General features: G+C 40.9%; 1 protein-coding gene across 1 annotated transcript; it reads left to right on the forward strand.

Annotated features, from left to right (window-relative positions):
* Positions 1-2,265: 2,265 nt before the first annotated feature.
* On the forward strand, positions 2,266-104,642 carry LOC124608695 (28S ribosomal protein S5, mitochondrial). Its single transcript, XM_047140007.1, has 10 exons — positions 2,266-2,459; positions 2,544-2,663; positions 2,776-2,901; positions 3,520-3,747; positions 34,193-34,227; positions 38,492-38,687; positions 64,560-64,759; positions 68,914-69,063; positions 79,983-80,099; positions 104,461-104,642. Exons 1-10 carry the CDS (start codon positions 2,417-2,419, stop codon positions 104,578-104,580), a joined length of 1,335 nt encoding a protein of 444 aa, XP_046995963.1. The 5' UTR covers positions 2,266-2,416; the 3' UTR covers positions 104,581-104,642.
* The last annotated feature ends 33,744 nt before the right edge of the window (positions 104,643-138,386 follow it).

Raw genomic sequence — 138,386 nt, forward strand, 5'->3', positions numbered from 1 at the left:
GAAATTGAAGTGGTTCTGAAGATAATTCCGAATGTTGCTAGAAATATTAAACCATCTAGTTCAGGCTGTTCCAACCGAGCTCCAGGGAGCCGGAGTGCTCCGGAGCGCTCACTGCGGCAGCTTGGAGCCCGCATGGAGGGGAAAAGCGAACTCACTGCCCCCTGGCCGCATGCAGCCGCAACTGACGCAATAATCCGTGTTCAATGACAGCTATTACTAGCCGCGGGAGCCCTGTACTTCTATTGGAGGATGCCTTTCTATTGATTGAGAGGAATGGTCGTCCGCAGTGTGTTTTATGTCATAAAGTATTTAAATCTGCGAAGAGGTACAATATGCAACGACATTATACATGTCTTCAAGTAAATGAAGAATTCTTGGATGTGGTACTGCTTGATTACACCGCAACAGGACGTGACATTTTTGAAGCTGTTTGTGAATCAGTGGACAATATGAATTTGCAGTGGGATAAGCTCCATTCTGTAGCGACAGTCGCTGCACCACAAGTGATCGGGTGTCACCAAAGTTTTGCTTCTCGTTTGAAGTATAAACTCAGGGACGAATTCGGGAAAGACATTTTCACTCTTCAATGTTTCATTCATCAAGAGGCACTGTGTGCTGAAACAGTAGAGCTAGGTGGCGTAATGAAAGATGTCGTGAAGTGTGAATTTTGTGCAGCCTCACGGTATGAATCATCGCCAATTCAAAGGATTCCTGAAAGGCATGGAAGCAGAGAATGGGGATATACCTTACCACAGTGCAGTTCTTTGACTGAGTTGGGGAAAATTTCTTGATGTTTTCTTTGCCATTCGTGAGTAAGTATCCCTTTTTCTCGAAATGAAAGAGTAAGAAATGCCTTGTCTAAAAGATATAAAATGGATATCAGACCTGGCGTTCCTAGCTGACATAACTATGCATCTGAATAATTTAAATCTGTCATTGTAGGGTAAAGGACAGCTAATCGTTGACATGCACGACCAGATCAAAGCGCTCATGGGAAAGTTACGTTATTTTGAGAGGCAGATGAGTAATGGACATTTAACGTTCTTCAGTAGTCTTGCTTCTTTAAAACTACGTGAAGGAATTACTTTTGGCGATTACCAAGCAAAGTTAAAGCAGCTCATCATGTCGTTTGAAACACGATTCCGAGACCTCACTAGTGTGGAAATGGAACTTAAGGTGTTCAGCATTCCTTTTTCAGTTTCCTCCGATGACTTGTCATCGTCAGTTCAATTGGAGATTATTGATTTGAAAAATTCAACTTTGTTGAAATTGAGGTACTACAACACGTTACATTTGTCACGAGGGTATCGTTCATTACAGCAAAAAACTTTTCCCAAGCTACACAACAATGCGGCTCAGATCATGTGCATGTTTGTATCTACGTATTGTTGTGAGCAGCTTTTCTCAGCAATGAAAAGAGTAAAAAGTAAGGAACGATCGTTTCTTCAGGATGCAACAATGAAGGCCATCCTCCGCATCAACGCTGCGAACACTTTGACGACTGATATTTCCGATCTTGTAATGAAAAGAAAATTTCAAACTACAGAGGCCCAATAAATTTAGTATGCAATTTCTTGTAAAACAGCTGTTTCTTATTTATTTCCTGAACATCGTATTTACTTACATAGCATGTAACCACGTCTTAGCAGCTAAGAGTATGAGGTTCTCGATCCTGTAAGACGCAGCTGGCACATCAAAACGCTTGCCTTGCCGCCTCCCTCATCCAGCCGTGCCACGTGCTAGCGTGCTGGCCCACTAGAATGGTAACAGCAAGCGACACGGCTCCCTGGCACTGAGAGTGCTCCGCGGCTCACAACGGAGCCGACGAGCTGGAACACCCTGATCTAGTTCCATTTAATTTTGTTTTTGTGTTGAAAATCAACTAAGAAAGATAGTAAAATCTTTCAGACTATCTTCATGGATCTGCTCGAAAGTTCTCTCATCTCCGTTAGAGCCCATGTTCAGAACGACGTACACGCTAGCAACACCGGACAATTAAAGCACATAAACAAATAACAATGCAGATTCAAGATGCACACAACAGTCGGTAGGACAACTCGTGAAACTCATGATAGCGCGTGCCTTAGTCTCTATGGGGTAGGGCTCTCCTCACCTAGCGTGAGATGAATGCTACCTTCTTTCAAACGGCAACTTCGACCATAAATATCTATGGTCGAATAACGGCAACAACTTTTACAGCAGTGAGTGTCGCGACCTTCGACCAAAGATATCTATGGTCGAAGGTCGCGACTATGGCTTGACTAGCAACTTTGGGCAAAGATTGAGTTTGAATATGAGTAGTGTGTTATGTTATTGTTTTTAATGTTGGGGATAAATATGAAAAGTACTGAAGTATTGTTATGACAGCTAGAGTTACGACTAGTTAACTGTCATACTGTATCTGTTGTATAGTAAAATGTTAAACTGTCGCAGTATTTTAAAACTCGCGCAACAGACTGGTAATTCATTTGAAAATTTGAAATGTTTTGTGTGAGATTTGTGAACTTTGTAACTTTTCTGTGAAACACCACATCTCATTTCAGGGGCACTAGTCCAGCAGAAATTGATATCGTCTGTAACACAGTCGGCATGTGATTTGCCAAATATAAGGCCCTGCAACGTTTTACAGCAGCAAATTAGGCCGGCGACGTTCTTCAATAAATGTAATTATTGGCATGCCCTATTATCTTTTCAGTCACTTTCGTATTAGAACGTAGACAATTAATGACCCTGAATGAATATACTACATTTTGAAATCTTGTTTATGTCTTTTAGTGCCTGCTGAAGAACTGTGGAAAGGTGTAACCAGCGTTAGCAATGCGGGCAAGAAAAGAGGTCGGGGTAAGGGAGTGGGAAAGAAGATAGCGAAGAACTTAAATAAAGGTCAAATTATAGGTGTTGGTGAGTCAGAGGCCAATTTCTATCTTTGTTAGATTATCAATATCTTGCATTAATGTATCTAATGCATCGGTTGTACGGCTGTTAATAATGCATACGTAGTTAACAAATGACAGCAGTTTTATAACATTACATTTAACACATGTGTTTTCCTTTTCATCGCGCGTTCATTGTGACCGTTATGATATACCTGTTGGAGAATGAGAGTGCATGCTTTGTACTGTAACAATGCCATTGGATGAACGTAGCAATGTAAAAATAGTAGTCGTTATTGCTTCTTACAGGTTCTGGAATTTGTGTTCGTAACTTCACTTGTGAAACTAAATGAAGGCATATGAATTTTTCAGTATTATTTGGTAATAATGTGTGAATTTAAATTTGTATCGGCAGTTTATCACAGAGCTGACATACTGACAAAACTTCTCACATAACCTAATGCAGATTCTGTTGGCCTATAAACCTCTTTATGTTAGCAGAAACGTACAAATATTTGTCTTTGTCTTTATTTTAGTTTTTCATGTTGCTGAAAATAGTGGTAATCTTTCACCTGTTTATATGGTCTTTTTTTTAGTCAGAAAGTTCAATATTGTGTTGTTGACATTAAATATTTTTATTATACAGGAAAGGCAAACATAGTATGGCCAGGCTTGACTGGTCCAGTTGTTCGAGGGCGAGAGTTAGTGCAACAGCAGCAGCTTCCTGAAGACACAGAACGTGAAGCGCGCCTCATTAAAATGCGCAATGAGATGGGTGTCTTTCGAAGACTGCGCCTAGCTCCTACTGAGCGGGGCTGGTCTGGTGCAAAGATGCCTGGACGCAGCATTGGTCCTCCAGATGACATAGGTGAAGGTATGTGCTCACGAAAAAGCATGCCAGGGCACTCAAAGTGAAGTGATCCAATAAAAACTAAGTTGTTTGCTTGACCATTTTTAAGTATTTCAGTTCTTTTATATGTGATTACCTTGTAGTTGAGAAGTTAAAACAGTTCTTAAAAGATTACCTCGCTCACGTTCAATGAATGAATGGCATCCATTTTTATTTGTAAGTGCATGATGGTTTTCCATTTGAAGACATTAGTGTCAATTTGGGTGATTGGTTTTAGAAAAGTCTCCTCTAGAACATTGTTTATTTCCCAAAATACCCTTAATTCAACAATAACCAGTCAAAGTGATCTCCAAAGTTTGATATTGAAAACTTAGAAAATCCACCTTTTAGACCCAAAAATAACAACGGAGTGATTTATCAGAGTGTATTTTTATCTCTAGTTAGATATCGTAATGTACTAACCATATATAGAGCAAGAACACTGCCAAATGTTTCTTTAATATTTCATAAATTTTCGAAATTTGCAAGTCTTTACAAAAAATAAATTTTGGGGCTAGTTATCTCTGGTGGAACTGTCTATAAAAAAATTGATTTTTGCACATTTTGTACACTTATATGATAGCAAAGTACTGTAAAAATTTAAACATTGGTATTTGACTCTGAACAAAGATAGGAAATTTTGGAAATGATGAAATAAGTCACATTACGCTGAAATTGATCTGATGACTGTTGCATAATTCATGTGTGATATTGGCTTGATGTAATCAGTTATTGTTGAAGTTGAGGTACTGAATAATATACAAGAACCCAAAAAAATTGCTGAACTCAACATTTATATTGTTGTTGTTGTGGTCTTCAATCCTGAGACTGGTTTGATGCAGCTCTCCATGCTACTCTATCCTGTGCAAGCTGCTTCATCTCCCAGTACTTACTGAAACCTACATCCTTCTGAATCTGCTTATTGTATTCATCTCTTGGTCTCCCTCTATGATTTTTAACCTCCAATACTAAATTGGTGATCCCTTGATGCCTCAGAACATGTCCTACCAACCGATCCCTTCTTCTAGTTAAGTTGTTCCACAAACGCCTCTTCCCCCAATTCTATCCAATACCTCCTCATTAGTTATGCGATCTATCGATCTAATCTTCAGCATTCTTCTGTTGCACCACATTTCGAAAGCTTCACATCTCTTCTTGTCCAAACTATTTATCGTCCATGTTTCACTTCCATACATGGCTACACTCCATACAAATCTACTTCGACCATCGTCAGTTATTTTGCTCCCCAAATAGCAAAACTCCTTTACTGCTTCAAGTGTCTCATTTCCTAATCTAATTCCCTCAGCATCACCCAACTTAATTCGACTACATTTCATTATCCTCGTTTTGCTTTTGTTGATGTTCATCTTATGTCCTCCTTTCAAGACACTGTCCATTCCGTTAAGCTGCTCTTCCAGGTCCTTTGCTGTCTCTGACAGAATTAAACTGTCATTGGCGAACCTCAAAGTTTTTATTTCTTCTCCAGGATTTTAATTCCTACTCCAAATTATTCTTTTGTTTCCTTTACTGCTTGCTCAATATACAGACTGAATAACATAGGGGAGAGGCTACAACCCTGTCTCACTCCCTTTCCAACCACTGCTTCCCTTTCATGTCTCTCGACTCTTATAAATGCCATCTGGTTTCTGTACAAATTGTAAATAGCCTTTCTCTCCCTGTATTTTACACCTGCCACCTTTAGAATTTGAAAGAGAGTATTCCAGTCAACATTGTCAAAAGCTTTCTCCAAGTCTACAAATGCTAGAAACGTAGGTTTGCCTTTTCTTAATCTGGCTTCTAAGATAAGTCGTAGGGTCAGTATTACCTCACATGTTCCAACATTTCTATGGAATCCAAACTGATCTATCCCAGGGTCGGCTTCTATCAGTTTTTCCATTCGTCTGTAAAGAATTCGCGTTAGTATTTTGCAGCTGTGACTTATCAAACTGATAGTTCGGTAATTTTCACATCTGTCTACACCTGCTTTCTTTGGGATTAGAATTATTTTTCATGAAGTCTGAGGGTATTTTGCCTGTCCCATACACCTTGTTCACCAGATGGTAGAGTTTTGTCAGGACTGGCTCTCCCAAGGCTGTCAGTAGTTCTAATGGAATGTTGGCAACTCCCGGGGCCTTGTTTCGACGTAGGACTTTCAGTATCCTGTCAAACTCTTCACGCAGTATCATATCTCACATTTCATCTTCATCTACATCCTCTTCCATTTGCGTAATATTGTCCTCCAGAGCATCGCTCTTGTATAGACCCTCTGTATACTCCTTGCACCTTTCTGCTTTCCCTTCTTTGCTTAGAACTGGGTTTCCATGTGAGCTCTTGTTATTCATACAAGTGGTTGTCTTTTCTCCAAAGGTTTCTTTAATTTTTCTGTAGGCAGTATCTATCTTACACCTAGTGATATGTGCCTCTACATCCTTACATTTGTCCTCTAGCCATCCCTGCTTAGCTATTTTGCACTTCCTGTCGATCTCATTTTTAACCGTTTGTATTCCTCTTTGCCTGCTTCATTTATTGCATTTTTATATTTTCTCATTTCATCAATTAAATTCCGTATCTCTTCTGTTACCCAAGGATTTCTACTAGCCCTTGTCTTTTTACCTACTTGATCTTCTGCTACCTTCACTATTTCATCTCTCAAAGCTACCCATTCTTCTTCTAGACTATTTCTTTCCCCCATTCCTGTCAATTGTTCCCTTATGCTCTCCCTGAAACTCTGTACAACCTCTGGTTCTGTCAGTTTTTCCAGGTCCCATCTCCTTAAATTCCCACCTTTTTGCATGTTCCTTCAGTTTTAATCTACAGTTCATAACCAATAGATTGTGGTCAGAGTCCACATCTGCCACTGGAAATGTCTTACAATTCAAAACCTGGTTCCTAAATCTCTGTCTTACTATTATATAATCTATCTGAGAAATTCCAGTATCGCCAGGCTTCTTCCATGTATTCAACCTTCTTTCGTGATTCTTGAACCAAGTGTTAACTATGACTAAGTTATGCTCTATGCAACATTCTACCAGGCGGTTTCCTCTTTCATTTCTTACCCCCAATCCATATTCACCTATTTCCTTCTCTTCCTTTTCCTACTATCGAGTTCATCACCCATGATTATTAAATTTTCATCTCCCTTCGCTATCTGAATAATTTTTTTTATTTCATCATACATTTCTTCAATTTCTTCGTCATCTGCAGAGCTAGTTGGCATATACACTTGTGCTACTGTAGTAGGCATGGGCTTCGGGTCTATCTGGGCCACAATAAGGCATTCATTATGCTGTTTGTAGTAGCTTACCCGTACTCCTATTTTTTTATTCATTATTAAACCTACTCCTGCATTATCCCTATTTGATTTTGTATTTATAACCCGGTATTCACCTGACCAAAAGTCTTGTTCCTCCTGCCACCGAACTTCGCTGATTCCCACTAAATCTAACTTTAACCTATCCATTTCCCTTTTAAAATTTTCTAACCTACCTGCCCAATTAAGGGATCTGACATCCCATGCTCCGATCCGTACAACGCCAGTTTTCTTTCTCCTGATAATGACGTCCTCTTCAGTAGTCCCCTCCAGTAGATCTGAATGGGGGACTATTTTACTCCAGAATATTTTACCCAAGAAGGCACCATAATCATTTAACCATACAGTAAAGCTGCATGCCCTCTGGAAAAATTACAGCTGTAGTTTCCCTTGGCTTTCAGCCGTTTGCAGTACCAGCACAGCAAGGCCGTTGTGGTTAGTGTTACAAGGCCAGATCAGTCAATCATTCAGACTGTTGCCCCTGCAACTACTGAAAAGGCTGCTTCCCTCTTCAGGAACCACACGTTTGTCTGGCCTTTCAATAGATACCCCTACGTTGTGGTTTCACCTACTGTACGGCTATCTGTATCGCTGAGGCATGCAAGCCTCCCCACCAACGACAAGGTCTATGGTTCATGGGAGGACATTTATATTATCTTGACAAATTTCAAATAAATATTTTCAGTTAACATAATTTCAAGATGCGGTGCATCCTATTCTATCCTAGTAGTGATTGTTAAGAAAACTTATTTCTTCAGACAGATTTAATGATGTAAAATAAGACCCCCTGTTGCTGTGGTAAATTCAAGCACTGAAAGCTTCCTTAAAACATTTTTCATTGGTATCCAAACTATGTCACTAGTAGATTTCTTGAATGATGTTCTTGGGTGAGCAGGATGGTAAATATGCATGAAAACATCATTGTTTTCCAAATAACCTGTGCAAGCCACCAATGTCTTATCATACGTACATGCCACTATGTCATTCAATGTTAAAGACAGAGGTTTACTGACACAATGACCCTCATAAATTTCAGTATCTGGTGTTAGAAAACATCGAATTAAGTTTTCTCCAGTTCAGAATTTGCAGAATTGCTTTGTTTCTTTTATTGCTACACAGTTTTCAAATCCGGTTTGAAGTGTTGTTTCAATATGAAGATCTTTCTTGAGAAGAAAATAGGCGTTGCCTTTAATATTATTCTTGCAGAAGGCATACATGTCCTCTATTGTAAGAATTTCCTCTGTGGTCTTCCTTTGTAGGCTTTTTTTTTAACGGAAACGTCAGATTTCACTCGTCTTCTATGACCAATGACGTCACCAATATGGCGGAAACGGCCACTCACAACTACTCCCATATGGTGACTATGACGTCATTGCGTAAACATGACAGCAAACACAGAAATAGATCGAAAAACCATTAAACACATATTCCTTCAAAAATATAATGAAACTAACAGGATAAGCAGGGGAAATTGGGGGTTTTTGGGTGGGGACAAACTAAAAATAAACACATACCACTAAACCAAATGACAAAAACGTTAAAATAAAATGACCACAACGTTCAAAAAATCAACTGAAAACAATATCTACTGGAATCAAACACTTCCCTTGACCTCTATAGGTTAACAGAAAGTACCGATACCAAATCATGAAACCCTAAACTACAAGCACATCCACAATCATCACTACCTCAGAAAAACACAAAAAAACCAACAAAATTGGAATCTAACACTTCCCTTGACCTATGTAGGTCAACAGCAACTACCAATACCTCACTATAAATCTCAAAACTTTCACCACCACCTCACTTAATACTACCGTAAAAAAAACCACCTAGAAAATTGGAATTGAACACTTCCCTTGACCTATTATCCTTATGACGTCTCCACATATAGCCGTTCCTGGCCTGAGACGCCGGAACTTTAGTAAGCCTCATTTCTTTACAACACTCTGAAGACTTCATAACTTCACCCAAAAATCCGAGTAGTTGAAGAAATTTTACTAGAGACAACGCCCCCATCATCGCCAACAACCGAAAACTGTTGGCCTTGTCATCATATCCATACCTACCAAAGACATAAACAAAGCATTTTATGAAGATTCACACGCGACGGTTGTGACCCAATGTTTGAACGTAACGTTGTTGGGCATTTCCTCTTCAGATTTGTTAAACAATTCAAGAGCGATTTTCTTACCATGGCATTTATCATAAAAACTCATCATGTAACAATGGAAACAATCAATTTTTGACAAAATGATTTAATTGGATTGATAAAAAACTTACTTTCCAAGCAGCAGAAGAACACACACACAAGAGGGTTGTTATTAGGCAAGCGTTCGGAGCCAGTGGTTTCTTCTTCAGGCAGAAGAGTAGGAGGGAAAGAAAGAGGGGTGAAGGAAAAGGACTAGAGAGGTCTAGGAAAAGGGGTAGATTTTGGAAAGTCACCCATAACTGTGGGTTGGGAGAGACTTACCGTACGGGATGAGAAGGAAAGATTGGTTGTTGGACTGTATCAGACGAGATTTGGAAACCTGAGAGCGTAAAGGTGGAAGACAGGGTAATTTGCAAGACCCACAGTTCTGGGTGACTCTCCCGAAATGTACACCTTTTCCTAGACGTCTCCAGTCCTTTTTGTTCACTCCTCTTCCTTTCCCTTCAGCCCTTCTGCCCGAAGAAGGAGCCACTGGCTCCAAAAGCTTGCCTAATTACAATCCTCTTTTGTGTGTGTGATCTGCCGCAACTCGATGAATACGAGGGCAGTTCAATAAGTAATGCAACACTTTTTTTTTCTCGGCCAATTTTGGTTGAAAAAACCGGAAATTTCTTGTGGAATATTTTCAAACATTCCCGCTTCGTCTCGTATAGTTTCATTGACTTCCGACAGGTGGCAGCGCTGTACAGAGCTGTTAAAATGGCGTCTGTAACGGATGTGCGTTGCAAACAACGGGCAGTGATTGAGTTTCTTTTGGCGGAAAACCAGGGCATCTCAGATATTCATAGGCGCTTGCAGAATGTCTACGGTGATCTGGCGGTGGACAAAAGCACGGTGAGTCGTTGGGCAAAGCGTGTGTCATCATCGCCGCAAGGTCAAGCAAGACTGTCTGATCTCCAGCGTGCGGGCCGGCCGTGCACAGCTGTGACTCCTGCAATGGCGGAGCGTGCGAACACACTCGTTCGAGATGATCGACGGATCACCATCAAACAACTCAGTGCTCAACTTGACATCTCTGTTGGTAGTGCTGTCACAATTGTTCACCAGTTCTGTTCCCGCTGGGTCCCTCGTTGTCTAACCGAACACCATAAAGAGCAAAGGAGAACCATCTGTGCGGAATTGCTTGCTCGTCATGTGGCTGAGGGTGACAATTTCTTGTCAAAGATTGTTACAGGCGATGAAACATGGGTTCATCACTTCGAACCTGAAACAAAACGGCAATCAATGGAGTGGCGCCACACCCACTCCCCTACCAAGAAAAAGTTTAAAGCCATACCCTCAGCCGGTAAAGTCATGGTTACAGTCTTCTGGGACGCTGAAGGGGTTATTCTGTTCGATGTCCTTCCCCATGGTCAAACGATCAACTCTGAAGTGTATTGTGCTACTCTTCAGAAATTGAAGAAACGACTTCAGCGTGTTCGTAGGCACAAAAATCTGAACGAACTTCTCCTTCTTCATGACAATGCAAGAGCTCACAAAACTTCAGTGGACTGTTCTTCCTCATGCACCCTACAGCCCCGATCTCGCACCGTCAGATTTCCATATGTTCGGCCCAATGAAGGACGCAATCCGTGGGAGGCACTACGCGGATGATGAAGAAGCTATTGATGCAGTACGATGTTGGCTCCGACATCGACCAGTGGAATGGTATCGTGCAGGCATACAGGCCCTCATTTCAAGGTGGCGTAAGGCCGTAGCATTGAATGGAGATTACGTTGAAAAATAGTGTTGTGTAGCTAAAAGATTGGGGAATAACCTGGTGTATTTCAATGCTGAATAAAACAACCCCTGTTACAGAAAAAAAATGTGTTGCATTACTTATTGAACTGCCCTCGTAGATTTTTTATCTATCCAATTAAACTCAACATGCAGTCGTATTTGTTAGCGTCACAGATAATTGAATTTAGTAACTCTTTGTAGTTAACACCATTGAGTTTTGCACCCGCAATCATCAGTTTGATATTTTGATGAAGTAAACAAACACATACGGGATGTGTTATTGAGCAGGCGAGCAAAATACACCACTTAGGGTGATGGTCACAAAATTTTGACCCTCCAATTTTGCATTCAGGATGAGCATTTTTAGAAAGCTACATAAAGTTCATTTAAATTTTACAGTGCTGGTCGTTTCTGCTTTTTCAACAATTCTTTTGCTATGTTTGCTACTGGGGCACATTCTACATACTGTCTTCATTGATCTTTTCAGTTGTTTCTTCACTTACACCTATTCCTTTCTTCTTTTCTAGAACTGCTAGAATGCCTTGTTCTTTCACTAATTTTTAGGTTAGTCTCACCAAACGATCAGAAATGTTGAAATCGTCAACTATTTTTTTCTCTTGACGATGAGTCATGGAGCAAACTTAAAATTTAACTTTTCCTCTTTAAATGTTACTGAATGCTTACTTTTTAATTTCTTAATTAAGCTCAGGTATTCTGTGTTGGATGACTCTGGGGGTAAGTTTTCTTCTTTTTTAGAAATACTATTGGCATTTGCATTATTAAAGAATGATTCTAAGTCTTTTCTAATTTTCTCTGAAATTTGTTGTACCTTGCTTTCAGTAATTGCTTTTCTTTTTATGCTACTCAATTTTCTTATTTTCAGAGCAGGAGATGCCTCCAAATTAGAACAAGCAAAATCCAGTTTGCTAATAGCTTCCTCATTAGGAATATCAATGTAATTAACAATATTACTTAATTCTGGTCTTGGGTTAATGATAAATATCTTTTAGTAACAATTTGGGCACAAGGAATTTCCAGGAATCTCATTACTTTCCCCTCGGGAAACTGTTTTACGTGCACTTAGGAGAACAGATGTTCAAGTTTTATTTAAGAACTGGCTTTTCATGAACTTTGAGTGGTTCAGAGCAATTCCCCTCCACAAATGTGATTGTACTTCTGAATGTATTTTTCCTCACGATACTCGCAAACTAATGATAACGAAGAACACGTTCATAACTTAAACAAAGCTTGTCTATCTTCATCAAAGTCATTAACATTTTTTAAGTTTTTTGAAACTGAACCATAAACTGTTCATGACACCCTTCACATACTATATATATCCAATAGAGCACTATTCATCCATTTTATTGCATTCCAGTTAGTCTTTCAAATTTATTTACTATTAAATTTTAAAATTATTTTAAGTAATCAAAAATTACACTCACAACAAAAGCACAAAATATTCTACACTCTCAATGAAGTATGAGCTTCCACTGTAACAGAGGTTCCTGAACAGACTGACACTACAACAATCGCACATCCAGCAAATGTAGTGTGTGTACACAGTTCATTTACCGGCTTGTCACTGACTACTGTTTATTATTACACTTTTATCATTTTGGACCTGTAATAATTTAGAATAAACCTAGATGTAAAAGGACAATTTTTAACATAGAACTAAAGCAAAGGCTGCTATTGTTTAGTATTTTACTGTTAAAACAAATAATACTAGGATGATAGTGTTAACCAAATATAAGTTGCAATGTCAATTATTTCATCATTTCCAAAAATTCGTATCTTTGTTCATATCAGATATCAGTGGTGAAATTTTAACAGTACTTTGCTATCATATAAGTGTGCAAAATGTGCAAAAATCAAATTTTTTGTAGTCAGTCCCACCAAAGATAACTACCCCCAAACTTTATTTTTTGTAAAGTTTTTCAAATTTCAAAAATTTATAAAAAATTAAGGAAACATTTGTCATGGTCTTGCTATATATTAGGCTAGTAGTTTACAATATCTAACTAGAGAGAAAAAATATATATACTCTGATAAATTGCTCCGTGGTTGTTTTTTTTTTGGGTCTAAAAACTGGATTTTCTAAGTTTTCAATACCAAATTTTATAGTCCTGTCTTCCTCAGTTGCGTGTAATATTACGGTATATTAATAATTTTTACTTATAGACCGTCTGACAGCAACTGAATAAAACACAATTTTAGTGCCATACGCGTTTCGCCTCTATTTTCTGCAAGGCATTATCAGTGGCCTGGAATATGTACGTATGTTAGCTATTTTATTTACATTTTTGTCATTGTGCCTATAGGTTATAAACAGTTCTGGTGGTTGGTATTTCCTATTAAGTAGTAATGTTTTGAACTGTACTTACAGGTTGCGTGGACAATTTCCTACATATACAAGACCAAATATGCGACAGGAGCGTAATTTCCTACATATACAACACCAAAAATGCAACAGGAGCGTAATATGTAGGAAATTGTCCACGCAACCTGTAAGTACAGTTCAAAACATTACTACTTAATAGGAAATACCAACCACCAGAACTGTTTATAACCTATAGGCACAATGACAAAAATGTAAATAAAATAGCTAACATATGTACATATTCCAGGCCACTGATGATGCCTTGCAGAAAATAGAGGCGAAACGCGTATGGCACTAAAATTGTGTTTTATTCAGTTGCTGTCAGACGGTCCATAAGTAAAAGTTATTAATATACCGTAAAATTTCAATACCAAACTTTGGAGATCATTTTGACTGATTGTATTTGAATTTAGGGTATTTTGAGTAATAAACAATCATGTCAATTGCAATGTTGTGACTTAATCCAGTGCAGAGATATTCAAATTAACGCTGATGTGTCCAAACTGAAAATCCATCATACGCTCACAATTAAAAATGGCTGCCATTCAAAACCAACGGTACAAGATTAAACTTCTTAAAAACTGTTCTGAACTTCTGAATTATAGGGCAATCACACACAAAAAGTCAAAATATTTAAAAAGGGCCAAGCAACCCTCACTGGATCACTTCATATGGATTGACCTTGCTTCATAAATTATCTTTCTAATAAGATGTCACTTTAAACTGATCTTTGCCCTTAGTATAAATATGTTGTGACATCTTTTAGTTGTGTTCTTCATGTATTCTCATTGAACCTTCCAGATTCTCAAGTTTGCATATGAAATAATGTCCTTTTTGCCCATTTTTAAACTGCATCCCTAACTGTCTTCTTTGAATGTGTCGTGCCCAGATCATGGTTCCAACCGAGCTAGCCAAGCATTACTCACGACCTGTTCATCCCCTATCTTCTAAACTTCATAGAAGTTCTCCTCTGGAACTTGCGGGACCAGCGTCCTTGGGAGAAAAGATATTGGGGGGACATGGCTTAGCCATAGCCTTGGGGGTTTTCCAGAATGAATCTTTCACTCTGCAGTAAAGTGCTGATATGCCCTACAAGTGATGGAGGAGAACTTCTGTGATGTTTGGAAGGTAGAAAATGAGATACTGGCGGAAGTAGATGTAAGGACTGGTTGTGAGTCATGTTTGGGCGGCTCAGTTGACAGATCACTTGCCTGTGAAAGGCTTCGATTCCATGTTCAAGTCTCAGTTCTGCACACAGCTTTAATTTGCCAGGAACTTTAAAAGTTGCACCATCTAACAACCTTACTATCACCTTTCAACTAACCTAGAGTGTGGTCTACTCTATAGATAAGCTGCCAACAACCTCCTTCCTAGTCGCCATGACCTACTATATCCTCACCCATAATTACTTTTCTTTTCAGGGCATTACCTTCAAACACCATCCTATTCCAACCCATTCATGGATCATCTTGAGGAATTCTTCCTAAGATTCCAGAATCCCAAACTTCTCACCTAGTTCAGATTCATTGATAACATCTTTTTTATCTAGATTGATGGTCAGGAGATCCAGTCCACATTCCTCCAGAATCTCAACACCTTCACTCTTATTCACTTCACCTGGTCCTACTTCATCCAACAAGCCACCTTCCTTGATGTTAATCTCCACGTCAAAGATGAATACATCGGCACCTGTGTCCATATCAAACCTACCAACCAGCAGCAATACCTCCACTTAAACAGCTGCCACCCATACTATACTATGAGGTCCCTTCCATAGAGCCTAGCCATCCATGGCCGTCATATCTGTAGTGACTATCCTTCCCACTCCTCCTACAGTGGTCCTCCTGCGGGCCCAAGGTGGGGATTAGGCCTGAGATATTCCTGCCTGTTGTAATAGGTGACTAAAAGGAGTCTCACACCGTTTGGCCTTTATGTGATGGCCACTGTAGGGCTTGACCTCCATTTTTCAAAATTTTCCTGAAGAGCAAGCCAATTGGGGAAGGACGCCTTACATGGTGCATGATGTCCATCGTGCATTGAGATCTTTAGCCCAATTTCTCGTCATGGCATTGCAGCCCCACTCATCTTCCATCTCTTGAGCGAGGACACCTTCCTGGATGCGATTTCCTCCCCCCACTAAGCAGTATTGTTTTCTGTGCCGACAGTGACCATGGAATTCTTTGCACCTTATATCCAGCACGGTAGCCAGTCTGTTGTGCTGGGGCCACCATGTAGCCTGTTGGTTGTAGCTCCCTGACTACACAGAGATTGCTCCGCTGATGCCTGCGCCGTTAACTCCCTACATATGCCAAGGAGTAGATGCCTGTCACCGTGGGGGATGGGGACTTCTGCCCTACATATGCCAAGGAGTAGATGCCTGTCACCCTGGGGGATGGGGACTTCTGGCAATGGCCATCCTGCCAGGTGGCCTTTGCTGCGGCTGGGTGGTGGGTGGTGGGGTGGTGCCTGTGAGGGGGGTCCCTGGTCGGGGTGGGTGACATCAGGGTGGATGACGCACGATGAAGCATACCACATCATCACTTGGCAATCTCTAAGCATTCCCATTCCAAGTCTCAGTCTGGCCACACCGTGGGAGGAATGCCAGCCTAAGGACGGCAGCAAACCTTATTCGCCGCAGTACCTCGTATGTACGAGAGCTGATGGGGACTCCTTTGTTTCAATGAAGCCTCAGTTTTTTGTAGAGCATTTAGAGGACAAGAGAGGTGGAGGGCTTGTCAAGGTCACTCTTGATAAAAATGGCATCCCCTTCCCAGTTATGGGCGTTACTCGCTTGTGACAAGCTGGGAGATGTTTCTGTTACCATCAAGTCTCATAAGAGCTTCAATATGATCCAGGGTATTATATTCCACAGGCACCTTCTTTTGCAGTCAGGATAAGCAGGGACTGTGTGCCAACGTAGAGCAACAAGGTGTGTCCATCGGAGTCTGAGGGATAATCAGATTGCCACTGCTGCCTTCATCTTGGCCTCCGAGGGTGACACGTTACCCGAGAAGGTCAAGCTGATAGTCTACCGCTGTGATGTCAAGCCATATATCCCTCCCCCAATGTGGTGCTTTAAGTGCTGGAAATTTGGGCATATGTCTTCCCACTGTAGTTCCAGCATTGCATGTCGAGATTGTGTCTGTCCATCCCATCCCAATACTCCATGTGCTCCGCCTCCCATCTGTGTCAACTGCGGAGAGCATCATTCCCCTTGCTCACCAGACTGCAGAATTTTACAGTGAGAAAGGAAAATCATGGAATACAAGACCCTGGACCAACTGACCTACACCGAGGCCAAGAGGAAATTTGAACGTCTGCATCCTGTGGATATGACCTCCTCTTATGCCGTCGCTACGAGAACAGTTGTAGCCCCATCAGTTCTGCGATTTCTAGTCGGCTCTGAGCTGGAAGACTACACCTGCCCCCTCGATGGGGGGGGGGGAGGGGGGGGGCACTTCCCTTCCTGTTGCTCCTGCACCACCTGCCTTGCTAGCGCTGTCGCCTAACCATCGGGGACACCAGTCCCAACTTCTCAGCTGGAGAAGGGTACAACGTCTTCTTCGGCTCCTCTCGCTGGGAAGGGGTCCCTTGGGTCTCTCCCTTCCCAGATTTCTGCTAGTGGGAAAGATGACACCGTCAATGGCTGAAGAGCCCAAGAGCAGCTGGTCTAAGGGCTTCATGATCATCCTCAGTCCTGGAGACTGAATCAGTGAAGCCCTCCGAGCCAGAGAAACCCAAGGATCAGCGAGGGAAATCCAGAAAGAAGACTCCCAAGACTAAGGGAATTGCGGTGGCACCACCACTGCCTATAAGCTCTATGTCTGAGGATGAGCTGAAGATTCTGGTGTCTGCTGAGGCCCTAGATTTTGCCAGACCCTCAGATACAATGGATGTAGCCTGTTCAGGAAATAAATCGGTGGCAGCAGGTGACCCTGAGGCGTAGACTGCCTCATTGAGTGTTTCGTGCCTTCCCAGTCTCACACTCACGTCATCCTCCAGTAGAATTGCAGCGTTTTTTTCCACCACCTGGCTGAGCTGTGGCAACTGTTAAGCTTTACACTTGCTTTCTGCATTGCCCTCCAGGAAACGTGGTTCCTGGCATTGCGGATCTCTGCCCTTCGCTGCTACAGGGGCTATTACAAGAACCGTAGCAAATATAATAGTGTCAGGTGGAGTTTGCGTTTGTGTCCTGAACTTGGTATGTAGTGAACCTGTGCCCCTTCAAACTCATCTTGAATCTGTGGCTGTCAGGATACGGATGATGAAGGAAATAACTGTCTGCAATGTATATCTCCATCCAGATGGTGTGGTACCCCTGAAAGTATTGGCTGCACTGATTCATTGGCTCCCTAAACCTTTCCTACTTCTGGGAGATTTTAACACCCATAACCCCTTGTTGTTTACCACCATGCTTACTGGTCGTCGCAGAGATGTCGAAAATTTACTGTCCCAACTTGACCTTTGCCTCTTAAATACTGGGACCACCTCACATTTCAGTGTGGCTCATGGTAGTTACTTGGCCATTGATTTATCGATTTCAGGACTCCTCCCATCTATCCACTGGAGAGCACATGACGACCTATGTGATAGTGACCACTTCCCCATCTACCTGTCACTCCCCTGGCATCATGCCCATGGACGCCTACCCAGATAGGCTTTAAACAATGCACCGTTGAATCTCCCCCACATAGTGCCATTGATGTTGTGATTGAGCAGATCACTACAACGATAATTGCTGCATCAGAAATTGTGATCCCTCTTTCTATAGGGTGCCCCCTGTGAGAGAGAGTCCCTTGGTGGTTGCTGGAAGTCGCTGAGGCAATTAAAGAACGTCGGCGAGATCTACAGTGACATAAGCGACACCCTTCCCTATAGTACCTAATAGCATATAAGCGGCTCCGTGCCCGTGTTCGCCTGCTTATAAAATGACGGAAGCATGAGTGTTGGGAGAGGTACGTGTCGACCATTGGGTGCCATGCGTCATCTTCCCAAGTCTGGATGATCAGACATCTTTTTAGGTACCGGACCCCAACAGGTGTCCCTGGTGCTAACATCAATAGAGTGCTCTCAACCGATGCAAACGCGATTGCTGAGCACTATTCTCAAGCCTCTGTGTTGGAGAACTACCCCCCAGCCTTTGGCACCCTCAAACGGTGGATGGAAAGGAAAGTCCTCTCATTCCATAAAAACATGGGAGAACTGCCGGATATCAGTAATGTCCTGCCACGATATTTCGGCGCAGAGTCTTCTGGCCATCTTCAGGTGAGTGCCACTGTAGTAGATGAAAGTCCTCTCGTTCACTACACGCCACAGTGAACCCTGTAATGCCCCATTTACAGAGTGGGAGCTCCTCAGCGCCTTTACACGTTGCCCTGACACAGCTCTTGGGCCGGATCGGATCCACAGTCAGATGATTAAACATCTCTCGTCTAACTACAAGCGATATCTTCTCGTCATCTTTAACTGGATCTTGCTTGATGGCATATTTCCATCGCAATGGCAGGAGAGCACTATCATTAAGGTACTAAAACCCTGTAAAAATCCACTTAATGTCGATAGCTATCGGCCCATCAGCTTCACCAATGTTCTCTGTAAGCTGCTGGAACAGATGGTGTGTCAGCGGTGGGGTTGGGTCCTGGAGTCACACGGCTTACTGGGTCCATGTCATGATAATCTTGTGGCCATCGAGTCTGCCATCCGAACAGCCTTTTCCAGACGCCAACACCTGGTTGCCATCTCTTTCGACTTGCACAAAACATACAACATGACTTGGCAACATCATATCCTTGCCTCATTGTAAGAGTGGGATCTCCGGGGCCCGCTCCCGATTGATTTTTATCCAAAACATCCTGTCGCCCCGTACTTTCCGTGTCCAATTTGGTATCTCCCATAGTTCGCTCCCATATTCAGGAGGATGGCGTTCCGCAGGGTTCCGTATTTAATGTGTGTCTATTTTTAGTGGCCATTAATGGCCTAGCAGCAACTGTAGGGCCATCGGTCTCCCCATCCCTGTATGTGGATGACTTCTGCCTTTTGTATTGCTCTTGAAGTACTGGAGTTGTTGAGTGGCACCTGCAGGGAGCCATTCACAAGGTGCAGTCAGGCTCTAGCCCACGGCTTCCAGTTTTCAGCTGTGGAGTCGTGTGTCAAGCACTTTTGTCGGCATCGTACCGTTCATCCGGAACCTGAAATTTATCTTAATGACGATCCACTCACTGTAGTGGAGACGTATCGATTCTTAGGACTGGTTTTCGACGCCCGATTAACTTGGCTACCACACCTTTCTCATCTTAAGCAGGAGTGCTGGCAGCACCTCAATACTCTCCTCTGCCTGAGCAAAATCAACTGGGGTGCACATCGCTTTACACTGCTGCAGCTCTACAAAGCCCTTGTTCAATCCCATCTTGACTATGGGAGTCTGGTTTACAATTCGGTGGCGCCTTCAGCGTTGTTTACTCGACCCAGTGCACCACTGTGGCGTTCGCCTAGCAACGGGAGCTTTTAGAACGAGTCTGGTGACCAGTGTCCTGGTGGAGGCAGGAGTCCCTCCATTGCGGATCCAACATGCACAACTGCTCGCCAGTTATGTTGCACACATTCATAGTTCTCCTGAGCATCCAAATTACTGTCTCCTTGCATCAGTGGCCCAGGTCAGGGCTCACGATTGCGGTTCGTGTGTGATCTCTTCTCTCCGAACTGGAGTCCTTGTCTTTACCACCTGTACTTGAGGTGCATTCACGTACACACCTCCATGGTGTACACCTCGGCCGAAGTTTCGTCTGGACCTTTTGAACGGCCCTAAGGACTTCGTTAATCCCGAAGCTCTCCGCTGTCACTTCCTGTCGATTCTTGACGTGTTCCTGCGCTCTGAAGTTGTTTACACCGACGGCTCGATGGCTGATGGTAATAATGTTGGCTTTGCCTATGTCCACAGAGGCCATATTGAACAGCATTCCTTGCCTGCTGGCTGCAGTGTATTCACTGCAGAGCTTGTGGCCAAATCTCTTGCACTTCAATACATCCATTCCTGTTGTACGTGAGTCATTTTTTCTGTGTTCTGGCTCCTTGAGCAGCTTACAGGCTATCGACCAGTGCTACCCTCGCCATCCTTTGGTAGCAAACGTCCAGGAGGCCATCTCTGCCCTGGAATGGTCCAGTCATTCAGTGGTGTTTGTGTGGACCTCCAGGACACATCGGAATCTCAGGCAACGAACTTGCCGACAGGCTGGCCAAACAGGCTATCCGGAAACTGCTCCTGTAGATAGGCATCTCTGAAACTGTCCTGCGTTCTGTCTTATGCCACAAGGTTTTTTGGCTTTGGGAGACGAAGATGGGATAACAGTATGCACAATAAACTGCATGTGGACTGTGAATGTGTGGAAGTCTTCCCTGTGATAAGCTCGCAGGGAATCAGTTGTCCTTTGCCTGCTCTGCATTGGCCATACATGGCTCACACATGGTTACCTTCTCTGTTGCGAGGACTCGCCTCAGTGTCACCGTGGCTCCCAAATAAGTCTTCCACCTTTTGCTGGACTGCCCGCTTTTAACTTTACCACCATCCTACTTTTGGTGCTGGGTGACAATGCCTCAACAGCAGCTTTAGTTTTATGTTTTATTTGTGAGGGTGGGTTTTATCATTTGATCTGAGTTTTAGCGCATGTCCTTTGTCCCTCTGTGACCTCCACCGTAGAGGTGGAGGTTTTAATGTGTTGCAGAGTGGCTGGCTTCTCCTTTTTTATTCTCATGGTCAACCAGCCATGGTAATCTTGCTTTATTGTTTTTAATATCTTCTCCCTGTTTCTTGTGTTTCTCTGAGATTTTCTTGTCCTGTTTTGTCCATTGTAGTGTTTGTGGTCCTTCTGGTTCTTCCTTTCTCCTGTTATTGTGCCATATGTCTTTGTTTTCTACTTTCCCTTGGGTATTTTTCCTAGTAAAACAGTAATCTACAAGCTAAGCTGCAACCCTGTGCTGCATTGTACGTGGGCTTGACAACCAACAAGCTCTCCATCTGCATGAATGGCTGCCAGCAAGGTGTGGCCAAGAAACAGCTGGACAGCCCTGTTGCGGAGCACACCGCCCAACACAATGTTCATCATTTCAGTGACTGCTTCACAGCCTGTGCCATGTCTATTCTTCCCACCAACACCAGCTTTTCTGAATTGCGCATATGAGAACTCTCCCTGCCAAATACATCCTACATTACCATAACCCTCCTGTCCTCAGCCTTCATTAGTCATTGTCCTTAACCATCTAGCCCCTTCCCTGTTCCCTTTCCATCACTTCACAGCCCTCTATTCCACCGACACACCCAGTCTTTTTACTTCTCTCATTTTCCGCTCCCCACGCTCCGTCTGACCTCATGACTGCACCTAGAGCTGCCTCAACCTCTCTCCAGTTTGTCCCAGCACACTCCCAGTAGCAGCACTGTACTGTCCTTCACCCCTACCCTGCCATCCCTCCCCCTCCCCGCCCCCAGCCTTCCCCTTACCGTCACCATGTTGCCTCTCCCTTCATGCCTTGCTGTTGATAGTCTGGCTTTAGACGCCAGAGACTTTGTGTGTGTGTGTGTGTGTGTGTGTGTGTGTGTGTGTGTGTGTGTGTGTGTGTGTGTGTTCGTTCGTGCGTGCGTTTGTTTTTCGTCTTTTTTCGACAAAGGCCGTGTTGACCGAGAGCTCATTTTGTGACAATCTTTTTGTTGTGCCTATCTGCGACTCATCATATCCGCTATCTGTTGAGTAACAACTATCCATTTTCATAATGTTGTTATATTCCATTGTTTGATTTTGTCTGACGGCTTTTCTTCCATAGTTAACCCAGTGCTGTTTTCGTTTGTTACTATTTTTAAGGATTACTATACTCAGTGTCCATCCTTTTTCCTCTTATTTCCTGTGATTCTCATGCTACCTTGCAAACAGTACTGCACACTCTGCTTACAAGCTACACTGTGTCAACTGTCTTGACTGCTCACAATACACTGCTACAACACCAGCATCTTATGTCCCGAATTACTCCTATACACATTAATCCTTTACTTTCAAATTGGTCACTCTCCCTGCGTCACTCTCCCATATTTTTACGTGTCATTTCCCACACCTTTCCTGTGTCACACAATCTTGTATCTCATCCTACCAACCCGTCCCACCCTCCACTCCTTCTCTCTATTCCAGTTTGCAGCTACTAATTTCACCTGATCCATTCACATCTGCCGTTCCCCTTCTTCACAATTCTCCACCCACAGACCTGAAACCCACATTAAAAATGTTTTTATCTATATTTTTTCTTTGATCTCATCGTGCCTTCATGACAATCTCGGTTAGTTTCTGCCTTTCATTTTTGATGTACTGCCTGAAATTTAATCTTTTTCCCCCTTATTTCATCGCTTTTCCCCCCTATTTGTGGGTGTATTTTTGCAAATTTTTTGGTTGTAATTGTAATTTATTTACATTTTTCCACCACCATGGTGTCTTGTTTCTTCCATCTGCATCAACACAGAAAAGTTTCCTTATCTCTAGCCAGAACCCAATCCCACATACTGTATCTGCATTGTAGCTTGGCTCATGGCATCCCCCCCCCCCCCCCCCCGCCCCGTCTAATGGCCATACCATAAAATTAATTTTCTCTGGCTGCCACCCTTCCTTCCACAATGACCTCCATTTGTTCAGATGCTGCCAATCCGTAGCCCTTACCAACATTGTCCTTCAAAACCATATCAATTTGGCCCAAACCTCCTTCCAATACCTTCTCTATATCCGTAAAATCCTCCTGCTATGCAATTCCAAATTCCTGGATTCCATAATACCATTTGAAACTCTTGCCCTTCAGCAACTAGAGGAACATGCTTAGTACCACCTCAAAAAACTCTCCAACCCACTCACTTCGTACTCCCACCTTAGGCTACCACTGTCCACCACTTCTACGACAACCTCCTAACATCCCCCACATGCCCTCATAGCTGACAAACCCTGTCTTGCACACCTAGTACATTTACCCCACCCTCCTAAACTCACTCCCACCATTACGCAGGATGCAGAAACCAAACGGACCTGAAACCAGTCATGAACCTACCCTCCAAAGGCCATAGCCCCACAGAAATATCAATCCTTTCCAAAGGCCTTACCTTTTGCCCCACTCCCAAATTATGTCATGCAGGAATGTTAAAGACCTTCTCTCCTGCTCCAGGTCTCTACAGTGGAAACACTTTTCCACCACCAACTGTACCAATCAGATTCAACCAGAGACCAATGTCGAACGCTGCCTGACTCAGTTCGCCCCTCTATCCAACTCTGATCCACCCCCACTGCTCCCAAATCACCCCATGTTAATTTTCCAAAAGTTCTTAACCTCGAACCTTATCTCACCATCATTCCCCAAGTACCTCAACATGCAACCTCACATTACACCTGCAGAAAGAACTGCAATCCACCACCTAAAAACTGATCCCGACCTTATAACCCTACCTTCAGATAAAGGCTCCACCACTGTTGTTTTGAACCGCAAGGATTACATGGCAGAAGGACTCCACCAGCTGTCTGACTCATCCATCTACAAACCCTGCCACAGTGACCCCGTTCCAGAAATCTAGCAGGATCTCCAGTCTCTCCTCAAATCCTTAGGCCCATTGGAGAACCTCTCCCCAGAGTCCATCTCTCTCCTCAAATCCTTAGGCCCATTGCAGAACCTCTCCCCAGAGTCCATCTCTCTCCTCACCCCTACCACTCCTACCTTCTACATGCTTCCTAAAGTCCATAAACCCAGCCACCCAGGATGCCCCATTGTGGTTTCACTGAGAAAAACTCTGCTCCCTTATACCTGAAACACAGTCATGAACCCTCCCTCCAAAAGCCATAGCCCCACAGAAATATCAGTCCTTTCCAAAGGCCTTACCTTTTGCCCCACTGTTAGCCATAACCTATCTTCGTACATAAAAGATACCAACTATTTCCTCCACAGACTCTCCACAGTTCCTTTTTCTTTACCACATAGTGCCCTGCTCATCACTGTTGATGCCATCCCTTTTACACTAACAACACTGATGCCCATGGTCTTACTACTATTGAACACTGTTTCCCAACCCCTGACAGGTTCCAAACCAACAACTGCCTACATAGTCACTATGACCAACTATGTCCTCGCCCAGAGCTACTTTTCCTTTAAAGGCATTACCTGCATGGCACCATCCTATGCCAACCTGTACATGGTCCATCTCGAGGAATCCTACCTAAACATCCAAAATCCCAAACCCCTTTCCCGGTTCAGATCCGTTGGTGATATCTTTGTGATCTAGATTGAGGGTGAGGACATCCTATCCACAATCCTCCAAAATGTCAACACCTTCACCTCATTTGCTTGACCTGGTGTCCGTCACTTCTGTAGTGACAAGTGGTGCCTCTCAAAATATACTGAGTGTCTCACTGAGGTCTTTACAGACTGTAATTACCCTCCCAATCTTGTACAGAAACAGATCTCCCTTGTCTTATCTTTCCAGTCACCCACCACCTCCCAAAGTCCCACTGTCTGTCCACAGAGGAGCATTCCCCTCGTGACTCTGTGTCATCCAGGACTTGAACAGCTGAATTACATTCTCGGTCAGGGTTTCGACTACCTCTTATCATGCCCTGAAATGGGAAATGTCCTACTCACTATCCTCCCCACCCATCCCAAAGTGGTATTCCGCTTTCTACTGAACCTACACAATATCCCTTTCTGTCCCTGCACAATCCCTGCTCCCAACTGCTTGCCTCATTGCTCATATCCCTGTAATAGACCTAGATGCAAGACCTGTCCCATACATCCTCCCATCACCACCTACTCCAGTCCGATCACAAACCTCATCTATTGCATCAAAGGTAGAGATACCTGTGAAACTGGTCATGTGATCTACAAGCTAAGCTGCAACCACTGTGCTTCATTCTATATGGGCATGACAACTAACAAGCTGTCTGTCTGCATGAAGGGCCACTAACAAACTGTGACCAAGAAACAACAGGACGACTCTGTTGCTGAGCACGCTGCTGAACATGACATTCTTCATTTCAATGACTACTTCATAGCCTGTGCTATCTGGGTCCTTACCACCAACACCAGCTTTGTGAATTGCAAAGCTGGGAACTCTCCCTGCAGAATATCCTACATTCCTGTAACCCTCGTGGCCTCAACCTTTGTTTGTCATTGTCCTTAGCCATATAGCCCCTTTCCTGTTCCCATTCCAACACTACACAGCCCTCTATTCCACCAACATACTCAGTCTTTTTACTTTTTACTTCTCTCCTTTAACGCTACCCTGTCTCCCCCCCCCCCCCCCCCCCCCCCCTCCTCCTCTCCCTTCCATCTGTCAAACCTCCCGACTCCAATTTGCAATGAACATACATATTTTTTTCACATCATCGTAAATCTGATCAACACTCAACCACAGTAATCACCCTTCTACACCATCATTAGAAAATAGTAGTTCAAATTTTAATAATGATTGCAATGTCTGTGGACAATATAAGTCTGCTTCCCTGGGGAGCAATGGTATTCGGCACATTTGCAGATGGTGACAAGGTACATGGCACAGCTCAGTCCTCACAGACATCATATCTTACCAGTTTATTACATGAAAAACAAACAGAACATATTTCTTGTAGTTACAAAAGAAACATATGTATACTTTAAAACGTAATAAATCTTGAAACTTCCTGGCATATTAAAACTGTCTGCCAGACCAAGACTCAAACTTGAGACCTTTGCCTTTCACAGTTTTAATCTGCCAGGAAGTTTCATATCAGTGCACACTCTGCTGCAGTGTGTAAATCTCACTCTGGAAACATCCCCAAGGCTGTGGCGAAGCCATGTCTTCGCGATATCCTTTCATCCAGGGGGTGCTAATTCTGCAAGGTTCACAGAGGAGCTTCTGTGAAATTTGGAAGGTAGGAGACGAGGTACTGGCAGAAAGGTCCCAGAACTGCTCTCATTAATAAATGGACACAATGCTCATATAGTACTAGGGACAGAAAGTTGGCTGAAACCAGACGTAAACAGTAATGAAATCCTAAACTCAGATTGGAATGTATACCGCAGAGACAGTCTGGGCAGTGAAGGGGGAGGCGTGTTTATAGTGATAAGAAGTGCAATAGTATCGAAGGAAATTGACGGAGATCCGAAATGTGAAATAATTTGGGTGAAGGTCACGGTTAAAGCAGGCTCAGACATGGCAATTGGATGTCTCTATAGGCCCCCTGGCTCAGCAGCTGTTGTGGCTGAGCACCTGAAGGATAATTTGGAAAATATTTTGAGTAGATTTCCCCACCATGTTATACTTCTGGGTGGAGATTTTAATTTGCTGGATATAGACTGGGAGACTCAAACGTTCACAACGGGTGGCAGGGACAAAGAATCCAGTGAAATTTTTTTTAAGTGCTTTATCTGAAAACTACCTTGAGCAGTTAAACAGAGAACCGACTCATGGTGATAACATATTAGACCTTCTGGTGACCAGCAGATCCGAACTATTTGAAACAGTTAATGCAGAACAGGGAATCAGCGATCATAAAGCGGTTACTGCATCGATGATTTCAGCCGTAAATAGAAATATTAAAAAAGGTAGGACGATTTTTCTGTTCAGCAAAAGTGACAAAAAGCAGATTACAGAGTACCTGATGGCTCAACACAAGTTTTGTCTCAAGTACAGATAGTGTTGAGGATCAGTGGACAAAGTTAAAACCATCGTACAATATGCGTTAGATGAGTATGTGCCAAGCAAGATCGTAAGAGATGGAAAAGAGTCACCGTGGTACAACAACCGAGTTAGAAAACTGCTGCGGTAGCAAAGGAAACTTCACAGCAAACCTAAACATAGCCAAAGCCTTGCAGACAAACAAAAATTACCCGAAGCGAAATGTAGTGTGTGGAGGGCTATGCGAGAGGCGTTCAATGAATTCGAAAGTAAAGTTCTATGTATTGACTTGGCAGAAAATCCTAAGAAATTTTGGTCTTATGTCAAAGCAGTAGGTGGATCAAAACAAAATGTTCAGACACTCTGTGACCAAAATGGTACTGAAACAGAGGATGACAGACTAAAGGCCGAAATACTAAATGTCTTTTTCGAAAGCTGTTTCACAGAGGAAGACTGCACTGTAGTTCCTTCTCTAGGTTGTCACACAGGTGACAAAATGGTAGATATCGAAATAGACGACAGAGGGATAGAGAAACAATTAAAATCGCTCAAAAGAGGAAAGGGCGCTGGACCTGATGGGATACCAGTTCGATTTCACACAGAGTACGCGAAGGAACTTGCCCCCTTCTTGCAGTGGTGTACCGTAGGTCTCTAGAAGAGCGTAGCGTTCCAAAGGATTGGAAAAGGGCACAGGTCATCCCCATTTTCAAGAAGGGACGTCGAACAGATGTGCAGAACTATAGACCTATATCTCTAATGTCGATCAGTTGTAGAATTTTGGAACACATATCATGTTAGAGTATAATGACTTTTCTGGAGACTGGAAATCTACACTGTAGGAATCAGCATGGGTTTTGAAAAAGACGGTCGTGTGAAACACATCTCGCACTATTCGTCCACGAGACTCAGAAGGCCATAGACACGGGTTCCCAGGCAGATGCCATGTTTCTTGACTTCCGCAAGGCGTTCGATACAGTTCCCCCCAGTCGTTTAATGAACAAAGTAAGAGCATATGGACTATCAGACCAATTGTGTGATTGGATTGAAGAGTTGCTAGATAACAGAACGCAGCATGTCATTGTCAATGGAGAGAAGTCTTAAGAAGTAAGAGTGATTTCAGGTGTGCCGCAGGTGAGTGTTGTAGGACCGTTGCTGTTCACAGTATATATAAATGACCTTGTAGATAACATCGGAAGTTCACTGAGGCTTTTTGTGGATGATGCTGTGGTATATCAAGGGGTTGTAACAATGGAAAATTGTACTGAAATGCAGGAGGATCTGCAGCAAATTGACGCATGGTGCATGGAATGGCAATTGAATCTCAATGTAGACAAGTGTAATGTGCTGCGAATACATAGAAAGATAGATCCCATATCATTTAGCTACAAAATAGCAGGTCAGCAACTGGAAGCAGTTAATTCCATAAATTATCTGGGAGTACGCATTAGGCGTGATTTAAAATGGAATGATCATATAAAGTCGATCGTCGGTAAAGCAGATGCCAGACTGAGATTCATTGGAAGAATCCTAAGGAAATGCAGTCCGAAAACCAAGGGAAGTAGGTTACAGTACGCTTGTTCGCCCATTGCTTGAATACTGCTCAGCAGTGTGGGATCCGTACCAGATAGGGTTGATAGAAGTAATAGAGAAGATCTAACGGAGAGCAGCGCGCTCCATTACAGGATCATTTAGTAATCACGAAAGCGTTACAGAGATGATAGATAAACTGCAGTGGAAGACTCTGCAGGAGAGACGCTCAGTAGCTCGGTACGGGCTTTTGTTGAAGTTTCGAGAACATACCTTCACCGAAGAGTCAAGCAGTATATTGCTCCCTCCTACGTATATCTCACGAAGAGACCATGAGGATAAAATCAGAAAGATTAGAGCCCACACAGAAGCATACCGACAATCCTTCTTTCCACGAACAATACGAGACTGGAATAGAAGGGAGAACCGATAGGGGTACTCAAGGTACCTTCCGCGACACACCGTCAGGTGGATTGTGGAGTATGGATGTAGATGCAGGTAGATGTAGAATTGAAGCTGTGAGGGCGGGTCGTGAGTCGTGCTTGGGAGCTCAGATGGTAGAGCACTTGCCTGTGAAAGGCAAAGGTCCCGAGTTCGAGTCTCGGTTCGGCACACAGTTTTAATCTGCCAGGGAGTTTCATATCAGCGCACACTTCACTGCTGAGTGAAAATCTCATTCTGGATAATAAATGTGTAGTATATACCCTGGTTGTCTGCTATGGAAATAAGTGTTGTAGATGAGTTTGTGACAGTAAAGCTGCAAATTTTGGTTTTTGGATACAATTTGACACCTTTTGATGAAAAATATTTCTGCATTTTGTACATGCAACCAAACAGAAAAAATGAACAATATACAACCAGACTGCATCCGAATGTTTCACAATGTGTACTGCGTAAGATATTTCATATGCTGTTCTGTTCCGTGTATCATAGGCAACACAGTTTTTGTAAGGCTGCAACAGAAATGTTGTAGCAATGAAAAGGCATAAGTTTGCATAATTGCATTTGGAAGTAGCTGACTCGTGTTATTGCATCTTTTTCTTTATTCAATTAATTTCATTGCTAGTGTGAGTAAATGATGAAAATTCTATATTCCTAGATGTTAAGTTTAAATTCTCTCTCTTTCTTTTTTTCTGCATGAGCTATTTCTGTTACTTCCTTTGAAATAACAACAATGTAAGAAAAGATAGATTGCTACTACCCGTAAAGATTAATGCTAAATTGCAGACAGGCACAATTAAAATACTCATAAAGTTTTCAGCCACAGCCTTCATCAGTAAAAGAGAAACACACACCATTCATTCACACAATCAAGCACACCTCATGCACATATGACCGCCACCTCGCACAGCTTAGGCCAGAATATAACTATCACATGAGATGGAAGCAGTAATCTGGAGGGGACAGGGAAGGGATATTGCGGGAACTAGAATCAGCTTTATCTGCAGCCAGACACACTGCTCCAGAACCTGATGAGATCCATTACACCATGCTTCGTCATCTGTGCCCTGAAGTGAAAGGTCAGCTCCTCTCGTGTTTCGATCAGATTTGGTTTGATGGACAGTACCCCATGGCTTGGAAAGTGGCAATCTTAATTCCATTCTGGAAACCAGGTAAGGACTGTAGCGCCCCTAACAGTTGTTGGAGTGTCGCCCTTACTAGTTGTATGGGTAAGTCTCTTGAACACATGGTCAACTGCCGCCTTGTCTGGCTGCTTGAATCCCGAGGTTACCTGAGCCGCTCCCAGTGTGGATTCAGGCACTACCGTTACATTCTTGACAACTTAATTCTACTGGAGATGGCAATACAGGAGTCCTTCTTACACGGAAACCATTTAGTTTGTGTGTTTTTTGACCACGAAAAAGCATACAACACTACTTGGAGGTACAACATCCTTCGCCAACTTCATGAATGGGAACTACGTGGATGCCTGCCACTTTTGATCCAATCCTTTCTTGAGCAGAGACGTTTTCATTATCGCATTGGCAATGCCATGTCTGATTGCTATGTTCAGGAAAATGGTGTGCCCCAGGGCAGTGTCCTCAGTGTCACATTGTTTGCCATCACTATCAATGGAATTTCCTCTGCAGTCAGGTGCCCTGTCAAATGCTCTTTGTGTGTGGATGACTTTGCAATCTTCTACTGCTCCTCTGATCTTAAGACGACAACGAGGCAGCTACAACTGACCTTTAGGAGGCTGGAAGCCTGGGCCCAGACAACTGGTTTTCGGTTCTCATCTGAGAAGACTGTGTCAATTTTAATCATGCTCATTGGAGTTTTAACCAACCAGAGCTTACAATGGGGGACCGTATTTTACTTTTTCAAGACATAGTGCACTTTTTGGGTTTATTATTTGCCTCAAAATTAACATGGCTCCCACACCTGAAAGATCTATGAACAAAGGGCTTCCGGTTGTTGAACATTTGAAATGCCTTGGCGGAAAAACTTGGGGAGCTGACAGGTCCTGCCTCCTACAGTTTTATAGAGCATTTGTTCGATCACGCTTAGACTATGGCAGCATGGTCTATGGATCGGCCCGTCCTTCCTACCTCCGGATGTTAGATGCTGTCCACCATGCGGGCATTTGGATATCGACTGGAGCCTTTCGGACCAGCCCAGTTCAGTGTCTGTGCAGAGGCTGGTGAACCACCACTCTGGATTCAGTGACGTATCCTTCTGGCTCAACAGGCACTGAAAATCTCAGCGTCACCGCAGTCGTTGGCATTTAGTTCAGTGATTCACCCCACCTTCGACCGAGTGTTCAGGAATCGGCACCAAGTGACCTAGCCATTTGGTATGTGTTCTACGGCCTGCCTCAAGGATCTGGATCTCTTGGACACGAAAATACACACTCAGGGATGGAACGCACTGCCGTCTTGGTGTCTTCAGAGACCCAAAGTGATTTTAAGCTTGACGCAGCACTCGAAAAATTGTACTCCAGATATGGTTTTGACAGCTTTGTTTTCGTCTATTTTAAGTATGTACCATAGTTTTATCGTTATTTATACAGATGGATCCCAGCAGGGGAATGCTCTTGGTAGTTCTGTGGTTTTCCCTGATAGGGTTTTTAAAGTGCGTCTTCCAGAACAATTTACAAATTATGATGCGGAGTTATATGGCATTTTAATGCCACTGGAGAGGGTTTACAGACATCACCGTGCGAGTTTTCTGGTCTGTTCCGACTCCCTTAGTGCACTGCAAGCGCTTCACCAAATGTATTCCGTAGACCCGCTGATTCAGCTCATCCATGACTGCTTACAGCGGCTCCAACACCGTGGCAAGGATGTGATATTTTGCTGCATAACTGGCCACATTGGGATACATGGTAACAACATGGCTGATAAAGCTGCCAGGGAAGCGTATTGGAATGGTGCCGTCCATCAATGTCCCATCCCATTGCACGCCATTATATCATTTTCTGACAGATGCATCATATGTCAGTGGGAGACTGAATGGTTGCAGGTGTCGGACAACAAATTGCGGTTGCTCAAACCAACCACAAAAGCTTCGCAGACTTCGTGTCAGCCTTGCCGCTGGAAGGAGGTTTTGCTTAGCCGACTGCACATTGGGCATATCCCTTTCACTCATGGCTTCCTGCTCTGTGGGGAGGATCCACCTTTCTGTGAAGTTTGTGGCGTGCCGCTTTCAGTTCAGCATATTGTGGCTACGTGTGTCCTGTATACTGATAATAGGGCAGCCCTTGGTCTTGCTGGAGATCTGCCCACCGTCCTCGCAGACGCCGATACCGGTGTTAACAGAGTGTTGAAATTTTGTGAACTATCAGGCCTCATCCCTAAACTGGTGGGGAAGGGCTGCAGACTTTAGCACGCTATAAACTGCTCTGCGTGTGGGGACAGCCTTCGTCCCCACCCATGAGATTTTGTGTTGACTCTACGTCAGGGCGCTGATGAGCATGCTGTCGAGTGCCCCCTCAACCCAACTCATCATCATCAGGGAAGGGATAGCAGTGTATGGCAGGGGCAGGGGGGGGGGGGTGTTTGTCTGGGGGAGGAGACTGTCTGGCAAGGTGGGGAAGGACTAGAATGCCAACAGGTACAGTGTCAGGAGGCAGGAGGTTGTAAAGCAGGGAGATAGGCAAAACAGAATGAAAAAGGAGATAAGTGGGGAAAGATGGGCAGATACATTGGCAGAGGGCAGCAACCAGAGGGTGGGAGATAAGAATGGGTAGGATGTCATAGGTCAGGGGGGGAAACTGTTGGGTGGGGAGGGTGTAGGGACAGTATGTTGCGTTCAGCTGTATGTCTTGCCACCAGGTGGTATACTTTGTTCTTGGCCACAGTTTGGCAGTGACCGTTCATCCTTGTGGACAGCTGGTTGGTGGTCATACCAGTCCAGTTCAGGCTTAAGAGACATTGGTTTTCTACAGAGGTGGGTGGCACAATCCGTCACAGATTGGCAGGAGAGTATAATAGAAGTGCTGAAAAGTTTTAACTGGTCCATGATAGACCATGATACAGTCATTTTAGGCAAAGCTGTTACTGATGATGGGAGCTGATGCTTTGCTTGTATCATGAAACAAAATGTCAGATTCCAAATGGAACTGTGCTCACAAAAAAAAAGAAGAAATGTGAAGATGATGGCAGTAGCAATAATTTTCTCGCATTTTTCCAGTAGCATGGCATTCTTCACAAAGAATTTGCACCTCTTGGTTGGAAGTAAATGAGGCAATTTGCTGGCAAATTTTAAAATGCTTTTTAGTCCAAGTCCAACAAGTTTGATCATACCTCTTCACCACTTTTGATTTTTTTCCTGTTGAGAAACAATAATTGACAACAATGCACTAATTGTTCCTGGCTGAGGTGAAAATTTTAATGCAGGAATATCCACAATATTTACTAATTTTTTGCACATCTGGTCATTTTTCACTTTCAAAACATTAAAATACACCTGAAGTATGCTAGACTCAACTCAGTTGATTAGGTCCAGTATATCAACTATATTTAAATGTCTTTTGAGAAGTTACTTGTAGCTGTACCTATCTATTAGGGGCTAAGAATCTTGTAGCTAATAGATCCATTTTCTTTACTGAGGGCCTTGAGGAACAGACACTTGTTCGATGCTTTTTGTTTCTGTTATTACATGAATTTATTAAACCTTCATTGTGCGCTCTCTCTCTCTCTCTCTCTCTCTCTCTGTGTGTGTGTGTGTGTGTGTGTGTGTGTGTGTGTGAGTCAATCCATCTGATTGACTGACACAGTTGTAGGTTGCCCTCCATCTTTCTTCCATTCTTAAATCCAGAACACTGGAAAATTAATTATATCAGTTTCTATGTGGTTTGAGTCATATTCTTTTTTTATTCTGTTTTATGATTTTGTATTAGGAATAAGAGCAGAAAATACTTCAACATTATAATATTTGTGATTTGTTAAAAAAGTTAGTTACATGCTCCATGGATCATATTCATGATAAACAGGCTGTGGAATGCGTAGCAAGAATGAACTTCACATTTTTCCCTTTCTCAGGCCATGTAATGATAGAAATAGAGCAGTATGCTAAATGAATCGTTTACACAGATATATAAACAAACACAGTATTGAGTTTGTAGTGCTCTTTCATAGTTTTATTTATTGGGGACTAATTTTTGTTTGTGTTTCTTTGCAGATACTTTTGAGGGCTTTGACACAAGAGTCTTAGAGGTAAGTTTTAGTAGGATTTCCTACTTGTAAGTTTTCGTTTTGTTCTCTTCATATTTTAATTGTAAAAATTTGAAACATCACTTGTTGTATTAGGGTTGTGTCATAAGATGTAACTCTGTGTGCTTCTGCTATGGATTTGTAAATTTGACTGTAAGATTACCCCTTTTCAGAACATAAAGTTTTCTTTATGGAAAATGCAGTACCTTCAAGGACCTATTCTTTTACTTATTAAATAAGAATATGTTGAGGTGCGAATATCAACATGTTAATGTTTATTTACAACATAGCATACACCACAAAATGTCTTGTAAATTAACAATACTACATTCCAAAAATGGATTGGGACATCAAAACACAATGTGAAACATAAAAAAATATCATAAGTCACAATTGGTGGTGGTGGTGGTGGTAGTAGTGGTAGTAGTGGTGAAAATATCACAAAATTGACTGATGGACATCTAAGTTTTTGATATAATCAGCTGCAGCTGGTGTCATCATCAGAAAATCATATAGTTGTCCCCCCTTATGCAGTCAGATTTTAGTGTTGTGTGATGTTATTCATTATTTGTCTTTAAACAGCTGTGTCATCCCGTGGTGAAGATATTGTTTTCTAGTTGTGATGTGAATCACGAAATTTTTGTGGCTGGCCCTGATCAGATTTAGGGTTGAACACATCTTGCAAGGTAGTTCAGAGCTAGCTGAGGTAGCTGTAATGTACTGTGAACTTCTGGTTGAGGTTCTTTGGTCCATATCTGCGTCTACTCATTTATGGGGTTGAAATCAACAATTTCCAGATTTTCTACTGATCTTAGAGGAAGCATTCTTGAGTATAGCATATTCCTTTACATATATTGATATTTATACATATTAGCAGTTGCAAGCTGAGGTTTTCTTTCAGTGACACCTGGAGAACAGTCATTGATAGAAGATCCCAGCTATAAGTTTATGCCTGCTATTGATGGTAAGTCTTATTCAAACCATCTTGCACACTGATTAAATTTCTATCTTGGTGGATATGGCACTCTAGTCCACAGTAATGAATTGAATACATCCATTTTCTGTAGCTGTTCCCTCAATATGCAGTGGATCTTCATATTGTTGGATGTGGATTATGGCTTGGAGTTCGTAGCCAGTGATGATATTGTTTGGGCAAGATTGATTATTAAGATTATACTTGGACCCTTCTATCGACACTCGAGAACCCGGACTCGCCTCCACATGCTACCAAAAACGTTTGGAAAACCTCAGTTTAATGGTATGGAAGTTCCCCACTCATACTGTCAGCATCAGCGAAGGCTAGTTATTCAACAGTCAGTTCAGATAATTACATTTTTGCAATTAGTAGGCATCACAAGACATCCTGTGAAACAATACTAAATGCTTTCTGTGGGAACTACTTTTGCCAGATAGTTCGAAGCTGAACATCTGTCAGGTGCATTTTTTTGGATCTTACATTAATACTTTGGTGTCTCACCCAGCTTAAATTATCTGATTGGATGGAGAGTTGCTTAACCAAAAATCGTTATTGTGCTGCCCATACGAATGTCAGCTACTCGAATAACAGCTTCTTATGTGCACTTGTGACACTTTTTGGGGAAGTTTACGGTTATGAGTACTGTGATGCAAAACAAGAAAGTCACAGCCTAGCCTCTTGCAGAACCTTTGAAGTCTCTAGTTGAAGCATTTGACTCAACTGATGACAAGTGGGTCTCAGTTGGTTCTGGAGACAATGCTGCGGATGGGAGCTTCATTTAAATTCCTTGAGAAAGCAAGTTTTCTCAACTTTCTTTGCCAGATGCTTGAATGATCTAATCATGACCTTGAAGCCCAGACAACAGCCAATGTTTATTCCAGTGTGTGTCACAATGTGCAGCCGACTGTCTCCTGTTCTGGCAGTGGCTGCCAGAACAGTCTCTTCAACATTTTAATGAGCCACTCAAGTGTACATGCAGAGTGAAGATGATGATCCTTCTTATCTATGGTTGCCTGTCCCCTAAGTGATACCATTTCTCATCATATGTTCGAAATGATGATGATTAACGGACCCTTTTCCACATGTGGCCGTCTGATACTAGGCATGACAGACTTACCTAACAGTTAAGTGTGACACATTGCCTCAGTTTCAATGTCAGTTGGATACACCACCTAAACTGGTGTGTAAGCTGGGTCAGTGTGGTACCTTCAGTTGTCCCTGGTCCCTGACTCCTATTTACGGCATTCAGAATGGAGCTTTTTGTGACTGGTGCAATGTATTTTTGAACAGCAAACAACTAGAACATTTTTGAAATCATCCTTGCTGATCTGTTTTTTTTTTATTTTTTTTTTTTATATATAAAAAAAGTTTCAGAATCTGTTATCCGATAAGGATTGCAAGTTACATTTAGAACTGAATCTAGAATGTCCAAGAAGGTGCTTTGTTTTATAATGAGAGTGGAATATGGGACAAAATTTCCTAATTTCCTGAAGCTAATCTGAAGTTTGTGTCTGAAACTTTTCTTTTGTAAAGGTTACATTCAATAACACTCACATACAAACACATAAAAATAGTGGAATTTATGACAAACACAGACAACAATCTCAGTATTATGCCACAGTAGGGAATTTCTTATGATTTATGTTTACGTCACTATTGTGAGATTTTGAATCCTTCCTATGAACAAACTAGCGAATGAGTTGAAAGAGGTGAACGTATTACACTAACTACTCAAGATCTTACTGCAGTTATGGAAAAAATGATATTCCAAATAAGATATTGTTGCTAAAGTTAATAAAATACCATACACAGTTATAGTTTACAGCCGTTAATTTACTGTGAACAAAAGTATAGCTGTAATCATGTTTGTACACAGTGTAATTAAGAACAACAATTGTCTAAGCGAGGACACTACTGAAAAAGACAATTGAATTCCACAAGTGTTGATGTAGTGTGAATTTTACATGGCACTCAAAATTATTTGGGAACACACATTTTGTCACGAGTTACACCAATTTTGTTACAATCAATGAATGGCAGTGGGAGAACAATAAGAAAATATCAGAATATCAAAGTGAATTTATCTGACAGAAAGGGTTCTACTTGTACAGAAAGGGGAATAAAAAATTGGTTGTCTTGTGTAATAAAATGCGTCAGTTGCACAAATTGTGTGTCTTTGTGACAACGTCTATGGGTCCATGCCAAAGATGAACACTGTAGCATCAATTTATCCCACTAAAAACATCAAAAACTGTGGAACACAACAAAGCACGTCTTCCACTTGCAGCGGCTAACATTGCTGACAGGACTATCAAGGCAGAACACCAAAACATGTCAATTGTAGGATCCCCATTAAGTGCCACATAGTTCATATCCAATACTATTTCTCGTTTCTCATGGAATGTATTTTTTATTTTTTTAAAGACAGGTTTTACTATTCTGTTTGAGATTTCTTCAGTGTGTGTAGTAATTTTTTTAATTTTCTTGTTTGCTACAGAGACTGCAACTGAATTTCCTCCCTGCTCTTTAAACCCATGACCTGATTATAATTCTGTTTAGACTCCTACATTTCTGGTTAACCTTATGTTGCATTGGAGGTTATTTAATTTGTTCTCCAGCTCCTCTAACAATCTTAAGATCATAATATTCTGCACTTTACTGTCCCCAAATAGAAATGGTAGAAGTAGTTGGCTAGACAAGGTGCATGTTATCGATTTAGTGGAACTTGATGTAACAAGCTATGGGCATAATAGTAACAGGGCATCACCCATGGGCTGCACCTATTGCCACAGTCCCCCCAGTCCATTACTGCTGACACTTTTCATTCAGGCTGGAATGCTGATGTCTCAGGAACTTGCACTTGGTTGTAAGGCTGCCCCTACCCATGGTAGGATCCAAAGAGTTTGACAAGACCTGGGAACAATGCCAGACTGCAGCATAACTTCCCTCTGGAAAGGCAATGTGTTTACATGAGCACCCACCTACCAGCAGAGCCTTTAAGTCTCCAGTCATCAGCAGTCACTCTGTCTCTATATGATTTATAACAAATTCAGATCTAATCTGCTGGTTACTGACACTCTCGCGCCATACTGCCTGAGAGAGTGTTGGTGAGCAATCCTCCATATTGGCTTCTCGTAGTAAGCTTACATTTATCAGGAGCCATTTTTTTGCAACTTATGAATTTTTTGCATTTTATGAAATGACAATTCAGAACCATGTTTCAATAATAGCTAATGCAAATGTTGAATCACCATCATCAAGGAAATGCTCTATAAGCTCTTTTTATTTCAGATGAAAACTGTAATAAACATGAAAGGCAATTTTGGACGTTATCGAAGAATGAGTGTGATGGTTGTGACTGGTAATGGCAATGGACTGGCGGGTTTTGCTCTTGCTAAAGCTGTGGAGCCAAGGGCTGCTTTGCGCAAGGCCAAGAATAGAGCTGGTCAGCAGGTCATGCATGTTGATCTGTTTGAAGGAAGAACAGGTTGGTTACCCTTTGAGTAATTCCTTAAAATTATTTTGAGTGTTTTTGCAGATATATTCTGTTTTCAGTATGTTTTTGTTTCTCTGTAAGTTTCCTGTTTCGTTAGCTAGTGATATGTACAGAGTGTAAACACTAGCTGCTGGCAACATATAACAGCCATATAACAGGGATGTAGCTGAAGACGAGGAGGAGGAGGAGATTAGTGTTTAACGTACCGTCAACAGTGAGGTCATTAGAGATGGAGCAGAAGCTTGGATTAGGGAAGGATGGGGAAGGAAATCGGTTGTGCCATTTCAAAGGAAACACCACTGGCTGGCTGAAGTGATGTAGGGAACTCACGGAAAATCTATATAAAGACAAGCTGATGCGTGCTTGAACTGTCGTTTTCCCAAATGTGAATCCCGTGTGCTAACCAGTACACGACTTCATGTGCTAAGTGAAATCAGCACCACCAAATTTTTATAGGTCACTTGTCGTCTATCAAGCAATGAAACAGCCTTAAATTGGCCTACAAAAGGCACATAAGCTACAGCGATTTTGGTTAAATCTTACTCGGGCATTAAAAACCCCTTGTTCCTGCATTTTCAAAATGTAAGATTTAAGTTCTTGCAAATTTTACCACAAAATATAGTGAATTTTAAAATCAAACAGTTAAATAGTTTTATTTGTCTTGTCTTCTTACTGCAAAACTATTGTGGTTGTAAGGGTTAAGTTTAGATTGAATTGTAAACATAATTAGTTTTTCCAGAAGGAGATTTTTACTCTGCAGCGGAGTGTGCGCTGATATGAAACTTCCTGGCAGACTAAAACTGTGTGCCGCACCGAGACTCGAACACGGGACCATTGCATTTTGCGGGCAAGTGCTCTACCAAGTTCTTCAACCCATCTTTTCTTCTCCAGCTAGTACCCGTGTACTCATACTCTCTTAGATCTTGTAAGTCCATCTCAGCTGGTTTTCTTCCCTACGGTCTGTTGCATCTGACATCTTCCTCCACCACTTACCTCGTGATATTGCATTCTTGACACATGATGTGACCACTTCAGTCTCCTATCTTTAATCACAGCTGCAATGTCCAGTGATTTGTACAGCTCTTGCAGTCTGTGGTTTTACCTTTTTCTCTTGTCTCCATGCTGCGCTGGTTCAAAAATCTCTTTCAGAACAGCATTCTCAAATGTCAGCATTTTTCTACCTCCCCCCCCCCTCCTCCTCTCTCTCTCTCTCTCTCTCTCTCTCTCTCTCTCTCTCTCTCTCTCTCTCTCTCTCTCTCCGCCACCAGAGTCCAGGTCACTGCTCTGTATAGAATCACAGGTTGTATTACGGTCCTCTAGATTGAAGAAATCTATAGAAGCCATGACTTGAGCAGCTATCAGAGTGGTAACTTTGACCTGTTTCTTGCTGGAATTCTTGCCATTCCTTTCACTGAGTACTGCCCCAAGATATTTGAATTCTTTTACCCTGTCAAGAAGTTTACCACCTCAATTAAAAAGGTTTGTCAGTATTCTCTCTGCTCACTATGAGGTATTTGGTCATATCCATATTCTTCATCAAGCCTGCTTTCATCACATCTTCCGGTAACACTCTTGTCCTCCGAACTACATCTTGCTGATGCTGTGCTATTAAGACTGCTTCATCTGTACAGTCCAGGGTGTTGATCCTTCTACACAGCTGAATTCCTGTCTCTAGGCTTTTCGTTTATCGGAGTTGTATCTAGAACCAGATTAAACAGAAGAAGGAAGAGGCAGTCTCCCTGTTGCACTCCATTCCCCAACTTGAACTTCTCTGACATCTTTCCATTCACTTTCACCATGCATCTTATCTCTTGTAGACATGCTCGTTAGTGTTTTATTTATTTATTTAAGTTTTATTGCAGTTCTGTCATATTGCTTGCCTGTTCACACTAAGTGCTTTTTGGAAGTCCAGAGAAAGACTGTAACCATCTCTGCGAAATTTACAAGTCTTCGATAACACTTGCCTTATTATATGTAGGTGATCTGTGGTTGATTTTCCCTTTCTGAACTCTGCTTGTTGAAATTCAAGTGTCTCCTCAGCTTATGGTGTTAGCCACTTCAGCAACAACATGCTCATGATCTTACAAGTTGTACATGGTAAGTTAATTCCTCTATAGTTGTCACATCTCATTAGATCTCCTTTAAGTTTTGGCAGATGACAGGCTTTTTCCATTTTGCCAGTATCCTTTCTCTCCTCCAAATTAAACAGATTAGGAGGTACTTCCTCTCTTGTAGGGTATATCATCCCTCTTTCAGCATCTCTGCAGGTATAGCAACTACTTCTTGGGCCTGTTCTTTGAGAATTTGTACCTCTTCCATGCTTGGCAGTTCATTCTCCACTTTGGGTATTTCACACTGTTTTCTTTGTACCATTCAGGAGATTTTCAAAATAATTTTCCATTGCTCCTTAGGTTTTGTTTCATCAGTTATCATATGTCATCTTTGATCGTGTCAATCCATGTGTTATATGCTTTTTTGAAAAACATGACTGTCCTGTAGAGGTCTCTTATATTGTCTACTGTTCATTCATCTTCTGCCAGTATTGCCTTGCTGTTATATACTCTCACTTTTCTGTTCAGAAGACATTTTTAGGTTCTTCAGCTGCTTCCACCTAACCCAACCTTTTTCTTTTATCTTGTTCACTTGTCAACCACAATACTCAAGCCACTTTTCTCTTGTTGATTGCATCTTTTCATCTATCATTAAACCATCCTCAGCTCTTCTCCCTTATCTCCAAAGGTTTCAGCAGCACATTTGCAGTGTGTTTAACTCTGATCTTGAGCTTTGACCATAACTTGTATACATCTTCTCTCTCTCCTTCCAGGGCAAAAAACCTGCTTCGAATTTTAACTGCATATTTGCCATTTATGTGGTCCTCTTTCAGTAGATCTGCATTTATTTTTCAGTCTGCTTCTCTTCTCCTGCAGTTATTGCATCCTGTCCTTTCACGAAATGTTGTCAATAGGAGATAGTGGTCTGATCCTATTACTGCACCTCTTTGAAATTTTAAATTCTCAATAATACTTCTGTGTCTACAATCCACTAGAATATGGTCTGTTTGATTCTGAGTGTTTTGGCCAAGTGATTTACAGATTATCTTAACATGTTTTTCTGAGAAAGGTAGATAGTCATAATCCTTAGATTTTTTGGAATTGTGGAACTGACTAGTCTCACTCAGTTGTTTGAGGAATCATGTAGACTATGGGGGCCAGTGTAGGGTCTCAGAAAAACCTCTCTTCCTATTGTGACAGTTGCATCACCAAGGACCACTTTTACGTCATTCGATAGCGCATCTTCATATACTGGTTCTATATTTTCTCACTAAATGCTGTGTGTGTGGCTAGCTATTGTGACCAAAGTTCAAATATTACTTCTGCAAAACAGTTAGTTGCTGTCAAGGACTCATAGGATGTGGGTCAGTGATTTCATACATACATCTGGTTGTGTACACTCATTAATACGAGCCTCTCTAGGGAGTGAGAGATGGACATCTATTGAAGAGTAGCATTTTAAGGCAGAGGGGAAAAGTGTCATGGCGTGCTGTAAAGGGAAAAAACTCTTTAACAGTCTGAACAGTTTTTAGAGCTTGGGAAAAGCAACAGTTTGTGCATGGGTGCTAGGATATTTTAGTAACTTCATAGTTACCAATGCGTTGCTACAACCATTGTCTCCTTGGACAATTCCAGTGGTTCTGGTCCTGTAACATTACAAAGTCATCACAATTTGATTAGCAATTCAGTGCCTCAGTGTCAGTGGTGAGTAGGTTTTATCTGCGATTTATGTTTTATCAACTTTCCTGCTGCAGCCAAGTGCTAGGCTGCACAAGCGTAGGTGGCATAGCCAGTCAGATTTGCCAATGTACAGGGGCTCGCTGAAATCGTGGTGTATGCATGATTAGTTTTAAGCTTGCCAGTCATGTTTCCACCTATGATTAAAAGACCATAGCTGCCTGATTGAGAGTGAAGAGGTTATTTGAATGTTTGTTTCTTGAATACCTCAGCTAGGGTGTTCAGGTGGAATTCATTGTGCATGTTCGTAGTGTGAGTGTTTTGTGGAAAATTACTTATGCACAACCTTGTTCTCTATGACCTGCAGGCTGCTTAGATGTGTTGGAGCTGTCTGTGTTGATTGTAGTCCAATGAAAATCATATTCTTGGACTGACACCCTCCTATTAGTGCACTTTACATGTTAAGAATCTGGTAGAGTTACTTAATTCTTGTGTATGCTTGGTTACTGACATGTGCGGTTCCCCTATGTCAGTTTGTGGTCCAGCCAGGCACTGTGGCAGCTTGACTGTATCAGAGAATTGTATTGGTTGTGTATGTAACGTGTTTTGTCTTCAGTATTCTTGTTTATGAGTTGATTCTGTGAACAGAAGAACCACCCACTTGTCAACATTTACTGTAAGATGCCATTTCTCCAGTCAAGGCTCAACAGTTGTTAGTTCAGTCTGTAGTTGTTAGGTTATGTTTCATGGCTTCCAACCCAGTGTCAGGATACCTGTCATAACCATGGTTGGCTACAATTGTTATTTGTTGCTGGAATGTTGCTTATGTCGGCTTCGCGTATGTCCATGGAGGACATATTGAACAGCATTCCTTGCCTGAAGCTGCAGTTTTTTCACTGCCGAGATGGTGGCTATATCTCGTGCTCTTGAGCACATCCATTCATGCACTGGGGAGTCGTTTCTTCTGTGTACTGACTCCTTGAGCAGCCTACAAGCTATCAATCAGTGCTACCCCCGTCATCCTTTGGTAGCGACCATCCAGGAGTCCATCTATGCCCTGGAACGGTCCAGTTGTTCAGTGGTGTTTGTCTGGACCCCATGTCACATCGGAATCCCAGGCAACGAACTTGCCAACAGGCTTTCCAAACAGGCCACGTGGAAACCGCTTATGAGATTGGCTTCTCTGCAACTGACCTGTGTTCAGTACTTCGTCACAAGGTTTTGCGGCTTTGGAAGACGGAATGGCATTACCTCAGTATGCACAACAAACTGCGTGCCATTAAGGAGACTACAAATATGTGGAAGACCTCCACATGAGTGTCTTGCAGGGACTTTGTGGTTCTCTGTCAGCTGCGGATTGGCCATGCTTGGGTGACATATGGCTACCTCCTGCGCCGTGATGACCCTCCTCAGTGTCGGTGCGGCACCGAGCTGACAGTGGCCCATATCTTGGTGAGCTGTCATTCTTTGGCTACCCTGTAACGGACTCTTCAGTTACTGGACTTGTTGCCAATAATTTTAGCTGACAATGCGTCATTGGCTAATTTAGTTTTATGTTTTGTACGTGACGGTGGATTTTGTCATTCTATATAAGTTTTCGCGCATCTCCCTTTGTGTTCTGAACTGTAATGCTTTTAGGCTGGATGTTTTAATGTGTCGCGGAGTGGCTGGCTTTTCCTTTTCATTCTTGTGGTCAGCCAGCGACAGTCATCTGCTCTCTTGTTTTTATTCCTTCTACCTGCTTCTTGCTTCTCTCTGTGGTTTTCTTTTCCTGTTTAGTCCACAGTAGTGTTGGTTGTCCTCCTGTTGTTCTTCTAGTTCTTCCATTCTCCTGTTATTGTGCTGTACGTCTCCTTTTTCTTCTTTCCCTTGTGTAATTATTTTACCAGGAGCAAGGGGTCGATGACCTCGCAGTTTGGTCCCTTCCCTCCATCCTTTAAACCAACCAACCACATGGTTGCCTACGGGCACCGTGAGCCACGAGGGCAACGCTGAGCAACTGTGAGGGCACATAATGCGGGTAGCAGAGCTGTGTGATGTGGCTGGCAAATTGGGTATGCACACTGCACCAGGGGGGCAACCGTGCCACTGTGAGAGCACTTTGCGCGCACGGCTGAGTGTGAACAAGCTAATGTATGTAGTGCAGGTGGAACACACATATGTCCAAAGTTGTTTCACACGTATGTGGCGTTCGTGAACACAGCAGTGGTACCCTGTTATCAGGAGGCCAGTCACAAGTGGCTCCCTGCCGCCGTTGGATAAGCAGCTGCCAGCAGAAAATCGTATACTCTTAGCTCATTTATTTGTTACATAGTTTAATTCTTAATTTCTTTGCGTGTTTTTGGTACTTGCATTGTTTAATTCATAAATTTCGGGCGTATTATAGTATTTGAGAGTTGTAGCATCGCGTTTTAGTACCTGAATAGTGTAAATTCGCGTAGTCGTCTGTCTTCTGTTTTTGTTTTGAATGGCCAGTGTCGGTTGATCACAGCCAGTGTGCTCCCTGCCGCCGTTGGATAAGCAGCTGCCAGCAGAAAGTCGTATATTCCTAGCTCACTTATTTGTTACATAGTTTAATTCTTAATTTCTTTGCGTGTTTTTGGTACTTGTATTGTTTAATTCATAAATTTTGGGCATATTATAGTATTTGAGAGTTGTAGCATCACGTTTTAGTACCTGAATAGTGTAAAATCGTGTAGTCTCCTTCCGCCGCCGAGCAGTGTGTCAGCAGTGCGCAAGTAGCAGCATTACTGCATTTACTAGGCAATCTTGTATTTTAATAACCGTTTAAATTTTGTGTCTATTTGTTTGTGCTCTCTGTAGATTAGTTCAGACGTTCTTTGCACAACAGTTTTTAGCATGGGTAGGGACTGCAACTGCTGTGTTCGGATGCAGGCTGAGTTGGCATCCCTTCGCTCGCAGCTTCAGGCAATGTTGGCTTCGGTCACACAGCTTGAGGCTGTTGCCAATGGGCATCACTGTGGGGGTCTGGATGGGGGTTTGTCAGGGTCGGCCAGCTCGTCCCACGCATCCCCCGATCGGACTACGACTGTGGCTGCCCGGGATACTGCCCACATTGAGGCTGATCCCTCACCTGTGGTAGAGTGGGAGGTCGTCTCGAGGTGTGGCAGGGGGCGAAAGACATTCCGGAGGGCTGAACGGAAGGGCTCTCCAGTTTGTGTGACGAACCGGTATCAGGCTCTGTCTCAGGCTGATACTGATCTTCGGCCGGACATCGCTGCTTGTCCTGTTCCAGAGGTTGCCCCTCAGTCTGCAAGATCCGGGCGGTCGCAGAGGGTGGGCTTACTGGTAGTTGGGAGCTCCAACGTCAGGTGCGTAATGGGGCCCCTTAGGAATATGGCAGCAAGAGAGGGGAAGAAAACCAATGTGCACTCCGTGTGCATACCGGGGGGAGTCATTCCAGATGTGGAAAGCGTCCTTCCGGATCCCATGAAGGGTACAGGGTGCACCCATCTGCAGGTGGTCGCTCATGTCGGCACCAATGATGTGTGTCGCTATGGATTGGAGGAAATCCTCTCTGGCTTCCGGCGGCTATCTGATTTGGTGAAGACTGCCAGTCTCGCTAGCAGGATGAAAGCAGAGCTCACCATCTGCAGCATCGTCGACAGGACTGACTGCGGACCTTTGGTACAGAGCCGAGGGGAGGGTCTGAATCAGAGGCCGAGATGGTTCTGCGACTGTGTGGGCTGCAGATTCCTCGACTTGCGCCATAGGGTGGTGGGGTTTCGGGTTCCGCTGGATAGGTCAGGAGTCCACTACACGCAACAAGCGGCTACACGGGTAGCAGGGGTTGTGTTGCATGGACTGGGCGGTTTTTAGGTTAGATGGCCTCGGGCAAATACAGAAAGGGCAACAGCCTCAAAGGGTGCGGGGCAAAGTCAGGACATGCGGGGACCAAGCAGCAATCGGTATTGTAATTGTAAGCTGCATTGGTAAAGTACCGGAACTTCAAGCGCTGATAGAAAGCACCGAAGCTGAAATCGTTATAGGTACAGAAAGCTGGTCGAAGCCAGAGATAAATTCTACTGAAATTTTTGCAAAGGCACAGACGGTGTTTAGAAAGGATAGATTGCATGCAACTGGTGGTGGCGTGTTTGTCGCTGTTAGTAGTAGTTTATCCTGTAGTGAAGTAGAAGTGGATAGTTCCTGTGAATTATTATGGGTGGAGGTTACACTCAACAACCAAGCTAGGTTAATAATTGGCTCCTTTTACCGACCTCCCGACTCAGCAGCATTAGTGGCAGAACAACTGAGAGAAAATTTGGAATACATTTCACATAAATTTTCTCAGCATGTTATAGTCTTAGGTGGAGATTTCAATTTACCAGGTATAGACTGGGACACTCAGGTGTTTAGGACGGGTGGTAGGGACAGAGCATCGAGTGACATTATACTGAGTGCACTGTCCGAAAATTACCTCGAGCAATTAAACAGAGAACCAACTCGTGGAGGTAACATCTTGGACCTACTGATAACAAACAGACCCGAACTTTTCAGCTCTGTAAGTGCAGAACAGGGAATCGGTGATCATAAGGCCGTTGCAGCATCCCTGAATATGGAAGTTTATAGGAATGTAAAAAAAAGGGAGGAAGGATTATCTGTTTAGCAAGAGTAATAGAAGGCAGATTTCAGACTACCTAACAGATCAAAACGAAAGTTTCTGTTCCGACACTGACAATGTTGAGTGTTTATGGAAAAAGTTCAAGGCAATCGTAAAATGCGTCTTAGACAGGTACGTGCCAAGTAAAACTGTGAGGGACGGGAAAAACCCACCGTGGTTCAACAACAAAGTTAGGAAACCACTGCGAAAGCAGAGAGAGCTTCACTGCAAGTTTAAATGCAGCCAAAACCTCTCAGACAAACAGAAGCTAAACGATGTCAAAGTTAGCGTAAGGAGGGCCATGCGTGAAGCGTTCAGTGAATTCGAAAGTAAAATTGTATGTACCGACTTGACAGAAAATCCTAGGAAGTTCTGGTCTTACGTTAAATCAGTAAGTGGCTCGAAACAGCATATCCAGACACTCCGGGATGATGATGGCATTGAAACAGAGGATGACACGCGTAAAGCTGAAATACTAAACACCTTTTTCCAAAGCTGTTCCACAGAGGAAGACCGCACTGCAGTTCCTTCTCTAAATCCTCGCACAAACGAAAAAATGGCTGACATCGAAATAAATGTTCAAGGAATAGAAAAGCAACTGGAATCATTCAACAGAGGAAAGTCCACTGGACCTGACGGGATACCAGTTCGTTTCTACCCAGAGTACGCGAAAGAACTTGCCCCCTTCTAACAGCCGTGTACCGCAAGTCTCTAGAGAAACAGAAGGTTCCAAATGATTGGAAAAGAGCACAGGTACTCCCAGTCTTCAAGAAGGGCCGTCGAGCAGATGCGCAAAACTATAGACCTATATCTCTGACGTCGATCTGTTGTAGAATTTTAGAACATGTTTTTTGCTCGAGTATCATGTCATTTTTGGAAACCCAGAATCTACTCTGTAGGAATCAACATGGATTCCGGAAACAGCAATCGTGTGAGACCCAACTCACTTTATTTGTTCATGAGACCCAGAAAATATTAGATACAGGCTCCCAGGTAGATGCTATTTTCCTTGACTTCCGGAAGGCGTTCGATACAGTTCCACACTGTCGCCTGATAAACAAAGTAAGAGCCTATGGAATATCAGACCAGCTGTGTGGCTGGATTGAAGAGTTTTTAGCAAACAGAACACAGCATGTTCTTATCAATGGAGAGACGTCTACAGACGTTAAAGTAACCTCTGGCATACCACAGGGGAGTCTTATGGGACCATTGCTTTTCACAATATATATGAATGACCTAGTAGATAGTGTCGGAAGTTCCATGCCGCTTTTCGCGGATGATGCTGTAGTATACAGAGAAGTTGCAGCATTAGAAAATTGTAGCGAAATGCAGGAAGATCTGCAGCGGATAGGCACTAGGTGCAGGGAGTGGCAACTGACCCTTAACATAGACAAATGTAATGTATTGCGAATACATAGAAAGAAGGATCCTTTATTGTATGATTATATGATAGCGGAACAAACACTGGTAGCAGTTACTTCTGTAAAATATCTGGGAGTATGCGTGCGGAACGATTTGAAGTGGAATGATCATATAAAATTAATTGTTGGTAAGGCGGGTACCAGGTTGAGATTCATTGAGAGAGTCCTTAGAAAATGTAGTCCATCAACAAAGGAGGTGGCTTACAAAACACTCGTTCGACCTACACTTGAGTATTGCTCATCAGTGTGGGACCCATACCAGATCGGGTTGACGGAGGAGATAGAGAAGATCCAAAGAAGAGCGGCGCGTTTCGTCACAGGGTTATTTGGTAACCATGATAGTGTTACGGAGATGTTTAGCAAACTCAAGTGGCAGACTCTGCAAGAGAGGCGCTCTGCATCGTGGTGTAGCTTGCTCGTCAGGTTTCGAGAGGGTGCGTTTCTGGATGAGGTATCGAATATATTGCTTCCCCCTACTTATACCTCCCGAGGAGATCACGAATGTAAAATGAGAGAGATTAGAGCACGCACGGAGGTTTTCAGACAGTCGTTCTTCCCGCGAACCATACGCGACTGGAACAGAAAAGGGAGGTAATGACAGTGGCACGTAAAGTGCTCTCCGCCACACACCATTGGGTGGCTTGCGGAGTATAAATGTAGATGTAGATGTAGATGTAGAACATGCGTGTGTGGGATGTAAGTGTAAAACGTGCTTGCCTGAAGTTTCTGTATCCTGTGCCGTGCAACGGTTGGCCATGTAAGGATAAAACGCAGTTTTGAACCATTGTAACACATTTTACTTTCATGGCCACAAATAGTATACCGACATAAAGGAGTATGAAATGAACGTACATCTTAAGTTATATGTACACAGAAGTGTGTAGTTCAGAGGAGGGATACTACATACGAATAGGACATAGACATTAATTTACATCATTCTGGATGTTTTTACAACGATTTTGAACTAGCGTCTCGATATTTGGTGTGAAATTACTGGTCATTAGGTGCACTGCACCAGTCAGATAAACATCAGTAAAACTACTCCTAAGCTTCGATTTTGTCTGTTTCATTATGAAGAAAATGCTTTTTCACGAGTATCTTGCTCCAAAAAAACTATACACACAAGCAGCTACGAGGATTGACTGGAAAGTAATACCTCCACCTTCGTAACTCTTCAACAGTTGGCAGCATTGGTATGCGGCAGGTACTGGCATGTTCTGTGGTATCTTCTCTACAGCTCCTTTTGGTGGGAAGTCTTAGCATTGAATGGTTTTGTTGTTACAATGTGAAGTATGGAACCCTGCACAGTCAGTCAGTCAATGCGATTTAAGCGACGTGCAGTCCTTGAATTCTTGACATCAGAAGATGTCAACTCAAAGGAGATTCATCAGAGAAAGAAAGCAGTTTATGGTGATTGTGTTGATGTGAGTACTGTGCATCATTGGGTGAGTAAGTTTAAAGATATTGAGGTGGGAACATCTGACCCGCGCGACAAACAGTGTGTTGGACATCCTGTGACAGCAACCACAAAGTTTCACAAGCAAAATGTTGACAGATTGATTCAGGACGATTGTCATATCACTCAGAGAGTAACTGCAAGCATTATCGGCATTTCATAAAAATGTGTGGGTCACATGTGCTTGGCTATCGGAAGATCTGTGCACGATGGGTACTCCCGATGCTGACTCCTTAAATGGAAGTGCACAGACTTGAAATTTGCCAGCAACTCCTCCCGAATTACGAGAATGTAGGTGACGCCTTTCTCCATTCAGTTGTGATAGGAGACGAAACGTTGGTACGCCATTACGACCGAGAGACGAAACGTCGGTCTATGGAATATCGACACAGGGACTCGCTCCAGAAAAAGAAATTCAAGACGCAGCCCTCAGCTGGAAAAATCATGGCCACAGTGTTCTGGGACACAGATGGTGTTATCCATGTTGATTTCCTTGATCGTGGAACATCAATAAATTGAGAGCGCTATATCACAACGTGGCGAACTCTGAACGGGCGGCTAACAAGGGTCCGAAAGGAAAAGCGAAATGTTTTCCTGCTGCACAACAGTGCCAAACCACACACTTTCCATGCCACCACAGCAGAACTTCAGAGGCTGAATCTCACCATCGTACGGCATCCTCCATGCAGTCCATATTTAGCACCGTCTGCATTCCGTCTGTTTCCGATAATGAAAGATGATCTGCGGGGACATCATTATGCTTCTGATGAAGATGTTGAGAGAACTGTGAGACTGTGGTTGCGGAAACAGAGTGTCGACTTATTCCATGATGGCTTCAGAAAACATGTTCATCGTTGGTAGAAATGAATCCAATTGGCTCGTGATTATGTGGAAAAGTGAATATTGGTAATTAAAGATCACATTCTAAGGATTATTTCTGCGTTTGATTTATTAAAATATTCCCATACAAAACCTGTTAACGAAGGTGAAGGCATTACTTTTCATTCAACCCTTGTATTTTAAATAACAATGGAAACTGTCATGTGGGAAATATTTTTAGAAGCTTTCCAAGGTTTCTGCAGTGTGAAACTTCTCCTTCAACACACGATTGCATTGAAAGTCAATGAGTTCAACTGAATTTCAGAAGGCACATTTTCAACGTTAAATGCAAAAGGAGTCACAAAAAGGTTGACATCGTATTCCAGTTGAGTTAAATCCTCAAATCTACTATCAAAAATGCCTTCAAGGGACTGTAGCACCATTACAAACCCATCAAAATGTTCTTTGAGCCTCTCCTGTTCCAAATTGTTTTCACTAACAACTAATGCAATGGTCAGGAAGTGTACACTTGGCATTTTTGACAGTTGCTTTGCCCACAAAAGCAGTTTTCTCTTGAATGCCAATACAGTGTCAAACACTTCACTAATTACCTTATTTCTACCTTGCAAAGCTACATTCAAGCTATTCAGATGCTTGGTTACATCAGTTAAAAACGAAAGGTCTAAAATCCACTATGGTTCGTCCAATTCTTTCATCGATTTTCCTTTTGCATCCATGAATAAAGATATATCTTTACGTAAATTAAAAAAAAAAAAAAAAAAAACTACTCAACCAACGTACTTCACAAAAATATGGAACATCGCTGTATTCACACTCAAGATTTGCCAGGAACGATTTGAATTGTCTGTATCCGAAACCGTGTGATCTGAGAATTTTAACTGTTTTTGTAACCATGTACATGACACCAACTACTATGGCACATTTTGCTAGCAAATTTATATGGTGAAGCATGCAATGTATTGCTGGCAGTTCCTGCTGGACACCAACGGCTTTCAACTCTTTTCGTATCAAAGCAATGACACCAGAACAATCATTGCAGAATCCCCATCTGTTGCAATTGATGAAAGTTTTGCCCAACATAGCTCGTATTTCTCTATTATATCTTCTACACATGAAAATATATCATTGGCCGTTGTTGTATAATGCATTGGCACTAAATCGAGGAGTTCCTCAATCACATCAAACTGAGCATCAACTCTTCGCAAAAAGACTGCAAGTTGAACATCATCACATATATCTGTGCTTTCATCCAATGTTCATGAAAAGAAAACCAAATCTTTGATCCTGATCTCAATTGAGCTTCAACATTGTGTGCCATTTCTTCAGTGCGCCTGCAAACCGTTCCCCATGAAACTGGAATGGTTTCAAATACAGAAAGACTTGCTGGGCACAAAATTGTTGCAGCAGCAACAAAACAGTCTTTCACAAATTCTCCAGTGCTGAAGGGCGTGCTGTTTCAGCTATTTTAAGAGCTGCATGATAGCTTACTGTCATTGCTGCTTCGTTGTGGATGATGAGGTTTTTGTCCTGTAAATACATACAGGAGAAGGTAAAAGTGACGGAAAATGCACGTAACATATTATTGATAACAGTAATAATGTGAATCAATGTCATAATTATCTACACATATATGTACATTTTTCTCCTTTTTCTGCTTCAGTTCAATAAGTTTGGCTTTTCTATCTTCATTATTCAAAACGTCTGTATCCTTCTCATGAAGCAGTTGGTAGTGTCACTTCACATTGTACTTCTTCTGTGAAGACAATGTTACATTTAAAATCAAATACTGAGGTCTGCTTTACGTTCCAACAAAAAAATACTCTTCTTCCCACTGTGGATTAACAAATATGGGTTCAAAGGACTGTAGTTTCAATGATTTTAACTCCTCCTCAGCCATTTTCCACCCAATTGTTCTGTTTCATCACAAACACCGAACACGATGTCTACACAGACAATATAAACCACGAGAAGTAAACAGACCGAGTGCCTCCGCACGATGCAGTGACGTGAATGGCTAGGCGAGTAGATGGTGGGGGTACTGCTGGCTGGCAGAGTGGGGGAGAGCTGCGGGCAGGCCTTGCGGGCATCTGTGAGCACCCGTGCTTGCGAAACAATATTTTCCCATCCCTGCAGTAGAGACTCCATGATGCTATCTTTGGATCCTTCGTTCTTCAGATGTTTTGACTGCTCTAAAAGTCAGCTTTAAAAGTTATAATTGTGAGAAATGATTGTATGATACATAGAAGCATGTCAGAGAAACTAGCATTTCTCAGCTTGTGGATGAGTTCATTGTGGCCGGGTTTTGTGGGAGAGAATTGTTTGGTGCTGGCAGCATAGCAATCCTGGAAATACTCTACACTGTAGTTGTATTAAGCTTGATAAGGGCTCTCTGTTTATGCTTATGTTAACTGTTGTTCCCTAGCTACCTACATTTGGAACCTTGGTGGATACTTCAAACAAAAACACTCACTGCAAGTTTGGTGAGTTATTGAAAAGTGCTATCACCTGACTTAACAATATAACATGAAATCAGTTCTCTTGAATGCACCCCAGATTAAGTCAGAATAGAATATTATAACAGGACACGTGTTAATGGTTGGAACCTGCATGTAATTGTCAGAAAAGAAGAAAGGACTTTTTCAAAAGTTTCACCTATCTTTTTTCATAAAGTCTGATACAGTAAACCTCGAACACCTACAGCTGTGACTACCCCCCCCCCCCCCCCCCCTCCCGCTTGTCAAACACACTGTTTAGGACAGGGCATCATGTAGTCTTCTTTATCTTGTTGAAAGATAACCTCATGGAGATCTCAAAGATAGGGTACAGCCACTAGTCCTGACACATCAGAATTGCAACAGTTGCTGTCCAGATTATTGATAAAGAAAATCATAGATGATTGTACTCAATGGCACTCAATGTCACTCAATGTCTTTACACCAGCTGCTGGACACTTATGACATTGACGAATGCAATTCAGCAACAGTTATTCTCCACAGAGCCTCCATATATGGATACATCCACTGTGATGATGTACACAGAACTGGGACTAATATGAAAGTGTGAAGTACCATCCGCAGCTCGTGGTTGTACGGTAGCGTTCTCGCTTCCCACGCCCGGGTTCCCGGGTTCGATTCCCAGCGGGGTCAGGGATTTTCTCTGCCTCGTGATGACTGGGTGTTGTGTGCTGTCCTTAGGTTAGTTAGGTTTAAGTAGTTCTAAGTTCTAGGGGACTGATGACCATAGATGTTAAGTCCCATAGTGCTCAGAGCCATTTGAACCATTTTTTTGTGAAGTACCACTCCAGTGCCTAGTGTTGTTGTCAGGCACACCATTGTTGCCATATGTCTCTCTGCTGCCATGTCAAGGGAATTTTCAACAATGGTGACTGTGCAAATAATCTGTGGTGCTCCAGACTTTATTGCACCGTCTGTGTTGAGACTTGTCTTGCTTTAAAAAAGCCAATGATGTGGTTGTACAAGTCTGCACAGCTGAGTGAACAGTATGCCTGTCCTCCAACACCCTAGTCATGTGGGGCCTTCGAGGTACTTCATGGTATTGAATACAGGGCTATTACAAATGATTGAAGCGATTTCATAAATTCACTGTAGCTCCATTCATTGACATATGGTCACGACACACTACAGATACGTAGAAAAACTCATAAAGTTTTGTTCGGCTGAAGCCGCACTTCAGGTTTCTGCCACCAGAGCGCTCGAGAGTGCAGTGAGACAAAATGGCGACAGGAGCCGAGAAAGCGTATGTCGTGCTTGAAATGCACTCACATCAGTCAGTCATAACAGTGCAACGACACTTCGGGACGAAGTTCAACAAAGATCCACCAACTGCTAACTCCATTCGGCGATGGTATGCCCAGTTTAAAGCTTCAGGATCAGTTTAAAGCTTCAGGATGCCTCTGTAAGGGGAAATCAACGGGTCGGCCTGCAGTGAGCGAAGAAACGGTTGAACGCGTGCGGGCAAGTTTCATGCGTAGCCCGCGGAAGTCGACGAATAAAGCAAGCAGGGAGCTAAACGTACCACAGTCGACGGTTTGGAAAATCTTTCGGAAAAGGTTAAAGCAGAAGCCTTACCATTTACAATTGCTACAAGCCCTGACACCCGATGACAAAGTCAAACGCTTTGAATTTTCGGCGCAGTTGCAATAGCTCATGGAAGAAAATGCGTTCAGTGCGAAACTTGTTTTCAGTGATGAAGCAACATTTTTTCTTAATGGTGAAGTGAACAGACACAATGTGCGAATCTGGGCGGTAGCGAATCTGGGCGGCAGAGAATCCTCACGCGTTCGTGCAGCAAATTCGCAATTCACCAAAAGTTAACGTGTTTTGTGCAATCTCATGGTTTAAAGTTTACGGCCCCTTTTTATTCTGCGATAAAAACGTTACAGGACACGTGTATCTAGACATGCTGGAAAATTGGCTCATGCCACAACTGGAGACCGACAGCGCCGACTTCATCTTTCAACAGGATGGTGCTCCACCGCACTTCCATCATGATGTTCGGCATTTCTTAAACAGGAGATTGGAAAACCGATGGATCGGTCATGGTGGAGATCATGATCAGCAATTCATGTTATGGCCTCCACGCTCTCCCGACTTAACCCCATGCGATTTCTTTCTGTGGGGTTATGTGAAAGATTCAGTGTTTAATCCTCCTCTACCAAGAAACGTGCCAGAACGGCGAGCTCGCATCAACGATGCTTTCGAACTCATTGACGGGGACATGCTGCGCTGAGTATGGGAGGAACTTGATTATCGGCTTGATGTCTGCCGAATCACTAAAGGGGCACATATCGAACATTTGTGAATGCCTAAAAAAACTTTTAGAGTTTTTGTATGTGTGTGCAAAGCATTGTGAAAATATCTCAAATAATAAAGTTATTGTAGAGCTGTGAAATCGCTTCAATCATTTGTAATAACCCTGTATTGTTCTCCTGAAGCCACCTATTGCGTGTTCACAGGACACTCATGGGATCCTGACACACACAGGCTGCGATATTGCAGAACAGTAAACTGCAGTTTTGGTAGTTCGTGATCATGCCACTGTCAAATTCTGAGAATTAGTGGTAGACATTTCTCCTTACTACATTAGGCTAACTTCATCTCCCCACAAACAAACAACTTATAAATGCATTTTCTGAATCGGAAACATGCTGCCTAGTCATTCTTTGTATACAGAATGTGGATTGCATGATTGCCATCTGGTTTGCACAGGTGCACTAAAATGCTAATCATTTGTACATCCTCCAGGGTGTATACGACTTGGGACATCTGGGAAAAACCCGGGAATTTTTTCAAGTGGGAGAAAACCGGGAATTTTTTAGAATTCCGGGAATTGTTCATTGTTTTTGTTTTCAGTTAAATTTTTGTAATGTTGACTGGTAAGAACCGATACTCTAACAAAGGATATTATTGTATCCCACCACTGCAGAATAGTACTGCAGCTATAAAACATGAATGAGAGAAAAAACAAAAATAAAACTTAAATTGAAAAAGAACTGTGCCATATACAGCAACAAAACACAGTGCTCATACAAGCGTTTGCCAACAGCAAAATGTGTCAAAGTCTTTAGGAAGATTATGCAATGCTTCGTAACAACAAATTGTCTGATGAGCACCCAAGCTGCCAGATGCATGCATTCGCAACAGGCCCCAATCTGGAGGGGGAGGGCGACAAATTCATATTCTTGAGGGGAAAAAACCTAGTTTCAGAAAGCACCTAGCATCCAGCGCACATTAGTCTCTCGATTATTCATATGACTTTGAAACGCATCCCTGTCAGTTTTTGAACACATTCTAAGTTGATTTCTGAATGAATCATAAGCTGATTTGTGAATACGTGCATAGTGTACATGATGTCTCTGTCAGGGGAATCCTCGTCACATGTAGAAACAAACTTCCCTACAGACAAAAGGAGCTATACGAACTGAGCAGAGTTAAGGCCGAATGGATGAATGCCAACCGCTGTCTGATTGTGTGGTTGATTAGGTTTGTGAATGATGAGCGTTGTTATAATTACTAGCGAAATCCATAGATTCAGACTACAGGAGTGGAAATAAATGAATAACAGGTAAGAAAGATTATGTATTACTTTCTCAGTGTATCCAAGAAAATGAAATTTTAACAGAAAATTTTTGACCAGATAGCTATACTAGTAAGGGCCAGTTGTACAGTCCCCAGCTAGCAGCCACTTTAAGTTCTATTCTGGAAGAAGCACGGAAAATGCGTTGTACGAACTTGTAACAACACTTAACCAGAGAATAATCGCAGGATAACTAAACCGGTGATTCTGGCACAGTTAGTGAAGTTAATCTGTTAAATAGCTACTGAATTGGGCGGCCGGAGTAGCCGAGCAGTTCTAGGCGCTACAGTCTGGAACCGCGCAACCGCTATGGTCGCAGGTTCGAATCCTGTCTCGGGCATGGATGTGTGGCGCCCTTAGGTTAGTTAGGTTTAAGTAGCTGTAAGTTTTAGGGGACTGATGACCTCAGATGTTAAGTCCCATAGTGCTCAGAGCCATTTGAACCATTTTTGAGTTACAGAATTAGTGATAACAAAACTGTTTGTTAGAATGAGGAAGGAGAAGAAATGGGGACATAACACAAATTATGGAACAATATGACGATTCCAAGTTTGTATAAAAATTTCATACTACTACTTTTCGATCTCATGCTTGAGAAACTGGAGCATATGAATGAAGTGTGAAACTATTTCCTAGTGCAAAACTTTTTGCTTGTAGCAGGCCTAATAGGCATTTGATATTGGTACTTTGGGAATTACATTCTGTCGTTACAAAAAAGTCCGTTTGTGCCAAAACAGTCTTGTTTATTTGATGTGTGTTACAATTGTTGTATTAGAAAGGCCTATTTTGCTTTATCTAGCAGACAGTAACAAAATAGACATAATCATATCTGGAAACCACACCAGTCTTGGATCCTATTTGTATTAGCAGCTTTCTCAATATTAGACAACGACATTTCGATTTTTCATATAGCAAAACGTTTGATGAACCTTGATGTAATAGATTCTTTCGCAGAAAGGAAAGCATACTATATAAATCTGTAGCAAGATTAGAGAGAAAAATTCTAGGAGCTAAGGATTGAAGAAATGCGTATTGTCTTGCTTGTCTCATGTCTTTACTGGGTTTATGTATGCTTTAATTAATTTTATGTCACACAAAGCAGCAAGTTGTTAGCTGACAGGGAATAAAGAATGCAAATTTTCTGAAGAGTTCCTTTTTTTTTTAAAGGGGGTGGGGGGGGGGGGGGGACCAGGATGTCAAACCAGCTGACTGTAAGCAGGAGAGGCACCACAGGACATTTTAATTTCCACAGTCCTGAATATGGTTTGATGGCATCCATTAAAAAATACACGTTTCTATTCCACAGAGTGAAATACAGTGACGTGCGATAGAAGAATGCTGTGTGAGGAGGCGAGGCACTGCACTTTGGCACACTTACGACCAAATAGCGTCTTACATTTCCGTGAACACATATGTTTCATGCATCAGACTCTTCAGAAAGATGTGCACTACAAAATGAACAAATTTTTGAAAATTCGATTTTTAAAATTTTTGAAGACCTATCTCAAATGCTCGAGGGAGTGGCGGGGTATTGCCCCGATTCGGAAATATCGTAGATCCGCAGCTGATGCGCAGAGCAGTCTTGAGTTATAGTGAGGAAGTGGGTAGTCACCAAGTGACCCGTGTTTACACTTAGTGATATTGCCGTTTCCTCTTCGTTTACTATTGTTGTTGTTGTGGTCTTCAGTCCTGAGACTGGTTTGATGCAGCTCTCCATGCTACTCTATCCTGTGCAAGCTTCTTCATCTCCCAGTACCTACTGCAACCTACATCCTTCTGAATCTGCTTAGTGTATTGATCTCTTGGTCTCCCTCTACGATTTTTACCCTCCACACTGCCCTCCAATGCTAAATTTGTGATCCCTTGATGCCTCAAAACATGTCCTACCAACCGATCCCTTCTTCTAGTCAAGTTGTGCCACAAACTTCTCTTCTCCCCAATCCTATTCAATACCTCCCCATTAGTTACGTGATCTACCCACCTTATCTACAGCATTCTTCTGTAGCACCACATTTCGAAAGCTTCTATTCTCTTCTTGTCCAAACTGGTTATCGTCCATGTTTCACTTCCATACATGGCTACACTCCATACAAATACTTCAGAAACGACTTCCTGACACTTAAATCTATACTCGATGTTAACAAATTTCTCTTCTTCAGAAACGATTTCCTTGCCATTGCCAGTCTACATTTTATATCCTCTCTACTTCGACCATCATCAGTTATTTTACTCCCTAAATAGCAAAACTCCTTTACTACTTTAAGTTTCTCATTTCCTAATCTAATCCCCTCAGCATCACCCGATTTAATTTGACTACATTCCATTATCCTCGTTTTGCTTTTGTTGATGTTCATCTTATATCCTCCTTTCAACACAGTGTCCATTTCGTTCAACTGCTCTTCCAAGTCCTTTGCTGTCTCTGACAGAATTACAATGTCATCGGCAAACCTCAAAGTTTTTACTTCTTCTCCATGAATTTTAATACCTACTCCGAATTTTTCTTTTGTTTCCTTTACTGCTTGCTCAATATACAGATTGAATAACATCGGGGAGAGGCTACAACCCTGTCTCACTCCTTTCCCAACCACTGCTTCCCTTTCATGCCCCTCGACTCTTATAACTGCCATCTGGTTTCTGTACAAATTGTAAATAGCCTTTCGCTCCCTGCATTTTACCCCTGCCACCTTCAGAATTTGAAAGAGAGTGTTCCAGCTAACGTTGTCAAAAGCTTTTTCTAAGTCTACAAATGCTAGAAACGTAGGTTTGCCTTTTCTTAATCTTTCTTCTAAGATAAGTCGTAAGGTTAGTATTGCCTCACGTGTTCCAACATTTCTATGGAATCCAAACTGATCCTCGCCGAGGTCCGCTTCTACCAGTTTTTCCATTCGTCTGTAAAGAATTCGCATTAGTATTTTGCAGCTGTGACTTATTAAACTGATAGTTCTGTAATTTTCACATCTGTCAACACCTGCTTTCTTTGGGATTGGAATTATTATATTCTTCTTGAAGTCTGTGGGTATTTCGCCTGTCTCATACATCTTGCTCACCAGATGGTAGAGTTTTGTCATGACTGGCTCTCCCAAGGCCCTCAGTAGTTCTAATGGAATGTTATCTACTCCCGGGGCCTTGTTTCGACTCAGGTCTTTCAATGCTCTGTCAAACTCTTCACGCAGTATCTTATCTCCCATTTCATCTTCATCTACATCCTCTTTCATTTCCATAATATTGTCCTCAAGTACATCGCCCTTGTATAAACCCTCTATATACTCCTTCCACCTTTCTGCCTTCCTTTCTTTGCTTAGAACTGGGTTGCCATCTGAGCTCTTGATATTCATACAAGTGGTTCTCTTCTCTCCAAAGGCCTCTTTAATTTTCCTGTAGGCAGTATCTATCTTACCCCTAGTGAGACAAGCCTCTACATCCTTACATTTGTACTCTAGCTATCCCTGCTTAGCCATTTTGCACTTCCTGTCAATCTCATTTTTGAGACGTTTGTATTCCTTTTTGCCTGCTTCATTTACTGCATTTTTATATTTTCTCCTTTCATCAATTAAATTCAATATTTCTTCTGTTTACTACTACTGCTGTACTACTCTCACGTCAAATGAAAACAAAACAGATTTCTTTGGCCGGGTGCTGTCAAGTGAATTAAAATACATTCACATAATTACAGAAGGCTAAAATGTGTTATTAGTTGCAGAACAAAGAACTTATTTTTGTCGGTTTGCTAAAGAAATTTTCTTTTATTAATCTTTTCCACTGAGGCAGACAATATATTTGAAAAAAGTGTTTTAATTCCACACACTGTTCGCTGCATTTCAAGTGCACGTTTTCAACTTCTAGCACTTATGGTATTATGCCATAATAAAGAACCAAGCATGAGATAACACAGTACTGGTACTCCAAGAAAATTTACATCCCGAAAACCACATTGAAAAGCTTAATATCAGGTTGTGGCCTACTTCGCTTGGTATCTGGACATACGAATGTGCACGTCCTTCGTATGGGTCATGAAATTCTGATGCTCTTGGAGTATCTTCTGATGTCTTGTTTCTTTTATGACATAATGTAAGATCCTTTAACGTTTTACACGTAGTAACATACCGGCTCCCTACGACATCGTAGCTATGCAAGCGCGGTGATGACTGTCATCTGGCGCTCTCTAGCAACTGCAGAAATGAACCTGTTTCTAACAGGTCATGGGAAAATATTCCGAATGTTCGTTTGAAAAGTGTTCTTCCACTACTTTATGTGCGGTCTCAAGTGTGGATCGCACCTTATCGTCAATCTCTATGGTCTTAAGCTCTATCCACTCAGAGAGATCTTCTTCGAACTTTTTGCTTTGACCTAATAGGTACTTATTTATCTTCTTAGCTGAGTTAGTTTCTATTTCACTTAAATGATCTGTAATATTACAAGCGTTTCCGTCAAAGTAAATTTCCTTTTATGCAAGTTGAACTATGTGTGAGAATGTACGATGAATTTCTTAAATCACAGAGCGTTTGACTCTCATTTAAAAATCAACTCTTTGATGACAAGCCGTTTAGTGAATTTTGATCCCAGAAGATCAGACATTTATGTCGTTATTAAAAATTTTTCTGGCACATTTATGTGATATATCTTAAATTTTAACACATGCACAAAAAACCAGTGTTTTATGTGAAAACTTAGCTTCTCTTGCAGCGTATTAATCTTATAGACCAAAATTATTTGTGAAAGCTTTGTGTATGTAACAACAGTATTTATATTAATTTAAACCATAAACTGTTTCTGTTTGTGTGTTCGCGCTACTTAACAGTGATGTTGCTATTGGCTGGCTACATCACGTGTCCTAAGCTCTTAATACCCGCCGTCATCGGCTGGCGAGATCATGCTATAATTGGCTTACAAAAGCGTATCGCAATCTTGATTTCAATGCTTCGGAAAGTAACATGCGGTGTTTGGTGGAATTCGAATTTATACTTTTGTAATACGAAAATATGCAACGTACATGTTGCTGAACAGCGAAGATTTTTCCAAAACGTGGTTTTCTCTCTGTGTTTCATTTTCTAAAGCACCGGGAAATTCTATGCTTGCGTATAAAACCATAATCATTCAAAGGACTGATAAGTTACACAGTTCTGAGATCTGAGAGAAAATATACTGTCAGTTAACAGGGAAAAAGTATGTTTTCACCCGGGAGAAAGTGTATTTTTAACTGGGAAATCCGGGAGAAATCCAGGAATTTTTTTTCCTTGTCTGCGTGTACACCCTGTCCTCCTCAATCCTTTTGTAGCACACATGCTACATCCAAAATTTCTTTTCTAGCTCAGGTAATATCTCAACTTACTGTGCATAATTGCAGCACATACTGCACACCATGAACTTGTCTTCATTTCTGCATGATCGCAGTGGGTGGCAGTGTCTGGTTAAAGGGAGCTGTTTACCAGAATGTCTTTGAGAAATAGAGGAAATTTCTATTTGTTTTTCATAATTTTGGACAAGAATGTGTTTAGCACGTGCTATAATATGCTAGTACACCGTACACTATTAAAGTGATTTCATGACAACAGTACGACAATATATTTCTTTTCACTGGTGCATTGGGACTACAATTGGCAACAACTTGTATTTTCATATTCAGTTATCATTGTTAGCATAGTGTCTGGGTGTTTAATGCTGAATTTTCTGAGTGTTGGACATATTTCAGTTATAAGATGCGATCAAAAAGTTTCTGTTCAAAGACTGCACTAGACCATTGCGTACAACTCGATGTCTATATATCTGCATTGGAGTCGCACTGGGTTGAATATACACTGCAGCAGTGCTCTCATACAAAAACTTTTTGATCATCCACCCCCCCCCCCCCCCTCCCCTATATTTTCTAACATGGGAAGTATTTACTTTGAACATGTTCTAAAATTTTAGTGAATTTCTCCAATTTTTTAAATTTAGTGTTTTACCCTTATTTTGTCCCAGCTGCAAGTGCATTTATAAATAGCTATGTTGCAGAAGGTGGCACCTTTTGTTTGCAAGGAACAAATTTTACACACTCTGATTTCCCTGTGTGAAGTTTTTATTGCCTTCTCAGAAAGGATGTGTCCAAGGCTGAAAGTATCAAATCTTAAATGTGGGTTCACTGTCTTCACCAATAAAAGATACCATTCCTTGAGTCTTGTGTTCATTACTGATTTGAGTAGTTTCTGTAATGAAATGTAATGAAATGAAATGTCGTGTGACAAGGGCCTCCCGTCGGATAGACCGTTCGCCTGGTGTAATTTGACTATGCTACTGTTTTAGCATGGTAGCAATACTCTACTTTTATCTGCACCCTAATAGAACAGCAAACAGAAAAGGTGACTCAATTTTATTTCACAGTTCTAGCAATCATTTTTCCTCCCAGGATATTTCAGTGTATCAAGTATACTGCCTTAGTGATTAAATTGATGAGCGGCTCATACTGTCAGAGGATACATGACATCTGGATGCCCAGTAAAACGTGTGGTTCAGCACAGTTGTCATATCATCCTACACCGTTGATTTTCCATTATACTCTCCTGCCCTCAGCAGAAATGCTCAAAGATTTGTTCTCCAATGATTGCCTCCAGTCTTGGATACACCTATAAAACAGAACTAGACTACTAAATGATGCAAACACAATGGGTGAGGACTTACTCTAATACAGAAACTAATTAAGGAATCTGAATTTTTTTTAAAGCAATTTACTCATGAATGGGATTTATGATTTATAAGGTACTTACTAAACATGTGTAAATGCCCAACTAGATTTGTGTGAATGCATGATAAGTACAGTACTGTCACATGCATTTTGCGGATTATATGAGAAGGAAAGGATAACATCAGCAAGATGAAGGTTTGAATTGTTTTAATTAACTTGTAGCTATAAAAAGTAGTGTAATTCCAAAGGAGAGAAAGGAAGTTGGAAACAGCTCATTGGTTAGATATGTAATGGGTGTATATCACAAATGTGATTAACTTAATCAAATAAAATATCAAGTTGTGTGATTTTTAGGGCCCTGTCATCTTGACATGCCACCATGAAACATAAAGTAAAGTAGTTACTTGCTACTCTTACTGCTTACTGTTATTCCATATCCCAGTGCTTCAAGTACATGGTAATTTTTAAAAAATCCATTGTGCATAATTGTCATCCGTTACAGTAGAGTCTTTCATTTCTGGCATGATGTGTGTAACTTTCCATATTATTAAACAATGGAAAATCTAGGATGGAATGTAACAATATTATGAGAAGGAAAATTGCTACTCAACAAAGCAGCGGAGATGCTGAGTGGCAGATACGCACAACAAAAAGACTGTCACAAATTAGCTTTCAGCCAGCATTGCCTTCATCAAGACTGTAGTCGTGTGTGTGTGTGTGTGTGTGTGTGTGTGTGTGTGTGTGTGTTTATTTTTGAGGAATGTCATGCTGGGCGAAAGCTAATCTGTGACAGTCTTTTTATTGTAACTATCTGCGGCCCAGCATTTCCATATTATTGTTGTTGTTATAATAATAATAATAATAATAATAATAAATAGGTAGCTAGATGTGTATATTTTGTGCCATAGTATTTTGTGATTAATCTGAGTCCCCAACTTAAAAAAAAAAAAAAAAAAAAAAAAAACGTAAATAACACTACACCTTTGTATGCCTTAGAATTAAATGGAATTATTTTATTTATGATTTGTTTTATCTTTCTACAGTGTTCCATGATTTTTTTAGTCAGTTTGGGAAAACAAAACTCTTTGTTAGCAAGAGACCTGAAGGGTATGGCCTTGTATGTCATCGAGGCATACGTACAATATGTCAAGTTCTGGGCATTAGAGACCTTTATGCTAAAGTTGAAGGCTCTACAAATCTTAGCCATATTGTAAAGGCATTTTTCATAGGACTAATGCAGCAGGTAAGAAAATATTTATGAATCAGTTCTTATCTAATATATGTATAAAATTTTGTCAGTGCTTGGGCAGTGTCAGATTTGAGTTGAAACTTGAGCTTTTACCGCATGATTAATATACGTACAAGATGTGTGAGATGATGTCTTCACCTTGCTTACGCATTCTCGGTCACACATTCCTAGCTCAGGTCACTCCACATTTATTAAAAGATAAGCAAGCAGAGAGTAATAATGAGATACCTGTGTTTATCGTCTGCATCAGTACAGAGGTTGATTAGAAAAGCTTGGGGCTATGGCTGTAGCCATGGACATCGGCAGGAGGGGGGGGGGGGGGGGGGGGGGGGCCTTGCCATTCCTATGGAATCTGCAGTACAGTGTTTTGTTCACATATATTGACAGAGTAACCATCATTTCTGTCGGGTACCACCTACAAAATTGAGTTTTTATGGTATGACATCATGTCTCGAAACTGGCCAACCCATCTATATAAAAACTGCTAGTTTTAGAACCTTGCCACCCCCCCCCCCCCCAACTTCCGTTAAAATATCTGCAGACTCCCATGTCCATAACTGTATGTGTGTTAATGTGAATGATAGCAGATATGTACTGTTCATTCATATTATTTTGTTTGTAGTGATCACCTGTTCATACTACATGACTCCACAATCCATCCATCCTGATCCCTTCCCAAGGAAAGTGTTTTAGACAATTGTGTCATGAGTGCGGTTATCAGTATTTCGTAGCCCATTGTTATAACTGAGCAGTGAAGAAATCGTAACAGTTTTCCAAGAAGTGTATCAGGTATCAGTGATCATTACTATCACCAAAAGTTAGCATTTGATGTCTGGATACAGAACTGATGCAGATAGTAGAACTTATTCAGATATTGTCTGTAGTTTACACGTATGTGAAGCCAATATGGCTGATTCTTAATATTGGAGTAACTGTTTCCAACTATGAAGGAAACACAAGATGATGATGATGATTTAAAACGCAATTACATGTAGAATTTTCAGCAACTGAAAACATATGCAGAAGAGGATAGGCAAAGTAGGCAGTAAAGCAACTAAATGTAAAATGAGCTTGACCTCTTCTTTGATCCCTAAAGTTCATATTTTCTTCAGCAGACCGTTTTGTGCTGTTTGTGTTGTTGTTTTTAACGAATTGGGGAAGCAACAATTTTAGGAACCTGGAACAAGTGTGGAAAAATAACTGTGGCAAAAACTCCAAATTCGTGATGAGAAACTTACATTTGTTACTTGTGATGCCACATATTGACAAGCCGAAACATATGATGAAATTTAGCAGTACCTTACACAGCACTAAGAGTGAGAAAACACTTTAAAATTTTGATAGGGAACAACAGCATCCAAATCTTGTACCAAGAATTTAACAAACTTTTGTAAACCATATTGAGCAAATCGAGCCACACACACTTAAATTCAGTGAAAAGGACACAATAAAGCTAAGTTGTTTGAAGCTAGACAAGGGGCACTAAGTTTGAATGAACTGCATGGGGAACGTGGCCATATAGTTAGCTTGGCCTGTTACAAGACATTTTGAAGCCATACAGATAGCTGCTCGCTTGGTAGAACTAAGGATAATTCAGATTATTCACAAGCTAGAGTACTGCACTTTTGAAGCTTACATGAGAGTTAGCTGTCAGAGCATGCACCAAAGTGTTTCACATGTGGATTGGAAGGACATGTTACATGGGATTACAAAAACAGAAGCATGAAACTTAGAGTAGAAATCCTCACAGAGTTCATTATGAGAGGTATTCATAATATTTATTCAGTTATGTCAAGGCAAGATATATCATCATAAATTACAATAAAGTATGGGTGGAAATGAAACATGTAAAACTGATGATTCTTGGGTATTCATCTGTATCAGACCTTGAATATAAATCACATTTTATAGATCTTCTAAAAAGTTTCATTTCAACATCATTTGCTGTTAGTATAATTGGTGATTTTGATGATAAATTTTCTGGGTCCCTTCTAACATAGGCACAAAATATTCATTACACTTTCAAACATGCTCTTGGACAAGGTGACACAGTGTTATGACACTACATTTAGGAGGACAACAGTTCAAATCCCTGTCCAGCTATCAAGATATAGGTTGTCTATGATTTTAATAAACTTAAGGCGAATGCTGCGATGACTCTTTCCCAGTGTGAGCTTGTTGTGCACCATCTGTAGTGACCTCATTGTCAAAGGAAAATCAAACCCGAATCTTCCTTCCTTCCTTCAAACTTTATCTATTAAGCTCATCCATGAAATATTTTGTGTGTGTGTGTGTGTGTGTGTGTGTGTGTGTGTGTGTGTGTGCGCGCGCGCGCGTGCATGTGTGTGTTCATCCTTTAGCTATTTAGGTTTTACCACAACAGAAGCAAACAGCACAGTATCATCAGCGAAACAAGTATGATTTATATATGTCCCATTAACAGGTATCTCCTTTTATGTTTCCTGGTTTAGGGCTCTGAAGAGTTCCTCTAGACCTACTGAGAATAGATTGAGTGATACTGAATCTTGTCGTGTGACTCATCTTTCATGAATTTGCCGCTATCCTAATGCAGTCTGATAGAAGCTGTAGCATTGGTGTGCATGTTTATCACTGTAGTAACATAATAGAATCAATACTTTGTTTCTGAAGAGCACTTAGTTAAGATATTGTGAGCCACTATCTTTCTCAAGATTTGTGAATCCCAACAGAGGGATAATTCAGATTTATTACTCTTTCTATAACTTTGTTGTGACTTGCAAGTAGCTTATTTGTGCTGTATGTGCCTCTTAAGGCAGCTCGTTCCACTGCTTGATTAAAAACCAATGTTTTTTCGAAGTGATTGGTGGTAATCTTGGTGAATATCTGGTACATTAGAGAGAGGAAGCTGAGGAGTCTACAGTTTCTTTTGTGTCTCGTCTCTCTGTTTTTCTGTGAAGTAGAAGACTTGTAGCATCGTTCCAGTTTCTTAAAAATTTGATACTGTCACAGACAGGCCTTATCACTGTCATTTCCTGGCATCTGTCCTTTTTTACGCCCCTGAGGGATTTACACACCTTATTTGGCATCATTTCCATAAGTCATTATTTCCACTATTAACTACCTTCATGTTTTAATCTTTACAGTACTATGCAAAGATCAAAAGGGTTCCTCAGATGCATGTATTTTGGTTTATTTTTTTCACACACATTATTTTCAGTAGTTTCTCTAGTTAACTTTTTTGTATCTTCTAATTTCCTTTCAAAGGCATTTATAAATAGCTTCCTGTAATTCAATCATTACTTGTGTTATTGTTTGTTGGAGACTCACACCTTCACTTTAAAAGTTCTTCTTCATTGCTCCTTTCTAGGTTTTTGGGTTGTGAATCGGGGATCTCTGTCTGTCTCTCCACTGCTTGTCTCCTTTTTTAAGTACATCTATTGGGTTTTTCTCCCACTTGCTCTGTGATCTCCCTCACTGTAACTGCCAGTCTGTTTCTGGGTTTTCTTTGTGATCTATTTCATGTTAACTTTTCAGAAAATATGTTCTTTGACACTTTCTCATCTCTCATTCTTATCATATACCCATATGGGTTGCTTTTTTGTTTCAATTTGGTCCTAAAGTTGCAACATTCTCCTCCTTTTTGTTGTCTTTCATCATTCTAGCCTTTCTGCCTCTTGCATTCAGCACCTCATAAATATTTCACCTTTGCTGCTTGCATTTTTCTCTCTTCCCTTTTTTTTTTTCGTAGTCCATATACCAACTGCATATTTCATAATAAGTTGATTATGGAACTTTTTTACATACCTTTTGGATGTCTCAGTTCCACAGAACACCTCTTTCACTTTGGAGAAGCACTTTGCATGTTGTATTCTTTTCCCAATCAGGAAAAAAGTGTGATATTTTGTCTGAAGAAAAGCAAGAGAAGGAATACTAAAATAGATATTGAAGGATAATGCAGGTAGGATGATGTAGGAAAGGGAGAAAATGTTTAACAGAAAAGGAAAAGGATTGGGAGGGGGGCCCCTTCAGTCGAACTGACTTAGCACATGGTCACTCTCAAATGGAGATGGGAAGTTTATGTAACAAAATGTTCCATAATGTGTCATATTGGTATGTGTAGGACATTGTAACTCTGCATACTGGTACATAATGTGTAATTTGCATTACAGAAGAGTCACCATGAACTTGCAGAAGAAAAAGGATTACATCTAGTGGAAATGAGGGAGGAAAATGCTTCCTTTCCACGTGTTGTTGCTTCACCAACTGTGTGCCGTTCTTCTAGTGATATTCCATCAGATGAAATCCGTGATTTGACACAGGTTTGTATTTCTGATACAGAATTGTTACTGCATAAACTTTGCCACATAATTAGTTCTTGATTAAGAAAAAAATCCATAAGTCTTCTATTACCTTTTCTACTAGTTTTAATACCCACCCCCATAGCCTGGGTCTCTAACACACACCTGTGTCAAGCCACTCACTTGGAGGTAGATGGTTTGAAACGTAATGGTGAAAGATACTTTTGCCACCAATATTTGATCAGTAAGGGATTGGAGGTGCTGGCAAAAGTTCTTGGACTTTGCACCATTGTTGTGGATTAAATTTGAAAATCCCTGCATTGTGTAGTACAGTGGAGGCCAGTGATGCTGTTGATAGCACTCTGTCCCTCAAAATACCCAATTGGTGCTTTATGGAGGTGAAGGTTAGGTGCCAGCACCAGATTTCATCCTGATCCTTCTCTCATAATCACCAGCTATGCATGCTCTACACTATATACAGACTTGTTACAGTAACCTACACAAGACAGTTAAAACTCTCATACTTTGTTAAAGATAAGTACCATTGTGTATGAAAGATGAAGAACTTTTTCCAACTGGGAAGCTGAACCTAGTCACGTCAACCAACCACCAGTGGCAAGTGATTTTAGTTTCTAATGACTTTCATAGACACCAAGTCATACTGAGCACTGTAATTTAGGATATGGAATATAATTCCTGTTAATTTCACTAAGTAGTTGTTGTTGTCAAGCAGACCCTACTGAGTAAAGAATTTATGGAAGCCGTGACTTACGTGAAAACCCAGGTGTAGCAAAACAGTGTTCTACAACTCTTAAATCATCTTTTGTCATCGCAGCCCTGTGTGTTTGTAATTATACAGTTCTCAGTGTTTCACAATAAATGTCACTTCAGTAAACATTTTCACTACAGTTCTTCATACAGTGTGTGTATTTATTTTCATGTCAGTATAATAAAATTACTTAACATGTTGCCTACTTTCTTTCATAAACTAAACTTTAAATATTGACAAATGGGATAGGGAAGGCGATTCATTGTTGGCAAATTTTTTTTCCCTTTTTGCCCTTGCTAAGCACACATCCTACAGCACTTCAACATTTTTCATGATATTGACCAAACGATGGACGACACTTAGCATATTTCTTACATGCACTTTATCCCACGAGACATTTAAATATTGCTCATTGATGACTGATACATCCAATACACCCCGTCTGCACAGTCTTGATGAATGAGGGATCTTCTCTTATGTTATGTTCCACAGTTTCATGTCTTGCAGAGCACTTAAAGTTTCACAGGCTGTGTGTGGGCGAGTATTGTCATGTTGGAACAAGATATCACCTTTGAGTTGCAAAAATGGCAAAAGAGTGGATTTAACAACATCTTGCACATACTGAGCACTGGTTAGCATCCCCTCTAGAAACACCAAAGGTGTAAGGGAGCTGTAGCTCATCACACCCCAAACCATAAGACCTGGATTGGGGCAGTGCATCGTGGATGAATGCACTCTATGAGACAGTGTTCACCAGGTCAATGTCGTATGCACAACAGTTGCATGCAGGCAGAAACTGCTTTCATCACTGAAGACCATGGCACACCGTTCCATCTTCCAGGTGATCCTCTGACAGCACCAGTCAAGCCAAGCAAGTCGGTGCTGTGGCATGAGAGGAAGACGGGCTAGAGATGTGCATGCCCATAGTCCCAGTGCTGATAACCGGTTCACAACAGTTCTTATTGACACTCTTGGCTTACAAGCCCTCTTATCTGTGCTGCGGTAGCTGTACAGTCAGCACACATTTCACAGTATTGGCTGACCGTTGTTGTGTGTACTTTGATTGGTTGTGTAGTAACATCTATACTGTAGTGAGCCCACCTGTGCCACATTAATTTTAAAGTGTTAATGTCTGTACAGTGTACTGTACATATGTAACTGTGTGTTTCTTAATGTTGTAATTCCAGCATTACAATGAGAATAAGAAAAAAAATTGTTCTTTGAATGTGAAACTTGAGGGCTTGAAAAGACTAGACAAAGGAGAAAAACATTTAAAAAATATTTCTGCTGAGTATGGAGTCGGTGAAGTGACAGTTGAAACAAGTGTTCTCTTTTTGTCATTTGAATGGAAGTCAGTGAAGAAATCTGAGTATGAAAAGCTTTGTTTGTTTGGCTTCCTTGACAAGGACAAAAAGTAAATCAAACAATGGAAAATCCAGGATGAAATGTAACAGTAGTTTGACAGGATAGTCACTACTCACCATACAACGGAGATACTGAATCGCAGACAGGCACAACAAAAAGACTGTCACAAAATAAGCTTTCGGCCAACAAGGTCTTTGTCAAAAGCCCACACACACACACACACACACACACACACACACACACACACACACACAGTCCATAAACTGAAGCTGCTGGTAATAGGGAAGTCTCCTACGCCTAGAGCTTGAAGAAATATCACTGCTTTTGCACTGCCTGTTACATATGTCCACCAAAAATCTGCTTGGATGAACAAAAATATTTTTAAGGATTGTTTTTTTTTTGAAGATTTTGTTTCAGAGACCAAAGATTACTAAAGAAAAAGTGCTTGCCTTCCAAAGCAATCTTAATGCTTGACAACACTGTTTCACACCCTGATGAGAAAGAATTATAATGTGACAGTATTTTACAATGCTTGAAAAAAAGGGAAAAAGGTATTGTCGTCGTTTGCTTCAGACACTTCTGCAAACAGAAGATGAGGGAACCATTGAAGAATTTCTAAAAAAGAGAAAAAAACTAAAATAAAAGACATAGTTTACTGGATAGCCAAATCATGGCCCGAAATAAAGGTGGAGAAACTAAAAAAGTCTTGTAACCAGATTTTATGGAATGAAATGGATACCTCCAGTACAGATGAAGATGAACTACACCATTGGCAGAACTGATGGAAAAAACTTGCTGGATATGAAATTGTGAATGCGAGTGATGTTTCAGAATGGCTGGACAGTTTGAAGTGACTGATCTTGCAGATGTTGAAACGGTTACTGAACCTGCTGAAGACAGTGATGATAAGGAGTTGCCTGAAGAAATTGTACCTGTGGTCACTCACTCAGAGGGTTTGGTAGCACTAGATGTGGCATTGCGTTATATCGAGCAGCAGGCAGAAACTACTCCAGCTGACACCATGCTTCTTAGATGATGGTGTGAGCTTCCTGCTAAAAATAATGAGGCCCTACTGTAAAACAAAGGACTATGCACAACTTCTTTAAAATATAACTTATATTTTTGCCACTTGGAAATGTGTGCCCATATATGCACAGGGTGATTATAATTAAAGTTAAACTTTCAAAATGCTGTAGAAATAACACCACTGGTCAGAATGACGTCAAATTGCAACAGAATATTATCGAAGAAGGGGGTAAACGTATGGCAGAAGAAAAAAAAAAGTGTGAAAATTGATTAATAGATGGCGCTGCATATGTCAGAATACGTAAATGAAAACACCTTTCATGCGCATGACCCATTGAAGTTGGTATATAAAAACGCCGGGTACACGGCTTTTACTCCTTTCGCACCTGCGATGTCTCAATGCAGGGTCACACTGTGCTTGTAAAGCTGTATTACAGGAATGATGACTGTGGACACGTCACTCTGCAGAAGTTCCGGACACTGAGGGGTTTGAAAAAAGGTATTGGTCCAATGACTGCCATGGGTCTGGAGAAAATGATTCAGAAATTCAAAAAGATGAGTTCTTTTGATGTTCAACCTAGTAGAGGTAGGAAACGAATTGATTCAAAGTCAGTGGAAGCGGTGGCCAGAGCACTGCAGGAGGAGATGAGTGGTGGTTTGTAAATGTGTAGTGCACAGAGAATTGCTTGAACATTGGACACACCCACGGTGCTTAAAACCCTATGAAACATCCTTCTTTGTATCCATTCAAAATTACCCATGTGCACTAGTCGCTTCCTGTTGATCTGCCAGCAAGAGAGACCTTTGCTTTAAAATTTCTTGCTTGCATGGTTGCATGGAAGCGGCCAATGATTGGCAGTGGAAGATTTTGTGGACAGACGAAGCCCACTTCCATCTGACAGGATATTTCAATACACAGAATTGTTGAATATGGGGAACAGAAAATCGACTTGCAAATCAACCAGTGCCACTTCATCCTGAAAAGGTCACTGTGTGGTGTGGGTTTATGGCATCATTTATCATAGGGCCATATTTTTTCAAAGAGACAGGTGCTTCCAGTCCTGTTACCTGTACCGTCACTGGTAAGCGCTATGAGTGGCTTTTGCACAACCATGTCATTCCAGCTGTCCAACAGCGTGGATGTGTGGCTGAAATCATTTTTAAGGAAGATGACACACCTCCGCACATGGCAAATGCAGTTAAGCAGTTGCTGAAGCGCCATTTCAGAAATGCTACAATTATCAGCCACCATTTCCGTACAGCCTGGCTCTCCTGATCTCCTGATCTTAATCCATATGACTTCTGGCTGTGGGGCTATCTGAAATATGTTGTGTTCAGTGCTCCTATTGCAAACTTAGCTGCATTAAAGGCACGCATTGTGCAACACGTTCTGAACTTGACCCAGGAAACACTTAGATCAGCTGTGGAACATGCTGTTTCTCGATTTCTGCTTGTTGCAGAGGACAGTGGATAGCGTATTGAACATGTTTTGTGCCAGTCACACAGAAATTAACAATCCGATTTGATTTTGATTGATGCTTTTTATGCAGTTTTTGACCTCAGGATAATTAAAAACTGATGTGAGTAATGCTTGTTATGTGGTTTTTGGCCTCAGGACAATTAGAAACTGATTTTTCTCATCCGATATGATATGACCTTACCATGGTGGTTGGGCTTACGTAACTAACAGTATCACACCTGTACATCCATGCACATAGAGTAGTATAATTTTTTTAATGTCAAATGTCACCATTAAAGTATGATGCTTGCAGTGCCATCTATTGCTACATTTTGTAACTATTTATTTTTCTTCTGCCATATGCTTTCCTCTTCTCCGATGTAATTCGCAGCCCCAGGTTGACAGGTAGGTTTCGCACGTACCCCCTGGTACAGGTCAGGCCCAGTCAGGGGTGATTGCCTGAGCTGCAACCTTCCCAAATCACCGATTGGCCCCTCTGTCAGGTGTTTGGGAGGTGTGAACAATCACCTAAGGCTAGTGTGACCCCTTGTGAAGGGGCCCCCAGTTGGAAGGAGCACACCATCGGAGACGCTGACAATCATGGGTGATTTTCCCGCAATGAACCAATAATCTTCACTATCAGTGTCTACAAAACGTAAATATAATGAGGCTAATGATTCAAAGACCCTTCCCACTGCACCACAGTTCCTCGTGGTCTCATGTACTGAAGATGGTCAGTCCTTTGCCACGATAAATCCATTTATTATCCAGAAAGGTGTTGATGCAATTGCCAGCCCAGTGAAATCCTGCTCTTGTTTATTGAATGGCACTTTGCTTTGGAGACTACTTCTGATTCTCAAGCACAACTGCTTGCCGCCTCGCTTCTCCACAGCCACCCTGTTCGTGTCGAGGCCCATAGAACTCTGAATTCTTCACAAGGTGTTACTTACACTAGGCTGCTCTATGGTCTAACTGAGGCCGAAATTCAATCTCTCTGATCAGGGTGTCATCACCGTCCATCGTGTAATGAAAAAGGTCGATTCGTCCTTAGTGCCAACCCACATTCTTTTTCTCACCTTTGATAGAGTGGTGCTTCCGTCAAAGATCAAAGCAGGCTCTGAAATTACCACAGTCTGGCTTTACATTCTGAACCTAATGCACTGCTACCAGTGTCATCATTTCAACCACACTAGAATGCCTTGTTGAAACCTAGCCAAATGTGTAACCTTTGGTAGGGTTGCGCACAAGAGTGATTGTCTGCCTCCTCCTCCCTGCTGTATTAACTGCAATGGCGGCCATGCCGCTACCTTCGGGATTGTCTCGTGTATCTTGATGAGTGGGCTGTCCAAGAGTTCTGGAAAAAGGAAAAAGTGCATTACCAGTCACTCGAAAGTTACTGGCTAGTGTTTCCGCATCTGGCACCTATAGTTCTGTTCTTGTTACCCCTCGTTCCACGGAGGACATGGCCACACAGACATGCAACATCCCATTCTGCTCTGAGGTTGTGAAACCACTCAGTGTCAAGGTAGCATGGCCATCTCCCCCCCCCCCCCTCCCTCCCCCCCATCCAGCTGTGTAACAAGTTGTCAAACTCTTGCCTCAAGGGGCGAAGCCACCAGCTACATAACCAGTAGGCTGTAAAGGACAGGAGTAGTACTCCCATTAAGATTTCCTCCGTCCCTCCAGCCAAACAACCCAAGAGTCTTATTGATTGGCGACTCCATAGTGTCCTGTGCACTACGACCAGATAATGGGTATACTTGGAAGGAGAGACAGCATTGGTCGTATATTTTTGTTTATTATCGCAAAATCGATTTTCGGTCACTTAGTGACCATCTTCAGTGCTGTAATTATAACTTAAATTAGTAAGCACTGGTGTCAATAAGCTTACGGCGATCACATAGACTCTATGTGAGTCTATATATACGACCAATGCTGTCTCTCCTTCCAAGTAAACCCAAGAGTCTTCCCCTAACCGGAAAGGCTCCAAGAAGTCCACTAAAGGCAAACAGTCTTCTCCTTTGCCAAATCAAAGATCCTCTTTGACAGTGCCGCTACGTGATACTTTAGCCCAGCCGGCCTTCATTTCGCCAGTGCGCACCACCAACAGTTTCTCAGCATTGGACTCCACAGACCAACCGCACAAGTATGCCGAAGCTTCTGTGGAGCCCATTGAGCAGGAGACTTCTGCTTCTGTGCCCTGTTGTAGCGACTCTTCACAGGCTGTCACTTGGCAGCCGCCGAGGTAACACCCCTACATCTCTTCCTCATAATGACTCTCCTCCAATGGAACATTCATGGTTTTCGGTCCCACAAAGAGGATTTATGACTGCTTTTAGCATCGCAGTGTCCCCTGCATTCAGGAAACAAAATTGCGCCTCATGACCATTTTGAGCATTCACATTTCTTCCGAATTTGTTTTGACCTTCCCCCTGAGGTCGGCATTCCATCACATGGGGATGTCATGCTGCTCATACTGGATGACATTAACCCATCTCCTTGACTAACCATCTTCAAGCTGTTGCAGTCTGCCGTTTCCTTCCCCACCTGACTTTTTCCCTCTGTACCGCTTGTGTGCCTCCGTCATTCAATGTCACCAGGGCAGAGTTTCTTCAGCTTCCATTTTTGCTACTCGGTGACCTTAATGTGCATCATCCCCTTTGGGGTTCTCCCAGGACCTGTCAGAGAGGTACCCTCTTGGCTGACCACCTTAACCAATTTAACCTCTTCTGCCTTCACATAGGGGAACCTACTTTCCTTTCCGACTCCTCGCAAACCTATTCCCATTTGGACCTATCCTTCTGCACTGCCCAGCTTGCCCATTGTCTTGAGTGGTCCATTCTTTCTGATATGTACTCGAGCAATGATTTCCCATTTGCAATCAGTTTGCTGACTCCTACCCCATTCACGTGACTGCCCAAATGGCAGCTTACTAAGGCTGACTGGCAGCTTTGCTCCTCCCTGGCAACCTTCAAAAAACAATATCTCCCCAGTTGTGATGACCAGGTGGAATATCTCACAAATATTATCCTTACTGCTGCAGAACGTTCCATTCCTCGCACTTCATCTTTTCCACATCATGTCCTAGTCCCTTGGTGGACTGAGGCATCCCGTGAGGCAATTTGCAAATGTGGATGTGCTCTCCACGTTTTTAACTGTCATCCCACGATGGCAAGCTGCATTCATTATAAACAGATGTGTGCAAAGTGTCATCGCGTTCTTCGGGTTAGCAAGAGAGCTAGCTGGATTTCGTTCACTAGTTCTTCTAACAGTTCCACACTTTTCTCTCTTGTGTCCGCCAACCTCTGACGGCTCTCTGGGACTAAGATCCATTCCCCAATTTCCGGCCTGACACTATCAGATGATGTCATCGTGGACCCTATTGTTATCTCCAACACCTTGTGCCACCATTTTGTGGAGGTTTCGAGCTCTTCCCTCTATTACCCTGCCTTTCTCCATCGGAAACGAGTGGAGGAGGGCTTACGTGGCTGCCTGCCCTGTTTCCTTCAGGCATTATTAAAAAACTGAGTTTTCAAGGTGCGTGTGGGTTATGCCTAGTTGGACACATTTATCCAGGAAAACGGTGCCCCTCAGGGGTCCATCCTGAGCGTCGTCCGCTTTCCTATCATCATTAACCCTATAATGCCCTGTTTCCCGCCGGGCATCTCCAGCGCCCTTTTTGTTGACGATTTTGCCATCTATTGCAGTTCTTGATGGACCTGTCTCACTGAGCCGTGTCTTCAGCTATATCCCGATTGTCTTTACTCCTGGAGTATCGACAATGGCTTTTGCTTTTCCACCAGCAAAACCGACTACGAATTTCTGTCGACCCAGTTGGTTTCTCCCACCATCTTTACATCTTGGACCTGTTGCCCTTCCATTCGTTGAAACTTCAAAATTCCTGGGGCTCATGCTCGATAGGAAACACTCTTGGTCCTCCCATGTGTCTTACCTAACAGCCCGCAGTATGTGGTTCCTCAATGTCCTGTGTGCGCTCAATGGTACTTCCTGGAGATGCCGATCGAACCACCCTCCTCCCTTTGTATCAGTGCCTTGTCCGTTCGGAACTCGACTATGGGTTCTTTGTTTATGTGTCTGCATGTCCATCCCTCTTAAGCCTTCTCAATGCGATCCACCGCCGTGGCATCCGTTTGGCCACGGGCACCTTTTACATTAGCCCGCTTGAGAGACTGTATGCTGAAGCTGCTGAACTACTACTGACCTACCGCTGTGACTTTCTCCTCAGCAGGTATGCATGCCATTTGTCTGCCATGCGCAGCCACCAATTCTATGCCTGCTCCTTTGATGATTACTTCAATCGCCAGTGTGGGGCGTGTCCCTCTTCCCTGTTACCTCCTGGAGTCCGCTTTCAGCACTTGCTATGGTGGCTAAACTTCACACTACCTGCAGCTTTCCCAGTGAGTGTTAACCTTGGCTTTCATTCGCTTCCTAAAAACACTACTCCAGCCTTGTTCTATTGCCTACAGTTTCATGACGTTCGCATGGAACTTCTCCATAGTACCTTTCTATACACTGATGGCTCTCGGACTGACCGTGGGGTCAGGTGTGCCTTTATCATTGACACCCGTGTCTTTCGATTTTGGCCTACAGCACACCGCTCAGTATTTATAGCCAAGCTCTTCGCCCTGTATCAGGCCACAGAGTGCAATTGGCGACACAGCCTTTTCAATTGTGTCCTCTGCTCAGTCTCACTCAGTGGCCTTCAAAATCTGTGTGTGGTGTACACCACCCATCCCTTAATTCAGCGGGTCCAGGAAAACTGTTACTCGCTCACTCGTGGTGGAGCCAGTGTGATATTTCTGTGGGCACCTGTCATGTCAGTCTGCCAGGAAACGAGCCTGCTGATGCTGCTGGCAAGGCTGCAGTCGTCGTAACTCAGCCCCCTAGTTCATATATTCCCTCTGATGATCTCTGTGTTGCTGTCTGTCAGGAGGTGGTGTCCCTTTGGCATTGCCAATGGTCCTCTCTTCACAGGAATAAGCTCTGGCTTATGAAGCCTCTCCCAGCGGCTTGGACGACCTCCTCTCTGCCCTCCCACGGGCACTGCCTTTTTTAGCCATCATCATATGATAAGTGGCGCTACCCCACCACTTTGTACACATTGCACCCAGGTTTTAACTGTCCGCCACTTCCTGATGGAATGCCTATTTTTTAACCATTTACATTCCCACTTAGGTTTGCCGTCTGAGCTATCAACTGTTTTAGCAAATAATGTGTGGGCTGTCGATTGCGTTTTACTTTTTATCCACCAAAGCAGTATGGTGAAAGCCATTTAATATTTAGTTTTATACCTTTGTTTCTGTATGGTGTCCTTTTTAGCCCTTTTCCCATGTGTCTGTTTTTAGCCGTCTTCTATTATGTCAATTGGGATTGACGTATAATCATTTTTTAACTCCTCTCTGTCTTCGTATTCTTTAGATTTGACTTGGGCACATATAACCCCACTTGTTTTTCAGCCCTAAGGCAAAACAAAACCAGACCCTTCTCTGATAATATTCCTTGTAATTTCACATCATTCTGACCAGTGGTGTTATTTCTACTGTGGTTTGAAAGTTTAACTGTAATTATAATCACCCTCTACATAGAACACAGGTATGTACCGTAGTGTTTTTATTTGTTTTTTATCGTTATTGTGCTCATTAAACATTTATTTATGATTTACCCACTGAATTATTGATATTTCTGTATTATCAGAGTTTTTTTATAATTCGAGATTGAATTACTGGGGCTCTACTGAAAATATATTGTGCAGATAAGAGAGAGTTTAAAATACAAGAAAATTTATTAATCTACAATGAAAAAAGGAGTAGTAATTAGTCCATTGTCACTAATGTTGCATTAGACTTACGAAAATAAGAGTTAACACAAATCAGAGAGGTTTTTAAAATACTAAATATAATTTTCTAAGATAGAAGAAAGCAGAGATTAATAAAACAGGCAAAGGTGGCAGACTGGATGGGTCTTCTGTATAGTTTGCACTTATGGCAGATGCCAACAGAAAACATGTTGGAATTATAGTAATTCTTAATAATTACGGTATTGCATCTACTTAAAAAAATAGAGAGTAATTTACTTGAATTGTAACCTAACCATAATTTTTCATTCATATCATTACATTTGGCAAAGCATTGAATAATAAAAGATATTTTTTAAAAATTGTCCAAAATTTCAATTTCTTATATTTTTATTGTTTATTTCAGTATAATAATGTAATCTGTTTTTGTTGAAGACAGCTAAATTCTTTTCACTATAAATTTTCAACAGTTTATTTTTATAAATTTTTGTAATGAATTATTACAGTACGCTCTTGGTGGCAGAGTTGTTTTACACAAGAAAAAATGGCCTCCATTTTACACCAATCTACCCTTCTGGGATACAGTTATGAAGAAAATGGAGAAAGTTCGAAACCATGACAAGGTAGGGCATATACACAGAGTTATATAATTTGCATCTGGTCCATTGTTAAACTTTGTTTGTAATTAACATGAAAGAAAATTACATTATGAATATTGTATGCATTTGCATGAAAAAGACTGGTACCCATTACATGAATATAGGTAGCAAATTGTTGCTATTAATACTCTGACTTGAAAGAAATAAAACTTCCTGGTGGATTAAAACTGTGTGCCAGACTGAGGCTCGAACTCAGGACTGCTGCCTTCCATGTGCAAGTGCTCTACTGACTGCGCTTGCCAAGCACAACTCATGACCCGTCCTCACAGCTTCAATTCTGCCAGTAGCTTGTCTCCTATCTTCCAAGCTACGAAGATGCAGACCTTGCAGAACTAGAACTCCTGGAAGAAAAGATATTGCGGAGACATGTCTTAGCCACAGCCTTGTGTATGGTTCCACAATTACGTTTTCACTCTGGAGTGAAGTGAAAATGTCATTCTGGAAAATCCCCCAGACTGTGGCTTAGCTATGTCTCTGCAATATCCTTTCTTTCAGGAGTGCTAGTTCTGCAGGAGAGTTTCTGTGAAGTTTGGAAGATATGAGACAAGCTACTGGCAGAATTGAAGCTGGGAAGACGAGTGGTGAGTCATGCTTGGGTAGCTCAGTTGGTAGAGCACTTGCCCATGAAAGGCAAAGGTCCTGAGTCTTGATCTGGTACACAGTTTGAATCTGCCAGGAAGTTACATATCAGTGCGCACTCTGCTGCAAAGAGAAAATGTAGTTCTTGAAAGAAATAGTTTTGTCTGCAATATTAAAGTGACTAGGTCAGCTGTTAAAATTTATAGTGTTTTGTTTAATGTAGTAATTTGTCCCTAATTTTACAATATAGTGTCACTGCATTAACTGTGAAAACATAGTTTGTCTTCATGATTTTTTGTGAAGTGAGTTGATTACCAAGTTTTTATGACTCTATGACCATTATTTTTTCTACAGTAAAATAACACATTGGCACCCCACACAGTTAAATGATCCCTCGATTTGCTTATCATTCAACTTGCTTTCAGATCAAGGCTTGTGTACGTCATTATTGTTTTGTCTTTGATGTCTGTATGCTCCAGTATTGCAGTATATTTGTTGCAGTTTTAGGAGACACACGTTATTTCACAATAATTCTGCAAATCTGCTATCATGTGCAATATCGACAACTGCAGGAACTACTATTGGCTTCTGTTAGTGTTCGATACGCCCTCTCACAAGATTTTATGCACGAGTTTTGTAGATTTATAAAAACGCACCATTCTTAGTACGATTTATTATAATTATTGTTGTAATGAAATGTCACACAATGATTTTTTGTATAAGAGTGCTCTCTCTGAAGTGAGTTGTTTTTGTCAATAATTTAAAAATTAAGCATGAAACATGCTTGTATTATAAATTGCAGTATGCCGTTTCAAGATGACCATTCAATGAACATTTATCACAAAAATGTCACCAAATGTCAGTTAATAATGCATCAATGATAAAAGCCTTCAAGAGATACTGTGATAACCAAGACAGGAAATTAAAACCACAGGACATAGTGCAGGCGTAATGGATAGTGTCATGGTTTATGGGGTTGAAGGATGTAAGTTCACGTCCTGCTGCATACATGTGTTTATTTTCATCTTAGTGTTGTTAACACTTTCAGGGGTATTCTGCAACGTTTGATGTTATTTACGTTTCTATCTAATTAGAGAACAAAGGATGAAATAAATATTTGGCAATTTTAGAGTCTTTGGGTAGGCACAAAACTGAGAGTACAGTTTTAATTCCTGTGACTGAAACGAGCAGAAATTAACTTCATATTCTTTCTTCTCAGAAACATTTGGCTCCTTATTACTGAATATGTGGTGTAGTTATCCAGGAACCTAAGAGGACAGCTTAAATTGCTGCAAGTGAGAAAGAGAGCAGTGACATTCATATTCTTCCTTGTCACAAAGTCAGTAGCAGTACTGCTGTTGTTGATATTGCGCATGACATCAGAATGTTGTCACTTTTGCAGAAAGTGTTTTAAAATGAATGTGACCCCACATGGAACTTAATCTATGAGTAAACAATGTAAGAAAGTCTTAGATGTCAGTTTGTCTTTTTTCGAAATAGCACTTCAAGTTAAGTAATTGTTGCAGTTTAGAAAGAGTGACTATGACAGTTTTGAGTGAATTGTGCATATATTATCTATAATTATGCCCTACTAACAATGGAAGAAATGAAAGTTTGCTAGGAATTGTTTACTAAAGGAAATACAACCCAAGATAGATCTGGAGTTGCTCTTGATGATGAGTGTGTGTCTAGGAATAATATATTCTAATTTTCTGTTGCAGTCTCATAATTCATGTGAATGAGGTACTGATGGGTTTATACTGATTGATATTGGTTTTTTCTGGTGCAAAAGTAACTCAGTTTTACAATGTAGTGAACGTGGTGTGGGTGGCAAAGTGTAAATTATAGAAAATGTAAGTAAGACATGTGAAAATGTAAGTAATTTGCATTTACATGGCAATAATTGTGATGGAGGAGATTCATTTTATACATAAAAAGCATGCACTGGGATCTATTAGATAAATCTAAGATTTGGTTATGTTTTGAGATAGTTAAGTGGTGAGCAGCTGGTTCTGTGCTGGCAGGTACACTGAACATGCCTCCCCCTGTACTGCAATTTGATGACACAATTACAAAACTGTGTACAGGCCTTGAAGCTGCATGTACTCAAAGTACTTAAAGCATATGAAAGCCTGCCCTGGAAGCTGTTCAGTGTAATGAATGAAGCACAAATCTTACGCTGTCAGTAGATGATTATTCTTACATGAAGAGAGGACACACTACTCTTAATGATATTGCATCTGTAATCAGTGTTGAGAATAAGACCGTGCTGGATGTGTTATGTATGTTAAAATATTGCCACCTTAGAAGGTAAAACATTAGAAGAAGCATGGCAGCAAAGTCACAAAGAATGATGCAACAAGAATTACAGTGGAACAAGTGGAGGCATGGAAGTTCAAGCTACAGTAAAAATGTGTGAGAGATCTCTCATGAAACACAGTGTAAAGTGTACCTATTATTTTGGGGCTGGCAATAGTAAAGCTTTCAGAGCAGCGTGTAACACAATCACATATGATAGACTGTAAGATAACGGAACTGGAGTATAATGTGGAACACACACAAGTTTAAGCAGTAGATTAAGAAAACTGATAACAAGGAAAAAAGGGGCAAAAACTAAAAGGCTTAAAGGTGTTGGGAGCGAAACAGACACTCTGCAAGTTTATTTTGGAAAAGCAGTCCTAGAAAACACAAGTGTACATTCTATGAAAAGACCAGTTTGGGCCACATTTCTCCCATAAGATAGCTATCAGTGAGCATCCACAACATATATTTTGTCCCAAAGGCAGTCACATCTGGTGCAGTTACTGAAATGTAGAGAGGCTGGTGAAACATACAACCATAAAAATAGGTTACCTTCTGTAATTTTAAATAAAATAAAGCCTGTGTACAGATATGTATGATTTTAAAAAATATTTACATGGAGGCACACAGAAGTGTGATGAAAGACTGAACAGTCAAATGTGGTTATAATGTCCCAAAACTACATTATTTATTTATTTATTTATATGTCTAGTTCCGTAGGACCAAATTGAGGAGCAAATCTCCAAGGTCATGGAATGTGTCAGTACATGAACTTACAACATAAGAGTAATAACACACAAAAATAAATGTTCATGAACCTGAAAAAAGGTCTGTCCATAAGTTTAAGTAAACGCTATCAGCATTACAAAAGAATCAGCTTAATTTTTCAAGGAACTCCTCGACAGAATAGATGGAGTGACCCATGAGGAAACTCTTCAGTTTCAATTTGAAAGCGCGTGGATTACTGCTAAGATTTTTGAATTTGAGTGGCAGCCTATTGAAAGTGGATGCAGCAGTATACTGCACATCTTTTTGCACTAGAGTTAAGGAAGTCCGATCCAAATGGAGGTTTGGTTCCTGCCGAGTATTAACCAAGTGAAAGCTGCTTATTCTTGGGAATAAACTAATATTGGTAACAAGAAATGACACTAAGGAATATACATATTGAGAGGCAAATGTCAAAATACCCAGACTCGTGAACAGGTGTCAACAAGAGGTTCGTGAACTCTCACCACTTATTGCCCGAACCGACCGTTTCTGAGCCAGAAATATCCTTCTAGAATGGGAAGAGTTACCCCAAAACATAATACCATACAACATAAGTGAATGAAAATAAGCAAAGTAGACTAATTTACGTGTCAAAGTATCACTCACTTTTGATACTGTTCGAATAGTAAAAATGGCAGTATTAAGTCTTTGAACAAGATCCTGAACGTGCGCTTTCCACGACAGCTTACTAACTATCTGAACACCTAGAAATTTGAACTGTTCAGTTTCACTAATCATATGCCAGTTCTGGGAGATTAAAACGTCAGGTTTTGTTGAATTGTGTGTTAGAAACTGTAAAAACTGAGTCTTACTGTGATTTAACGTTAGTTTATTTTCTACAAGCCATGAACTGAGGTCATATACTGCACTATTTGAAACAGAGTCAATGTTGCACACAACATCCTTTACTAACAAGCTAGTGTCATCAGCAAACAGAAATATTTTAGAGTTACCCATAATACTCGAGGGCATATCATTTATATAAATAAGGGACAGGAGCGGCCCCAACACTGATCCCTGGGGCACCCCCCACTTGACAGTGCCCCACTCAGATCCCACATCACAGCCGTTATCAACATTGTGAATAATGACCTTTTGCTGCCTGTTCCTAAAGTAAGAGGTGAACCAATTGTGAGCTACTCCCCTTATTCCATAATGGTCCAACTTCTGGAGCAATATTGTGAGATCAACACAGTCAGATGCCTTAGTTAAATCAAAGAATACGCCAAGCGTTCGAAACTTTTTGTTTAGGCCATCCAGTACCTCACAGAGAAAAGAGAATATAGCATTTTCAGTTGTTAAGCGACTTCTAAAGCCGAACTGTACATTTGATAGCAAATCATGTGACATAAAATGATCAATTAACCTTACATATACAGCCTTTTCGATAACTTTTGCAAACACTGATGGCATAGAAACAGGTCTAAAATTATCTACATTATCCTTTTCTCCCTTTTTATAAAGCAGCTTTACTATTGAGAACTTTAATTGCTCAGGAAACTGACCATTCCTAAAGGAAAAATTACAAATATGGCTAAATACAGGTCTAACATGTGCAGCACAGTACTTTAATATTCTGCTAGACACTCCATCATAACCATGAGAGTCCTCAGTCTTCAGTGATTTAATTATTGACTCAATCTCCCTCTTGTCTGTATCACAGAGGAGTATTTCAGACGTCAATCTCGGAAAGGCAATTGCTAAGAAATTTATATGATTTCCTGTAGAAACTAAATTTTTATTTAATTCACCAGCAATGCTCAGAAAATGATTGTTAAATATTGTACATATATCTGATTTATCAGTAACAGAAATATTATTACTGCGAACTGACTTTATATCATCGACCTTGTGCTGGATGGTGCTTTGTGGTGCTAAAATGATTTAGATGGTAACATATGACGATGCTGTTCTGTATTGTAATGATGGGAATGAAGGAAAAGTGAAGGTATTAGAACTTTTAGAGATGAATCATTACAAAAGCTTGAGAGTCCTGGACAAGAAACAGATTGATTGGACTATGCACATTGATAAAAACATCAAAAATTTACAGGCAGTTGACAGAATCATGGGAGAGAGGAAGATAAGGTGAGGAAGAACTGATTATAGTGCAGGAAGGTTTTTAACATTCATAAAGTTTATGTTTTTCAAAGAAAAGTTGTAAAATTTAACAAAAATAAATCTTAAACCTTTTTTTCACAAATTTAATTTTTTAGGTTTTAGGAACATATAGCTCCATGATGATTCAAGCTAGAACCTTCGATTTTCTCAGCTTGTTTACATAGATAACCTGCTTAAAATGGAGTACAAAGAAGTAGATAGGGGATTGTATTAAAGTGTGTTACTGTTCAAACTGAACAAAGCCCCAGGGCCCAGTGGAATACCTCTCAGATTGTATACTGAATTTGTGATTGACATAGTCCCTCTTCTAAGTGTAATCTAGTGTAGATCCCTTGAACAAAATACCTCGCCCAATTCTTGGAAAAAAGCACAGGTCACACTCATCTACAAGAAGGGTAGTAGAAGTGATCCACAAAACTGCTGTCCAATATCCTTGACATCAGTTTGTTGTAGAATCTTAAAACATATTTGGAACTCAAGCATAATGAGTTCTCTGGAACAGAATGGCCTCAATGCCAGCCAGACACTGAAAACAGCAATTGTGTGAAACTCAACTCTCACTTTTCTCACGTGACATACTGAAAGCTTTGGATCAAGGCAATCAGATAAATGCAGTATTTCTTGATTTACAAAAAGCATTAGACTGAGTATCATGCCTACACTTATTGTCAAAAGTATGATCATATGGGGTATCAAGTGAAATTTGTGATTGGATTGAGGACTTTTGGCAGGGTGGATGCAGAATGTTATCTAGGATGGAGAGTCATCATCAGGCGTAGAAATAACTTCAGGTGTTCTCCAGGGAAGTGTATCAGGACACTTGCTGTTCATGTTGTATATTAATGACCTTGCAGACAATACTAATAGTAACACCAGGCTTTTTGCTGATGATGCGTTTATCTATAATGGAGTACTATCTGAAAGAAGCTGCATAAATATTCAGTCAGATCTTTCAGAGTGGTGCAAAGATTGGCAACTTGCTCTAAATGATCAGAAATGTAAAACTGTGCACTTCATAAAATGGAAAAAAAGTAGTATCCTATGATTATAATATCAATGAGTCACTGTTGATATTGGCCAGCTCATACAAATGCCTGGGTGTCACACTTTGTAGGTATATGAAATGGAATAATCACATAAGCTGTCATCGGTAAAGCAGGTGGTAGACTTCGGTTTATTGGTAGAGTACTGGGGAAATGTAATCAGTCTACAAAGGAGATTGTTTACAAATCACTTGTGTGACCCATCCTAGAGTGTTTGCTCAGGCGTGTGGGACTTGCACAGAGAAGGGCAGCGGAAATGATCACAGATTTGTTTAATCTGTGGGAGAGTGTTAAAGAGATACTGAAGGAACTGGACTGAAAGACTCTTGAAGATAGATGTAAACTATCTCAAGAAACTCTGTTAAGAGTTCCAAGAAATGGGTTTAAATGATGATTCTAGGAATATACTACAGTCCTCTACATATCGCTCACATAGTAGTCGTGAGGAGAAGATTTGAATAATTACTGCATGCACACAGGCATTCAGTCAGTCATTATTCCCATGATTCATATGTGAATGGAATGGGAACAAACCCTAATAACTGGTACAATGGGATGTACCCTCTGCAATGCACCTCACGGTGGTTTGCAGGATATAGATGTAGGTGTAAGATGAAACACTTGAAAAAATTGCACTCAAAAACTATCCAAGTTGTATATTGAACCATTGAGATTGTTTTAGCCGTTTCATCGTAGTGCATTTCTTGATTGAAAAATCGTGAGTTCCTAAATTGTTTTATATATAATAGAGGGAAACATTCCACGTAGGAAATATATATCTAAAAACAAAGATGATTTGACTTACCGAATGAAAGTGCTGGCAGGTCAACAGACACACAAACAACCACAAACATACACACAAAATTCAAGCTTTCGCAACAAACTGTTGCGTTATCAGGAAAGAGGGAAGGAGAGGGAAAGACGAAAGGAAGTGGGTTTTAAGGGAGAGGGTAAGGAGTCATTCCAAACCCGGGAGCGGAAAGACTTACCTTAGGGCGAAAAAAGGACGGGTATACACTCGCGCACGCACACACACACACACACACACACACACACACACACACACACACATATCCATCCACACATATACAGACACAAGCAGACATATTTGAAGACAAAGAGTTTGGGCAGAGATGTCAGCCGAGGCGGAAGTGCAGAGGCAAAGATGATGTTGAATGACAAGTGAGGTATGAGTGGCGCCAACTTGAAATTAGCGGAGATTGAGGCCTGGTGGGTAACGGGAAGAGAGGATATATTGAAGAGCAAGTTCCCATCTCCGGAGTTCGGATAGGTTGGTGTTAGTGGGAAGTATCCAGATAACCCGGACGGTGTAACACTGTGCCAAGATGTGCTGGCCGTGCACCAAGGCATGTTTAGCCACAGGGTGATCCTCATTACCAACAAACACTGTCTGCCTGTGTCCATTCATGCGAATGGACAGTTTGTTGCTGGTCATTTCCACATAGAAAGCTTCACAGTGTAGGCAGGATGACCAGCAACAAACTGTCCATTCGCATGAATGGACACAGGCAGACAGTGTTTGTTGGTAATGAGGATCACACTGTGGCTAAACATGCCTTGGTGCACGGCCAGCACATCTTGGCACAGTGTTACACCGTCCGGGTTATCTGGATACTTCCCACTAACACCAACCTGTCAGAACTCCGGAGATGGGAACTTGCCCTTCAGTATATCCTCTCTTCTCGTTATCCGCCAGGCCTCAACCTCCGCTAATTTCAAGTTGCCGCCACTCATACCTCACCTGTCATTCAACAACATCTTTGCCTCTGTACTTCCGCCTCAACTGACATCTCTGCCCAAACTCTTTGCCTTTACAAATGTCTGCTTGTGTCTGTGTATGTGCGGATGGATATGTGTGTGTGTGCGCGAGTGTATACCTGTCCTTTTTTCCCCGTAAGGTAAATCTTTCCGCTCCCGGGATTGGAATGACTCATTACCCTCTCCCTTAAAACCCACATCCTTTCGTCTTTCCCTCTCCTTCCCTCTTTCCTGATGAAGCAACCGTTTGTTGTGAAAGCTTGAATTTTGTGTGTATGTTTGTGTGTGTATCGACCTGCCAGCAAAAACAAAGATGATGTGACTTACCAAACGAAAGCGCTGGCAGGTTGATACACACACAAAATTCAGGCTTTCACAACCAACGGTTGCTTCTTCATCAGGAAAGAGGGAAAGACGAAAGGATGTGGGTTTTAAGGGAGAGGGTAAGGAGTCATTCCAATCCCGGGAGCGGAAAGACTTACCTTAGGGGGGAAAAAGGACAGGTATACATTTGCGCGCGCGTGCACACACACACACATCCATCTGCACACATATGGACACAGGCAGACATTTCTCCCTCTATTATATTCATATATAATGTTAATATTCAGTGCTTAACTTCTTTTCATAAAAAACTGTAGACTAACTACTTTCACATTGGTGTGCCAGGTCGCACTTAAATGTTTTAACATTTGGCATATATTTTTGATTGACTTAAATATTGCTGCAGTTTCGCCATCAACCCACACTTCAAGTGCATATAATTTAACTAAATATACATACATATATTTTAAAAGTAAAATAAACTACGGTGTGATGCACATACAGGATTTTGTTTTCATAAACCGCCCCCCCCCCCCCCCCTCCTCTCTGTGTCTCGTGTGTGTGTGTGTGTGTGTGTGTGTGTGTGTGCGTGCGTGCGTGCGTGCGTGCGTGCGCGCTCTTTTATGGAAGAAGCATGCCGTAAAATCAAAATATATTTTTTCAGTACTTTCTCAGTTTTTCATATTTATGTCTTGCAGGTTGATGACCTGCTAATTCAGTAGTTGATTCTCCTGTGGGCCACTTTTGGTTTTCATTTCAAAAACCTTTGGCAGCTGTGGAACTACAATAAAAATATAAACAGAAATTCAGTGGTCACCTGATAATTCAGACAGTTAGGCATCAAAACACATATACTTTTAAAAAATAGAAACTAGCCCAGATCAAAGTTTCAGTTCAGTCTGACATGGTCGGTGTTTGACGCAACATGAATGCTATTGTTTATGGTGCTGTTGATGTTTAAGTTAGCAGGGGGCAGAGGTAACAGTTGGTAGGCCAATCTTATGTTCTGGAGCAGAAGTACAGGGCATGACAAAAATTAGAAGCAAATCAAAATGTTATAAATCCCACAGTTTGAACTTAAATCAAATGGAAATAGAAAAATTTCTCTTCTTTCTTAAGAAAAAAGTTACTTTTACAAATAATTTTATTTCATTGATGACTGGTGCCAGTGACACAGTTTCAACTGGTGTATTATTTAGCAAACACACACGTTTCCATATCCATTGATGAGCCAAAACATTATGATTAGGTGTTTAACAATGAGATGGAAATGGAAATGAGCGTTTGGCATCATTGGCCGGGAGGCCCCTTGCAGGGCAGGTCCGGCCGCCGTGGTGCAGGTCTTATTACATTCGACGCCACATTGGGTGACCTGCGTGCCGGATGGGGATAAAATGATGATGAAGACAACACAACACCCAGTCCCTGAGCGGAGAAAATCTCTGACCCAGCCAGGAATCGAACCTGTGCCTGTAGGATGGCAGTCAGTCACACTGACCACTCAGCTATCGGGGCGTACATGGTCCACCTTTTGTGTGCAGTACAATGATGATTGTGCATGGCATCAATTCAACACCACAGGTCCACATATGTGTTGTGGTGCATGTTTTGAGCAGCCATTTGCCAGTATGACAGTGGATACGTACACAACCATCTACCTGATGTGATTCACCTGACCAGGTGACACACTTCCATTGATCCATAGTCCAATCTCGATCATCCCATGTCCACTGCAATTGTAATTGATGACGACATTGGTCAGTGTGGAAACATGTAAGGATCATGTGCTCTAGAGCCCCATTTTTAAAATGTGAGCTGAATGATGTGCTTTGAACTAATTGTGCCTGCACCAGCATTGTATTGTGTCAACAGATTGCTGCCTATCCTGTTTTACATAGTAGGTAAATCTCTGACACCCATGCTGTTGGATGAGGTGGTGTAGGTCCAACACCTTTTTGCCTCTAACCACTTTCAGTAGATGCTCACAACAGCAGCAAGCAAGAAACTGACCAGCTTTGCCATTTCTGGAATGCTTGTTCTCAGGCGCTGAGCTGTAACAGTCTGCCCTTTGTCAAAGTTGTCTGTGTCAGAGGATTTTCCCAAACCCATATCATTGCTAGAATGATTCCCCATTCACCTCTGCTCTGCTCACATACTCCCTTACCTCATTCCCCCCTCCCCCAGTGCTAACAGGTGGCACTGAATTTCACAGTGATAACAGATTGCCATCAATCCTTTGGCAAAAGTGGCTTTGTAAAATCGCAAAACTTATTGTGTAAGGTGGCAAGTGAATGCCATGAACTTCATTAATGGCCATGTAACTGATTTATTCGCAATAACTAGGGACCTGAAAAATTAGCATTTGTGATAAATGCTAATGTAGATGTGACTTATGCGTCAAATAGTAAAAAAAAAAAAAAAAAAAATGAGGTTACCTAGTAAATGCTATTTCATAGCGAATTGTATCCAATGAACTATTTTAACAGAGATAGTTTAAAATAGCTTTATATTCTGAATTAATTGTCAACAATGTAACCAATTTTTGGTTACTGGTATTGCACATCACCTGACGGAGGCCAATTTGGAAACATTACAGTGTGTGTAAAAATATGTACATAAATTAAATAATGCAGGAACACAGTGACCACAGTGACAGATCAATGCCCTTAGTGTTGTAATGCCACACCAGTTGTGAGTGAGTGAATGGTCTAATAAAAGGTTCATGCTGCTCAATGCTACGTAGGACTCAGCTGTGGGATCTAACATTTTATAACAAAGAAGTGCGTTAAGTTCCTCTGCAAGATAAAGTGCAAAATTTGGTGTCGCATGGATATTTGAACTATTGCTGCATCTCATACTGGTAGAGGTAATTCCTGAACTATCTTGTTTAACACTGCCACCCTCAGCATGCAGTTGGACAGTAGCCGTTACCAAATGCTTTGTGTTGTTTGTTGCTCATATTTTTATTTTCTTATTTTGAAATGAGGGTGGCCCATCACAGATTTCAATTACAACCCTCACAACACCAAAAGGGATTGACAATCCCAGTGACCATGTGTCAGTTATGCTTTCGCAGAAACACGAAACAGATTTGTATGCTGGCTGACCTCTGATAGGGAGATGGTGCTTGTTACCCGACACTGTATCCCTCCCCCTCTGGTGGTCATTAAAATTAGCTTACACATGCAGCGAACTGCCACTTTGTAGAGTCCATGTTTTTGCACTACAGTGACCAGAAAACGAAATCCGTCAACTATTTCAGCCATGCCATAGGTCTTCCACTACGATGCGAATAGAACTATCGTGGATTCTACATGCTGCACGTCTTGTCGGTTCTATGAATACCCATGAAAGGCTGAAATCAATATTCTGCAGATTTTGTAATTGAATTGGGGAACTGAGTGTGTAAAGACAAATAATATCAAGAAACACATTAAATCGTAGAAACATTCTCTTAACTGGGGAAATGAGGGAGTGGTTCTGCTGCTTCTCATCAGAAATGATTTGTTGAGAACTTAAACAGTCAGGAGAACGAAACAAGAAAAGACAATTTCAGAAAATACTATTAAAGCTTTTGCAAAAACATACATTCCACTCGAAAGCTCCACCACCCTACTTTTTTGCTAATCATTTTCAAAGCACTTGAGTTTTGTCTGTACGGAAATGAATGTGACATTCTTTAAAATTTGTATGTCTAATTATTTAAAAAATAAGATGCATAATTATTACTCATAGACAATAATAATAATAATAATAATAATAATAATAATAATAATAATGAAACTTTCTGTAACTTGGATTCCACATTGCAATTTGACACTACATAACTAAATTGCTTTTTGAGAACTGAAGATGGCCTGATTCTGGGCTGAAATCAATTGTCTTCAGTTAACATAAGGCAGTGCATGTGCGCATTGAGAAAGAAACTCTTTGACTGTTTACACATAATGTATTACACCTGTGGGTAGCATTGACTCCGGACTAGGTGCAAAACGTATTTTATTGGCCTTTGGATTGCAAACACATCTTATGTTTACTCTTCATTTTTTATGTTTGACAGTTTCATGTGTACTCAACTTCTTGAAAAGTCTCATTTATCTAACTGTGTAAAATGAAATAGTTAATGCAAATATTGGTGATTCATTGACTCAGTATTATTGAATAATGGAATACAAATTGGTGATTCCTGGAATTCTGAAGAGCTCTCAGAAAACATGCAGAAAACAGTGACTCCATATCAAAAAACCAGATGCTGCTGTTACAGCTGCAAGAAGATCTACAAAGGCAAATAAATGACTTTCAAACTCAAATCGAAACACGAAAAACATAGTTATTGCCACAAATAGCAAGATGGGCTGAAAATACAATGAGCATCTTAATCAACGAGTCTAATACAGTTTCTCACACAAAAATGAAAGTGGAGATTCCTCAGTTTCTTCTGCAAAAAACCAGAGTTGTGGTAAGTGATGGTGGACTTGACATCTATGCAAAAGAACATCATCAGCGACCGCTTGAAGTTTATTGCAGCAGACAACAGTGTAGATGCCCAGGTAATAGCAGTGTCCTCGGATATTATATTGAAGCCACCCTTAGATCAATAGTATACAAGATTTGGCTGTAAAATAACAGGACTGGAGCTGTCACAGAGGAAGTACACATGCATCAAAGACGAACGACCAATAGCTGTGACGCTTGAAGCCTTCTCAGTTGAATGTGGCATCTGTGGTATCAGAAAAATGACAAGTGTAATTGTCTTGAAGTTTCACCTGAAATTCGGAATAACAGCAGCTGAAACCTACCTTTTGCCGAAAGAAGTGTATGGTGAAGATTGTTTATCACATATGCAAGTTTTTGAGTGGTTGAAGCATTTCCCGGACGGCCGAGAAGAAACTGAAGGTGACTCACATCCAGGGTGCCCTTCAACATCAAAAGAGGATGAAAATATTGAAAAATAGGTGACTTGATTGGATCAACCTGCAGTTGAATATTCAGTTAATTGATGAACCTTAGGAATTGACATAGAATGTGTAAGAAAAATTTTACACATCTAATTTAATCTGAGAAAAATGTGTGTGAAACTGGTGGCGAAAATTCTCATGATCAAACCGAAAAAAGCTCGTGGAAGCATTTGTACTGACAATTTGTGTAATATTGAAAATGAACCTAATTTCTTGGAAAGAGTGGTAACATATGACGAATCTTTGTTTTTCGCTTATGATCCAGGAATTGAGTGCCTGTCCATGCATTAGAGGGGCCCAACTTCACCAAGAGCAAAAAAAGCTTGAATGAGCAAATCAAAGCAATGATGATTTTTTCCCCCCTCTCTAGGGAACTGTGTATCTTCACTGGATTCCTGAATTTCAGACTGTTAATAAATATTATTACCTTGTGATTCTTGCTCAACTCCATGATAAAATAAGAAAAATATGCCCAAACCATGGACAAATAATTCAAGGGTTCTGCATCAAGACAACATACCAGCTCATATCGCATTGCCTCATAAGATGTTTCTGGTGAAGTATAGCATCCCGGTGTTCACCACCCTCCTTATTCGCCTGACCTATTCCCCAAGGTATAATCTGCTTTAAAAGGAACAAGATTTCAGTCCATTGAAGCAGTGAAAGTAAAAGCAGCACGTGTCATCAAGGAGTTCACACAGGAAGACATAGAGCGCTGTTTCCTTTAATATAAAATTCACAAGGCACGTTGTAGGGATAGAGGAGGAGAGTACATTGACAGTGACAATAACTAAATATGTGTGTTTTTGAAATGAAATCTTTTACATCAGTACAATCCCATTATTTTATAGCAACATCTCATCTCCATTTGAGGAAAATGCCAGTCAACCGAATACGCAAATCATTAGAGAAACGCATGCAGCAAGTATTACAGAGTGAGCATATCGGTGAGAGAAAGTCATTGGAGTTTTGACATCATGTGAGGAGCATCATTGGAGAAGACACAATATCTAACATGACATTACGTCATGTACGGGTGAGACAGATACCATTACCAGTGAAAACAACCATGGTGGCATATCCGAGACGCAACATCACCTATGTACTTGCATTGGCAGACAAAGTGTATGCCTTGATAGGTCAAGCAATCTCTTCAGTAGTGACGTGGGTAGCCAAGACATCAACTTAAAGAAGGCATTTGCCATTGTAGGATGTAAGGTCCAGCAGTTATGCAAAACACCATTTTTTCCAAGTTGCCAAACATGTTTTAGCACCACTGTGCCATCATCAGTGCGTTTCCATTTATTTAATCTGTAATGTGAACATTTTTACTAAATGATTACAAAATTATGTGAGTATTTAGTTCAAACAATAGTTCATTTCTTTTTCTTAATAACTTTATACTTGGTGTGGATGATTTTTCAGGACCACTTGTGTATTATTTATTACAGGTAGCTTGTCAACTGCAACCAAACAATGTTGATGAGAAATTTTGTTGGGAGTTAACCTACCATCTAAACGTAATTTAGTTTGTCACAATATTTTGTGCCTATATACGTTTTTACTTAAGTTTTCGTGTGGCAAGTCCTTTTATTCTCAGCATCATGTTGAGGTGTCACGATGCACACACAAATATAACACCTATTTTCACAAATAAGGTTGTAATAGCACTTTGCCCTTCACCAAAACACAGTGTAATTGTGGTTGTTGTGTATCCCACCTCACTCAGTGTTCATTTGTTCAACAGTGAGTTTGGCACCAAGAATTTGTTTACATTTTATCTTTGTGTGTGTGTGTGTGTGTAGACTTTATCTGTTTGTGTTGTCTTTTTTGTAAGATTCCTTTGAGGTGATAAATAGTGTGCCCTTGCAGAGTGTAGCATATTCAGTTATGACCTGTTTTCCTTCTGCTATTGCCTTCTGTATGTGGAAGTTTTCCTCAATGGTCAGTTTGCTGTATAGGCTGACGCTGGATTTTAGTATTCTTAAGTCTGTTTCTATTGTAGTTGGGTGGTGATTGTAGGCTATAAGATGGTCAGCAAATATGCTATGGGAGCTGTTGCTTTTTAAAGCTCTGAGATGTTCTGAATATCTGGTTTTGAAGTTTCTGCATGTTTGTCCTGTGTACACTGACTGGCAAGTGTTGCATGTGAGTTCATATATTCCTGATCTGTTAAATTTATCCGTGGGTGTTTCTTGTGTTCTGCTTTTTTTCAGTTAGTTGACTAAAACGAAACACTTAAAATGAGAATTGGATTGTATGGCATCAACATACAAGTCTTATTAATAACACTTATCTATAATCTATCAATAATGTGGGCAAAATGAAACAATAGAAAGTCTAGGATAGCATAACAATAATATATTAATACCCACCATAAAGAAGAGTCAGTGAGTTGCAGACGGGCACAGTGAAGACACTAATAAATATTTAATCTTTTGGACAAGAAGCCATCCTCCTTGACAAAGAACAGAATGCGTGCACGCGCGCCCACACACACACACACACACGCACACACACACACACACACACACACACACACACACACACACAAACACACACACACGACCATATGTGTGTGAATATGTGCGTGGGAGGTGGTTTCTGACATTCCAAAGAAAAACTCAACCACACAGTTTGAATTTTCACTTGAATTTTAATGAACTTTTGAAATTTTCTGACTAAAACACAGACACATGTTGGTCAAAAACCAGCCAAACTGGCGCCATGTGCCCAGTTATTTGTACAGGGTGACTCAGCTGCCCCTACTACCGTCATGTTATGCAGCCTACAATGTGATAGCTGACCTTAATAAACTACATGCAAGATTTTCATGTTCTCTCGCCTGCTATGCACAAACTGCTATTCCTACAGAAAAAGTGAACAGGATCATTTTGAAGATAATCTAATGTTGTTAAATTTTGTACTTGGATATGCTTTCACTAGAGGCTGTAGTTTTCGAGTTATTCAAGAAAAAACATACAAAAGTAACCTTCAAATGCATCCCCACTCCCACACTCAGCCCCTGCTGGTCAGGATTTCTAGTATGTTGTTTATGGCACTCTCTCCTACTGTTGTACAAATTTTTGGGACTGCACGAATTATTTCCCACATTTTAACTTTTTTAATCTTCATTGACTGGTCTTATTACACCAATTGCTTAGTCGAGCACTTAAAAATTGTAAAATTGATGATTTTGGTAAATTTCACCTGACAGCTTTGTATACTTTTAACTGCATAAAATAAACGATTACATCATTTTATTCATCAGGCCTGCTGACTGTGCATGTGCTGCTACTGTGCTTGTAAGGATTAATTTTGGATTGAATAGTCAATGTAATTAGTTTTAGCGTAACATGTACAAAAGTCATTTTTCGTTCATTACTCTCATGAGGACATTTGAATTGGTAATGTTAACGAAGTATCCAAATATACTGTGGCATAATAGTCCAATCAATAGAGCCAAAGGGGGGTCAAATATCAGGAATAGTCCATATAGTCGAAAAATTTTCTACAGTGTTAAGTAGTAGTCCCACAAAGAATGTACTAGAAATCCTGACCGGTGAGGGGTGTGTGAGGTGGACATGCATTTGAAGGTCACTTGTACATTTTTCTTGAATAACTTAAAAACTATTGTCTCTAGCAGCACAAAATTTAACCACATTAAATTTCCTATAAAAAAAAGTCCTGTTCATTTCTTCTGTAGGATTAGTGATTTGTGCATAGCGAGTGAGAGAATATGAAAATTATGCTTGTGATATATGAAGGCCAGTTATAACATAACAGGATGCATAAAATTTCAGTGGTAGGGACAGCTGAATACATCTCTATATTCCAACAATCACCATTTTTAGAAATATTGTTGCATTTGCAATATTTTAAAAAGGTGCAATAACAGAATTTTACTTATTAAAGTTACACTGCAATATGGCGAACTAAGTGAACAATATACATAAACCGATTATTCATAAAAATAAAATATATGGTATTTATGTTTAAGAATAAAAATATTCACGACTTAAACACTACTCTGATATTATTTCTTAATTATTCGCGTAATTCCTGGTGTCCAATTTTGGTAATATTTGCTTTACATTTTATCATTAAGTAGTGATGATTAGTGTAAAAGACATCGTCACAAATTGTGTGTGAAACAGTAAACACTAGCATTATAAGGAAAAGATAGAATTACCATAAAGATGACCCCTTGAGTTGCAGACAGCAACAATGAAAGGACAGTAACATATTAGCTTTCAGCTAAAGCTGTCTGCAGAAAAGGAAAGACACACACATTCATTCACACAAGCAAGCACACCTCACGCACACATGACTGCCGTTTCTAGCAGCTCAGGCCAGAATACCATTCCTGCCAAGCTACTGAAAATAACACTCACATATATGTGAGGTGAGCTTACTTATGTGAATGAATCTCTCTCTGTCTGTCTGTCTGTGTGTGTGTGTGTGTGTGTGTGTGTGTGTGTGTCCTTTTCTGAAGAAGGCTGTGGCCGAAGCTAATATGTAACTGTCCTTTCATTGAGCCTGTTTGCAACTCAGCGTGCCATCTTTACAATGGGTAGCAGTCTATCTTTTCCTTATATTGTTGGTATTCTGACCTCGAGTTTCCATTGTTTAACTTCACATTCAACTTTAATTTTTACATATTTGATGAAAAATTACATAAACTGCAACCAGTAACGACATTTTTTCAAATCACTAATGTATTTAATAAAACAAATATATAAACTCCCATAGTTTCGACCAGAGCAAAGTGTGGACCATGTAGCATCTTAATTACTGTGTCTCGGTCTGCTACATTACATGGTGCTTGTGTGGATCTGGCAGGAAAATTACCCACTGACCCAGCACACAAAGTGCCCTGTGATAGCTCAGTTGTGTTATCAACACATATGTTAAGCACCTGAAGCTGGGCCTTTGGGTCTCAAAATGCATTAAGCATTTAAACAAAAACTAAAATACTGAAAGTCGATGCTTTTGATTGTATCTAATGAATGTTAATCAGTCATTGCTCCAACAGTAAGCGCTAGGATAAAATTAAGCAAAATTGAAATGCTAGGTCTTCTGATTTGACTTGGGGCCCTCTTACTTGCATAGTTATAATAGTTTGCAGAGCTGGAAGTTAAATTTTCTCCATGTAACCTACTAGGGACACTATTTTTGTATACAAATTGCACCATTCTTGGTTTGAATTTTCTTCTCATGTTGGAAACAAGATCAAAAACTTTTATTTACAGTGTCACTCAGCATTGCAATTTGCATGAAAGAACCAGGAAAAAAATATAAGATCTTTTCATCGCAGTGTAATGGGTTCAAGGCCCCCTCAATACCCTTGTAGAGGAACAGCGATGTTTGTAATACATGTGAGTGACTTTACTAATGTTAACATTTGCTTTGAGGATAATGTTGTACAATGTATTCCATTTTACTTGAAGGCTCAGTGCAGAACATAAGAAGAGGATTAGGCGGATGTGTGATTTCCAGCCTCTTGGAAGAGGCTGATGAGCTCCTTCATTACATCGGCTGGAATAATTTGGATGAAATTTGACAGAGAGATAGCTCTTACCCTGAATTAACACATAGGCTACTTTCAAAAGTGTGTAGTACAAAATATTTATTTATTTGATGGATATAATGTGAAATATGGAATAATACTTGAACTCTAAGCAACACGCATGAAAAAGTCACAGGAGGAAGGCCAATCAAAAAATGCACTGCATAAACACTAATTTCCAGATTGGAAACTGTGTTACGACAGTTTTGCATTTCAAGGCAACAGGGCATTGAAGATATATCACAAACCCCACATTCTTGGTACAATTAGCTGTAGTTAAATGTCAGTTAAAGGCATATTGGCTGTAACAGCCTTAATAGGCTACTAATGCATCAGATGAAATAGCAGCATGAGAATGTTTCTCATAGTTAGACACATCCCGTTACCAAACTGAATTCCTATTTGAAGTTGATATCGTTACAACATTACTTCCCACTAAAATTTCCTTTCTTACAGTTATGTCCTTTTACAAGTTGCTAACACCTTGTGTTACCAACATCAGAAAGCCGACAAGTTCCTTAAGTCCTGGTCATCTATGGAATCACCTTGAAGACTCACAATGGTGTTATTTAAATGTTGCATGATAGAGACGTCCTTTACATGTAGAACTTCATAGGATTTTATTGAGGCTGGATTATGATATGCAAGCTTATCTGCTGGTAAAAGGCCCGCGCATGAGGGCAGATGATATTGCCTTATATGCAAGTGTTATGTAATTTGCAATGCATTGAACCACAAATTGCTTATTTTCCTTTGAGTTAGTAGGCTTATTACCCATTCACACTGAAGTGGCTGGATGGATTTAGATGAACTTTGGAATGTAAACAGCCTAAACCCTGAATTACCACACAGGCTGCCTTTTGTTCCAAAAGAAATAACTGTTCCTGTGGGAAGCCAACATACTACTGTTCCCATAGGCTGGGTGACATGACCAAATAGCCATACATGAAAGTAAACTATCAATTGGCTGCATTACGTTTAGCTAGAGATTACTGTTTAACTGTTTCAAGAAATGAAGTAAGTATGTGCATAAATCTATGAAAACAGAAATATTACTGTAGGATACAGCCTTGAAATTACACATACAAATAAAAAAATGAAAAATTTGTGGGATACAATGTTGTAAGTCACCGAATTGCAGTAACTATTTCAGTTTAAGGTAAGAAACTCTCAGAATCTTTTACAAATGTGAAGGAAAAAAATTGTCTACAGTATATCGCCAGTTACCTTCATACATAATTCACCTTCATAATCTGATGTTTCTAACCGTGCGGCTACACAGAAAATACAATAATAGGCATTTCAGGTATTGTATTAGTAGCTCGTTATGGCTATTACTGTCAGTATGGCTTAAACTGACATTTAATTACACCAAATCGTACCAAGGATGTTGAATTTGTGATGAATCTTCAATGAGCTTTTGCCTTGAAACATCATTCAATATAATTATAAATGCAAAAGTGTGTGTGTGTGTGTGTGTGTGTGTGTGTGTGTGTGTGTGTGTGTTACTCCTTCATGCAGAAATAGCTGGACGGATTTGGAATGGAATTAGCTTACACTCTGAATTAACAAGTAAACTACTTTTAAAAATATGCAGTACAAGATATTTTTTGATTTGAAAAATATAATGCAAAATGTGGAACAATAATTACTCTTAGAAAAACTATTTACTCCTTGACTTTTGAAATGTACCGTATTTTTGAAAATTCTTTCATTGTTTAATATGTCCGATGTAACATGATTCAACATAATGAATACAGTGCTTATACAACCCCAAACGTTTAAACCATACTTCCAAACCACCCCCATTGCATTTTAGCTGCTGAGTATTATACCTTATAGCTTCCGAGAAGGTTAAGACTGCTGACAATGTTGTCATTTAAATGCTGTACAACAGAGAGAGACATCACCCCTTTACATGTGAAATGTGTTAGGCTTTTAGTGAAGCTGGATTTGATTATGGCATGCGAGTATCTGCTGGTAACAGGTGCACATATGGGGACAGATGACATTGTTGCACGTGCAACCATTATAAAAGCACCGATCTAGAAATTGCTTATTTTCTTTCTTTGTTGAGTTAGTATGTTTGTTGCTCCTTCACACTGAAGTGACTGGACAGATTTCGATGAATTTTGGAATGGAGGTCAATTACACCGTGTGTTAACTCATTGGTTATTGTTCATTCAGGGGGGAAAAAATCACTATTTCTGTGAGATGGTCAATATAACTACTGTCTTGTGGGAAGGGTGATGTGACTAAAAAGTCATCCATGAAAGTTAACTATCATCCCAACAAATTTGTCTTTCTAGTTGAAGAACTTGCAGTTCCCTTTGAAAGTGGCCTTCTCGATCGCCGTAAATAAGCATCAAGGGCAAACGTTACTGTACCAGGTATTCATCTGGGCGGCCACCATGTTTTTCACATGAATAGCTCTAAGTTGGCCACTTGTATGTATCAAGTGCCAGAAATCTCTATACATATGCAGAGTAGTAGTCTCGAAATGTTGTTTACAGTGACTTATTACAGTAGATTTCTGGCTCTCCAAACACACAAAGACAATTGTGATCTTTTCCACTAGGTATGTTGCAGACAGTTGTGAAATTATTTACTCCTTTTTCTGGCACATTTTTTAATTCTTTACTCGATCACGAAAAAGTTTTTTCCTTAAGTAAGCGAGTGAGTTGTCACACATGGTTTTCCGGGCCACAAGTGCCTTGTGCCTCAGTACCTCCAAGAGAGAAATTTTGTGATGTTGCATGTGCATGGATGGCAAGTTTCAGCAGTAACATTTTGTTATAAATAACTGTTTAACCACAGGCTATAAAAGCAAAAGTAAGTTGTGTGTTTGTTTGTGTGTGTGTGTGTGTGTGTGTGTGTGTGTGTGTGTGTGTGTGTGTGTGTGTGTTAGTTTGTTACTCTTTCACGCTTAAACATCTAGACAGAGATGTGGATGAGATTTGGCAAGGAGATAGCTTATGCCCTTTATTAACACAGAGCCTACCTTATATAGATCTACCTATTGAAGGAGTGACGAAAACGAACTGTAGCACACAACACACAAATAACCATATTTTATTCATCTTGTATTTGAGAATGAGAGCACACACTGACTTGCAACAAACTGTACACATAATATCAAACCTTTATGAAACTTTTTCTTACTGACAACCTCCACAGAATGATGAAAGGAAAAGAAGTTTAATCACTGTTCACGCAGTATAACTGCCACATAAAGCATAATGTTTTAATTTATTACATCTTTACTATTAACTGTATTCATCACACATGTTGCAGACAGTATTCACATACACCACTGAATGTACCAGCAAAATTATATCATTGTATGACACACAATTTAGGAGGTACGTCATAAACACTGGGTACATGAAAAACTGCCACATCATGCATAAAGTTTTATTTTATTACATGGCACATAGTTCAGGAGATTTGACATAAATATTGAGCGGGATGGAAATGAAACTGCAGGGTAAAATTAACTATAGATACAAGGGAAATATATGTACATATATGTGTGAAATACATTAAATATGCGTGTACACAGGCAAAACAATGGGTAAAAAGCTCATCCTAAACCCCCCTAGAATGATTTTACCCAAACCTGGTACACATGTTAGTATCTACCTGGGGGGGGAACCATAGGGTTAAGAACCACCAACGACCTATTGGCATGAGCATGATAATGTGGAAAAAATGGGGTGGAGGAGATTGACAGATAGAGAGGGGCGGGGGAGGTGGACTAGTAGAAGATTGCAATAAATACATACCTGGGCATCTTCTATAAATAACTGTTTGACCATGGGTAACACCATACATTGGAGTTGGTACAGAATATAAAAAAAAGCTCTTGTTCCCTGATAATTCATCATTGCATGTCCTGCCCCCACCCCTCAAAAAGGAATAATTTTTTTATAATCTTTTGCTAACAACTAGACCAGTTTAGAATCATACACAGCTGCCTTTTCGAAAAGACTACATAATCTCCATGGAAAGCTCAGGGTTATTATGAATCTGATATATTTTAAGAGGTAAACATTCTGAATGTATTTTCTCAACTATTATTTTACACTGTTTGAGATAAGTGCCATGTTATGGATCACAGTAACAGGTTCAAACTGTAGGGCACCATTAGCTATTATGTTGTTTTCCGTAGCTATGTTCTCAGGATTTGCCCACTGGAAGTATTTACAGTGGCTGCAGAGTTATATGCAGTGCTGCTAATAAATAAAAACACAGGTTTTCAAATAGTAAGTATATGTTTACATTTTGGGAGCTTGAAAGTATAAGTCAGTGACCACCTGTTTACACCTAATTATTGTAGATAATTCAATATAGATGGAAACCTGAAGAGCATATGAAATAAGTTCTATCTAATTTGATTATGGATAACACAAATGCTTCTTCAGAGTACCAAAGAGATGAAAACCACTGAGGTTCAGAGGGAGAAAGTCACCTCCTACCTAAACCAACACAGCAATGTGCTCCAAAATCCTAGCAGTTTCATTATTCAGTAGTCGGGATGAGGTCACTAGTTCCACTTTTGGGAGTGAATACCTGTGTACCTGCAAGATAGGCAGTTGTGATTGACGGGATGATTTGTGGGCAACAGATTCTAAGATAACTGAAAACAATGTAATTTGCTGTGACACTTTTTAAGCACTGATGATAATGCCACTGGCTTGCATAATGGACATATCTTTTCTGAAGTCAGTAGTTATCAACTAAGTTTTTTCCCAGATTGTGTGTGCTGTCTCTCTTAAATTTTTATAATGTTCACATCTGTAATTGATTTTTTTCACTGTTACTACAACTATTGTCATTAGCACTTATATCAGTGCTGAGTGTAATTGATGGGACTGTTGCAGGTGAGATTGGAAATGCTGAGTGAGTATGGGGAAGTACGCAGCTTTTTGACAGAGAAGTATCCTGAATGTAAACCAATAAGATTCAGCAAATCAGATAAAAATGCAGAAAGAGACAACTAATAAACTAATAAATTATTTTACTATGTAATTGTAAAGAAAATATTAAAGCTAAATACTCAATATACATTGTTTTGATAATTACCTTCCAGTTACAGAAGTGACACATCTGCAACTTGGTTATCTCTAAATAATGTAAAACATCTGTCTGTCTTCAAGTACCACAGCATAATTTGTGAAAATTGTAATACTGAGAAGATCTGTGACACTGAAATGAACATTACAGCATAGTTTAGACTCTTGTCAGTGCATATGTGATTAGGATTACAGAAATGTACGTGAAACAGTTTTGAGAATTCAGTATTGTATAATGCCCACACAGACTGCAATCTGAGCCTCTAAACCACAGACAGGCAAGAATCTGGCTTGTGACCTATGCCCTGGTACGAGTGCCATAGCTCTCTGCCTGACTGCACATTTCGCCCACAGGCACAGTATGCTGTCTGTGTGAGGAAGGGGCAGAGGGGAAACTGCAAACATTCCACATTTAAATAGCAATGCAGTTGGACTGCGTACAAGTGGGTATTAAGTTTCACGTTTCTCAATAACATAGAGCAGAAGCAAAACAAATTTTCGGTATTATTTAATTATTTTTGTTGCACTGAAGATATAATATAATTTTTATCTGGTACAAACTGTCAGTATACAGACAGGCGGTGACAATTTCACAGTTCCATAATAATAAAAAAAAGATTTTTAACACACACATGACGATTGAAATATTGTAGCACTTTTGCTACTTCATTATGGAGACATGAGGAAAACAGTGTAGATGTCCTGGACAGTTTTACCATAAAAAAATTGTCTTTAAAATGGGAATTACTGTACAGATCAGTTAGTTACATCTACCCATGCACAAGGGCACTTTCAGCTGAAACAGCAAACAGTCTTGAAAACATATGTAAGATTGGCAGTGCTCATATTTTTAAATGCATCTTCATCAAATCAGAAATAAATTGTTTCACACCTTGCAATGTCTTAGTGTGGGCAGTGGGCAGTGTGCAGTCAAGATGAGGTGCAACAGATAGCTTTGGCTTAGAATGATTTCATACTTTACCCTTCCCATCCAATGATTGATGTCCACGACTTTTAAAAAGGAATTTTCTTTTTTAGTTTATTAGATACTTGTGACCAGCCTTCTGTGTGGAATTTTTATTTTGTTTTGTACCTGTAGCATGTGCTGGGGTGAATGCAGCGTATCTGTGAAACGAGGCAGTGAGCGACAGTATTATGACGCATTGCAGCATTTGTTGCAGTGAGTGATTAGCCCTTCGACTTATGTCCTGCCAAGGAGGTACACTCTGATCCACAGAACGTCCAGGAGTGGAAGACTTGGCTGTTGACATCTCTATATGGTGACAGTCAGTCTCGCAGCTGTCATCATGGAATCAGCTGATTGCTTACAAGTGTCAATTGAGTTCGCGTGGTAGCAGCTAATGCCACTGACAGACATCTTGTTATTCTTTGCTGCAGTGCATGCACATTCCATGGATTTTTAGTGTTATATAATATTATTATTCCATTGTTGGCTACTTACTAAACTTCTGCTCATAGCTTCAGTCAACAAATTGTTTTCCTCCTGTGTATTAATTCTATTCTCTCGTGTTTCTTGTGATTCCTGTAATAATTTGAAAGCACTCTAGTTATGAAAACTGTAGGAGCTGCCTAAACACAATTTTTGCAGAATAAGAACATGAAATTAAGCTACAAACCTCGCATGCAGTGATACTTGTGACAGTGGTGGCCCCGCCATGATTTATGGTCAAGGATACGATTTACAAGGCTCAAGAACATAGCATTCAATAACAGTCGCGTGTCGGAGGCAGATGCATCCGCAATCTCGAGATGGCAGTACTGCTACCAACGTTCTGGCTCCTCATCTCCACATTACAGTTTGAGGCAAGTTTCCTTTGTGCCAGTGTGATGTCTGATTCCATCAAGTTTGCTGTTGTAATTAGTCAGTTGGATCATCAGTATGCTGCCAAAGTGCAAGATATTATAACTTCACCACCTGACACAGGAGATGATCTGAAACTCAAGATGGAATTAATACGGTGACTATCAGCATCACAAGAAGAAGAAAGAGTGTGACAAGTGCTAACACAGGACGATATTGGGGACAAGAAACTGACACAATACCTCCATTAGTTGAGGAGTAAAGTTGATGCATGCACAGTTCCAGGCGCACCAGTTCATATCTTGTGGGGTAATAGATTGGCGGCTCATGTGAAAGCTATCATGACCTCACAAATGTATATCTCACTTGACATTGTAGCTGATTTGGCTGTCTGTATTCAAGATCCAATTGTGCTAATTTCCTGTTCTAACCCTACAATGGTGTGTAACAGCGCTTAGATGGGAACCAGACCTGACTACGACTGTCTGTTGAATAAAGTTTTGGCACTGAACAAACAGATGAATGATAGCATCTGGAGCTATGTCAACACCTTCTGAGTGAGCTGCTCACTGGACAGAATGTTAGAGGACAGTTCCAATGGAGATTGCAGAGTCGCTTTTCATCAAATGCACCCTCCGCCAGGAACTTACAGCCAGCGAGCATATGTTGGTATCACCAGCAGTTTGGAGACCAGGCACACAAAGGTAATGTGCTGTGCATGTGCAGCCATAAACTTCAGAAGTACATGCACCAAGTCGTCATTCTTTATGCCTATTTGTAATGGACCACAAGTGGGGCAAAAGCATGCCTCAGTCCCAGGTCCAATTCCAAATGCTGCAAGCTGCACATCCAGACAGCAGAGCTGTTAGTGGCCAACAGTCGAAATGTTGTATCCAGGATAGGTACAGGATCTGGTCTCAGCATTCTAGCTTGGGATAAGCTACACAAGTATCATCTGGCCACAACATTTCAACTGTCGGCCACTAACAGCTCTGCTGTCTGGATGTACAGCTTGCAGCATTTGGAATTGGACCTGGGACTGAGGCATGCTTTGGTATGGAACTTCGTAATTGGAGATGTGGCAGAGCCTATCATCAGCACTCACCCCTCGGAGCATTACCATCTAATCCCCAATGTCGCCAACACTCGGCTTCTGGACACTGTCACCAGGCTGACCACCACTGGGTTTTGGCATCATGCTGCCGCATTAGATACTGAGGTGACCCAGGCTACAGGAAATGGGTACATCAAGCTGTCTGTTTTCGTGAGGCCTCTGGGAGCTCTGCAACAGGTACTTCATGATACCATACACTACATTAGTACAGCAGTAGGCCATCCAATTACACGCAGGCCCATATGATTAGCTACTGACTACTACGCAATCAGTAAGTCAGAGTTGTACACTACGCTAACCGAGGCCATCATGTGCCCTCTAAATGGCCATGGTCATCACCTTTGCATTTGTTCACAAAAAAGAATGGTGTCTGGTAGCCAGGTGGCAACTACTGCACTTTATCCCAGACCGTTTTCCGGGGCCTCTGCTACGAGACTATACCCATGCACTGAGTGGTAAATGTATAGCATGTTAGATTGTGCCAAAGCACAGACACGAATCCCAGTAGCTGAGGAAGACATTTCAAAGACAGCCTTTATAATGGCTATTGGTTTGTTCAGAAACCTGCTCATGACTTTGGGCCTGAGAAATGCTGCGCAGACATGGCAATGATTCATTGATTCCGTGTTACAAAGAATACCATGTTGTTTTGACTACCTGGTTGACATGCTCATATTCTCAGCAACACCAAGAACAAGAGCGGCATGTCACAGGAGTTTCTGAGCACCTTGATGTGTACGGCATTGTTTTGAGCTTCTCTCTAAGTGTGTGTTTGGGCAACTGGAGATAATGTTTCTGGGTACCTTATTTTGTCAGCAGGATTACACCCTCTGCCAGAGAAAATGAAACCATTTTGAATATTCCCCATCTAGAGACAGCCAAAGAATTGTTTCATAAAATATTATTTTGGCTGAATACCATCCAGCCATCTTCAGAGTGGTCCGAAGTGACAGTCTTTGCGCCATGAAAACATGAAGATGCACATCAGCCAAATAATTACCCAGATTTCTAGAAGTGATCAATTTCTACTACTGCCATCTGCCTTGTTCAGCAAAATTTCAAAACCCACTTGCACCATATGGAAACAAAGGGCAGGGCACCTGTGCTGTGGTCGTATTCAATGACAGGTGCATTCGAGGCCACCAAAAAGACTATAGAAGTGGCCACTATGCTAGGCAGGTAGCCATCATCACAGCATTACAACTTATGTCAAAGAGGCCTAGCATCCCCTCGCTTTTCCGTGAAAATACTTCCGTCCACAGCTGGAGACAAAAGTATTCAGACCCTTTGACCCTCACTTTCCACCAGAACAACAACAAATACTCTCTGAGATAATTTCATCAGCTGGAATTTATTGTCCAATTTTACACTGATATTAAAGATACCTCACGATTGAACAGTATGATGGCAGACTGTTTATCATGTGTCAACACCATCTGGAAGGCAATTGATTTTGCACACCTCAATCAGACCAAGAACTGCAAGAGTGCCTAAACAATACTACAAAAAGCCTGCAGCTCATGCTCACTGACATACCAGAGGTGAACACTAAGTCGCATTGTGACATCAACATAAACACTCGCCCATTCGTTCAGACAGAACTGCGCAAACAAATATTTCATAGCCTCCATGATTTATGTCATCCCAGAGTAATGGTGACAGTGAAGCTTGTATCTAATCATCACATCTGGCTTGGGATACAAAAGTATTGCCATCCATGGTCTTGTGCGTACATGAATTGTCAACATAGCAAAGTTTCACATCATGTTCACAGGCTATAGGCAAATACCTGGACTTAATCGAGAGGTTCACCCACAGACATATGGATGTCAGTGGACTGTTACCATTGTCAGAAGGTCAACAGTACTTGTTTACCGTAATTGATAGATTCATGCGCTGGCCGGAAGCTGTTCCTATATATATCATCTTCGTTGAGATGCTACCTGCTGCATTTGTGTCCAACTGTGTTGCTCACTTTGTACATCCACTGCATATAACAACTCCGATGTGTTTATACAACTGAGCAAGTTTTGCAGCGCATCACATTATACAGGGTGAGTCACCTAACGTAAACCACATCAAATACTGACGAATCGATTCCACAGACCGAACGTGAGGAGAGGGGCTAGTGTAATTGTTTAATACAAACCATACAAAAATGCACGGAAGTATGTTTTTTTTAAACACAAACCTACGTTTTTTTTAAAATGGAACCACATTAGCACATCTGAACATATAAACAAATACGTAATCAGTGCCGTTTGTTGCATTGTAAAATGTTAATTACATCCGGAGATATTGTAACCTAAAGTTGACGCTTGAAACCTCCGACGTTCAGTTGCGTGTTGTAACAAACACGGGCCACGGTCGGCGAGCAGCATCTGCAGGGACATGTTTACGATGACGACCGTGTTTACGAGTGTGGCTGTAGTGCACTGTTGTGGTTTGGTCTAGCTGTCGCAGTGTCCGCATGTAGCGCTTGCTGCTATTGTTATTCTGCATTTGTCTCCACACGCAGACCAACTGAAGTTCACCGTGTTACCAGAAGTCTGTGGTAGTGTAGTGTTGTAGGAACTGTGACCATGGTGTATTCGAACTCTGAAAAGGCGGAGATGATACTCATCTATGGCGAGTGTCGACAAAATGCAGCTGAAGCCTGCAGGGTGTATGCAGAACGGTACCCGGACAGAGAGCATCCAACGTGCCGCACATTGCAAAACATCTACTGCCAACTGTATGCAACAGGTATGGTCGTAGCACGCAAACAGGTCCGTAACAGGCCCGTCACAGGAGAAGCGGGTGCAGTTGGTGTGTTAGCTGCTGTTGCCATGAACCCACACATGAGTACACAGGACATTGCGAGAGCCGGTGGACTGAGTCAACGTAGTGTCATGCGCATACTGCATCGTCACCGCTTTCACCCGTTTCATGTGTTGCTGCATCAGCAATTACATGGTGATGACTTTAATCATCGAGTGCAATTCTGTCAATGGGCATTAACAGAGAATGCGTTGCAGTTCTACCTGTTTACCGATGAAGCGGGTTTCACAAACTACGGGTCAGTGACTCTACGGAACATGCATTACTGGTCCGTGGACAATCCTCGCTGGCTCAGACAGGTAGAGCGACAGCGACCGTGGACTGTAAATGTATGGTGCGGAATCATTGGCGACCACCTCATTGGTCCTCACTTCATTGCAGGAGCCCAAACAGCTGCAACATACATCGCGTTTCTACAGAATGATCTGCCAACGTTGCTCGAAAATGTCCCACTGGAAACGTGTCGACGTATGTGGTATCAACATGATGGTGCACCTGCACATTCCGCAATTAACACTAGGCTGACCTTTGACAGGATGTTCGATGGGCGTTTCATAGGATGTGGAGGACGCATAAATTGGCCAGCCCGTTCTCCTGATCTTACACCTCTGGACTTCTTTCTGTGGGGTACGTTAAAGGAGAATGTGTACCGTGATGTGCCTACAACCCCAGAGGATATGAAACAACGTATTGTGGCAGCCTGCGGCGACATTACACCAGATGTACTGCGGCGTGTACGACATTCATTACACCAGAGATTGCAATTGTGTGCAGCCAATGATGGCCACCACATTGAACATCTATTGGCCTGACATGTCGGGACACACTCTATTCCACTCTGTAATTGAAAACGGAAACCACGTGTGTACGTGTACCTCACCCCTCATGGTAATGTACATGTGCGTCAGTGAAAAAGACCAATAAAAAAGTGTTAGCATGTGGACGTAATGTGCTGTTCCAGTCTCTTCTGTACCTAAGGTCCATCACCGTTCCCTTTGGATCCGTACGTAATTCGGTGCTCTCCGATACACACGATCGAACAGCGGAGGAGTGGTACTCAAGTGTCAACTTTAGGTTACAATATCTCCGGATGTTATTAACATTTTACAATGCAACAAACGCCACTGATTACGTATTTGTTTATATGTTCAGATGTGCTAACAAAACTAACGGGGTTCCATTTAAAAAAACGTAGGTTTGTGTTAAAAAACATACATTCGTGCATTTTTTATGGTTTCTATTAACCAATTACACTAGCCCCTCTCCTCACGTTTGGTCTGTGGAATCGATTCGTCAGTATTTGATGTGGTTTACGAAATATATCCAGCGGTAATGTTAGGTGACTCACCCTGTATAATGAGTTGTTATCCAACCAGCAATGGCGTGGTCAAGTGGCGACACCGGTCGCTAAAAGCCACTCTCATGTGTCCTGAATTGATGTCTACGACAGCCCTACTTGTAGTTCTGCTTGGCCTCCGCATCATAAGCAAGCCTGACCTTGATGCATCCCCTGCTGAATTGGGCTATGGGGAAATGCAACGGCTTCCAGGTGGGCTTGTTGATCTGGGTGCCTTGACAGAGGACATACCACAATCATTGCAGTTCTTAGCGCATTTGAGAGATCAGATCTCGCACATACAACTGCAACCAATGTCACTAACTGGCATGCAGAAAATGTTTATCCATAAAGAGTTGAAGTGTTGCACTCAAGTCATGCTACAAAAAGACAGCATCAAGCGCACACTTGCACCACCATATGATGGATCGCACTGTATGGTAACAAGACAAGATAAGATGATGGACATTTTGGTTAGTGGCAATGTGTCAGTTGGCTGAGTTAAGCAGGCATTTGTCTTGGAGGAATCTTTAGATGATCACTTTCCCCTACACTGATCAACATCATTGTCCAACAGCAGCCAGCCACCTCCCACAACCCCAGCGATTCAGATGCAGTCCTGATGCCAGTTACAGTTCCCCAGCAAGATTAAAGGATTGCGCCTGAGGCAACTAACAAAAATGACACTCTGCTTACCCACGGGGGAGGGGGAGGGGAGGGGGGGGGCGGTGGCGGCTGTGTGGCGACAGGCAGTCATGTAGCTATCATCGCACGATCAGCTGATTGCTTAAGAGTGTCTACTGAGCTCGCATATTGGCCATTCGGAGAACTGGCTGACGTGTGGTTACACCTTGCCATGGTACATAGATGTTCCGCAGTTTTTGAGCGTTATATTTTAGATTACTCCACTGTTGACTACTTGCTAAACTCTTGCTCTTAGCTTCATTCAACAAATTGTTTTCCTCCTGTGTGCTAATTCTATTGTCATGTTCCTTGTGATTCCTAAAATTTGGAAGCACTCTAATTACGAAAATAATGTACATTGAATGTAGTAGCCGCCTGAATGAAATTCTTCCACAACAGGAATATAAAACTTGGCTACAAGCCTCATGCACAGAGACAGGAAGATAAGCCAGCTGCCGCTGGTTGATTGCTAGGATACACTAGATGTTGTACAAGGATAATATTGTATAACTTGGAGTGTAACCAACTATAGAAATGTAATATACTCATTGTAATGGAAAGTGAATACGTATATTGCAAAGAAGAAGAGTCTGAAAGCATCCAATACCTGGTCTCTGAAGTAACATTCCAGGCTGACACAGGCATCACAGTGGAAGAAAAGGAATCTGACACTAAGATATCTGGGTCACAGTACTTCTGCAACTAATTCAAAGTGCATGAAGATAAAGTTTGTAATCTACAGCAACCATAAAATATACACACAATCAGTCTCTTACAGACACATGATACATAGCATATCTAGCACCCGCACAGGGATGATCGGACATGTCTGTGTCAGCAAGTATGATTGAGAAAAAGTATAAATTAAAAGGAAATTGTTGTTCTCCATAGCAATTGGCCAACAACTTCCATTACTTGATATTTGATAAGGAGGTTTAGGTACTTGAGTTATATTACTAGAATTGCAGTTAAAAGGAAAATTCGTGAGAAGTCAAACGGTTGAAGAGTATAGATTGAATCCAGTGGCAATATCCAAGAACCAGAATAGAATATTAAGTCTACAATTGGGAAGATGGGCACTTCCGTGTCAGCAATTCCATGTTGACATATGGCAGCTAGTTACGGTCCGGTTGGCCATTCACTGAGCGACAACCTGGCAGCAACAGCAATGCTGCAGTTCACCCACTGCGTCGCATTAGCATCTCGTCGATGGTGCTGTGTTGCAAGATCACCATGAACCTTCAGTGAGGGGTGTTTGACTCAAATTGATTTTTTGGTCTAATTGTAGTTTCGTGGTGTGTGGGTGAGATAATTGGCAATGCAACTGTCTGATAAAGTTTGTTAGTTTTGTGCAGTGTAAGATCAATGCTGAAACAGTTGGATGCAGGAACAATTAAGCATACAGGCAAAGTCACACTGGCCATCATGTCACATGAAAACTTTCCACAGTGCATTTCGAATGGTGGCATTCACAAAGGCCGCTTACGGACTGTGATGTCATGTCGAGATTTCGTGGGAAGTTAAGCTAGCTGCACTCACTTGTATTCCAGTAGTGGATTGGATGCTTTTTGCATCTTCTCGGTCTTTATTTCGTTATTGAGTTTTGTTTTAGTGGTAAATTGCAAATGTTCCATGACAACTTAGATGTTTTCCCGTTAAGTGTTCTTTCACAAGTGAGATCAGATATCTAAAAATGAAAAATTATAAGGATTTTACAATAAAAGAATAGAGATGCCACCAACACTTTATACACACCATCAAAATAAGTTTTGCATCACCTCAGTTCCGAGAGTTCTGGAACCTGTACAGAAAACTGGAATAGAAATCAACATAAACATCATTTCCGACCTTTTTTATTGCTCAAGAAAACCACACATCGCATGTTGTACCACCAGACCTTCAGAGGTCCAGATTGCTGTACACACTGGTACCTCTAATACCCAGTAGCACATCCTCTTGCATTGATGCATTCCTGTATTCGTCATCCATACTATCCACAAGTTCATCAAGACACTGTTGGTCCAGATTGTCCCACTCCTCAACGGTGATGCAGTGTAGATCCCTCAGAGCGGTTGGTTGGTCACGTCGCCCATAAAGAGCCCTTTTCAATGTTTCCCAGGCATGTTCGATAGGGTTCATGTCTGGAGTACATGATGGCCACTCTAGTTGAGCAATGTCATTATCTTGAAGGAAGTAATTCACAAGATGTGCACCATGGGGGTGCGAATTGTTGTCCATGAAGGCGACTGCCTCGCCAATATGGTGCCGATATGGTTGCACTATCGGTCGGAGGATGGAATTCACATATCATACAGTCATTATGGCGCCTTCCATGACCACCAGCGGCTTATGTTGGTGCCACATGATGCCATCCCAAAACATCAGGTAACCTCCACCTTGCTGCACAGTGTGTCTAAGGCATTTAGCCTGACTGGGTTGCATACAAATATGTCTCCAACGATTGTCTGGTTGAAGGCATATGCAACACTCATCAGTGAAGATAACGTGATGCCAATCCTGAGCGGTTCATTCAGCATGTTTTTGGGCCATCTGTACTGTGCTGCATGGTTCTGTGGTTGCAAATATAGACCTCACCAAGGACTATTGTGCATGATTTGAGTCATAACATGATGTCCTGTGGCTGCACAGAAAGCATTATTCAACATGGCGGCATTGCTGTCAGGGTTCCTCTGAGCCATAATCCATAGGTAGTGATCATTCACTGCAGTGCAGTAGCAGCGGTTGAGCGGCCTGGGTGAGACATGTCATCGACAGTTCCTGTCTCTCTGTATCTCCCCCGTGTCCAAACAACTCACTTTGGTCCACTCTGAGATGCCTGGACGCTTCCCTTGTTGAGAGCCCTTTCTGGCACAAAGAAACAATGCGGACGCGATCAAACCGCAAGTATTAACCGTCTAGACATGGTTGAACTAAAGACAACACAATCCGTGTACCTCCTTCAGATTAGATTAGATTAGATTAGATTTACTTTCATTCCAATTGATCCGTAGTGAGGAGGTCCTCCAGGATGTGGAACATGTCAGAAAAACAACAATACATGACAAATATTTAAACTAAAACAAATAAGCTAATGTACCATTCCACAGGTCCCAAGTGGAATGATCGTCATTTTTTAATGAACACTAAGAGTCATTTTACAAATACTATTGCACTGAATTTAAAATAAAAAAGTTTTATATTTATTTATAAGGTAAGAAACATGTAATACAACTACTGTAATACTTATTTACAATGAACACATTACTGCACTGAAATGGTGCAGAAGTTAGATTATACTTACACACACACACACACACACACACACACACACACACACACACACACACAAATTTTCAGTGAACACATTACTGCACTGAAATTGTGCAGAAGTTATGTTGTACTTATATACAAATCAGTTGGTTTTCCTCAGAAATTCATCAATGGAGTAGAAGGAGTTGGCCACCAATAAATCCTTTAGGCTTCTCTTAAACTGAATTTCATTGGTTGTTAAGCTTTTTATGGCTGCTGGCAAGTTATTGAAAATGTGTGTTCCTGAATAATGCACACCTTTTTGTACAAGACTAAGTGACTTTAAATCCTTGTGAAGATTATTCTTATTTCTAGTATTGATTCCATGAATTGAGCTGTTGGTTTGAAAAAGTGATATATTTTTAATGACAAATTTCATTAAGGAATAAATATATTGGGAAGCTGTAGTTAGTATCCCTAGTTCCCTAAACAGGCTTCTGCAGGATGTTCTTGAGTTCACACCACATATAATTCTTACTGCACGTTTTTGTGCCCGGAAAACTTTAGCTTGGCTTGATGAATTACCCCAGAAAATAATCCCATATGACATTATGGAATGAAAGTAAGCATAGTATGCCAGCTTTTTCATTTTTATATCCCCTATGTCTGACAAAATTCGCATTGCAAACAGAGATTTGTTAAGACGCTTCAGCAGTTCTGTGGTGTGCTCCTCCCAGTTGAATTTATTATCAAGCTGTAATCCCAAGAATTTAACACCGTCCACTTCTTCTATCTTCTTGTCATCATATGTTAGACATATACTCTTGGGACACCCCTTACAAGTTCTGAACTGCATGTAGTGTGTTTTTTCAAAGTTTAGTGACAAAGAATTGGCTAGGAACCAGTGATTAATGTCTACAAATATTTTATTGGCTGATCTTTCTAAGACTACACTTGATTTGCTATTTATTGCAACGTTTGTATCATCAGCAAACAAAACAAACTTGGCATCTGGTAATGTTACTGATGAAAGGTCATTGATATACACAAGAAAAAGTAAGGGCCCCAAAATGGAACCTTGTGGGACCCCACATGTAATTAGTTCCCAGTTGGATGATGCCTGATAGCTTGATACATGTCTCTTTCCTAATAACACCCTTTGTTTCCTGCCAGAGATATAAGATTTGAACCATTTTGCAGCATTTCCTGTTACACTATAATATTCTAGTTTACTTAAAAGGATATTGTGATTTACACAGTCAAATGCCTTTGACAGATCACAAAATATACCAGTTGCCTGCAATTTTTTGTCTAATGAATTAAGTACATTTTCACTGTAAGTGTAGATAGCCTTCTCAATATCAGAACCTTTTAGAAATCCAAACTGTGACTTTGACAGTATGTTATTTGAGATAAGATGGTTATAAAGACGACTGTACATTACTTTTTCGAAAATTTTTGAGAATGCTGGCAACAGTGAAATTGGACGGAAATTTGATGCTATTTCTTTATCTCCCTTCTTAAACAGTGGCTTAACTTCAGCATATTTCAGCCATTCGGGAAATATTCCACTGATAAACGACTGGTTACACAGATAGCTTAATATGTTACTTAGCTCAGAATCATGGTGGAATGACTGGAACTGATCAGCTGTCGGATCCCTCCGTCTAACAGGCAATGCTCGTGCGTCGTCCTTTACATCTTAGGGCTGGTTTAGTGTCATCTCTGAACAGTCACAGGGATTGTGTCTGTGATACAATATTCACAGTCAACTTCTATCTTCAGGAGTTCCGAGAATTGGGCTGATGCAAAACTTTTTTTTATGTGTGTATAAATAATAAAGTAGATGAAACAATTTTCATTAAATAACATTTTAAATAAGAAAGGTAGTTCTGATGAAGGAGAAAAATGCAATTTTTGATGATTTTATTGATTATGTAAGAAAAAAAATTAAGGAATAAGGTTATCAGGATCTATATATTCCCTTATAAAAATTGTTCACTGTGTTTGTATGTTTATATTTTTGCAAGCAAATAAATGTAGATTTTTGTAATATTGTTTCATTTCTCAACACAAAACTGATGAAGAACCATGTAGACAAAAAAAAGAAGGGAATTGTTACTACATCACAAACTTTAAGCCGACATTTGCCATCTTACATAACCCCCTTACTTTAAATAGCATATGGTGCTTTGATAATGAGGATACATAGTTGTTTCATCAAAAATTCTAGCTTGCATTGTTTATGGTGTACCAAGTCCGACAGCAATCTAAAGTTTAAAAGAATCACATTTCATTCACAAGTGGAGCCATTCAAACACTAATTTACTTTCATATGTACACGAATTATGGCTACGCTGTTTACTTTTAGTCTTTCTTGTGTTTTTGATTGCCTTCCATACCACAAATGCTCTGGCATCTGAGCCACACTGTATCAACGGTCTTGTCTCCGCACAACATATGGCTACGTGACTGCACTGTTCATTGGTGCAGCATTTCATGCCCTAAATTCCTCCTGCCGATAATAAATCATTGTTCACATTTCTTCCGCCTTCAAAATGGCTTCAGGCTATAACAGCCGGAGACAGTAGTCACTAGTCGTGTGTGTGTGTGTGTGTGCATACTGTTTATTGGTGCAGTATTTCATGCCCTAAATTCTTTTTGCCGATAACCAAGCATTGTTCACATTTCTTCCGCCCTCAAAAAGGCTTCAGGATATAACTTAGTGAGTAAAATGTCGCAGACGGTCAACATACATTCCAATTGTGATTTTGCTTATTGCTGAGAAACTGATAGTTACTGCCGTGAAATATTCTGGGCAAATAGGCTACCGATGGAAAGTTAGGGAATCATTACTATAAATATGACGGAAAACATGTGAAAAAATATCATTTTTACAGGGTCTAATCACGTTAAAAGTATTGCATAATGCTGGTACATGTTAAAAAATTATATCCTTTTTTACCCTGTAAATTGTTATTTTTCGTCACACACTGAATAACGCCATTATAGGTAATATTTCAAAGAGAGAAGATACGTAAACTACAGTGACATCCAACAAAACATGAACTCTTATTCTGCTTGGAGGTACACCTCTATGCATTTCTACTTCTTTGATATTTCAATAATCCTTCACTTTGTTGACATGCACTAGGTACTATAGCATACCTTGCTTCTTTTCTCATTGCTCATGTTTATGAGATAGCAAAGTCCATATGGAAGTTTTTTGCAAATGTGAACATTAAAAATGTGCATGAGAGTTGAATGCTGGAAATGTAATGAACAAGACGCAGTACAAGTAAGAAACAAGCGCTGATTTCGGGCTTCCAGCTTCATTTGCTATCAATAAAATAACACTGGATTAAGGACGCATGCATTTCACACATTGAGGTAGAATAAGGGGAGATGGCGCTACAGACTTATGCTGTACGTTGTTTTAAGGAGGATGCTAAAGGCCCGTCCACACGCAACGATCTGTCTGCGCACATCACATCTGCGCAGACAGATCGTTGCGTGTGAACAGAAGATTTGCACCAAACTGAGGTGTGTGCAAACCTGGAAGTTGGAGTTGGAGGTTTGAGCGAAACCTCTCAAATTTGTCGGTTCAAACCACATCTGCGCAGACAAGTTGTAGCGTGTGGACAGGAGATCGTCGCAAATCTGGCGCGAAACAGCTGTTTGCTCAGTCTAGTGTTTGTATTTGTGTGCACAGGGCATTAAAATGGCTGATACTCGTCAGTGTTCTCGAGAGTTTGTAAGTGAATTCATTGAAATATACAGAAACCACCCATGTTTGTGGAAGATTAAAGGTAAAGAATATAGTGACCGAGACAAAAAGACAGCAGCATACAATGCTCTAATTGAAAAATTGCGGGCAGTTGGCGCCTCGGCAAACAGAGAAACGGTAATAAAAAAATAATTTCGTTGCGAACTGGCGAAATTATTTGCGGATGGATGTCGAAACTTATAATTATCTCTTAAAGCATGTAACCCCTCATATTGTGAGAAAAATACTTGTACGAGAAGGGAAATTTCTCCTCATGAACGCCTGGCAATAACATTAAGATTCCTAGCAACAGGAAGGAGCTACAATGATTTGGAATTCTCATCTGCAATATCGAAACAAGCATTGAGTGAAATAATACCCAACACATGTGAAGCTATTTACGCTTTCCTGAAAGATGAGTTCATGAAGGCAAGTCTAGTAAATAAGTCTGTCAGCGAACTGTTTACCGAAAAGAGTTATCCAAAGTTCAGAAATCTAGAAGATCTGGTGTAGGAGTAGATCAAGTATACCAGCCAACGTTATGGTATTTTGATCTACTTGGCTTTCTTAGTGATCAAGAAACGCCAAGACCAAGCAGGAGTACAATTGAAGATGAAATTGGAGTGCCAATGTGCAAGGAAATGGAACACGAGGTTATGTAAAACAAAACAGGTTCGCCCTGCAACTCTCGCAGTAAATTTACGTGACAAAACTGCTTTCGCTTTAGCAGCCACTGTCTGCACCATTTTGACCGCTTTCTCTGTTTCCTGCGGTTGGTCTGAATGTTTTTTGCAACACAAGTTGCGAACACAGACCACAACAGAGCTTCCTCCATTTCTATTTTTCAAAATAACTGAATTAAATTTTGACGTTTTCGGGGAGCGTAGTCGCTTGCCACTGATATTTCTTTTCTACACCGACAGATGGCGGGCGAGTAGTAGATTGGGGTTTGTGTCGTGTGAACACACCACATTTGCAGCGATCTTTTGCATGTACAGACATCTGCGCCGATGTCTGTGCAGACAGATCGTTGCGTGTGGACCGGGCTTAAGTTCACCGGGCTTGGATACGATGTGACGTCATTATGACGTATACATGCTACATCGAAAACGATAGAAACTAGTGATGGGCTAAACTGCGATTTTCCGATATCAGTGATTTCTGTGAATGCTACTTTTCAGTATCTGTTATTCTTAACTGTGATTTGTCGCAATTAAGAGTCGCAGTTAAGGAACCTAAGTCGCATATCCCTCCGCCACTGCTACTTCTGCTACTTCCGCGATTTCTGCGACTTCTGCTACTTCTGCGACTTCTGCGATTTCTGCTACTTCTGCGATTTCTGCGACTTCTGCGATTTCTGTGACTCCTGCGATTGCTGCGACGTACCACCGTATGAAAAAGTTACATCTGTCCACACAGAAAATTGCATCTCAACAAACCTGTCATTGGTAAGTATGTTTTACGTTTATTCTTCCGTTGGCTTTAATTTTGTATTAAAGAAACAACTGTGAAAATATTAATAGTGTAATTAATATGTAAGTAGCCGCACAGTACCGTAATAGTTCGTGTTTAGAAAATGAATTCTAACATATTGTTATGTTCATAGGTACCTGAACTACCCTTTCAGTCACTCAGTAAAGTGATAATTCAAAATATCATTGTCAACAGATCTGAAGAAATTGCCAGTCTTTAGACCGTTTTCGTCAGACGACAGGTTAGTTTCTAAGCGTTTTGATGGACTTAATTACTTCAGTGAGATCGTTCTTGCGAATGTGATATAGCAAATATTAGCAAATGTGATATAGCAAATATTAGCAATCTACTCTGTCAATTATATTGCTAGTAATTAGTGGCAGCAAAAATTGTTTAATAGTCCTTGTGTTTTTGCAGACGCAGTTCTGACTGATTACTGGTTGCTGTACATATCTATCCACATCAAGGCTGTTGAGAGAGACTCGTGAAGATTCAAGACAGCTCTTAGAGGATTTGCAGTTTAAAAGTGAAATAATTATGAAATAAGTGTGTGACTGATTAAAGTGTTTTATTGAAGTTGTTGTGCGATTTTAAAGGAATAATAAATGTTAAATACATTGAGTGAATAATAAAAATCTCATTTTCCACATGTTAAGCCGTCCTATACCCGTAATTTTCCGCCACATATTTATTGGTAAACACTTGTTGGAGAGTGACATGTCGCCCCCCCCCCCCTCTTTCTCCACAATCTTGGTGTGACACTGACCTGTAACATATCCCGAAGTCTACAATATGCGTTTTGAGGCTGTTGATATGAAAGTGGGAAGTATAGATCTTCCAGTTAAATCAGGAATAGCTTAAGTGCATTACGTGAAAGTGACACAGGAAAAGCTTACTTATGTAGGTGGTGGTAGTAGTGTCGGCAAAAAGTTCTTGTGTGTGAAGTTGCCATGTAGAACACCAGGTGTAAAACTTTTCTCCCGAGTCTTGAACTGTGTCGGAACAAAAGTGAGGCATTCATATGACTGTTTTCATTTCTGTACATTTATACAGATGTCTGAGTTCTGCTGTGTTAACATTGCAAAGTCCTGTAGGCATGTGGAGTATTAACCAAAACTGTCATATTGGAAGCAGAATCAAACTCATTTGTTACGTTACTTGATATTTTCAGGAGAAAAAGGCAATGTTGCTTCTTATTAATATAATACATTCAGAGTCACAGCTGTGATTGACCAACCATAACTGACGCTGAATGTGCATGTCGTCATATAATATGAAGGGCTTATTTCAATAGTGGTACAAGTCCATTACCTACACTTTTCTGTCTATAATGCTTCTGAAATTAGTGATCCAAACAAACATAAATAAAGGTTCATCTCTAGCAAGAAGCCATATGCTTGAATATTTCTGGTATCTCAACTGCAGATTTTTCAGCACTCATTTAACTTTACGACTCTATATCTCAAAATTAACAAAAATGGACTTGTACCACTATTGAAATAAGCCCTTCATATGCACACACAGCACATCGATCTCGTGAGGCACAAGGCTCTCATAACGAAGTACGTAGGTCGGTCAACAGATGACACTAGGAAAAGTATGTTAACTGCGCTTTTTAGTTGCTACTTGCGACTCTTTGTTGCGATTTGTCACAGAAATCGCAGTTTGACTCGGTAGCGAATAGCGTAGTATGTACTTTGCTCAACAGATGGCAGTGCTAACTGCGCTTTTTACTTGGTACTTGCGACTCTTAGTTGCGACTTGTCACGGAAATCGCAGTTAGACTCCATAGCGTACCGCGGAGATAACAGTCGCGACACTCACTGCTGTAAAAGTTGTTGCCGTTTGACAGATGGAGCGACACTAGCGCTCCAAGCGGTAGGTAAGGTGGACGTCAGACGCGTCGTAAGCATAATGTTTGTTTACATCCATTTCCTACGTAATTTCCGCATTATTTGAGTTATTTTCTTGCCTCCAAGGGTTTGTGTGGTATCAGAAGGCATATATGTTTCTAAAAATGATTCTAAAATAAGCGCCAGCACGGACAAAAATCATGAATAGAGTGGCAAGCTACAACACATTCGTGAAGAAACACTTGTGACATTGGACAGAATTGCAGCTTACCACGTTCATATCAAAAGAATATAAACACACAGATTCACATGTCAGAAGCACAGACATGTACCTCTACTTGCAAAAACGATCGACAGCTCGTTTATCGTTCTGTAGGCCTACTGCGTTTGTTTGTCATTTTCGCCTGTTGCCACAAGTACGACCTTCATCTTTTTATTATTCTAAGTGGGACAAGCAACTGCCAAATAGTGGGAAGAATATGCTGAAAACACTATAATGAGCTGATTACACTACATTTCACGAAAAACCAAATATTTGTATAATTTTCAAACAATCTGTCAGTGAAGAAGGTGCTGACAAAATAATGTCATCACACGAAAGAAGCAAGGGAAATTAAGTGACTAACAACAGAAGTGAACGAAATACATACCAAAGAAATCAGCAGCCCAAATGAGCCAACTTCTTCAGTTTCTTATTTGCTTTCTTGTTGTTAGAAACTACGTCTTGATTCCAATATTTCAGCCTGTAAACGAGTCTCACTTTAACAAATAACTTGATTAACAGCAGCTTAGTTTCTTCACAACATCCAGGAGGAAAACTTGGGACAGCCATCAACAAGTTCACATATAATTCACCACAGTTTTTCTTGTGAGAATGTTCATCAAAAACTGAAGCCATCTGATTTTTCACAATCCCTAAAAAATAAACAAATATTTTCACTGCAAATAACCAAGCTTCCAAAATTGTCTTCGTAACTTTTGAAATGGCAATAAAATTTGTCATTTGCATCTAAGTCCTGGCTGTTGTCTACAAGTAGATTCCTGCACTTGACACAATTATGTAAAGAAAAAAGTTTCTTCAAGATGTAACCAAACACATATCTCATACTGTTTTGTTCTCCAAGGTCTGCTGGAACTTCCACATTTGGTAGCTTTGTTGCAGAACTTGTATCACTACTGCATAACAACTGTGAGACCTTTAATGTTTGAGCAGATTTCATGTCCAGTATTGCCTGACCCCAGTCAATTCCTTCACAATTACTGCTTGCCACATTAGAAGAATTTATCAGTTTGCTTAGTGTACAGTTGTTAAATGCAGCACAAAACTGCCTTGGAGATGGGTTGCTGCAAAAACCACCTCTCTGCCTTATAGTTGAAAAAAAGTTTTCCAATGTGTCTTGGTTAATTTTACGTGAGAATAAGTACAATTTCTGTCGCTGTCTGTAGGCACTTTCCTTGTCCCGTAATAGTTTCGCTCGAAGTCTAGCGATTTGCACATTCTGACACTTCACACGCTTTTGCAAGACACGAACAGCTGCACTTAATCTAACCACTTCATCGTCAAAGCAGGTCTGTGTTGACGATTCACACGAATCTGGCACTGATACATGGTGAGCTGAACCAGCTGCTTCTGTGTCATAGGACTGTTTTACTGCTTTAGATTGACTGTCGAATCTTTGTGGCAGTTTCCTCTTCATCGTCAGCTGAGGTGGCTTATTTGGAATGTCAAACAGGGTGGGTACTGCATTCCACACGAGTTTGTTGTTGTCTGCGTTCATGAACTGGTTTTGTTCGAAATGTAGCGAACAAAACCTAATATTACTATACAGGTACACTGGGTCTTTCTTCATGAGGTCTTCTCGCCTGCTATTAACAAGCCATTTTCTGCTCCTAAAACGAAACATTCATCATTTATACACACATAGTTTGCAAGTGAATCCTGACGATACAGTTTAGTAACATGATGGTTATACCTCTCAGGATCCTTAGGAAACCTAAAAAAAGACAGCTTTGGTGTCTTCTTTCTGTTGTTGGTGCAATTTATTGCGCTACAAACGCTCCCGCCAGTAAAAGCCATTGTAAAAATCAAAATAAACAACCACTATTCTCCTTCACGATCGCGCCGAACTCACAGTGTAACCTACCAGCCGCTTGGGGCGCTGCTGGCGCTGTAGGCAACAAAATCGAGGCGAAGTGTCGCGACTGTTATATTAGACTGTGGTTGCTACTTGCGACTCTTAGTTGCGACTTGTCACGGAAATCGCAGTTAGACTCCATAGCGTACCGCAGAGATGGACGTAGTACGAACTTTGGCCAACAGATGCCACTGTTAACCGCGCTTTTTAGTTGCTACTTGCGACTCTTAGTTGCGACTTGTCAGGGAAATCGCAGTTAGACTCCATAGCGTACCGCAGAGATGGACGTAGTACGAACTTCGGCCAACAGATGCCACTGTTAACCGCGCTTTTTAGTTGCTACTTGCGATTCTTAGTTGCGACTTGTCACTGAAATCGCAGAAAGCAGTGCTAAATTCGACCAATAGATGGCTCACGTCTTAACTGTGACTGAAATCGCAGTTAGATTCTGTAAAGTTGCTACTGTGATATCTGTGACTTCTCAGTCACTGCGATTTCTAACCGATACGCGATTTCCTGCCCACCACTAATAGAAACCGTATTTCGACTTTTGTGAGCTTTCGAGAGGTTGTGACTGGGTAGCGCTGTGCTCTGCACCATTCGTTGAAATGTGTTTTGCGTTCCTTGCGTTTAAATCGTGTATTGTACTGTGTTTATGTCCTGTGCGTTGTTTTTCGTTTGCTCGTCTCTAATTATGTGTTCAGCATTCGAGAGACTAACGAGAGAAAATCTGAAAGAGTTCAGCATCGATGACGACGGGCAATTGCGGGGTTATTGTGAATCTCAAGCAAAAATTGATGTACTTCTGACCCAGCTGAAGTGCGTCGGTTATTTGTACTCGGTGAGAAGAAGCACTCAGCAGCCAAAATCTTTAGATGCGTCAAGACACTAACCTTTCGTTAAGATTACATTGAGAAATCCACTTCCCCTCGTATTTCATCTCCGGTCGACGATTTTTCTTCAACAATGCCTCATATTTTTCTTTTTAAGTTCGAAATTCTATACAACAGTCATTACTGGACACTAAGGTACCTGTCTCTGCGGTCCGAGTGTAAAATTACTTGGAATTATGGTTGATAAAAGACTTTCTTGGGATGGACATATAAATTACTTAGCTAACAAACTTGCACGAGTTCTCTTTCAGCTATATAAATTAAGAAAAAAAAGTCAGCAAGAGTATGCTGCTACAATCTAATATGTACTGACAAGACCAATTGTATGAAACCATACTAAAATATTGATAATAAATAAATATTATTTTCGGCGTAAGCGTTCAATACAACAATCACACAATCTAATCTGGTCAGGACACAAGAAGACTTCACTTTTTTACGAAACGTGTTGTCCGTGGTGTTTTCAAGGCCACGGTCAGGAATATTTCTATTAATATCCAGCTCTTTTATTTTGGCGAAATACATATACGCTGCCACACTGAGCTGTTATCAGAATCGCACGTGTCAAAACAAACCACTAGCTGACGGTAGTTTAGAATCTCGAACGTTCGTACAAGTCGATAGGTGTGTTAATCGACTAAAGCGTGTTACGTCATAATGACGTCACATCATATCCAGGTTGGGTGAACTTAGCATCCTCCTTGTTTTAAAGCCAGTGGGCGGGGCCTGCCGCCATCTTGGATCCCCCAAAACATTAGCAGACGAGTGTTTACAATTTCTTCTTGTTCGTTATTTCTGTCATGTACACGCGATATTTGATTTATGCAGTTAATGTTACACTGTTTTAGTGAACAACACAGCATAAGGAACGCAACTTAAAAACGTATTCGATACAGTAATACGACACGAAAATATGACGCTTCTGGCCTCACCACTGTAATTACTTTTTGTTTATACACTTCGAATAACGGAGAAGAGAAGTATGTGCTATGAAAAGCGTGCTTTTTATACACTTCGAATAACCGAGAAGAGAAGTATGTGCTATGAAAAGCGTGCTTTTGTAGTCCATTTCTATTCATTTTCATCGTGTTTGTGTCGATAATTGATAAACCCAGAACTCCAAAAGAAATGATTTATAGTTACAGGCACCGATTTGTATTCGTTGCATTTTCAAGTCAAATGCAAATTTAAAATCTTCAAGTTTGCAAAAACTTACCTTTTTTCCTTTGGTGTCTCATAGATGTATGCAGGGATGATATAAACAAGCCAGCTGTCTTCTCAACATAGTGAAAGATTCGTTAAATCACGAAGGAAAAGAATTGAATTTAAAATTGTCAGGCCCACTGTAGTTTACACATCTGCTTTGTTTTTAAATTGTACCTACCAAGTGACATTCAGTGTGGCAAATAACAGCAATTTACAGGGTAACACGACAGCACAGTGGTCAATGTAATGATCTAAATTGCCTGGACTTAGATAGGGAACTTTGCTTTAACAAGTACGTAACCCTTTAAATACTTATAATTCAACCACTGTAACAAGTGTTCCACACATTTTACTGGAGATTTAATTAACTACATGTAGCTACATTACTTTTATATTAAATTATTGTTGCTGTTGTGGTCTTCAGTCCTGAGACTGGTTTGATGAATCTGCTTAGTGTATTCATCTCTTGGTCTCCCTCTACGATTTTTACCCTCCACACTGCCCTCCAATGCTAAATTTGTGATCCCTTGATGCCTCAGAACATGCCCCACCAACCGGTCCCTTCTTCTTGTCAAGTTGTGCCACAAACTCCTCTTCTCCCCTATTCTATTCAATACCTCCTCATTAGTTACGTGATCTACTTCTTGCATTTTAAAACATGAGTCCCCATTTCCATGATATTTCTTGCCAGGACTTTTCAGTTCCTTGGGAATAACCAAACAATGAAAACCAAGTGTATTGCTCACCTCCAGAGAGATCTCCACGTTGGATTGATAGGAAATCTAAAGTCAAATTGCAGAAATAAAACCATACTCTAAAACTTTGCAGTGCATCAGAATTTCAAGTATATATAAGAAAATAGAGCTTAAATAAGTCCACTTACGAATGAAATGTGATTTGTTTAAACTTTGTGTACGATTAGTACACTCGTTAGTGACGCAAGCCGGTATTTTTTATCAAAACACTTCATGACTACACGGAATCAAACCACCAGAAGCGAATGTTTTGGGGTAGCTAACATGGCGGATCTTCACTTGGGTCAGCTTCAAGTTTGTGAGTTCATGAGAACTCCTCTTATTTTTACCTCCATGATTTCACATCACTTCATTTTCTTCTTTGATTTTCCAAATATATCAACAAAAAATAAGTTACATTGACGAGGCCAAATGTGCAGTATAGAGCAAATACGCATTCCAGAACAGAAAAACCATTATACGCGTTAGCACTGGGACAGTTGTTGTGTGCACGCGACAGAAATAATGAACAAGAAACAACTGTAAACAGTTGTCTGCTAATGTTTTGGGCTTTTTAAGATGGGGACAGGCCCTACCAGTGAAATCAATACTAAACTGGAGACTTACGTCTCGAGATCCGCTGCTCGCGATGCTCATTGCGTGAAATTGAAGGTTAGATTCTCAGCCAATCAGCTTCGCAATCAGCGCGATGCGAGAGGCAAGTAACTGGAGAGGCTACTTCACGTACACGAAAGAAAGCCATGAAGCTAGACGTCAGTATCGCCACGTTAAACTGAGGCAGGGTGTCAAATTATTCTACTACATAGAGAATAAACAATTACTATTTATGTAAACTATATGTCATTGTGTGTTTCAGTTTATTCTTCCTGTTACGTATTGCCTTGTACCTTCTAACATTTCCATGCAAGATCAATTTCGCAATAATTCTGCTGAATTTATATCCATAATTTCCATACTGCCGGTAAGGCTGCAGACAAATTATGCTTCTTAAAAAATCGTACATCTGCGCAACAGATTTTTAGCTTTCGCATTTCGCATTTTATTTCCTGAATGACGAATCTATATAGCGGTACAAAATGACTTAAACACTAACGTGAAAAAATTCTTAATGTAGTTAGCTCAGCAGATATGTGGCGTACATTCTCACAATGACACATTAAATGCAAGGTGCATTTCTCTTTAATCCTAAAGAGAAAAGTTCTGTACACATCATTACGCAACAAAACTGTGAAATCATTGCTTTGTTGCTAATTCCAGCTGCTAAGAGCGGAAAAATCTTTAATGTTACTCTGAATCGTTTTACAGGTTTTTATGATAACAATTTACAGGTAAGGACTTTGAGAAACGAAGTAAATTAGTAACATGTAAACATCAAATTTTAATTTTTATTTATTGTTTTGCTTCATTCAATACATATTCATATGCCATACATTGGCGAATGTAATTAGCTTTCCCAACCTCTGCCTCATGCCATAATAGTTACCCTGTGCAACAGCTGTTGCTTTTTTTTGTGTGTGTGTCTTTAATCTAATCTGACGGTACACAGTTGCAATATGTCTTACGAATTGTGACTCAAGCATGCCTTCACAGTCAGTGGCAGAGATTAGCATATACACTTTGCCAAATACATTGGCTTGTTCACTAAGGAAACAACAAACATAATTAATAGGCCTGTCATAAAAAAGGTTGGAGCTTAAAGTAAAGCTCACTAGAGCAGAACGAAAGCATATTTCTGTATGATGCACAATTTTAAACATACTTACAGATGGTTGAAGCATACCACATCTGTCAACATTCATAGTCAAGGCAGCTGGGATTTACCACTGGAGTCTTGCAGTAGGCGTGATCATTTGGTCATCTGTGGGGAACACTAATAAGATCTTTTCAGTCAGCACATCTGCAAAATATTTCTTGCAATATATCCTGATGCACTCCGTCTCCAGACCACAAATGGCCTATCAGGACCATCCAACTGTTCTGTCCTCAGCTGAGGATACGGATAGGAGGGGCATGTGGTCAGCACACAACGGTGGCATTGCCTTTGTCCGCAGGTAAAATAACAATATCAGGATCAACTTTGAGAGAGCGTAAAGCAGCCCTCTCTGCTGCTGTTACATTACTCTTGGGTGGACGAGCAATGCCACCATTGTTTTAAATAAACATGATTATGTACAAAAGATGCAACGTTTACTATCTGATTCAGCATATCGCAGAATCGATGCTGACCCCACAATAACTGTTGGGAGAAAGACCAACAACCTCCTGAAGAAAGGTGGTCTGTCGCAGGACACTATCAAAAGTCTTAGCACCTATAGTGCTGTTCCCCCTAGGTTATATGGCCTTCCGAAGGTTCACAAGGAAGGGGTTCCTTTCCGTCCTATAGTGAGTAACATCGGCGCTCTGACATATTGTGTAGCCAAGCATCTTGCTTCTCTGCTGAGTCCCCAAGTAGGTCGGTGTGAACATCATATCAGGAACTCAGCTGATTTTTTACGTCGTTTGGAGGGACTATGGCTGAATGACTCTGATATTTTAGTGAGTTTCGATGTGGTCTCTCTCTTCACTCGTGTTCCTCTGTCTGAGTCATTGCGGTTAATTGAAGCCAGGTTTGGTGCTGAATTAACTAATCTCTTTCGGCATGTGTTGACATTCACTTACTTTTTATTTAATGACCAGTATTACGAGCAGACAGATGGAGTTGCGATGGGTAGTCCGTTGTCTCCTGTGATCGCAAATTTGTTTATGGAAGACTTAGAGGAACGTGCACTGGAGTCTGCGCCTTTGAAACCCGCCTGTTTCTTTAGATACGTTGACGATACCTTCGTTGTTTGGCCTCATGGTAGGGAGAATTTGAATGTCTTTCTTGAACATCCGAACTCGATCCATCCGAACATTGGTTTTATGACGGAGGTGGAAGAGGATGGTTGCCTTCCCTTTCTTGACATGTTGGTTAGGAGGAAGGATGATGGATCATTGGTTCATGCAGTCTACAGGAAATGTACTCACACCAACTTGTCCTTACAGGATAATAGTTGTCACCATCCGGCTCAGCGTGAAGGGGTACTTCGTACCTTGGTACACAGGGCACATGTCGTTTCTGACGCTGAGACTTTGCCAGCTGAGCTGTCCCATCTTGAAGTTACATTTCGTCAAAATGGTTATAGTGATAGACAGATTGAACGTGCATTGTGCTATCGACCAACTGTACATCGGGTGATGGACGATAATTCTGAGTCATCACCTAAGTCTACTGCCTTTTTGTCTTACGTAGGAAACACATCCAACAAGATCGGTCGTATTTTACGGAAATACGATGTGAAATGTGTTTTCCGACCTCCATCTAAAATTAGAGCACTTTTGAGTTCCGTTAAGGATGATCTTGGACTGCATAAGGCGTGTGTATATCGTATTCCTTGTAGCTGCGGCATGGCATATATTGGTCAAATTATCATGACCATGGAGGACCGATGTCATGAGCATAAACGGCACACACGATTACAGCAGCCAAGTAGATCTGCTATTGCTGAACATTGCTTGGATACTGGTCACCCCATGTTATATAACAACACCGAGATATTGGCATGCACGTCTAGCTATTGGGACAGTGTTATTAGGGAGGCTGTTGAGATTAAATTAGCGAGCAACCTCGTTAACAGGGATGGAGGTTTCTGTTTAAACTCTGTCTGGAATCCGGGTCTCTCTGTCGTCAAAAAACAGAGGGACAGAGTCAATGCTACCTCACCTGCGAATTCATAGTCTCACTATCGACAGCTCTGACTTAAATTTGCATGTACACCGCCTGTCCATTGCAGTTTGCCTTGAAAATGGCGGGGTGTTCTCCCGCCGAAATATCGTCGGTCGCTGAAAGTGTTACCTGGCTGAATTCCCGGAAGTTATTTAAGACATTACTCTTGTCACTATAAGCAACATTATTCTTAGAGCAGACTAGAACTGTAATATAATGGGATTATTGTTCCATCCAAACCTAGATCCGATGTACAAAAAAAAAGAAAAAAGGGTTCTAGATGATCCTGCCAGAGTATGTTAAAAATGCATTAGAGGCTCAGTATCCCGAAACAGAAAGTCTTGAGGGAGGTTTCTAACTCCGTTTATGCACGTCAAAAATCCCAGCATTAATGTTCTTCATGGCTGTACTAACACACACACACCATCAGTCCTTAGTGTTCGAAAGAAGTTTTCTGTGCGACAAAGAAATCAGTCCAGTAATTTCATGGATGTACTAACACACACACACACACACACACACACACACACACACACACACCATCAGTCCTTAGTGTTCAAAAGAAGTTTTCTGTGCGACAAAGAAATCAGTCCAGTAATTTACATATCCAGTTCTCAATGGTTGTTTAAAGCCCTTGGAATGGGCATTCCTAGAGTTCTCCACATCAGACAGTTTATTAATAATTCTGATAAATTCTACAGTGACAGAGGCATCCTGATCTGGATGCTGGGCACAAGCTAGATATTCAGTGACATCAGCCGCACTGGAGCTAACTGTCTGGGCTACTAAAGAGATATTCATTTTCTTATTATAGAAATTCACATATGAACCAGTGAGTGAATTGGCAAATTTTAAAGATTCGTATTCTTGCAGGTAATGTAACTTCAAAATAAAGTCTCACTTCACATTTCTAGCTTCACAGTTAATAATTATCTTTTCAGCTAATGTATTATGAACAAATTTCAGCATATGGCGTGGATCAAGAATTGTATAAACATTACTGTCATTGGAAGGATGCTTGAAGTAAGGTGACAAATTTTCCAGATTCAATGAGCATCCAAGATATTTCAGTGTCTGGATGTTGAGAGCAGGACCATTACATGTTACTGACCTCTCAATATCACCCATATAAAATAGTTTCAGTATACAAACTCCCACAATTTCATCCACTACATCTGATGATGGTTTACTTCTCTGATTGATTTTCACTTACAAATGGTCAGAAAACTGAATAAACTTGGTACAGTGTCATCCTTCAGTAGCTGTCTATCAGCTCCTGATCAAAACATGTAGCTGTCTTTTGTGGAATGGTTTCGATGAAGTCCAGTATTCCATTCCTACAGCGTGCACCCATTTCCTTCAAAGTTCTGAACGAGAGTGACGAAAACTGAAAAGCTTTTAGATTATCTTTGTACAGTATGTGAATTTCTCGGGCACTATTTCCTGTACCATACATTAAAGCATATGTTACTTACAAGTGGAATTGAATACCATTTCCTGTTGTACATCGATTACTGTATCCGTATGCAATACAACTCATCATATTTGTTAAAAAAGTAACAATCACTTAAAAGTCACATGCAGAAGAACAAGAAGTATTATTGCCCTGTTGCAATATGGCGATTACACCACAGAGCTACACGGTTTTCCAAGCAAAGACGCCTTTGAGTAGTCGCTACAGTTAAGTATTGGGCTCACTGGGCCCTGCACAAAAAATGGTTCAAATGGCTCTGAGCGCTATGGGACTTAACTTCTGAGGTCATCACTCCCCAAGAATTTAGAACTACTTAACCCTAACTAACCTAAGGACATCACACACATCTATGCCAGAAGCAGGATTCGAACCTGTGACAGTAGTGGTCGCGTGGCTCCAGACTGTAGTGCCTAGAACCGTTTGGCCAACCCACCCAGCTGGCCCTGCACACTCTGGCTTCAAAACAACATGGAGCGTCAGCATGGAAGTAAAAAAATAAGGGGTTGTCATTTCGTCACTTTAAGTTGACGTGCGCCATCTCATGTAGCCCAAGAAAAGAAAGTTTAACTGCGTTTATACTGGCATGGTTCACTGTGGTGATACATCCCTGTGACGTCACTCTGACCCAGTTTCGACCATAAGGAATAACTATCAACTTTCGTTGTCATATCCAAAATAACATCTGGTGATTTGATTGTGTGGAGATGTAGTTGTTTCATTAAAAATTGACATTTCAAAAACTTTCAGTTTGTCGACATGTACAATATATATTAGAATGCCTTACTTTTTTCCTCATTGCATAGGTTTATGGGCTAACAAAGAACTTGCAGGTATGTTTCATGCAAACATTAAGATGACAAGTATTGGTTTCTGAGTTGCAGTTTCATCTGCTATTGGAGCAAATACCGTAAAGTGGAATTACATGGGTTAAGAAAGCATACTTTTCACGCCACATGCTTCTCTTCTCGGTTATTCGAAGTAAATCAACAAAAAACCAGCTACAGCAATGAGGCCAAATGTGTTGTATTACTAGACCAAATGTACATTCAGGAACAGAAAAACGTTCGAAACTGCCTTGCTGACAATACGATATTCATGTAAGCACTAATTTTTAGTATTTAAACAAGTTGTTACATACACTCAACAGAAATAATTAACAAGAAACAACTGTAAGTAGTAGTCTGATAATGTTTTGTGCTATTTAATATGGAGGCAGGCTCTGCCCACTCTAGCTTCAAAACAACGTACAGCATAAGTCTATAGTCCCATTTCCCTTCTTTTTTTACCTCCATGGTCACAAACTTGAAGCTGATGTCCGCCATCCTATGTACCTGAAAACATTAGGTTCATCACATTTATACCTCCATGGTTTACTGTGGTGATACTTCCTTACGATTCACTTTGATGCACCTGAGCCCAGTTTCGACTGTTGGGAACATCTGTCGACTTATGTGGTTTTATCTCGAATAGCATGTGATACCATGACTATGTGAAGACTTGATTGTTTCACCAAAAATTCCAGCTTGAGTTGTTTACGGTGTACTGAGCGATATGATCGTAATTTAAAGCTTAAAGGAATCACATTTAATTCGTAAGTGGAGCTGCAGCAGCAATATTTTCTTTTGTATACACGAATTATGGTTGCAGTATTTACTTTTCTTCGTTCTTGGCTTTTCATTGCCTTTCAAACGGCAAAAAAAAACAGCACCATCATCCAAGTCACTATGTATGAATGGTCTCGTTCCCACATAACACATGGCCATGTGACTGCCCTTATTGTTGGTGTGGCATCCCATACTCTAAATTCCTCCACCTGATAATTATACATTGTTCACATTTCCTGCCTCCATAAAAAAATTCTGGCCACAAACAGGGGTCATTTGTGTGTGACATCTGTGTGCATGATTATTGGAATGTGTGTGTGTGTGTGTGTGTGTGTGTGTGTGTGTGTGTGTGTGCGTATTTGTGCTTTGCTTGCTTTCTAAAGAAAGCGTTGACCAAAAACGTATGTGAATACTCATTCCATCATGCTTTCCTGCTGCTTGGCGTGTATACTTCACAGTATATTTATTCCCTCACGAGGTTTGTTGCAGGTAATCAACTGTGCTTCAATATGAACAATGATGAACATAATTGGAATACCAGAAGAAATGACATTTATTGTGCCATATTAAGGTTGTCTGTAGCACAAACAGGGATTCACAATGCTGCAAGCAAAAGTTTTGATCACATATCCAACCAAAAGTTTTGATCACTTCCACAATGATGTAAAATGCCTGAAAAACAGCAATGTAAAATTTGAAACACAAGTGAAAAAAATTATCTTTGGCAACTCCTCCTGTTTCACACAAGACTGTCTGTTATTGTTATATGTAAGTGGTGGTGGGTAGGTATTACTGACTAACATATGTATGTCTTTAATTAAAAAAACAAAAATCTAAAAAATGATCAGGAATATTTACAAAAAATATATTTGAATATAAAACGATTCATTCCACATCATTATGATATATCTTGCAAATGGTACAGGGACATAAAATTAACAAACTGTAGATATATCACAAAGAATTGCATAGAACTATATGCTTTGAAATCCCAGAATGAAAGTCAAAGGTAAACTGAAGCAGATGAACAAAGTAAATGTACAATCAAACTGTGATACGTTTGGCGAGAAATACTCTGGGAAAGTAAACAAAAACTTCTGGAAAGGTATACCTATATGTTACACAGGTTAGGCTATCATTATTAAAAAACCACTTACATAAATGTGAAAGTAAAATATCCATTTAACAGGGTCTAAGTGTTTCAAACCATTCCCTTAGTCACATTTATAGTGTTGCACAATGTTGAAACATGTTTAAAAAAATATCCTTTTTTACCATGTAAAATGCTATTACTGGTTACACACTGAATGGCACATCATCAGTAAGATTTCAAAATGAGAATGTGTGTATATGTCAGTGAAACTAATGCACTGACAACGCAATAAAAGAAGTACTCAGTTGTGCAAGTAGGTGCACTATTAAGCTGTTCTGTTCCTTTGACATTTCAACAACTATTCACCTTGCTGATATGCATAAGATACAATAGCATCCCTTGTGTCTTCATCACTGTACACAACGTGTAGGCAGGGTTTTCACAAATGTGAACACTAAAAATGCTGTGCATACAAGCTGTAGGCTGAAAATGTAACGAACAAGAAGCAGTGCCAGTAAGCAAGTAAGTACTGGTTTGGAGTTCCTACTTCACTTGCTATCGCTAAGAATGCAGTAATAGTGAAATTAAGTGGATGTGGCATGTTACAAAAAGGTATGGCCAAACTTTCAGGAAACATTCCTCACACACAAATAAAGAAATGATGTTATGTGGACTTGTGTCCGGAAACGCTTAATTTCCATGTTAGAGCTCATTTTAGTTTCGTCAGTATGTACTGTACTTCTTCGATTCACCGCCAGTTGGCCCAATTGAAGGAAGGTAATGTTGACTTCGGTGCTTGTGTTCTCATGCGACTCATTACCCTACAGTACTAGCATCAAGCACATCAGTACGTAGCATCAACAGGTTAGTGTTCATCACGATCGTGGTTTTGCAGTCAGTGCGATGTTTACAAATACGCAGTTGGCAGATGCTCATTTGATGTATGGATTAGCACGGGGCAATAGCCGTGGCGCCTTACATTTGTATCGAGACAGATTTCCAGAACGAAGGTGTCCCGACAGGAAGAAGTTCGAAGCAATTTATCGGCGTCTTAGGGAGCACAGAACATACCAGCCTATAACTCGCGACTGGGGAAAACCTAGAACGACGAGGACACCTGCAATGGACGAGGCAATTCTTCGTGCAGTTGACGATAACCCTAATGTCAGCGTCAGAGAAGTTGCTGCTGTACAAGGTAACGTTGACCACGTCACTGTATGGAGAGTGCTACGGGAGAACCAGTTGTTTCCGTACCATGTACAGCGTGTGCAGGCACTATCAGCAGGTGATTGGCCTCCACGGGTACACTTCTGCGAATGGTTCATCCAACAACGTGTCAATCCTCATTTCAGTGCAAATATTCCCTTTACGGATGAGGCTTCATTCCAACGTGATCAAATTGTAAATTTTCACAATCAACATGTGTGCTACAACATGTGCCATTACAAGTAAGACACAACATGTGGTTCATGCACGATGGAGTTCCTGCACAATTCAGTCGAAGTGTTCATACACTTCTCAACAACAGGTTTGGTGACCGATGGATTGGTAGAGGCGGACCAATTCCATGGCCTCCACGCTCTCCTGACCTTAACCGTCTTGACTTTCATTTGTGGGGGCATTTGAAAACTCTTGTCTACGCAACCCCGGTACCAAATGTAGAGACTCTTCGTGCTCATATTGTGGTATTGTGGACAGCTGTGATACAATACGCCATTGTCCAGGGCTGCATCAGCGCATCAGGAATTCCATGCGATGAAGGGTGGATGCATGTATCGTCGCTAATGGAGGACATTTTGAACATTTCCTGTAACAAAGTGTTTGAAGTCACACTGGTACATTCTGTTGCTGTATGTTTCCATTCCATGATTAATGTGATTTGAAGAGAAGTAATAAAAAGAGCCCTAACATGGAAAGTAAGCGTTTCCGGACACATGCCCACATAACATGTTTTCTTTATTTGTGTGTGAGGAATGTTTCCTGAGCTTTTGGCCGTACCTTTTTGTTACACCCTGTATATATATATATTACTATATATATATATATATATATATATATATATATATATGTATATATACACACAGTAATAGTTAAAATAATGAGGTCAAATCTATCTATTTATTGGAGTAAATATACGCTGAAGAACACAAAATGTTGTTTTACAGTTGTGAGCCCATATCAATTCCTTCATTATTGCTTCATCTAACAGTATCATAAGCTGTGTTATCATACATCCAAGAGAGCAGCCTTAATGTAAATTAAACAGTGAGCTAGGTTAGAAATTTGTGATCTATGCAAGAAAATGACCCAGATTCCGAGCTAGCAACACAATCCCACTATGAGGCAGTTATCGACAAGATAATTAGTAATCGAATTGGCAGTTGACTGGAATCTGATGGAACTACGCTGTTTAACGCTTCGAGTGGGTCATTACTGGGTTATTACTGTTGGGTAACAGTTCTATGCAGCAACACAATCATGTAATGAAAGTTTATTTTATTATTGTTAAATTAAACAGTGATTTAACTTGAATAACTTAGGTTTATTTCATTGTTGTTGTAGTAGACTAAGATTATACTGTGATGATGCTCATATATGTTCACCCTGCCAAGACAGTTATTCCTGAGATATACAGAAAGTGCACAGACCACATATTCACATTATAATAAACGACTCGCTCGTTCGAGGGTTAAGATGTCGGCAGGCCCCCAC

Source organism: Schistocerca americana, chromosome 1 (genome assembly GCF_021461395.2).
Source record: "Schistocerca americana isolate TAMUIC-IGC-003095 chromosome 1, iqSchAmer2.1, whole genome shotgun sequence".
Lineage (NCBI taxonomy): Eukaryota > Metazoa > Arthropoda > Insecta > Orthoptera > Acrididae > Schistocerca > Schistocerca americana.

Coding starts and splice junctions, on each gene's coding strand:
- LOC124608695 (XM_047140007.1), top strand. CDS start 2,417: ATGTTAAACTGTCGCAGTATTTTAAAACTCGCGCAACAGACTG. Junction 34,228..38,491: donor TTGACACAAGAGTCTTAGAG/GTAAGTTTTAGT, acceptor TTTTTATTTCAG/ATGAAAACTGTAATAAACAT. Junction 38,688..64,559: donor TCTGTTTGAAGGAAGAACAG/GTTGGTTACCCT, acceptor ATCTTTCTACAG/TGTTCCATGATTTTTTTAGT.